Source organism: Leopardus geoffroyi, chromosome D1, assembly GCF_018350155.1.
Source record: "Leopardus geoffroyi isolate Oge1 chromosome D1, O.geoffroyi_Oge1_pat1.0, whole genome shotgun sequence".
Classification (NCBI taxonomy): domain Eukaryota; kingdom Metazoa; phylum Chordata; class Mammalia; order Carnivora; family Felidae; genus Leopardus; species Leopardus geoffroyi.
Genome location: NC_059329.1, coordinates 108,456,394 through 108,560,190, shown reverse-complemented (window position 1 = coordinate 108,560,190; position 103,797 = coordinate 108,456,394). Strand labels below are relative to the sequence as shown.

At 50.9% G+C, this 103,797-nt stretch overlaps 3 protein-coding genes and 1 long non-coding RNA gene across 11 annotated transcripts; 1 reads left to right on the top strand and 3 right to left on the bottom strand.

Annotated features, from left to right (window-relative positions):
- The first annotated feature begins 19,936 nt into the window (after positions 1 to 19,936).
- Positions 19,937 to 22,674, top strand: LOC123601943. Its single transcript, XR_006714295.1, has 2 exons — positions 19,937 to 20,409; positions 22,157 to 22,674. It is a non-coding gene; the product is annotated as an uncharacterized LOC123601943 (long non-coding RNA).
- A 10,387-nt stretch (positions 22,675 to 33,061) lies between these two features.
- Positions 33,062 to 56,331, bottom strand: LOC123601942 (solute carrier family 22 member 20). 3 transcript variants are annotated; one of them, XM_045485907.1, is made up of 10 exons: positions 55,347 to 56,331; positions 55,168 to 55,271; positions 53,571 to 53,725; positions 51,075 to 51,243; positions 50,443 to 50,566; positions 49,220 to 49,335; positions 41,380 to 41,594; positions 41,084 to 41,192; positions 40,686 to 40,889; positions 33,062 to 33,624 (listed from the first exon to the last, which is right to left on the bottom strand). In XM_045485907.1, exons 1-10 carry the CDS (start codon positions 55,719 to 55,721, stop codon positions 33,528 to 33,530), a joined length of 1,668 nt encoding a protein of 555 aa, XP_045341863.1. In that variant the 5' UTR covers positions 55,722 to 56,331; the 3' UTR covers positions 33,062 to 33,527. The 3 variants fall into 3 exon arrangements, with proteins under 3 accessions (XP_045341863.1, XP_045341865.1, XP_045341866.1); XM_045485909.1 differs by having other exon boundaries at positions 50,494 to 50,566; XM_045485910.1 differs by lacking the exon at positions 33,062 to 33,624 and having other exon boundaries at positions 40,727 to 40,885.
- Positions 56,332 to 57,448: 1,117 nt separating this feature from the next.
- CAPN1 (calpain 1) lies at positions 57,449 to 86,069 on the bottom strand. Of its 4 annotated transcripts, none has more exons than XM_045485906.1 (22): positions 85,953 to 86,069; positions 84,215 to 84,482; positions 83,984 to 84,053; positions 83,594 to 83,712; positions 81,681 to 81,814; positions 81,423 to 81,591; positions 80,488 to 80,571; positions 80,049 to 80,134; positions 79,623 to 79,697; positions 79,324 to 79,484; positions 63,996 to 64,177; positions 63,247 to 63,258; positions 62,238 to 62,449; positions 62,102 to 62,141; positions 61,449 to 61,514; positions 61,300 to 61,357; positions 60,461 to 60,525; positions 59,977 to 60,045; positions 59,665 to 59,743; positions 58,951 to 59,067; positions 58,572 to 58,630; positions 57,449 to 58,234 (listed from the first exon to the last, which is right to left on the bottom strand). In XM_045485906.1, the coding sequence occupies exons 2-22, from the start codon at positions 84,479 to 84,481 to the stop codon at positions 58,208 to 58,210; spliced, it is 2,151 nt and encodes a 716-aa protein (XP_045341862.1). In that variant the 5' UTR covers position 84,482; positions 85,953 to 86,069; the 3' UTR covers positions 57,449 to 58,207. The 4 variants fall into 4 exon arrangements, with proteins under 4 accessions (XP_045341862.1, XP_045341859.1, XP_045341860.1 ...); XM_045485903.1 differs by lacking the exon at positions 85,953 to 86,069 and adding an exon at positions 85,335 to 85,655; XM_045485904.1 differs by lacking the exon at positions 85,953 to 86,069 and adding an exon at positions 85,130 to 85,263.
- A 1,027-nt stretch (positions 86,070 to 87,096) lies between these two features.
- On the bottom strand, positions 87,097 to 96,327 carry SPDYC (speedy/RINGO cell cycle regulator family member C). 3 transcript variants are annotated; one of them, XM_045485902.1, is made up of 7 exons: positions 95,864 to 96,327; positions 95,546 to 95,604; positions 94,988 to 95,073; positions 94,715 to 94,886; positions 94,290 to 94,632; positions 88,983 to 89,096; positions 87,097 to 88,006 (listed from the first exon to the last, which is right to left on the bottom strand). In XM_045485902.1, the coding sequence occupies exons 1-6, from the start codon at positions 96,003 to 96,005 to the stop codon at positions 89,056 to 89,058; spliced, it is 843 nt and encodes a 280-aa protein (XP_045341858.1). In that variant the 5' UTR covers positions 96,006 to 96,327; the 3' UTR covers positions 87,097 to 88,006; positions 88,983 to 89,055. The 3 variants fall into 3 exon arrangements, with proteins under 3 accessions (XP_045341858.1, XP_045341857.1, XP_045341856.1); XM_045485901.1 differs by lacking the exons at positions 87,097 to 88,006; positions 88,983 to 89,096 and adding an exon at positions 93,854 to 94,121 and having other exon boundaries at positions 95,864 to 96,116; XM_045485900.1 differs by lacking the exons at positions 87,097 to 88,006; positions 88,983 to 89,096 and adding an exon at positions 93,854 to 94,097 and having other exon boundaries at positions 95,864 to 96,115.
- Positions 96,328 to 103,797: the final 7,470 nt, after the last annotated feature.

Sequence of the window (103,797 nt, the reverse complement as noted above, 5' to 3'; positions counted from 1 at the left end):
TTTACAGAGAGAGCTTGAGCAGGGGAGAGGTGCAGAGGGAGAGAGAGAGAGAATCTCAGGCTCCGTGCTTAGGGCAGAGCCCGATGCAGGGCTCAATCCCATGACCTTGGGATCATCACCGGAGCTGAAATCAAGAGTCAGATGCTCAACCAACTGAGCCACCCAGGTGCCCCAGGAAATTTTATATTATTTTTGACCCCATGCTAAATGGTGGGAACCCTGCCTATGTATTCACAGTTGTGTTTCAGTGCATGGAATGTGAGAAGTGTTCAGTATTTCAGTAAGTATTAGTTGAATGAATGTTACTTCCTGTAATCTTCAGAATAACCCTGTTGAGGTACACACTTTTATTTTCATTTTCCAGATGAGGAAACTGAGGCTAAATGACTTACCTAAGGTCATATAGCCAGAAACTGAACTCACCTCCAGCTGACTATACAGACACATCATCTATCCCTCTGTTATTTGGCAAAGGCCCAAATGTCTTTCTGAGTTTGTCTACGTTTTTTTACTTCCTTTTATATAACCTGACATTTTCCTGGGATTCTCTTGAGTCAACCAGCCTCAAGTAATTATTGCTGTGACATTTTAAGAAGTATCAGCACATTGCACATGATCAGAATCAGGCTAGGTGAACTGCTTTCCTCCTACTGTAGAACAGCTTCCTGTTTAGTGATTAAGCAGAACCACTGAGTACAGTTGTGCAGGCGGTTCACTGAGCAAGCGCACCTGGCCAAATGGGTGGGAATGAGGTGGTGAAATTAAGCCTGGGTTCTGCTGGCCAAGCTGTGCATCTTGCCGTGAAGCTGTATCACCCCAGGGTGGGGTGGGGACTGGGACTCTTTCCAGCTTGTGCAAAGGCACCCTTCACTCACCAAGCTGGTTGCTCAGGGAGCTGCCTCTGCCCAGAGGGGAGTGTCTTTCCCAAGGTCACTCAAGGGTGGCGTGTGGTCTAGATGGCCCTGGATTTATGTTTAGCCCACCTGCGTGTTTTAACTGAATGAAGCATGCTCTGCTGTAGCAATTTCGGAAGAAAAGGGTCCTTGTGTATTTGGGGAGTATCGTGTATGAACGGGAAAAGATGGAAAGGACATCAGTTGTTCTCACTTTCCCAGTCCAGCCTTCAGGGTGGGTGGCTCTCACCGGCTGGACATTCTTCTTTAGGGCGTCGTGTTAACTGTCCTTCTAGAACCAGGGCTAGACTGAGCCTAAGTGCTCACCCTAACAGGAGGGCTGTTGGCCCAGATGCTCTAGCTTTCTCGGGATGGACAGTCTGACAAGTTTAAGAAATTTCAAATATTCAGGGCGCCCCAGTGGTTCAGTCAGTTCAGCGTCTGACTCGTGGTTTCTGCTCAGGTCATGATCTCACAGTTAGTGAGTTGGAGCCCCGCGTCGGACTCTGTGCTGGTGGTATGGAGCCTACTTGGGATGCTCTCTGTCCCTCTCTCTCTCTCTCTCTCTCTGCCCCTCCCCCACCCACTCTGTCTCTCAAAACATAAACTTCAAAAAAAGTTAAAATGTTTCAAAAAAAAAAAAAAAGAAATTCAAATATTCTTCTGGCTCATCCTGGGAAAAGAATAAATTTTCAGGAAGACGAGATGGTGCACAAGGTGAGCCCGGGAGACGGAGCTCTCAAGGACGCAAATTTTTTCTGTTTCCTTTTTTAGAATTAGCTGATTTTGTATTACTGAAAAAAGCAAATACCCTGAATGTACACACGTAGCTAGCGAGTGGCCACGCAGCTATGGTGCATTTTCAGCTCCATTTGCATGGAATTAAAGCTACGGTTTTTATACCTTGTCCTACTTTTGGTAGACAGCAGTTTTCAACTCGTCCTCACAGTCAGAATGAGCTTACTCTGACATCGTATTTTTCGTAATTATCAGACTGACTCTGACGATCTGTTCTTTCACGATTCCGTACCTTGTTTTCTTGTCTAATGTATTTCAATAGTTATATCTCCTCTCCTAATCAGGCAAAAAAAAAAAAAAAAAAGTAGAATTTGGAGCCCTTTTCAGATAAAAGCTGACATTAAGCTATTTCCACTTCTGTGTGTAAGATTTTTTTTTTTTTAATTTTTTTTTTTTCAACGTTTATTTATTTTTGGGACAGAGAGAGACAGAGCATGAACGGGGGAGGGGCAGAGAGAGAGGGAGACACAGAATCGGAAACAGGCTCCAGGCTCTGAGCCATCAGCCCAGAGCCCGACGCGGGGCTCGAACTCACGGACCGCGAGATCGTGACCTGGCTGAAGTCGGACGCTTAACCGACTGCGCCACCCAGGCGCCCCTGTGTGTAAGATTTAAGTCTCTCTTTATGTTCTGATGTCACTCGGTCACTTTTTAAACATCAAAAATATGTTGCCTGGCTTGCCAAGAAGTAATGGCTATCCTGTTTGGCACGTTGAATGAAGAATGATCATTGCAAGTTTGCTGAAAATTTTGCTTCAGGGCCGCCTGGCTGGCTCAGTCGGTTAAGCATCCGACTTCGGTTCGGGTCACGGTCACTGATCTCGAGGTTCGTGAGTTCGAGCCCCGCGTCGGGCTGTGTGCCGACAGCTTGGAGCCCGGAGCCTGCTTCGGATTCTGTGTCTCCCCCCCTCTCTCTCTCTCTCTGCCCCTCCCCCACCCACGCTCTGGCTCTCTCTGTCTCAAAAATAAACATTAAAATAATTTTTTTAATATTAAAACAAAAAAAAAATTTGCTTCTAATGGACATTAAAGGAGTCTTGTCAGTTCTTAGTTTTTACCAGTTTACATGAAGTTAAGCAAAAGCTGGGGAAGAGAATAAACTGTCCACGTTCTGGTAAAACCAACTTACAACACAGAAACCTTTGTTATGTGTTATTAGAGTTTCTCTGAAGAGTCACATTTCTGCGGCAAGCAAGCTTTTACCCCTTAAACGCCTGAACGTCCGGGGGCCCCTGAGGCGGCTCTGCGGGTCCCCAGACCGTGCACACTTCCGCTGGAGTCCCGTCCTTCCAAGAAGTTCCTCCAGTGGCTGCTTTGGAGACCTTTGCAAGTTCTCTCTCCCCCTCACCTTCAATTCTCTTTCGCTTTGTTTGCGTCTCTGCCACTGCCCGTGTCTTGGGAGGGCAATAACAGATTCTTGACAGCTTGTATCTTTCTTTTTTTAACGTTTATTTATTTTTGAGAGAGAGAGACAGAATCTGAAGCAGGCTCCAGGCTCCGAGCTGTCGGCACACAGCCCGACGCGGGGCTCGAACCCACGAACTGTGAGACCATGACCTGAGCCGAAGTGGAACGCTTAACTGACTGGGCCACCCAGGCGCCCCCTTGACAGTTTGTACCTTAAGTGGAAGAATTCGTAGGTCCTTCAGATACTTTGTGTTAAGCAGTTCTAAGACAAATCAGCCTTTTTCTTTTTCCTTCCTTCCTTCCTTCCTTCCTTCCTTCCTTCCTTCCTTCCTTTTTCTTTCTTTCTTTCTTTCTTTCTTTCTTTCTTTCTTTCTTTCTTTCTTTCTTGTGTCGGGGAGGACCTGATCAGGATGTGTTAACATGCAGACCAAGTCTCCCTGTCTTTACTCATCTTAGTGAAGTCACATCTGCCGGCGTGGAGAGCGTATGTGGTAGGAGAGGCCGAGTAGCAGGACGGTCGTGGCTGCAGCAGTGGGCGTAGGAAGGTGACACATAGAAGTTCATTCCACCACAGGCATATTGACTGGGGTTGGGAGGGTGAGAAAAAGCAAATCCCCTTAACTGGCGAAGCTGAGGCCAGCAGAGGAGAGAAATGTTGCCCACGTGCCTGGAGCAGAGAGTGTCGTTCCTGTGGCCGGGGGTTGGGCCCATTCCCACTCATCATGCCTTCGCCGTGGGCCCCATATGGGCAGTCAGCCCCTGTTCCTTGTCTTCTCTGTGGCTGGAAGCCCCCCTGTACCCCATCTCTTCTCTTTGTTCTCTTTTTTTTTTAATGAAAAAAACGCTTTTTCCAATGTTTATTTTTGAAGGAGAGAGAGAGAGACAGAGCCTGTGCGCCAGCTCTTCCCTCAGCGCCCCGTCCAGTCCCTCCCCATGTCTCTTCTCTTGCCAGTTCTGGCTCTTGCTCACGGATTAACGCCTCCCACGGAAAAGACTCGACTTTTCTGCGGATGGGACCAGCCGCATGAGTTGAAGGGCCCAGGGCTCCTTGTTCCAAAATGATTAAGAATTTCAAGATGGCGGGGCGCCTGGGTGGCTCAGTCGGTTGAGCGTCCAACTCTTGGTTTCAGCTCAGGTCATGATCTCGCGGTGCGTGAGTTTGAGCCCTGCGTCCGGCTCTGCGCTGACAGTACAGAGCCTGGTGAAGATTCTCTCTCCCCTTCTCTCTCTGCCCCTCCCTGGCTCGCTCGTGCTCTTTCTCTCTCAAAATAAATAAATAAAGTAAAAAAAAAAAAAAAAAAAAAAAAAAAAAGGAGAATTCCCAGATGTGGCAGCAGAGCATTAAAGCCAATGTGGGACCCTCCCGAGTGTGGGGACAGGTTGCACATCCTTCAGGGTGGCTGTGTTCAGTCATTCGCAGCTAAAGTCATAGCGTCCCTTTGCTTGAAGCCAGCGCTGGGCCAGGACCATGCTGTTGGTCGCCCTTCTCTTGACTTGGGCCTCTCAGCTGCTGCATTTCTCCTCGATGGATCTATAGTACGATTTTGTAATTTTTTATATTTATTTATTTATTTATTTATTTATTTATTTTTGAGGCAGAGTGTGAGCAGGAGAGGGTCAGACACACACACACACACACACACACACACACAGAATCTGAAGCAGGCTCCAGGCTCTGCGCTGTCAGCACAGAGCCCGACATGGGGCTCGAACTCACGAACCGCAAGAACCTGACCTGAGCCGAAGTCGGACACTTAATGGACGGAGCCATCCAGGAGCCCCATCTGAATGGATCTACATTATTGATGAGGGAGCGTGGGGCAAGCTAAGGGGCAAAGCACAAGCTAGCAGCCCCCCACCCAACCCCCAGGCGGAATATGGGTGATATTCCTCGGACACTCCTGGCTACCCAAGAACAAAGGGGAGGTGTTTACGTGCTTACCACAGCAATATGGGAAACTAAGGCAAATGAAAAACTAAATTCCCTTACTGCCGGCAGCCTTCTGGCAAGTTCTTGAAACCGGCAGAGTGACCTCCCTCTAGGAGCTCAGCTGCCGCAAGGATGACACTTTGCTGGGGGCAAAAGAGAACCTTAGTTCAACATTATCCCAACCTCAAGGACCCTGTAAGTTTACTTCCTTTATCTCCACTGCCCCAAGATACGTGCAGGCAATCATACCCCCGAGGTTATGGCCCCTGATATACATCTGAAGAGTCTCATGACTGGGGTTTTATTAACCAGTAATAAGTGGTGTTTCCCTAGCAACAGCTAGCCCCTAAACCTTGCTTCCAAAATACCTTGGAGGCTTACTTTATCCCTGACCACCTCCCAACCTGAGGGTATATAATTAGTTACCTGTCAGCTCTTCCTGCCCATGGGTCCTGTCCCCGTGCTTGAATAAAACCACCTTTTGGTACCAAAGACATCTTCAAGAATTCTTTCTTGGCCATCAGCTCTGGACCTCATGAACCGACCCCCCCCCCCCAAAACTTCATCACTGTAACCCTTACTAAATCCTTCTGAGACCAGCTGCTGGGTCTATGAGAGGCAGGTGGTTATGCTGGCAACAGCCCTGCCTGGGGAACCAGGAGACCTGTCTAGGATTATATGACAACGGACCTCGGGTTGCCCTTGAGCGAGGGCTTGCTAAAGAGAGAAATGGTCCTGGGACCTGGGAGCCAATAACAACGGTAGCGTTATTTAGGATATTTTCGAGGGTATTTTCTTTTGTTATCTTCTCTTGCGCAGGACTGCTCTGGAAATTTCCATCTAGAAGGAGTAGGAAATGCCCCAGAAAAGTCATATTCTTCAAACATTCATTACCTTGTTCATTAAAAGTAATCAGCACCCATTAGGAAAGGTGCCCCCTTGCAAATGAAGGAGACTTGATGCCCTGGGCTTCTTGAGCCATTGGACTCCAAAACCCATCGCATGCTTGAAGACAGCTGGAGAGGATGTATCTGGAGGAGTGCAATGGCAGAAATGTTCTAGATCTGTGCTCTCCTATACAGTAGCCACATTGGCTACTAAGCACTTGGATTGTGGCTAGTGAAACCGAGGGACTGAATTTTGTTTTATTTATTTATTTTGAAAGTTTATTTATTTATTTGTTTTTATTTTTTAAATGATTAAAAAAAATTTTTTTTAACCTTTATTTATTTTTTGAGACAGAGAGAGACAGAGTGTGAACGGGGGACGGTCAGAGAGAGGGAGGCACAGAATCCAAAACAGGCTCCGGGCTCTGAGCTGTCAGCACGGAGCCCGACGTGGGGCTCGAACTCATGGACTGCGAGATCACGACCCAAGCCGAAGTTGGACGCTTAACCGACTAAGCCACCCAGGTGCCCCTAAATAATGTTTTTAATGGTTATTTTTGAGAGAGATAGAGGCATAGGGAGAGTGGGGGAGGGGCAGAGAGAGAGGGAGATAGAGAATCCCAAGCAGGCTCCATGCTGCCAGCGCAGAGCCCAACACGGGACTTGAACTCACGAAACAGGGGAGATCATGACCTGAGTGGAAACCAAGAGTCAGCTGCTTAACTGACTGAGCCACCCAGGAGCCCCTCATCCTTTCCTGATTATGCTGTTAGGCTGTGTTGTAGAAACAACCCTAAGAGAGGGTGATGACGGTACCGTGGCCCGTGTTATCCACCGAGAGGTCAGCAAGGACAGTGGCCCTTTTGAAATGGCAAAGTGGGGACCTCCACGAATCTCCCCCCTCACCGAAAAACAATGTCAGTACTTACAAGAAGATATAAAAATCACCTTTTTCAGAACTCTGAAAATTAATCACAGTTAATCAGAGGCTTGCAAGAGAGGTTCAACAGATTAGTCATTTGGGAAATGCAAATCGAAACCACAGTGAGATGCCACGTTACACCCACTGGGTTGACTATAATCAAAAAAATAATAATAATAATAGGTATTGACAAGGACGTGGAGAAATCAGAAGGCTCATCCATCACCTTGCCGGCGGGAATGTAAAACGGTGCCATCTCTGTGGAAAACAGCCTGGCGAGTCCTCACAAAGTTACCCTATGACCCAATCGTTGCCCTAGCGGCCGTACAACCAAAGGAATTGAAAGCAGGTATTCAGACCAATACTTGTACACCAACGTTCATAGCAACCAACTCACAATAGCCCCAAAGTGGAAACAACTCAAATGACCCGAGAGTTGATGAATGGAGAAACAGGGTGATAGATCTACACTATGGAGTATTATTTGGGCGTAAAAAAGAATGAAGCACCGATAATGCTACAGTGTGGGCGACTCTTGAAAGCATGACGCCAAGTGAAGGAAGCCAGACGCAAAAGACCACATATTACATGATTTCCTTTCCGTGAAATATCCGAAATGGGCAACTCATAGAAGCAGAGAGTAGACCTGCGAATGCCACGTGTTGGGGGGAAGGGAGGAAAGGAGAAGGACTGCTGATGGCTACTGAGCTTCTTTTTGGGGTGATGAATATGTTCTCCAATTACACAGCGGGGATGGTTGCACAAGGCTGTGAATATACCAAACTCCACAGAATTGTGAACATTAGAAGGTTACATTTTATGGTATGTGCATTACATCTCAAAAAAGGTGTTATGAAAAACAACCACATAAAGCTACCGATTAAAAAAAACAACAACACTTTGTTGCATCCACACGACTCCTGAAACAGAATGCTACGGTCACCAGCGACAGTCACAACAAAGTTTATTGCAATGAGAAGCAAGGCCGACCGATGGGGACCAACACTCTTGAACAGCCGGGGTACAGAGTTTTTAAAGCCGATCACATCGTTTTATCATTACCTGGGAACAGAACAGAGAAACAGTTCCCAGATGAGTTAGAAACAGTTGCTGAATGAGGTGATTATTTTAGACTTTCTGCCGCTAAGTTGCAACCAGTGGATCTCCTTGACCCTGACTCTGATGCTCTTTTCTTTGAGCGTTTGTTTCCTTCACTGGTGAAGCCGGATTTACAAGAGTATGAAGCGTAATTTACAAGACTATAAAGCAAGGCTGTTATCTCTTGACCTACGCTGTTATTTTTCAAGCTACAATTAGCCCTACACTACAATTTAACCCTTACATTTCTCCCTTTTCTTGTCAGTGAATCAATCCCTTGATTCATCGTTAGGAACTAAGGGGACATAGTTGGACCTAATCATCATTATCTGTGTTTCACCAACTCGCCTCTTGACCTACTGTACTAACCAATTGATAATGCGCGGGGCCGATAGTTAACCCGAGAAGTAACAATAGCAGTGGCCCAGCTACAGCGGTGAGCAGTGATGTGAGCCAGGGGGACCAAGAGAATAAACTCTGATACCAATTATCGCTGGCCTCCAAGGCACGTTCCCTGGTCCTAAGATTATCCCTGACCAAACTGAGAGTGTCTCGGATTACTCCCGAATTGTTGGCATGAAAACAGCACATTTCCCCGAGGGCCACACAGAGGCCCCCTTCCTTCATGAAGAGTAAATCAAGTCCTCTTCTGTTTTGTAATACAATCTCGGCTAAAGAGTCTAGTTGGTGTTCCGGCCGAGAAATTGAAGTTTCCAAGTAGCCAAGGTCTCGGTCTACTCGCTCGCTTACGGTTTTGAAATTTTCGTTCCCCACAATGAGCCCAGCAGTTCCAATAGCTGTGGGTCCCGCAATTCCCAGTCCCACTAGGAGTGGAATTATATTCTCGGGACACTATGCACCAACCCTGTCCTTGGAGGTCTCCTAGGGTTAAAATTGGTTGTGAACCCCAAGGGCACAATGACATGCTTGGATTTAGCAATTTTATGACAATGCTTTTCTATGTCTTGTCTAATGCTGGCATTTGTAGCCATTCCCACATAGTATGGGGGGTTAGGGTTTAAACACAGCCAACAATCTTGTACAATCTCGGTGTGAGATGAATTTAGCCAAGCATACATAGAATCTATTACATTGGGCCAATGCGTCTCAGGGGAGAATGGGTTCTGGATATGACCTATAGTTGGTAATTCTGACTTTGTGGGGGCATCCGATTGCAAGGTAGGTTGGGAAGGGACAGTCGGAAAGAGCGGGGGGTGTAAAATCATGTCCTTGTTTGGCTCTACCGGATTGGGTGGAGTTTTTTTTTTAACCCTTTGTATGGTAAAGGAAATGCCTTTGTCAACTCTTGGGGCGGACATCCTGAGACCCCAAGCGTATCCAGTGTCCCAGGAAGAGGAAAAGGTATGGGGACTAGAAACCTTTTTTAAACATATTTTTGTTGGGTTGCATTTTCCTTGGGTCTTACATTTGGGATCTGGAGTTCTAAGGAGGGTGATTAAGGGGTCATGGCCCTGTCCCGCCAGCCAGGGAGCCAGCGTTTCGTAATCCCATTTTGCACAATGGTATTGGCCTTTTCCTTCGCATTCGACGTTTCTATTTGCAGGGCAACTGTATAACCCTGGTATGTCAGCCAATTTTTGTTCTTGATCCCTGTGTCCACATCCATACGTAACCATATAGGGGTTTTTGGGGACCGGAGGAGCAAAGCCCGTTGGCTGTTTATAATTAGTAATTAAAGTCCCCCATGAGTCCCCCACCAAGTCGCATAAATCAAACAAAAAACGAGGCACAGCGGAAGAGGTATTAGATGCTATCACCCACCCTGTGACAGTGTCCCTGAGTTCCCATTGGTATGGCCACAAAGATAGGGGATGCAATTCCATACAGTCCCCTACGCTGACCATTATACAAACCCAGACAATTATTATTATTACGCCCACATCAGTCTTAGCTTTAAAGGATCCTCTGGGTGCCTTCGGACCTTCCATTGTGTTCGTTATCTGGTTCCGTATCAGTCTGGGGGTGTTCCCGCCTTCACGCAGTTTTCCTTGACCTGAGAGTGATGAATCCAGGTTCGGACACTGTCTATCTTCACGGCCGCGGGTGTAGTCAGGATCACGGCGTGCGGTCCTTTCCGGCGTGGCTCCAGGGTTTTAGGCTCGTGCCTCTTGACCCAGACTAAGTCTCCCGGTTGAAAGGGGTGGGGACGAGCAGGAGGATGAGCGAAGGCTTCTCTCAAGGCCCTGGTTATTTCCTTGTGTACATGTTGCAGGGCCACGAGTGAAGCCAGCAGCTGGTCCTGTTCCAACTGTTCCATTATGTCGTCTCCTAGCCTCGGCAGGATAGGTGGAGGTCTGCCAAATAAAATTTCATAAGGGGAAAATCCCTTGACAAATGGAGTGAAACACGCTCGCAAAAGGGCAAAAGGCAGGACATCGACCCAATTTTCGCCCGTCTCAAGGGACAATTTGGTTAAGGTCTCTTTTAGGGTCCGATTCATCCTTTCCACCTGACCCGAGCTCTGGGGTCTATATGCACAATGTAATTTCCGATCTACTCCCAATGCCCGGGCTAGACCCCGGGACACCTGCGCCGGGAAGGCCGGGCCATTGTCCGATCCTATGCTCAGAGGCAGCCCGAATCCAGGAATTATCTCATTTAATAATTTCTTAACTGTCGCCTGAGCCGTTTCTGATTTAGTGACGAAAGGCTCGACCCACCCGGAGAAGGTGTCTACAAAAACAAGCAGGGATTTGTATGCGTATTCCCCTGGTTTAATTTCAGTAAAATCTACTTCCCCCAACCGGCCTGGCTCAGTTCCTCTATCTCTCTTAGCTTCCGAAAGCTTCTTATTTGCACCCTGATTTACTTGGGCGCAACGTACACATCTTTCAACCACCTCTTCAATCTCTTTTCCCAGCCCTTGCGCCCTGAACTTTTTCCGCACTGAGCGCCATCCTTGTTTTCCCCAGATGAGTCCCTTGGTGGAGCTGACCCACCATGCGCCGCCCGAGTGCCGCGGGTAGGAGTATCTTACCTTCAGGATCCTGAAACCACTTTTGTCCCGGCATCTTACTTCCCCCTTTTCTGGAAACCCACTCCAAATCTTTAGGAGTGCAACTGGGCTAGATCGGTAGCTCCAAGGCACTTTTCACTTTTAGTTAGGGCAGCTTCTCGGGCTGCTGCATCAGCCAGCCGGTTTCCGACTGCCTCTAGGGAGTCGCCTTTTTGATGTCCCGGGCAGTGAATGATCGCCAGTTTTGCAGGTTCCCAGACAGCTGCCAGAAGGTCTAAAATTTTAGCTTTGTTTTTGACGGCCTTGCCTTCCGTCGTGAGGAGGCTGCGCTCTTGATAAATGGATCCGTGCACATGGGCGGGGGCAAAAGCATAGCGGCGGTCCGTATAAATATTAACTGCCTTGTTTCTTTCGAGTTTTAGGGCTTTTGTTAGCGCGATGAGCTCTGCGCGCTGGGCTGAAGTTCCCGGGGGGGGGGGGGGGGGGGGGAAGGGTCTGTTGCCATGGAACCTCGCGGTCTGTCATCGCTGCAGCGCGGGCACGCCTTTGCCCTTGAAACACAAAACCACTGCCGCCTGAAAACATGCTGATATCACGGTCCTGTTGATATCAGGGTCCTGTAAGGGAACGTCCGTAAGATCGGAGCGGAGGGATGAGATCATCGCCAAGGTTTCTGGGCAAGAGTGCAGAGGGGGACCTTGTCCTTCGGGCAGCAAAGTGGCTGGGTTTAAGGCCGCGGGGGTACAAAGACGTATTCGGGGCCGGTCGAGTAGCAATGCTTGATATTGGGTAATCCTAGCATTTGACAGCCATCGCTCTGGGGGAGCCCGCAGTAAAGACTCCACTTCATGGGGCCCCGTGACAGACAATGCCTGCCCCAAGGTTAGTTTGTCTGCGGCTTTAACTAGGAGCGCAGTGGCGGCAATTTGTCGAACGCGTGGGGGCCACCCGGAAGCAACTGGGTCCAGCCGTTTGGATAAATAGGCCACCAGTTGGTGCCAAGTTCCCAGGCGCTGAGTCAGAACTCCTTTGGCTACCCCACCCCCCCTTTTTCGGCTACAAACAAATGGAATGGCTTGGTGGGATCTGGCAGGGCCCAGGCCGGTGGGGTCGTGAGAGCATCTCGTAAGGCCTGGAAGGCTTTGGTTTGAGTCTCCCCCCATGTGAAGGACTCCGGAGACCCCTTGAGAGCGGCATACAAAGGGGCTGCCTGTTCAGCAAAGCCAGGTATCCATAGTCTGCAGTGGCCTGTCGCCCCAAGGAACTCGCGGACTTGTTTGCGAGTTCTAGGCTGAGGAATATCGAGTATAGCCCGAATTCTTTGTTCACCGAGATAGCGCTTACTTTGTTTAAGGTTGTCACCTAAATAGGTCACCGCAGCATGACAGATCTGCGCTTTTCTGGCTGACACTCGGTACCCCAGTTTTTGCAGAAGACTCAAGAGTCCTTTGGTGGCACTCAGGCATCCTAAATGAGAGGGGGCCGCCAACAAGATCTCATCAGCATATTGCAATAGAGTTACCTGCGGGTTGGAGGTTCGAAATGGCTCTAAATCCTGGTGCAGGGCCTCATTAAAAAGAGTAGGAGAGGGGCGCCTGGGTGGCGCAGTCGGTTAAGCGTCCGACTTCAGCCAGGTCACGATCTCGCGGTCCGTGAGTTCGAGCCCCGCGTCGGGCTCTGGGCTGATGGCTCAGAGCCTGGAGCCTGTTTCCGATTCTGTGTCTCCCTCTCTCTCTGCACCTCCCCCGTTCATGCTCTGTCTCTCTCTGTCCCAAAAATAAATAAACGTTGAAAGAAAAAAAAAAAAAAAGAGTAGGAGAATTTTTAAATCCCTGGGGGAGTCGCGTCCAGGTGAGCTGTCTGGCTTTTCCCTCTTCAAGATCAGTCCATCCAAATGCAAATAGCGGCTGGCTTTGTGGGGCTAGCGGGATGGCAAAGAAGGCATCTTTTAAGTCCAGAACTGTATATCATACACCTGAGAAGGGGGAAGCAAACTAAGGAGAGTATGAGGGCTGGGTACAGTGGGATGAATGTCCATTACCCTGGCGTTTACTGCTCTTAGGTCCTGAACTGGCCGGAAATCGGATGAGTTAGGCTTCCGGACAGGGAGAAGCGGAATGTTCCATGGCGACTTGCATGGGATCAAAATGCCGGAGTCGCGCAAACGCTTGATGTGAACGGCGATTCCCCGCCTAGCCTCCCGGGACGTGGGATATTAGTCTTACCCGAAGCGCGGATGCCTTAAGTTCCACTATTATCGGAGCTTGATGAATCGCCAGCCCCGGTGGACTGGTCTCAGCTCATACCTGGGGGAAGCCCGCCTGGAGGCTTTTAAGGAGGGGATCGACTGCATGGACACTGTCATTAGGCACCGGAGTGAGCAGGTCCTCTTCCCCAAGTGGCACAGTCACCATTACGGTTGTTGGGCCATCCTGGCCGACTTTAATATGCATACCCCCTCTAGTGAATTTCAAAGAAGCCGTTGGTTAATGTAGTAGGTCTCTACCTAGTAATCCAGGGCAGGGGCATTCAGGCATGATTAGGAAAGAATGTGTGACAGTTTTACGGCCTAAATCTACTTGTCGTTCAGTGGTCCATTTACAAGTCTGGGACCCAGTCGCTCCTTGCACCAGGGTTGCTCCTCGCCTGGTGGGGCCAGGATCTTGTTTTAGAACTGAAAAGGCTGCCCCAATGTCCACCAAGAAAGTCTTAGGCTGGCCCCCTATATTAACAGTAACCAAAGGCTCAGAAGGAGCCACCGAGCCGTGGTTCGGTCAGTCGGAATCAACTTTCATTATCGACGCCTAGGGTGGCCGAGTTTTGCGTTGGGCTAAGTTGGGGCAATCCTTCTTCCAGTGTCCCTCTTGTTTGCAATATGCACATTGGTTTTTTTCCTAGTGGCGCTCTAACCCTTGGTCTGTCTTTTTTCTTTTGCCCAGACCAGAATTCTTTGGGCGTTTGGGGTCCTCTTCCCTCGCGGGCATCCAGGATGGGCGTTACCACCCTAGTCAATTTTTTTCAACGTTTATTTATTTTTGGGACAGAGAGAGACAGAGCATGAACGGGGGAGGGGCAGAGAGAGAGGGAGACACAGAATCGGAAACAGGCTCCAGGCTCTGAGCCATCAGCCCAGAGCCCGACGCGGGGCTCGAACTCACGGACCGCGAGATCGTGACCTGGCTGAAGTCGGACGCTTAACCGACTGCGCCACCCAGGCGCCCCCCTAGTCAATTTTTGTGTCTGTCTTTCTTCCTGAGAATCCTTATTGTTAAAAACTTTTTGGGCTATTTCGACTAACTCAGATAAATTTTTTCCTTTCAACCCATCTAAGTTTTGTAACTTTTTCCGAATGTCTGGGGCTGCCTGTGAGACAAAGGCCAGATTTAATGCCTTTCTGTTTTCAGGTGCCTCAGGGCCTACAGGGGTAATGGTGCGGAACACCTCCATGAGCCTTTCTAAGAAGGCTGAGGGGCTTTCCTCGGTCCCCTGAATGACTTCTGTTACCTTAGACATGTTTGTGGGCCGGCGGGCGGCCGCTCGGAGACCTCCCAGTAGAGTCTGGCGAAATTGGGTCAATGATCGCCTACCGTGAGGAGTGTTTGGGTCCCAATTTTCAGGATGCGAGGAAGGAAAGACTTCCTCGACTACAGCGGGATCCTCGGTGGGTTGCCCGTTTGGCCCCATCACTAATTTCTGGGCCTCGCGACGGATCTTATCTCGCTCCTCAGTGGTGAAGAGAACTTGCAACAGCTGCTGGCAGTCATCCCAGGTTGGCTGATGGGTCACAAATATAGTTTCAAGGAGAGAAATTAATGCTTGGGGTTTCTCTGAGAATGAGGGGTTTCGAAGCTTCCAATTGTAAAGGTCACTAGTGGAGAAGGGTACATAAGTCATAAAGGGTCGGACATCACCCTGCAGGGGTGGCCTTGGACGAAGGGGTCGGGCAGTGGGAAGGGGATGGAAGGGAGTCCCTGACCAGGTGAGAGACGGGCTCAGGGGAGTGTCCCGACTCGGGCTTGCCTCCTGATCTGAAGCATCTTGACCCATATTCTTTGGGCGAGAACTATAGGGCGGCAGGTGGTAAGTTTCTTTTTCTTCCTCCGGTGCAGGTGATAGAGGGGGTGGCCGCTTAGTCCCGTCAAGATTCTTATTCTGAGCTCCAAATGGGCGGCCGTTGAGCAGCAAAGCCTGTACTTTAGGGAGGCGAGGGGGAAGGGGAAGGAGAAGTTTTAACCAATCTGGAGGATTTTCAATGAGGGTTCTCCATGCTCCAACGTATGGGATTTGGTGTTCGTGCCTAGAAAAGACAATATCATGAACCTTATATACCAAAGTAAGGTCAAAGGTCCCCTGTGGAGGCCATTCGACCTGAAAGCTGGTCCATTCCACCTCGCAGAGAGTTCGAAGGACTGGCTTCTTAACGTGGAGGCCAAAAACTGAGGCAGCTCTTTTACAGTCCTGGAAATGGGTTAGTATGAGACTCAGAGGGGTACTCTGATTTTGACCCATGACAAAGATAGGCAGAACTGACAAGGACGCACAGACAGTCAACAGGAAGAAGACAATTAAGACACGAAGAAAACACAAGTTCGAGATCTCAAGGCCAGTAGGCCGTGGCAGCCACCTGAAAATAGGATCCTTCTTGACAAAAACCAAACCATATGGGGCCCACCGGCGTCCCGGTAGGATCCCTGACTCTGGGTCTATAGCCGCGTCCAGCAGACCCTCCTGAGTCATTCAAATGGCGCGCTCCAAGAATTCCTTACCTCTCCCAATCCCAAGCCTCCTCCCAGGGGTCGGCGGAGCAGTCCGAGGAAAGGGCCCTGTTTCAGACCTTTAACTTTCCCGGCCAATGCACCGAATGTTGCATCCACACGACTCCTGAAACAGAATGCTACGGGCACCAGTGACAGTCACAACAAAGTTTATTGCAATGAGAGGCAAGGCCGACCGATCGGGACCAACACTCTTGATCAGAGTGTGGCCTCGAACAGCCGGGGGACAGAGTTTTTATGGCCGATCGCATCGTTTTATCATCACCCGGGAACAGAACAGAGAAACAGTTCCCAGATGAGTTAGAAACAGTTGCTGAATGAGGTGATTATTTTAGACTTTCTGCCGCTAAGTTGCAACCAGTGGATCTCCTTGACCTTGCCTCTGATGCTCTTCTCTTTGAACTTTTGTTTCCTTAGTTGGTGAAGCCTGATTTACAAGAGTAGGAAGCGTAATGTACAAGAGTAAAGCAAGACTGTTATCTCTTGACCTTCAGTGTCAGAACGAAGCTGTTATTTTTCAAGCTACAGTGTCAACACAAAGCTGTTATCTCTCAAGCTACGCATTAGCCCTACACTACAATTTAACCCTTACAGTTGGACCAGGTGTGGGAAAGGAGATGAGGCAATCAGACACGTTTGAACGTCTTACACACTTAGAAAACTCTTTGGCAGAATCTGGGGCCACTCTATGATCCTACACGCCCACCCCTGGGCATACACCCAGCACAAATGAGTGGCTGTGTCCACCCAAATACTTGTACAAGAATGTTCATGACCATGATGTTCATAATAGCCCCAACCTGGAGACAGCACAGATGTATTTCAGGAGGAGAATGGATATATACACTGTGGTACATTCGTACAATGGAATGCTTTGCAGCACTGAGAGAGAACCAACTCCCAAAGCATATATCACCACGGATGACTCCTAAAAACCTGTAATGAGTGCAAAAAAAATCCCAACACACGAAAGAGCGCATACCGTACGATTCCACTGGCGTGAAATTCAAACATAAGCAGAACCAACTGATGATGATAGAGGTCTCAATGGCGGTTATAGCGGGGATCCAGTAATGACGCAGAGGGCTGCGAGGGAGACTGCTGGGGTCCCGGAAATCATCTGTATCCTGATCTGGTGTTTACGTGTGTAAAACTTACCCAGCTGCGCACTTAAATTTTGAGCATTTAATGGAGTTAAGTTATGTCTTGATTAAAGCAAAACAAACCAACAAAAAAAATCACCGGAAGGCTCAGCACTTGGCTCTGGCTTTGCCTCCCCTCAGAAACGATCGACGAGTCAACACTCTACTCGTACGCCCACCCATCCAGGCAGGGCTCGGTGTCCGGACTCAAGAAGGAGTCGTCACTGAGGCTTACGATCTGCCAGGGGGGCTCGGAGGACCTCAGGCATCGCTCAGGCTTCTGGTCCTTGTCCAGCGGGATGAAGACTCTCAGCTGGTCCCCATCCCCTTTGAACTTTTGTTTCTTTAGTTGGTGAAGCCTGATTTACAAGAGTAGGAAGCGTAATGTACAAGAGTAAAGCAAGACTGTTATCTCTTGACCTTCAGTGTCAGAACGAAGCTGTTATTTTTCAAGCTACAGTGTCAACACAAAGCTGTCCCATCCGAGACAGGGGACCCATTGGTCCAGTTGGCTGGCCAGCAGTGATGCTCTGGAGTCATGGCTGTGAAGGTCTTCAGGAGGTTGTTACAGGAGGCCAGGATGGCAGGGAAGAGTATAAGCATGGTTCAGACGACTTGGAATTTCCCCATGCCCCCCAGCAGCGTGGAGAAGTTCCGGGAAACCCATCGCGTCTCTCTCCGCTGCAGGTGTTCACAGAACACACACTCATGGCCCATTTTATACACTCTCTTTACTCCTTCTTCTAGTGGGTTCTCGGGGAAGAGCTTCCGGGCATTTGTCCGGCACCATGATACAATCACATCTTATTTGCTCTCCATCAGGAAATAAGGTGTTTCTACATAAGAGTATTTCTTCAGGGAATAAACTTTTCATGTGACCATTTAAATGGAAGCCTTCCCGATAAGTTCCCTGAATCTTTTTTTTTTTTTTTTTTAATGTTTATTCATTTTTGAGCGAAAGAGAGAGAGTGTGAACAGGGGAGGAGCAGAGAGAGAGGGAGACACAGACTCCGAAGCAGGCCCCAGGCTCTGAGCTGTCAGCACAGAGCCTGACGCGGGGCTCGAACTCACAAGCCGAGAGATCTTGACCTGAGCTGAAGTCAGACGCTTAACCGACTGAGCCACCCAGGCGCCCCTAAGTTCCCTGAATCTTAATTGTGTAAGTCAGTTGTCGATATCTATCAAAGACCTGCAGACCCGACACCCCTCCGGGCTCAGGGGTTTCATTTCCGCTGTGTGTGGGATGACAAAAAGTGACGAATTCTCTGAGACAGCCTTGGTTAAAGTGAGAGGTGAAACCGTAGGCCACGGTCAAACTCGCCCGGGAGACAGTGCCAGGCCAAGGTCAAGCCTGACTGATGTAGCTGCTACAGACACAACGAGCCCCGTTAGATGTAAGGGTGATTACTCACATAGACAGTGAGAAGGGGAATCCGTGAAAGGTGCCAGTTTCCTGGGGTCCCGGTCGCACGTACCAAAAAGGACGACCTCGAAACCAAAGGGGCCAATGGGCCGCAAGGTGAGTTGCGGGCTGCCTGACAGGCGAGAAGCCCGCGCCAGCCCCTGGCTGAGTGTTTTATATCTGGCAGCTCTCCTGAGGAGGCAGGTTGGAGGCCTTGGGCCACATCAGAGCATGAAAGTGACAAGAAAGTCTCATGGTGCCTCAGGGTCGGTAAGTGAGCGAATGACAGATGACCTCGTTGAGGCTCCCATAGTCCTCCCACCCTCTGGTGGCTCGGGGGACCACAGCTTCCTGCCCAGACTTGGAAGAGCTGTGGTTCAAGCCTCCGCCTGCGTGGCCTGTGGGGACATGTGCAGTGTCACCAGGGCGCCATGGGGGAACACCTTCCCCTAAAACTCTGCCCCCGATCTTTCACCTGCAGCTAAGGCCGCCCCATCAGATACCGACATTAATCGTATGGATAGGGAGGGGCTTGAACTAAGTATTCTTTCAATGTTTAAAATTGTGATTTCAAAAAAAATTGTGGTAAAATTGTTTTTTTAATTAAAAAAAATTTTTTTTAGTGTTTATTTATTTTTGAGAGAGAGACAGAGAGTGCGAGCAGGGGAGAGGCAGAGAGGGGGTGGAGGAGACACAGAATCCGAAGCAGGCTCCGGGCTCTGAGCCGTCAGCACAGAGCCCAACCCAGGGCTTGAACCCACGAACCGCGAGATCATGACCTAAGCCAAAGTCGAATGCTTAACCAACGGAGCCAGCCAGCCGCCCCTTGTCTCTATGATTTTGACTGCTCTAAGCACCTCATATAAATGGAGTAATACAGGCTTATTTTTTATTTTATTGTGTCAGGCTTATTTCACTTAGCATAACGTCCTTGTGGTTCGCCCATGCTGTAGCCCGTTCAGAATTTCCTTCCTTTTAAGGTTGAATAATATGCCATTGGATGTATATACCACATTTTGTTTATCCAGTTATCAATCAACGGACACATGGTTTCCTTCCACGTTTTAGCTCTTCTGGATAACGCTGCCAATAAACACGGATGTACACGTATCTCTTGGATTTCCTGCTTTCAGTGCTTGGGGGGTACATACCCCAAAGTGGAATTGTGGGATCATTAGGTAATTCTATTTTGGTTTTTCAGAGGAGCCGCCATGCCGGAAGCCAAGCTATCCAACCAGCCTGATGTCCGGGCCCAGGCGGGGAACGGATCGGGACCATAGGGTGGCCCACCGACAGTGAAGCTTCTTGTAATCCTGCTGTCATGTAATTTGGCCTTAGCGTTGGTCGGGGCGGCCCCCCCTACCAGTGAAAGTACCTGGGGATTTGCCGGTTGGAGAATTGCCCACGACAGGCGCCCCCGGGAAAAGAACCATTGGGGAGAGAAATAAGATGCCGCAGGGAAATTGTGCGGCCCTACATCCAGCCCTTGCCACCCCCTATAAAGACTCCTCTACCTAAAGGAAGGACAGCCCCATATATTTCCCAGCCAAGGAGGGGGACAAATGGGTTCGAAATCCCCACTCCGGCAACAAAGGAATGTATCCCAAGTTACTCCAACCCCTAGGCCCCCTGGGCCCCCAGGAGGCATTCCAGATGATAATGGACCTGGGGGATTAAGGTACAGAATGGTTCATTGGTTCCTAGGTATACATTGTGTCGCTGGGAGCGCATAAGGCGTGGGTCCCCAGGGCCCTCTTGGCTCCCTCCCGGCACCCCAGACCAAAGCGAATACTTTTGCTCCCGGTACCGCCAATGGCACAAAGGAACAATTAAGAAGTCATGTCCTTGTAAACATTCCACTTGAGGTGTTGAGAGCTTGATGACCTTGAAAGGGCAGGAGGGAATGTTCTAAGAAAATAACTCTGTTGTTCCTTTATGGGTGATCACACAAAGGAACTTTTTTGGAATCAGGTAATGCCGAGAAACATAGAGAACGCCCGCTACAAGGAATTTGCTAACAAATACAACGCCACGCTCGCCACAATAAAACGGCCAGTCTAACACTCTGCTGTTGTCTGTGTCCGTCTGTCATCTTCGCCGACGCCGTTCATCCTTCGGGAACCCCTGGACCTGCTGGGGCTGGACCTCGGCAAGTGGCGCCCGAACAGGGACCTGAAGGTAAGCAACTAAGAAGGTAAGCAATTGAGAGTATTCGGGAAGGCTAGGACTCCCCCTGGGGTGCTGCAGAGCCCCCTGCAGAGGATAAGCAGGTAAGCGAAGGGTGGACAGTTCAGAACAGAAGTTGAGAAGTCACGGGCCTTGTTGAGTCTAAAGAGAGAATTATTGAAGTGCCATTGCGCATGCTAGGAAAAAGGGGGATTAAAGTCACCAACAGCCGGTTGGCTAGATTCCTGCATTTTGTTCAGGAATGTTGTCCGTGGTTTCCTGAGGAAGGTACGGTAAATTTGCAGACATGGAATGGAGTGGGAGATCAGCTTAGAGAATATTATACTCTCCATGGACCAGAAAAGGTACCTGTCGATGCCTTTGCTCTTTTTTGGAATTTAATCAAAGATGCTTTAGAACCCCAGCAAGAGGTGGAAAAACTTCCCCAGCGGGAGAAGTTTTCTTTAGGAGAAGGCACTCCTTGGCTTTCTCCTGCTAAGTCTCAGGCGATGCTGGCTTCGGCCCCGCCTGATGACGATAAGCTTACATCCGAGGAGGAACAGAATTTGGAGGATGCTGCAGCCAAGTATCATGATGAGGGAAGCCCTATAGGGGTTTGTGCAGCTCAGCTAAACAATAAAGAGCCTGCGAAGCCTTTTCGGGCTCCCCCTGGTCCTTTACACCGTGATAAATTGTTTAGACGCCTGCCAGCTCGTCCCCCTCCTCCAATGACCTGGGCACAACAAAAGGTCCGTGGATCCTCAGGTTTTTCAGCTGCGTTAAGACAGGAAGAACCTGCAGGGATGTTGAGTTTGCTCACTGTTTTCCTGTCACGTATGGAGGAGAATTTGATGAGGAGGTCACTTGGGAACCTCCGCCATATAAAATACTCAAGGAACTAAAGGCTGCACGTCAGGACTACGGTCCTGTTGCTCCCTATACATTGACTCTTTCGGGCACACTGCTTAACCGATGGATGACACGTTATGATTGGGTGCAAGTGGCCAAGGTCTGCTTGTCTGGTGGCGATCATCTACCGTGGAAGGCGGACTATGAAGAATCGGCTAAAAAGCAGGCTTCCATAAAAAGAAAGCCTAACGATGCTCCTATGACTATAGAAATGTTGTTAGGGAAAGGAGAATATGATAACGCCCGGAGTCAGATGTATTTAGACAAGGATGTCCTTGCAGAAGTAAATTCCTGTGCAGTCAGTGTTCGGAAGTCCTTGCCGGTCACCCCTGGAAAAGCAACAGCACTAGGAAGCGTGAGACAAAAGGCAGACGAGCCTTTTGAGGATTTTGTCTCTCGCCTCATGGTGGCAGTGAAGAGTCATAACAGGTGAGGACGCAGCCAATACCTGCCTACCCTTCAAAAGCTTTTAAAAAGCCATTGTGTAACACCTTCAACATTAAACATACGACAGGAATTCCTTATAATCCTCAGGGACAAGCTATTGTAGAGAGAGCACATCAGACCTTAAAACATCAAATTACCAACCTGCAAGGAGAACTCAAATATAGTTGCCCTCATCATATTTTAAGCCATGCCATGTTTGTTATTAATAATCTCAATATGGATACCGCGGGCATGTCTGCCATGCAGCGTCACCGGAACCCTGATCTTGAGGCTCCTAAACCATTGGTACAATGGAAGAATCTTCTTACAGGAACGTGGAAAGGGCCTGATGTCTTATTGGCCTGTGGGAGAGGATACGCTTGTGTTCTTCCACAGGATTCGGATCTACCTCTGTGGATTCCAGACAGACTCACCGGACTTGTCCAACCCACCGCCTCCTCCGCCTTACCACTTGCTGACGCAAACAAGAGACATCTTCCGGAGGAGAACCCAAGAGAACCCCTGACCCATCACATGAGAAAGCTTCGCCTTCAGGACAACTGGCAGCCGCTGAGACCGACACCGGCGCCGCGGCGGGGACCGACCCAGACGACTCGAGAAAGCAGTCCGCCAACTTGGGGCCAACTGAAGAAGCTGACCAAAGAAGCCGAAGGTGTGGTTCTCAACCAAGGAGTTCAGTTTCTCCTTCTACTCTCTTTGTTGCTATGCTTGCTATCTTGGCGTGTCAGGTAAATGGTGTTGAACCGGTTACTTCGTATTGGGCTTATTTACCTAACCCTCCTTCTTTTCAACCGGTAACTTGGGAAAATGAGGTTATCCCAGTTTACACTAACATTGCTCTTTGGATGGGAGGAACTCAGTCTCCTGTTCAATCGGGACAGGCTGTTAATACAAAGAACTTCTCCTTTTATGGGGTCTCAAGTTCTGTTCCTGTCTGCTTTCTTATCCCCAATTCTACGGAGGATGAGGCTCCCTCCATTGATGGTTGTGCTCCAACTTCTTATAAAGGGTTGTTGACAGGTTCTCCTAATGATGCAGAGGTAAACAAAAGACTCCTATGGTCTCTAATCTTGCTTCCACCTGGAGACTCTTCTCCTAGAATGTCTACTCCTGAAGATCACTCTAAAGCCTTTCCTGTCTGTGCCACGTCTCCTCCAGAGAGGGATGACGCTACTGAGGAATGGGTCTTTGTGAGCCCCAAGCTAGGCTTCCCAAAATGGAGGCACCGTGCTTATAAAAATGAGATTCATATTGCTATTCCTGGAACAAATTTGACCTTAACTGATAAAAGGTGTGCAGATCCTTCTGTAGATTATAGGCTTTTCTGAGAATCACCTCATGTTAGATACTCTTGGAAAAATGAATATATCCCCCGCCCCATGCCAGTTAATAGATGGCATATTAATGCAAGCATCTTGGCTATCTCTACAAAAAAGGCAGGGTATTTTCAATCTGAAAGATGGTGTGCAATTGCTGTCGAAAACCGGTAACGCTGCCCAGGCCGGAAAATCAGGGCAAATATCAGTTACGAGCTTGCTTGCGACCTCCACGTGCATGTTTAACCTCAAGAGATTATAATTCCTCAAATACCTCTAGGTATGCTAACAAATATCACGTATCCTGTACCCGCTGTAATCTTTCAAATTGTATTTCCCCCTTAACAAATGTAAAGACATTGACGATTGTTCGGCGACCCCCATATCGAATGCCTCCTGTCACTTTAAATACTACATGGCTTGGTATGGTTTGCAAACTTTGCACCATGTAACTCTGCACTTCTCATTCGCGGTCGTCGCTTTGTGGCTTCCCTTCTGCTCGAAACGACAGCATTTATGACTTTCGCAACCGAGCGGAGGCTGCTTCCTCCTGGATTCAGGAGCTGCTGGTAGGCGTGGGATTCAGACTCTTTATTCGCTAGTGGTCAAGTTGAGGGTGGCCGTGGACGCCTGGGTGAAACGGGCCAGACGTCTTGTGCACAAGAGCTGGAGAAAGAGATTGGTGTCCCCGTCTGTGCCTTGACCTCCCGACTCGAAGCTGGTCCCTTCCTTCCACAGCCCTACGACCCCCATGCCTGGTCCCTGCGACAATCACATCCTTTTCCAGTCTTTACCCACACCAGTTGCCCAGGCTGGTCCCCCGGGGGCTCAGCAGTTTCTTCTGTGTGTCCTTGGTAGCCCCCTAAGTCATCTCCCACCGCCTGCCTTGGGGGCCACGCCAGGACACCTCGGGAGTCATCACCTTTGTTCTTGATCATTAGCATCAATATCAAGACTACTGATTGCCCAAACCAGCGCCCATAGTGGCTGCAAAAGAAGCACCGGGTTCGAGTCCCCCACCCCGACCCTCTTTTTTGCTACTTGCAAATTCTAGTGACCTGGTTGTCCAGGGGTAGGCATGGGAAGGGAAAAAGAGAGGGTGACGGGTTAGTTATGTGGTTGGGCCTCTTAGAGCCAGTCTGGACCTCCTCACCCCTCCCTAGCTTCATAATCAAGCACTCTATTAAAGCTACGGAACTCTTTAGGGCTGGGAATTTTACGGAATTCTTTCCGTAAAATTCTTTACGGAATTTAGGGCTTGGATTGCCAGTGTGTGTGCTGAGCCCTGGACGTCCAGTTGACTTTTTCAGTTTCGCCTTTTAGGGGCTCCTGGGCGGCTCGGTTAGGCGCCCAGCTCTTGATTTCGACTCAAGTCGTGATCCCACGGTTCGTGAGTTCGAGCCCCACATCGGGCTCTGTGCTGATATGATAGCAAGAAGCCTGCTTGGGATTCCCTCTCTCCCTGTATCTCTGCCCCTCCCCTTCTTGTGTGCACGTGTGTTCTCTCTCTCTCTCAAGATAAATACACATTTTTTTTTTAATTTTTTTTTTCAACGTTTATTTATTTTGGGGGCAGAGAGAGACAGAGCATGAACGGGGGAGGGGCAGAGAGAGAGGGACACACAGAATCAGAAACAGGCTCCAGGCTCCGAGCCATCAGCCCAGAGCCTGATGCGGGGCTCAAACTCACGGACCGCGAGATCGTGACCTGGCTGAAGTCGGACGCTTAACCGACTGCGCCACCCAGGCGCCCCTAAATACACATTTTTTAAAAATTAAAAAATATAAGGGTGGCTCAGTCGGTTGAGCATCCGACTTCAGCTCAGGTCACGGTCTCACGGCTTGTGGTTTCGAGCCCCACATCCGGCTCTGTGCTGACAGCTCGGAGCCTGGAGCCTGCTTCGGATTCTGGGTCTCCCTCTCTCTCTGCCCTCCCCAGCTCATGCTCTGTCTCTCTGTCTCTGTCTGTCTCTTCCTCTCAAAAATAAACAAACACTAAAAAACTGAAATAAATAAATAGATAAATAAAGTCTACCCTTTGGTGGCTCCTGCCACCCAGCAGCGCAGGCTGGATCAGCATGTTGATCCCATTCATGTTGTGTCTGGGTCACGGAGAGGCGGTCGTGGGCCTGGTGACATCTCCCTGTCCTCCCGCTGCCAGGCACCAGGCCACACTGCCTGTGGGTCAGCGAAGATGTAAGCAGGTGCATTGTGGGGGCTGCTTTCCGGGGTGAGCACCATAGCCCCCAAATCTGCCCAGTGAGCTGGGTTTCCTCTTCCACGTACAGTTCCCAGCAGCCGGGATACGACCAGCCCTTATCTCAGCTGACCTTTCCCGGTCTTGCCTGGTGCAGGCATTCCTTGATCTTCGGACCCTGGGCACCTCGGAGAGCCTTCTCTCCGGAGCCACAGCAGGAGATGTCCAGAGCATTGTTGTCAAGGGCTCCTAGAAACGAGGGCCCCGGCTGGTTAGTGCCTGGGGGAGTAAAAGATAAAAAAAAAAAGTCTGGAGGCCGTTTGCCAGTCACCATGAAAATGATTCTAGGGGACCGCAGGCAGGGGGAGTTCTGTTGAAACAGTTCGCGCTCGTATCGTGATCAAGAACTTGTCTTCCCTTAGTTTCCGGCCAGTATTTTTGGTGCGTGGTTTTATCCCGTAGACTGTGACCTATAACCTCAAGATTATCCTCGTTTTTCATCGGAAACTTCCTTGTCGGGATGTTGGTTGGAGACAATCAGGTTTGTTCACTTGGAGATATGTATACCCTTTGTCCTGACAAATCACATAACCTCATGGCAACTACTCCACTAACCCGGTATTCTGAGAGTATTGCCATAATAACCCTACCAACTAGGTTACGCTGTGGGCGTTTTCTTGCTGGTTAGGAAAACTATGTCCGGATCAATGTTTCTCAACCCCAAATAATGACGCGAGGGTCCCTGGGAGTGGGCCCTTCCTAGCACTGGTATTTTTCAAAAGTTTGCAAGTGATTCCAGGATTGGGAATCACTATTTTAAATTTTCTTCAAAAATAAAAGCTAAAGAATACCAGGAAACCAAGACTTAAGAGCCAACCTAATTGCAGGTTTAGCCTCTCATACGAGTGGAATTTTAAACCAATCAATGTAGTACCTCCTGATAACACTGGTGATTTCCTGGTAACACTACCCGCTGGATAGACCTCTGCCCTTCCCCGCCAAAAGGAAAGTGACTGAAATAATCATTTCTTTGGTCTGTGAATTCCATGCTGCTGCCCCCTTTTGCCTGTAACAAAGCTTTTTAGTCGGTACAGCTCCTCAGAGCTCCTTTCTGTTCGCTAGGCGGGATGCTGCCCGCTTCATGAATCATGGGATACAGCCACTTAGATCTTCAAATTTACTCTTTCAACTTTGTTTGTTTTTGTTTGTTTGTTTGTTTTTGTTTTTTTAACAAATTTGGCAGCAGGGATAGGATCCAAAGCCCAATTTTCGAGGGCATGTGGGGACCACGAGGAACATAGGTTGTGGCACCCTGAAGCTTTTGAGTTCTCTGTCTTTCTTGCTGTTTCTGAAGCCACGGGCAAGTGCCTCTCAGTTCTGAGCTCTGCTTCCTTTGCGTCCAGCTCCGGGTCTCACTGGCCTCTGCTACACGGCAGGTCAGCTTGAACCGATGGACAACTCTGCCCAGAGCCCATCTGAGCTGGCAGGTGGTTCTGCCCAAGCCAAGCGTCTAGCCTCTTCCACTGCACTTTCCCGATTTTTGAGCGGACAACACCCAGCCCTTAATTCTTTCTGAGGATCCACGTGGGAACCTTTAGTGGCAGTCCCCAGTCCCCACCTGTTGAGATCTGCTGGTTCAATTCTTTCCCCAGTCCAAAGTTCAAGGGCATTGGTGGTGGTGCCCACGGGTCATTCGCTCGGCCAGGGTCATTCGCTTGACATCTCTTGGTTACTGTTGGTTTGTCTTGTCCCATAGAGATAAAGGCTAGTTGCTAATGAGAACTCCAGAAATCAAAAAAGTCCACAAAAATTGGTGGGCATTTAAAGCAATTAAGAGCTGGGGCGCCTGGGTGGCTCAGTCCTTTAAGCAAGCGACTTCAGCTCAGATCGTGACCTCATGGCTCAGGAGTTCGAGCCCCGCGTTGGGCTCTGTGCCGACAGCACAGAGGCCGGAGCCTGTTTCAGATTCGGTGTCTCCCTCTCTCTCTGCCCCTCCCTTGCCTACACTGTGTCTCTCTCGCTCTCTCAAAAATAATAAACATTAAAAAAAAATTTTTTTTTTTAATTTTTTTTTTTCAACGTTTATTTATTTTTGGGACAGAGAGAGACAGAGCATGAACGGGGGAGGGGCAGAGAGAGAGGGAGACACAGAATCGGAAACAGGCTCCAGGCTCTGAGCCATCAGCCCAGAGCCCGACACGGGGCTTGAACTCACGGACCGCGAGATCGTGACCTGGCTGAAGTCAGACGTTTAACCGACTGCGCCACCCAGGCGCCACAAAATTTTTTTTTTTTTAGTGAAGCATTTAAAAGCTGTTAGAACACCAGCCACCTAACCCAAAGAGTCTGTATTAGGGCATGTTGGTCATGGAACAGGTCAGATTGATATTAGATCACCTACCAACCTCAAGAAAACTGTGCAACAAGGTACACTGTAAAACATCACACAATTCCCAACCCAGTGGCACATCCTTTTTGGGTGTTAGTTTGGCTCCAAGATACCCTAAGCCTTAGTTAAAAAAAAAAAAAAAGTAATAATAATAAAATTGGACCTTTGAATTCCATAGAGTTGAGCATACCCCTTTTCTGGCATTTTAATATCTAAGAACTGTGGTCCCTGAAACTTCAGACAGCTACACAACATTATGAAACCTTACTAAAAACAACCCGAGGTGGCTCAGGTGGTTAAGCACCTGACTCTTGATTTCGACTCAGGTCACCGTCTCACGGTTCGTGGGTTCAAGCCCCACGTCGGGCTCTGCGCGGACAGTGGAGAGGCTGCTCGGGATTCTCTTTCTCCCTCACTCTCTGCCCCTCCCCCACTTGCGCGCGCACGCGCGTGCTCGCTCTCTCCCAAAATAAGTGCAGAAAAATAAAACAAAAATAAATAAATAAAAGCAACGTGTGGTTAGACTATTCATTTATTTTTTTTTTAATTTTTTTTTTCAACGTTTATTTATTTTTGGGACAGAGAGAGACAGAGCATGAACGGGGGAGGGGCAGAGAGAGAGGGAGACACAGAATCAGAAACAGGCTCCAGGCCCTGAGCCATCAGCCCAGAGCCCGACGCGGGGCTCGAACTCACGGACCGCGAGATCGTGACCTGGCTGAAGTCCGACGCTTAACCGACTGCGCCACCCAGGCGCCCCTAGACTATTCATTTAAAGAACACAACCGAGGGACGCCTGGGTGGCTCAGTTGGTTAAGCATCCGACTCTTGAGTTCCGGTCAGGTCACTGCCTCACGGGGGTGAGATCGCACCCTGTGTTGGGCTCCGAGCTGGGTGTGTGGGTGTGGTGCCTGCTTCAGAGTCTGCCTCCCCCTCTGTCCCTCCTTCGCTCTCTCTCTCTCCAAAAAAAAATATATATATATATAAATAATAAATAAATAAAATAAATAAAAAGTGCATTTGAAAGTAGAGGTTTTCAAATTAAACACAAAGAACGGGCATACCTATTTTAGGTGGCCTGCAGGGGCCTCCAAAAGTTTCCAAAGCTACAAAATAGCTTCATTGAAAGATTCATGGGAAAAAGCTAATGAAAGATCAAAGATACAAAAGGTGCCTAAGACCAAAGACTGTACCAATCCTGCCTGAACTGCCTTTTCCACTATGGAGGGACTGTTAAACAGTTAACTTGTTAAAAACTGTTTACTTATTTTCAAGAGAGAGAGAGAGAGAGCACAACCGGGGCAGGGGCAGAGAGAGAGAGAGGGAGACAGAGGATCCAAAGCAGGCTCTGCTCTGACATCAGCGAGCCCAATGCGGGGCTCGAACTCAAGAACCGGGAGACCATGACTTGAGCGGAAGTCGGCCGCCAATGGACTGACCCACCCAGGTGCCCCTAATGTTTTTTTTTCATTTTTGAGAGACAGTGACAGAGCTCCGGCAGGGGAGGGGAAGTGAGAGGCGGAGACACAGAATCGGAAGCAGGCTCCAGGCTCTGTCGGCACAGAGCCCGACGCAGGCCTCGAACTCAAGAACTGCAGGATCATGACCTGAGCTGAAGTCGGATGCTTAACTGACTGAGCCACCCAGGCGCCCCAAAAACCAAATTCTTAAATGAAGTCTGACCTTGAACTCACTTTGGGATTTTTCAGAGGTCCTTGGAACGTCTCAAAAGGTCTGTTCTTTCTTCATAAGAAGGGAGATGTGAAACTAATTAGGCTAATTGGATATGTTAAATTACATGGGAAACACTGTCAAATAAGATGTAATACTAATTCTCCAAGTTGTATTTTACAGGTCCATGTGGTAAGTGTCCCAGAAATTGTGTGAAACTCTTTTTTTTTTTTTTAATTTTTTTTTTTTTTAACGTTTATTTATTTTTGAGACAGAGAGAGAGACAGAGCATGAACGGGGGAGGGTCAGAGAGAGGGAGACACAGAATCCGAAACAGGCTCCGGGCTCTGAGCTGTCAGCACAGAGCCCGACGCGGGGCTCGAACTCATTGACCGCGAGATCATGACCTGAGCCGAAGTCGGCCGCTTAACCGACTGAGCCACCCAGGTGCCCCTGTGTGAAACTCTTAAAGTGGTTTGTCCTGGTATAATGTTAACATCATAACTCCAGTTATTATTTAAAATATTGAGGGGCGCCTGGGTGGCTCAGTCGGTTAAGCATCCGACTTCGGCTCAGGTCATGATCTCGCGGTCCGTGAGTTCGAGCCCCGCATCGGGCTCTGTGCTGACAGCTCAGAGCCTGGAGCCTGTTTCGGATTCTGTGTCTCCCTCCCTCTCTCTGACCCTCCCCCTGTTCATGCTCTGTCTCTCTCTGTCTCAAAAATAAATAAACGTTAAAAAAAAAAAATAAAATAAAATATTGAGTGTCACAGAAATAACCAAACTTTCTTGCCAATTCCATTTTAATGAACTCTCGTCATATCTTTAAGAATGGATATTTAAACGTCTTTGTCACTTACAGAATTATTATATTACTCTGATGCTTTTACGAAAGCCTTCCCGCAAACTGCTTCCATTTCAAGGAAATTCACGGAAAGTGCTCCAGAATACAGGGTTTTTGGTTGTCTTCTTTTAATCTTTAAGGTCATAAAACTGAACTGGGTAAGAACTTCCAGAACTAATGGAAACATTGGATTCCAGCAGAACAAGAATTCATAACAGGGGAAAGAATGAACTCATCAGGGATGATTATAGTTTTTAGGACTTTTTGTTTGAAACGTTGCTGGCTCCTTAACATTTTGCCTTTCCAGATTTAAGAAAACTTTTTTCTCTTTTCTCTTACTATGGCTAATAGCAGTTTGGTAAGGTATATCTTGTAAACGAAGAGGAAACATTAATTTTCTCTCCCTACCCGATCCCTCCAGAAACTCTTGGGTATTCTTGTCATGGCCATATAGTTATGTGCGTAAGTTCGATAAGACTCGGTTCTCTCCTTGTAACAGGACACATTTAAAGACACTCGCTATATTACCAAAACTTTGGAATATCATATTTGAGAGAGATATGTAAAACTCAGACATGACCAGACAGCTTTAAGGAACTGCTTTAACCTTGGCTTTGCTTCCTGGCCTCAGGCTTTTAAGAGTTTAATCTGAGATTTCTTATAAAAATTTCCAGCAAAACAGTCTTGAAAAGAGCTTATATAGGGGCGCCTGGTCTCTGCCATCCTGGGCTCGTGCTCTCTCTGTCTTGCTCTCTCTCAAAAATAAACATTAAAAAAATAGCTGCCCAACAAAAATCCTTAGACTCTCTGGCCAAAGTTTGTTCTTGATGACAGGATAACCCTTTATGATCTTTTCGCTGAGCAAGGTGTCTGTGCTGTGGCCAACCTGCTACACCTGCAGGGGTGTAGTTGAAACGCAATTACATAAACTCAGCTATACCCCATTATGTACAATTACATAATTACACTGAGCAAGCTGCTAGGCTTAAAAAGGTGACTCCTTCCAAAGGGTCTTTGACTCATTTGATTTTGACTGGATTAGGTACTGGGGACCGTGGTTCTGAAGTGTGCTCCAGACTTTGGGAATTATCCGGTTTATAATGACCATAGGAATCTGCCTGGCATGCTATATTCTCTCAAGAGGTTTAAATGCGTGTTGGCAACGGCTAACCGTCAAGAAAATGATCCCCCCAAGACTGGAACATCAGAGAAGGAACAAAGACTAAAAAATTGTAAACCTGAAGTCATGACCTGTGAATACCAGAGAGGTTCAGCAAAAAAAAAAAAAACCTGTCATGACCTGTGACCTCTGTGTCACCCAGAGGATCAATAAAGGCTGGGAGAACTACAGAGTGGTAGCTGAAAATGGTGCTCATGCCTAGAATTTTGATCACATCTCTCAGGGTGACAGTCTAATCAAAAGAGGGGAATCGTGGGGTGCTTGGGTGGCTCAGTTCTTAAGCATCTGACTTCGGCTCAGGCCATGATCTCACGGTTGGTGAGTTCAAGTCCCACATCAGGCAAGCTCAAACCCTGCTTTTCTCTCTCTAAAAAAAAAATGGGGGGTGGGTGGGTGGGGAGAATCGTTAAAAAAAAAAAACAAACAGGCCAAAATAGAGTCATTTGTGCTAAGCCTTACACCAACAAGCCAAGACTTAACCTAATTGCAGTTTTAGCCTTTCCCAGGAGTGGAATTTTAAACCAGTCTAGAATTTCCTGATCAACACTAGTGAGGTCATCTGCTTGATAGACCCCCTGTCCTTCCCCAAAGGAAGGTGGCCTTGCCTGAAATAATTTTTGGACGCTTAACCGACTGAGCCGCCTGGGGGCCTTGGCCCGTTAAGCGTCTGACTTCAGCCCAGATCATGATCTCACCATTCATGGGTTCGATCCCCGCATTGGGCTCTGTGCTGACAGCTCAGAGCCTGGACCCTGCTTCAGATTCTGTGTCTCCCTCTCTCTCTCTGCCCCTCCCCTGCTCGTACTGTCTCTCAAAAATAAATAAATGTTAAAACAATTAAAGAAAAAAAATATGACCTAACTCTGTCTTCAAGGAGCCACTAAGATAAGTACGGAATGGATCCATTACAACACAGTAGGGGGAATGTGAGGAGGGAATCATGGGAGCCCAGAGGCAGGCAGGGGAGGTCAGGGAGTGCTGCCTGGAGGAGACGACTCCCAAGGTGAATCTTACAGTATGATCAGGCACAGAAATCTTCCACCTTTCAAATTTACCGAGCTGTTGAGGGCTGTGAGTTGAGAAGAACTCAAATAGGAAAACCCACTGGAGGATCGTTGAATGAGAGGTTCACTCTATAGGAGGGACTGAGGAGTCGGTACCTCGAGGCTGATACCTTGGGACAGCTTTTTGGATTCTCATTCAAGCTCCCTTCCAAGGGCTAAGCTGCTGAAAGATGACCTTGGCAAAGTGGCAGGTTGCAGTGGTTCCTGCCCACACTGTGATATTCTTACTTTTCCCCCCAGATTGTGCTTTTTTCCTGGGCTTTAGGGGATGGGACACTGATCTCGTCGATTCCCTGGCCGCTCCGGGAAGAAGGGATTAGACAAGGAAATTTGCCTAAGATTATGAAATGAGCCAGGACTTGAATCCCTGGTGTAAATCTAATCTGAATTCCAGTGAAGTTCAAGGTCAGGGAGGCAGGCACAAGGTCAGAGGGATGCTGTCCCATACCAGGGATTTGTCTCTCCGCAAGACTTGTGGAGAAGCAAACCACATCCCGTTTCTGCAAGGTGGTGCTGCGAGGAATGCAGCTGAGGGCTAGAGGTCTCTCCGTCTCCGAAGTCTGGTTTCACCGCTTATTCACCAACTGCTTATTAAGCACGTACCACGTGCAAGTCCCACATTTGCTAGTTGAGAAGGTAAGTCACAGACACAGGGGAAGAGAGCTTTAATTGCATATGAGGCCAGAAAGAGGAAAGGCCACATGAGTGGAGCAGAATGGGTTCTCAAGAACAAGCCGGGTGGGGCTGTTCCAGGGACAACCAGGGGCAGAAATGTCAGCCACCCTAACGCTGCCAAGACGGTGTTTTGAGGTGGGATAAGAATGAACAGAGGTCTTAAGGGGGCGGATTCAAGGATGGAAGGGAAAACAGTTCCTCCTTTGGTGCCTGGGCATATTGCTCTTGACTTTCTGCGTGTTTGGGACGCCAGTTGGCTGCTGCTGGTCGGTTTTCTTCCAGTCGCCACAGCTCTGGTTTGTAGGCAGCTCTTTGGCACGGACTCGCCGGGCCACCACGGTCCTTGGCCAACCTCACCCCTGATCATTGTCAGGAAAAGCCCCAGCGGTGTCTAAACACCAAAGAAGGTGCGGCCAGCAAGCTCCAGGCTCTTGGCAGCTTAGATGGTTTCTTTGAGGGGAGAAGCTCCCAGCTGCTGGAGAGAAATTTCTTCTGTCTTCTCTTCTGCATCCTCCTTGCGAAGACCTTGTCGGACTCTGTTGAAATGAAAAGGCAAATGGAAAAAATGAAGCGGAGAGGCAGAAAAGAAGGGGTGAGAAGCTTTCAAAGATAATTCCAAAAAACCCAGAGGCACACATTCTCCAGATCCAACTGCTACAATGGTTAGGCTTGCTCAATATCACTTTTAAAAGTCATCTTATGAGCAACGATGACCAGAGGCAGCCTGTTGTGTGACCTGAAGTTCATGGTCTTCTTTCTTTTTTTAATGTCTGAAATACAATACAGTCAGGGTTAAAAACATGCCGGGGTCAGCCATGCAACTGGTGTTCACCATGGAGGAGAGGGCAGCAGGAGGTCCCAGCTAACCAATGGCCTGGGCTTTGGCCTTGGTGGAGCGCCAGACCTCTTGCTGCAAGGCTGAGAGCCCATCCCCCACCCCTCCCCTCTCTAAGCTCCCAGTACCAGTGGGAGAAGCTCCATGGAAGGTCACTGATTGGATCCTTGGTACTTTGTCCGGGCCCTGATGCCTCTCATCTGGGTCTTTCCAAGATCATGGCAGGCTTTAAGGGGCGTCAGACCCTTCCCTAGCTTCTAGGCCCCCAGAGGGGCTACCCTGTGTCTGGGAAACGACTTAACTGAATGCTTATAAATGCTTTCCTTGTGTGCCTCTCCCCCTTAATTACCAAAGAAAACCTGCTCAATATAGACAATTTGAAGATAATTTTTATGTTGAAAAAATTTGTTTAAGTTTTATTTATTTAAGTAGTCTCTGCACTCAACTTGGGGCTCAAACTCAGTCCCCCGAGACTGAGTCACGTGCTTTTCTGACTGAGCCAACCAGACACCTGGAGATAATTTTTAAAATGTAAACCAGCTAGGAAAAAAAATTAAACGTCACTCATACTTTGAGGCAACCACTGTCACCATTTCAACCTATTTCTTTCTCTTTTTTGAGCCCCTATTTCTTTGTTGTTTCATTTGTTTCTTTTTTGTTGTTTAGTTTTGTTTATTTATTTAAGTCATCTCCACACCCAGCGTGGGGCTCAAACTCATGACCTTGAGATCAAGAGTCACATGCTCTACCAACTGAGCCAGCCAGGCACCCCTCGAGTCTCTATTTCTGGACATAATTAAGAAACTATCATAATTATTTTAATATACTATTTAACCGTATATTATAAATATTCCCATGCCCTTAAAAACTCTTCACCAACATAACTTTTAATTATTGCACAATATATCATAATCTATTTAAATTGTTGGAGATCTGGAGAGTTGACATGTTTTTCCTGATACATCAAGCATGGTGATGAATAGCCTTGTAAATAAACATTTATGTCACATACAATGGCCACATTTCAGCTTATTTCCTTAGGGCAGAATCCTGGAAATGTCATTGCTGCTTAGAAGAATATGAAAAATCTTCCATCTCATGAACAGCAATGCCAAAGAAACTTCCAGAAAAGTTGCAGGACTTTCCTCCTTCCTGTCCCTACATCTTAATTGACTACTACTATGTTTCCATTTTTTTTTTTTTCCTTATTGGGTATTTTATTTTATTTATTTATTTATTTTTAATTTTTTTTTTCAACGTTTATTTATTTTGGGACAGAGAGAGACAGAGCATGAACGGGGGAGGGGCAGAGAGAGAGGGAGACACAGAATCGGAAACAGGCTCCAGGCTCTGAGCCATCAGCCCAGAGCCTGACGCGGGGCTCGAACTCACGGACCACGAGATCGTGACCTGGCTGAAGTCGGACGCTTAACCGACTGCGCCACCCAGGCGCCCCATTATTGGGTATTTTAAAATGACCTCTCCCCTGTTTTAATTTGCATTTCTTTCATTATGACTGACCTCAATACCTCTCTTCTGTTTATTTTCGATCAGCATTTCCTTCTTTGTGAATGTGATGGTCTTACTTAAAAGGGTTTTTTGAACAGGGTTATTAGTCAACTGTTCCCTTGCTGTGTCGCCCCCAGAATCTGGGGCATAAGTCCAACTGGGTCACAGAGGTTGACCCAACCCCACACCAGGCATTTAGGCCATTCTGAAGAAACACTAGTCTTGTGATTCATGAAGGATCTGGCAACTTACATAGAAATAATTTATTTACAAATGGGTTTTCGTCAGCCTGTGAAGTGGAGGAAGTTCCCTTCCATCGTTACTCCGGGAACCAGCATTAGAAGGTATGTTGCAGGGAATCCCTCTCAGCTTGCGGCCATCTTGGAGATGGGTAACTTGAACCTTGGACAAGCCATTTTCTTCTCTTAATCCTCGACACCCAAGGCCTGTGACCAGCACTCGTAATTATTTGATGAGATTAGAAATTGAGGAAAACGAAATTGGCTGAGGAGTTCTTGAATTCTTATTGTCTCAAATATCAAAAACTCCACTCGACTGACTCATGAGAGAGGCTATCTCTTGTCTCTGGTTCCCCAGCATCACTATTTCCTACCAAATCAGAACAAGTTGAGTCGTTTCTGTCTCATATTTGGTTGGAAGGGAATTGCCAAGAAGAGCTCCTTACAGGTTCCTGAAGAAGCCCATGAACATACTGGATGTGGATCTAATTATAAGCCCCTCAGAGGTTCTAAAAATCTTAACTACAAGGAGTCCTATGGCTGATGGAACAGGGTATCATTGTCTATGAATCTTCTCGGGGGAGATATTGCCCCCAGGGGGCAACAAGTGGTTCTTGGTACAGGGGAGGGGACAAAAAATCTGAGATATTACAATGGCTTGTGGTCTTCCAAAGGGTCACGGTTCGTGAATAGATACACAGTATATCTGTGGCATTAAAATGTTATTGGGAGGGAGGGGGTGTGATTAGGGGAAAAAAATGTGTATACAAAAAGGTCTCTGCAGTGGGGGTGGGGGTGATAATGTAGAAAGGTCTAAATTCCTAAACCCAAGGCCCCATTTAGGCTGAGATTTACTAATGCAAAGGAGACAGAAAGGGTTTTTAAAAATCAGATCACATCAATCCCTTCCTCCAAGTCCTGCGGTCGTTTCTCTACTGATTTAAAAGCCTAAATTCTCAGTCATCTCTAGGGCTGCCCCTGCCCCTCTCCAGGCTGGCCTTTCAGGTTCATCACTCAGCTCCTCCCAGCTCTCTGGGACTTCCAGGGGCTTTCACTGGGTGTTCCCTTTTCCAGGAACACACGCCTTCCCTTCTCAGCCTGGCTCATTCCATCTCTCTCAAATCTAGGGGCATCCCCAACCACTCAATTATTCTCTCTTTAAAAAAAAAAAAATTTTTTTTTAACATTTATGTTATTTTTGAGACAGAGAGACAGAGTGTGAGTGGGGGAGGGGCAGAGAGAGGGGGAGACACAGAATCCGAAGCAGGCTCCAGGCTCTGAGCTGTCAGCACAGAGCCCGACGCGGCGCTTGAACCCACGAACTGATCATGACCTGGGCCGAAATCGACACTTGACCGACCGACTGAGCCACCACCCAGGCGCCCCTCGATTATTCTCTCTTAATTACATATTTATTTTTGTGTATTTGTTCTCTATGTGCCTCTCTTAACTCTGAAACCTCCAAGAGGGCAGGGATCACATCTTTTTTGTTCGCTCTACTCCGACACTGAGCACTGTGTCTGGCACATAGTAGGAACTCAGTGAATAATAATTAAATACATAGATCAGATGTCAAAAAGCCTAAATTAAACACCAGCTCAAATCTTTGACTTCCAGAACTCTCCAAATCTCCCTGTGTCCTCCACTCTTCTTGGCTCACTTATGGCAGGGCTCCATCTGGACGTGCCCTTGCTTGGTGCCTACTCGAAAGCAGGCTTTGTTGCCCCAGATCTGGCTGTTTCCTCCTTAATAAGTCACAGGCTTCAATTTTGTGTGCAAAAGTTCATATGAAATGCAAATAGACTTTGAGTGCAGCTAGTCTGCCTTTTGGCATGGTTACACTCGCTCCAGGGGAAGGATAGAGGGATGTGAGGCTGGAGGAGTGGGGAGGCCAAGGGGATTGTCCTTTATCTATTTAGGAGAACAGCAGCCTGTGCCATCGAGAATATATGGAAAACTTTTTTCCCTTCCCCTCCTGAACAATTCAGCCTTCAAGCCATTATGTGGGAAGGGAGTTAAATATGAGAAGGGAGAAACTGGCGGTGGGGGGTGTCAGATTGAGGTTGGAGGTAATGGTGTGAGCTCATCGTTTTCAGTATGATCTCTGGATATAGAAAAACAGATAGACAGGTGTGTGATCTATATGTATATTCATATATTCGCCACTTCTGTTCCCTGAGAGGGCTTGAGAGTAGAAAGCCCCCAATAACGGTGAGCCCCTCTCACCTGGATCTTGGCTTCTAAATACCATTCTCTATTAAATGAACCAGGACGCTCAGAGAAATGGCTGCTCCCAGGACAGCTACAGGGAAGTGATGAGCCTAGAATATCTGGTTGTGCCAGAAAACAGGGACGTGCTTAAAGAATTTTAAGGGAACACAGAAGTCAAAAGGGTCCTGCTGGTCAAATCTGGAACAAGTTGAGCAATCAAAATAAACAGGGTATAGGGGCCCCTGGCTGGCTCAGTCGGTTAAGCATCTGACTTCGGCTCAGGTCATGATCTCGCGGTTCGTGGGTTCGAGCCCCACATTGGGTTCTGTGCTGACAGCTCAGAGACTGGAGCCTGCTTCAGATTCTGTCTCCCTCTCTCTCTGTCCGTCCCCCACCTGAGCTTTGTCTCTCTCTCTCTCTCAAAAATAAATAAATTAAAAAAAAAAAAAAAAAAAAGAAGTCCAGGGTCAGACACTTAACTGACTGAGCCACCCAGGCGCCCCGAGAACATCCTTGTTCTAAGGAAATACACACACGAGTCTTTGGGAGAGATGTCTCAATGACTTTCTCTCCTGTGATTCGGACAAAAAGTTCCTTGTCTAGCACAGCAACATTTGTTGAGCTTAAGAGAGCTCCCTGCATTTTTGGAGGTCACTCAGTTGTCCACACTCCTGGCAGGACCAACTAGGTCAGATCCAGTCAGCAAACTGTTGTGGGAAAAATGGCTTTGTTATCAACTTTCATAAAAATTAAAACTATTTTTAGTAGATGGTCTCCATTATTTTTTAGTTGTTGGTTCATATCCATAACAACCTATGGTAGTTTTAGAATAAATGTTCCTGGCAGGATCAAAGGAAGCGGTGTTACCCCAGCTAGAATTTCATTTGGCATTGGTGGGATTTCTCTATAGCCAGGGAAAGCAAAATGTGATCTTAAACATGGCCGGGATCAGAACCATCGCAGTAACATCAGGGGAGGGCACTTCTCCGGCTGCATTTTCATGTACTTGGGTCCCTCAGGCAACATCTCAGAACACCTGCAAACAGGCTCTGGCTTGGGTTCCCGACAAATATTTACCCAGCATCTGGGGCGTCTGGACCTACATGTGTAGTGTGGGTGGGAATTAAACAGGTAGAGAGCATGGGGAGGAACATTCCAGACAGAGAGAACAGCCTCGGTGGCGTCAGGGGCCAGATCCTGGGAGCCTTGTAAGAGGTCAGATTTTTTTTTTTTTTTTTTTTAAGATTTCAGATTTTTAAAAAATGTTTTTATTATTTATTTTTGAGAGCGAGAGAGCTCCAGTGGGAGAGGGGCAGAGAGAGGGGGGGGGGGGCAGAGGATCCAAAGCGGGCTCCGTGCTAACAGCAGCCGGCCTGATATGGGGCTTGAACCCACAAAGCATGAGATCATGGCCTGAGCCAAAGTCGGACCCTCAACCAACCGGGCCACCCAGGTACCCCGAGATTTCAGATTTTACCTTTAATGTAAAAAGGTGCCAGTGAAGGGTTCCAAGGAGGAATGGTGTGTTTCTTTACATGGCAAGCCTTTTGCACTAGTTGCCGTATGAAGAATAAAGTGGAGCGGCACCTGGGTGGCTCAGTTGGTCAAGTGTCTGACTCTTGGTTTTGGCTCAGGTCATGATCTCACGGTTTCGTAGATTTGAGCCCCTCGTGGGGCCCTGCACTGACAGCACAGAGCCTGCTTGGAATTCTCTCTCTCTCTCCCTCTCTCTCTCCCTTGGTCATGCTGTCTCTGTCTCTCTCAAAATAAGCTTAAAAAAAAAAGAAGAAAGTGGAAGGGACAGGGGAGGCTATGAGGCTTGTATAGTTATCTAGACCAGGAGGGGGATGGTCACAGGGGTGACAGAGATGGACAGGTTCTAAAGACATTTTGGAGGCAGAATTGGCAGGACCTGCCAAAGCATATGTCCTTGTCCTTGATCTATGTGAGTCCAGCCCTAGGCCATGGCTCAGGTTAGATGTAGGATGCTCACGGGGGATTATTTTTATTTTTATTTTTTTTATGTTTATTTATTTTTGAGAATGAGAGACACAGAGTGGGAGCGGGAGAAGGTCAGAGAGAGACGGAGACACAGAATCCGAAGCAGGCTCCTCCAGGCTCTGAGCTGTCAGCACAGAGCCTGATGTGGGGCTCAAACTCACAGACCGCGAGATCATGACCTGAGCCGAAGTCGGAGGCTTAACCGACTGAGCCACCCAGGTGCCCCCACCCTGGCACTTTTAGAAACATCGTCAAAGACATTGTCACCTTACTCGGTGACCTCTCTAAGGAGATCATTAGAGACATTTCATCTGGTGCCAACTGTTGAGAAAAGTTTCACTTTCCCCAGAGAACTGGTATCACTTTTTCTCTCTGACAGTAGGACAAAAGTCATTAACGGGCTCTCCCTTTCTGTTGCCAGGAATCTCTGAGCCAAATCTGAAGGCCACCACGGCAGCCACACGGGCCTGTCTTTGAGTCAGGATGTGATACCTCCCCTCCCCACAAACTGCCATCCCTGCTCCTCTGCCCCGCTTTACTTCAGCTCACGTTCCTGCTTTGCCTGGCCCACGGTTTATTCTGGGCTCTGTTTTGACACTGCTTGCCGGCTCTGTCCTTGTTGGACGCTAAGCCGAGATCCCAGACACAAGCGTAGGCGCGGCCTACACGAGTCTCCCAGTACGGCCCCACTCACCATGACATCGTAGCAGCCGCAGGAGGACACTCGTTGCCCCGGGTTGTGTCACGGGGGACCTGGGCCTGTCTGGCCACCCCCACCCCACCGTGCCCAGAGGCTCCTCACCTCCTCTCCATGGCCTCGATGGTCTCCACCAGGGGCGCGTTGCGGGTCTCAGCCAGGAAGCAGACAGCCAGGCTGGCCAGGATCGAGGTGGCCCCGAAGCCCAAGGGCGGCAGGATGGTGCTGAACTCCCCAAGCGTGGTGACCAGGGGTGCAGTCAGACCCCCAAAGCGGGCACTGACCGAAGCAAAGCCCATCCCCATCTGCCTAGAAAGTGTGGACCGGTCAGTGGCCATGGCCCAGACCTCCCAGAGGGCTGGGAGTGCCAGGGCCTGGGTGCCAGGGGGCAGAGCAGAGAGGAGAGGGGGTCCTGCTTCAGCAAGCCCAGCAGGTGTCGACCTGGAGCTCCCGGGCCTTCCAGGTTGGGGCAGGTGCTGCTCGGCTTCTCCCCACGCACCCACCTGATCTCTGTGGGGTACAGCTCGCCCGTGAACAGGTACACGCAGATGAAGGAACTGGCCAGGCAGCCTTTGCCGAGTGCCGCCTGGGCCATGCGCAAGGCCTGCATGTCTGTAGACGGGGGAGGCAGAGCAGAGGGTCGGGGGTGCTCGGAGCCCCAGAGGGGATCAGGGAGGCAGAGGGGGTAGTGGTGGGAGCAGGGCGCTCGGGAGGGGCTGGGGCATGGAGAGGAGGCAGAGGGTGAGGCTTGGAGCCTGGAAAGGGGGGAGGGAGGCCGGGAAGGTGAGGGATGGCTCACCTTCTGGCACAAACATGTTCGCGATCACCATGAGCCCCGCCAGGAGGAGGAAGGAAGCCACTGTGGCCCGGCGGCCCACGTAAATCATGGTGGTGGTGGCTACCAGCATGGCCGGGATGTCTATGAGCCCAAACAGGACCTGGACCAGGTATACGCTGAGTCCAAACTTCTGCAGGTCTATGGCCAGCCCGTAGTAAGCCAGGGAGTTGGAGAACCTGGGAGAGGCAGCAGAATGGTCCTGCTCCAGCCCAGGGTTCACTGTTCTGGACCCGGGGGACAGCACACGGGATGAAAGACACAGGACTCCTCTCTCGGGGGAATATCACCCGACTTCCCATTCCCCGCCACCAAATCCAAGTCTCTGACTTGAGTCTTAGAGCCCTGGTCCCTCCCCCCGCTTGCCTGCCCAGCCACCTGCTCCCCCAAGCCCGTGGGCTCTGGAATGTGAGTGTTCTCCCCTGTCCCCTCCACCTCCAGCCCTCAGTGGCTGATCTGAGCTTCACGTCTAAGAGCTGGAGGGGGAAAACGAGAGCCTTCCAACAAGGCAAAGACTCCACAGGACCCCCACCGCGTCTCCCAGTGTTTACTGAGAGATCGGCACCTGAAGATGGGCTGCTTCTGGCAAGGGGGTTTACGGCCAATCTGACAGCAAAGGGGGGTAGAGTTCCCACACCTGGTGGGGGTGGGGTGGGGGGAGGGGGGGGTCTCCGCGGAAATTTACGACATCCCTGAGGCAGAGTCTCAAAGAGACATTTCTACATACGTGTGCATAGCTGCGTGATTCACAACAGCCGAAAGGCAGAAGCAACCCAACTGTCCATTGACAGATGAGTTGAGACACAGCGTGTGGTGTATGAGGCCAACTACTCAGCCTTAAAAAGGCAGAAATTCTGGCACGCCCTGGGTGGCTGCTTCGGTGAAGCGTCTGACTCTTGCTTTCGGCTCAGGTCATGACCCCAGGGTCGTGGGATCGCGCCCCGCATCAGGCTCTACACTGGAACATGGAGCCTGCTTCAGATTCTCTCCCTTTCTCTCTCTCTCTCATCTCCCCGCCCCCCCCCCCCGCACTGTGCCTCTCTCCCCGACTTGCGCACTCTCTCTCTCACACACACACACAAAAGGGAGTAAATTCTGACACGTGCTCCAACACGGATGAAGCTTGAGGTGAAATAAAACAGTCACAAAAAGATAAATACTGTACGTTTCCGCTTCCCCGAGGTCCCCAAAGCAGACAAAAGTAGAGACAGAAAGGAGAACGGCGGTTGCCAGGGGCCGGGTGGAGGGAGAACGAGCGCTTGTTTAATGGGTTAAAACAGAGTTTCAGTGTTGCAAGGTGAGGAGAGTTCTGGAACACAGCAATGCTGAACTGCACACCCACAAACGGCCAACATGCTAAATTTTGTTACGTGTATTTTACCATACTTACAAAAAGCGAAACAAAACAAGGTCCAGAGGAAGGGGGGTTGGGGTTGACGACCCTCATGAAGCCCTGTGGGTCGGCCTGGTTTTGCTTCCGGCGGACCACATGCTGACGCGGCCTCAGGAGCGTATGGGGAGGGGAGGTGGGAAAACAGAATCCGGCGGTGGGCTCTCCCAAGCGGGCCTGGCATCTGCCCCCTTCCCCCGACGACGGAGAAACGCCTACCATCCCTTCCACCCACCCCAGCCACAGGAATCAGGGGAGGTGGAGAAAAAGCAAAGACGCTTCTGGAAAGGTGACACGGTAATTCTTGTTGGGCAGGTCTGAGGGAGTCCACGGGAAATCCGGGTCTGATTTCTCCTCCCAGGTGGAGCTGAGAGGCAAGGCCGCCAACATATTATTTTGAACACTCTGGAAAGCAAACAAACCCAGGATAAAACACCCTGTGGCTCTTAATACTGAGGGGAAGGCAGCGTGATGTAGGCTTTGTTTGCTATGCTTTATGATTTATGTATTTGTTTATTTATTTTTTTAACGTTTATTCATTTTTGAGAGACAGAACAGAGCGTGAGCGGGGGAGGGACAGAGAGAGAGGGAGACAGAATCCAAAGCAGGCTCTGGGCTCTGAGCTGTCAGCACAGAGCCTGACGCGGGGCTCGAACTCACTGACCACGAGATCATGACCTGAGCCGAAGTCAGACACTTAACCGACTGGGCCACCCAGGCGTCCCTGTTTGCTTTAGCGTAGATACTTTGACCTTGGAAAGACCAATTCTGCCTCATCAGTCTCCTTACCTGCCTGGACATCAGGGGCATTGCTCGGACCCCCTCTCGATGTCCTTCTGTCCCCACCCCGTCCTCCGCCGACCCTTCCCTTCTGGTGGGCTCCTCTTGCCTCGGCTTCCCGGACGCTGAGCCCTCATGCTCTCCTTCCCCCTCTGTCTGGTATTTCTCTGTCTTCTTCCCCCTTCCTCGTTCTCTCCGGTGTACATGTTCCTGCCTTTCTTCCTTCACAGCATGGAAATAAATGTTCCACCACGTCCGGGCACACGGCCGTGAACAAGATGGACGCGGCCTGCCCTCCCGGGACTTCCGGTCTGGTGGGGAGACAGGCATTCTGGGAAGGAAACCGCGCTCCTCTCCCCATCGTGGAAACAACTTTGTCACGTTATCCAAACACAACACAATTATCCTTCGTGTTTCCCTGCCTTGCCGTCTCCTGAGCGAACACTGGGGCTCCCTTCCTAATAAGGCCTCCAGAGCCCCTGGCCTCCTTTCTGGCATGGTTTTGGCAGGAATGTGGGGCAACCTGGACCCCAAGGACAGCAAGGAAGGGCTCAGATGAGGACAAAGACTCTCATGGAAAAAGCCCTGTCCTCTCACTTTCCACCCCTCTCCTCATCTCCCCTCCTCTGCCCAGGGGTCTGCTGCAAGGCCATACCCCTCCCCATGGCATTTCGGAAAGGCTCTTGTATTTCAGGGAGGGGTCATGGATGGAGCCTGGCTGTCTAGCAGCTTTTTTTTTTTTTTTTTTTTTTTAAGTTTATTTATTTGGAGAGAGAGAGCAGGGGAGGGGCAGAGAGAGAGAGAGAATCCCAAGCAGGCTCCGCGCTGTCAGTGCAGAGCCCGATGCGGGGCGCGAACTCACACACTGTGAGATCACGATCTGAACTGAAATCAAGAGTCGGACGCATAACCGGCTGAGTCGCCCAGGAGCCCCCATCTAGCAGCTCAGTATCTCTGTCCCCCTCCAACCATAACAGTTTGCTCTTTATCATGCGCCCTATTTTCATCTTGGGGTAAGAATGACTTTCCAAGGGTGGGGAAGACAAAGGCCTCATCCCTGCTCCCTTATGTGAAACCAGTCTAGAGTCCGACGACCCCAAATGATATTTTTCTCCTCGTGGCCCCTGACACCACCACATCCTGTGTCATCAAAGATGGTGAACCTTGGGGCGCCTGGGTGGCGCAGTCGGTTAAGCGTCCGACTTCAGCCAGGTCACGATCTCGCGGTCCGGGAGTTCGAGCCCCACGTCGGGCTCTGGGCTGACGGCTCAGAGCCTGGAGCCTGCTTCCGATTCTGTGTCTCCCTCTCTCTCTGCCCCTTCCCCGTTCATGCTCTGTCTCTCTCTGTCCCAAAAATAAATAAACGTTGAAAAAAAAAAAAGATTTTAAAAAAGATGGAACCTAGAAAACTCTGGACTGGGTCACATGAGGCTATGATGTCAACAGGAAGAGGAGGGGCCCAAAACAAAGACAAAATTCTTACTTGCCTCCTAGTCATCTTATCACTTAAGAAATGATGAGGGGTTTAGGGGTTCTGTGGGAGGAACTGGGGGCAGAAACCAATTCATACACTTTCTCTTATCTCGTATCACGTAAGGTAACAGTCAGTCTCCTGGGATTAGGACAGGGATCGATACTACTCATCAGTTAACTATATACAGACAGAACATATGATTAAATAAATATAAATATATATTTATATTCTGGGTAGAGTTTTTGTCGGATGTTGGTTTTTTTTTTTTTTACATTTTGGAAAAAGTTTATATTCACAGAAACTTTGAAAAGTTAGATTAGACGCCTTTGGGGGGGGTCGTTATTCAGCCCCCCACAAGCAGTATATTCATACAGTGGAATGTTACACAAGGAAAATAACTAAGTTATATCCTGCAACCTGGAGGTGCCTCACAAACATGATCTTGAACAAGAGAAACTCGTTGCAAAAGAGTACACGCTGGGGGCGTCTGGGTGGCTCAGTCGGTTACGCATCTGACTTTGGCTCCGGTCATGATCTCACAGTTTGTGAGTTCAAGCCCCGCGTCGGGCTGTGTGCTGACAGCTCGGAGCCTGGAGCCTGCTTCGGATTCTGTGTCTCCCTCTCTCTACCCCTCCCCTGCTTGTGCACACGCTCTCTCAAAAATAAAGAAATCAACCTTAAGAGAGAGAGAGAGAGAGAGAGACCAAAAGAGACTCTTAACAATAGAGAACAAACTGAGGGTTGATGGAGGGAGGTGGGTGGGGGATGGGCTAGATGGGTGATGGGCATTAAGGAGGCCACTTGTTATGATGAGCACTGGGTGTTGTATGTAAGTAATGAATCACCAAATTCTACCTCGGAAACCAATATTGCGCTGTATGTGAACTAACTAGAATGTAAGTAAAAATTTACAAAAAGTATTGCAAAGCTGCTATGTGCCATGAGCTGGATTCATACAACACTGTACAGATATTTACATGTGTGATAAAGTTATTAAAAGTCAGCAGCACGGGTGCCTGGGTGGCTCAGTCGGTTAAGCATCCGACTTCAGCTCAGGTCACGATCTCACATTTAGTGGGTTCAAGCCCCGCGTCGGGCTCTGTGCTGACGGCTCAGAGCCTGGAGCCTGCTTCTGATTCTGTGTCTCCCTCTCTCTCTCTGCCCCCTCCCCCTCTCATGGTCTCTTTCTCTCGAAAGTAAATAAAACATCTTAAAATTTCTTAAAAAATTCTAATCTTCACAAGCAACCTATGTGGTAGATACTTTTATGACATCAATGTTACATATGGGGAAACTGAGGCACAGAGAGGCTAAGTAACTCGCCCGAGATCACACAGAGAGTAAGCGGCAAGAGTTGAGATTCTAATCCAAGCGATCGGGTTCCAAGTCCCGCCTCTTTTGTTTTTGTTTTATTTATTTATTTATTTATTTATTTATTTATTTATTTTATTTATTTTTTTTAACGTTTATTTATTTTTGAGACAGAGAGAGACAGAGCATGAACAGGGGAGGGGCAGAGAGAGAGGGAGACACAGAACCGGAAGCAGGCTTCAGGCTCTGGGCCATCAGCCCAGAGCCCGATGTGGGGCTCGAACTCACGGACCACGAGATCGTGACCTGAGCTGAAGTCGGACGCTTAACCGACTGAGCCACCCAGGCGCCCCTTGTTTTATTTTTTTTTATTTTTTTTTTTATTTTTTTTATTTTTTTTTTTCAATGTTTATTTATTTTTGGGACAGAGAGAGACAGAGCATGAACGGGGGAGGGGCAGAGAGAGAGGGAGACACAGAATCGGAAACAGGCTCCAGGCTCTGAGCCATCAGCCCAGAGCCTGACGCGGGGCTCGAACTCCCGGACCGCGAGATCGTGACCTGAGCTGAAGTCGGACGCTTAACCGACTACGCCACCCAGGCGCCCCCCTTGTTTTATTTTTTTAATCGAAGGACAGTTGAGTCCTGCCTCTTAACCAACACACTGTACTGCCTGTATGTTTCTGAGCTGTTTGAAAAGAAAATATTTTTCTCAATGAGGACGCTGTACTTTTTATCTAGGAAAAAAGCCAGCGAAGAAAGAGAAATGCAAGTTAACAGAAAGCATTTACAACAGAAGTTTGTGAAAGTCCACCAGTTCCCAGCACTTAACCTTCCTCCCGAACCTCCCCACCCGCTGACAGAAAAACCATCTGGGCGGCCCGGTCACTAGCTGTCCACGTTACTCCCTTTTAACAGAAATGGGCCTTAGCTTATTCTTCCCAGAGGGATCCAAGAGGGGACTTTCAACCCTGGAACTTTTTGGTTTCTTTGTTTTTTGGTTTTTTAAGTAGGCTTCACACCCAGAGTGGAGCCCCACGTGGGACTTGAACTCACGACCCTGAGATCAAGACCTGAGATCAAGAGCTGGACGCTTAACTGACTGAGCCACCCAGGCACGCCCACCCTGGAATTTTTAATTTATGATGTTTCTTTCCAGTGGGAAGAAGACAGGAAAGTTGGAAGCTCGCAGGCCAGGGGAAAGCCTGGGTCAGCTGGGTGACCGCGGTAGGGCGTCCCTTCCCTGACTTGGGTTCCAAGGAGTTCTCTGGCTGCCCAGAGCCAGAACTGCCCCACGGGCAACACTGTTGGGGCAGAAGCCCTCTCAAGGTCCAGAGTGGTGGACCATTCCACATTTCCAATGCACAGCAGATACAGTTCCAGACTTAAATCAGAGAATAGAATCTACCTGAGCGCTTAAACCCCAGCCAGGTGTGGGGTTACGTGTCCAAAAGTTGTGTTCTCTCTCTCACTCTCTCTCTTTTTTTTTTAAACACTTATTTAGTTTTGGGAGAGCGCAAGCAGGGAAGGGGCAGAGAGAGGGGGACGGAGGATCCAAAGCGGGCTCTGCGCCGACAGGCTGACGGCAGCGAGCCTGATGCGGGGCTCGAACTCACAAACCGCGAGATCGTGACCTGAGCTGAAGTCAGACGTTCAGCCGACTGAACCACCCAGGCGCCCCCAAACGTTCAGTGCTCAAAAGGACCTTAGGGGTAGGTATCTAAGTAGAAAATTGTGGCACCAGGAGGCTGGCTGGCTTGTTCAAGGTCACCCAGGGAGTCTGTCTTCTATCACTGCCTGGCTGGTTCCCACTAAACCCGAGGGCTGGTTCTGCTCCGGAGAACAGGTCATTCATAGACTGTGTTCCCTACTTCACAAATATCCCTACTTCACAGTTACTATTATTCTGTCAAGTGAAATGACAATGGTCCCCTCCCATTTTTTAAATCAGCTCCTCATCTGAGGATTTGCCAGCTTCCAGTCTGTGCCAAGGGGAACGGATCGCTTTTGTATTTTTACCCATTAAAAGAAACTTTTTTTTAATGTTAATTCATTTTTGAGAGAGAGAGAGAGAGAGAGAGAGAGAGAGAGAGACAAAGTACGAGCAGGGGAGAGGAAGAGAGAAAGGGAGACACAGAGTCTGAGGCTGGCTCCAGGCTCTGAGCTGGCAGCACAGAGCCCAATGCGGGGCTTGAACTCATCAACCGCGAGATCATGACCTAAGCCAAAGTCAGACGCTTAACCGACTGAGCCACCCAGGCGGCCCTGTATTTTTATCCTTTTTACATCTTCAGGCCCATCTACACAGCTGCTGTGAATTTCTTCCTGCTCATGTGGCAAACTCCACAGCCATTTTGTAAAATCCCCCTAAATGCCATTTCCTGCACGAAGCACTCAGCATCCCCAGCCAAGAGAACTGCCATAAGGACACTTGTCATACCTCATAGACATTATTGTTTCCCTGTCTGTCCTCTTCTGGACCCACAAGTGTTTTTCTAGAGTGGGACACTTCCCAGAATCTCCTGGAGAGCCCCAAGGGCATATCAGGATGGGACAAGGTGCATTTGGGAAAAGCCGTGTGGGTGATTTCAACAGGTGGCCCTCCACCAAGGTGAGACCCACTGCCCAGATTTGGGGTCTCTAGGTCAGCCCAGATGTCTCATCTATGACCACATGTCAGCGCCCAGCAGAGGCTCAGAGGACCCTAGAGAAAGAGTATGAAACAAGATTGAATTCACAAGGCTCACCTGCCTGTTACGTTAAGAGTATTTAAGAACAGACTTTGGCAGTGGGGATAAAAGGCATGTCCCAGCCTCAGGTCAAAGACTTGGGCTTGAGAACATCACCTACCAGACCACCATGAGACAGCACGTGATCTTTCGGATGGCCGGGGTTCGGAAGAGGTCCAAGACTGAGTTGGAGGGGCAGACACTTGCTATTTCACTCTGGATGTAGGAGCTCACCACCTGGGCAAGGAAAGGTTGATCAGCGGAAGGGAAGGATCTGGGATCCTATCTTCCTGCCAGGAGTCCCTTCATCTGTGGAGAGGAAGGTCAAGGTTGAGTTCTCTGGCAAGACGGCTGTTTCTAGTCTCCTCTCTGTCCTGAGACCAATGGCCCTCGACAGATTGTGTCCCGAGCTTTAGAATGAAGCAGAGGCTCTCATGCGAGTTCCAAGACTCCTGAGCTGCCTGCTGCTTAGGCTGAAATAGCCACCTGTGGTTCAAGAGAGACCCTCACGCCTCACTTCCGGTAGAGGATCTGAGATTGGCTTGGCCAGTGGTCAGGGGTAGGGGTTTCACGTGGTTCTGCCACTCGCCACCGTGTGTGTTCTTAGGCAAATGACGTGAGGCATTCAAACTTCAGTTTCCTTATCTGCTACAGTGACGATTAAATGAGATTATGGGGGCACCTGGGTGGCTCAGTGGGTTGAGTGTCGGACTCTTGATCAGGTCACGGTCAAAGGAGGGTGGATCAAGCCTGCTTAAGATTCTCTCTCTCTCCCTCTGCCTCTTTCCCCCACTCGTGTGCTCTCTCTCTCTCTCAGATTAAATAAATAAATAAATAAATAAATAAATAAATAAATAAAACTATGTACCTTAGCATGGTGCCTAGCACGGGGCTCGATAAATGGTACTTAATTTATAATAACTGGTGACTGTCTTATAAATGGTAATTATCTTATGAGGGTATTTATAATACATGGTACTTTTATTATTGATTCTTCGATAATTTCATTTTATGATTTCTATGTTAATGTTTTCATTTTATTTTGTTATTGTATTTAAGTTTCAGCGAGGCGTCGATGGGAATGGGGTCCCCCCCCGCCCCTCCATTGCATAGAGGGATGGCCTGATCAACAAAGCAGTTAAATTATTTATCTCGGACCACACAGCCGTTCGATGGCGATCGTTTTGGCCAGACCGGAACTCATCCTACTCTGCTAATTCCGCCGCCTCTCCACCTGGATGGTGGACGAGTCCTGGAAAGCTACTAAATCCTGGTACATCTTGAGGCCGGCCACCAGCAAGATGAGAAATGGTTCCTACTCTTCCTTGCACCCTTGCTGCCCACCTCTTTGGTCAGCCTTTCCCCTTCCTCCATTCTCCCATTCATAACAGCCACCTTCCGAAGGTTCTCCACAGCTAGCTGGGACTTGCCATGGAGCAGGAGCCATCGGGATGACTCTGGCAGCCACCTGTGACCGAAAGAAGGACGAAGAATGGCAGCGTTGAGCGGAACCCAGTCTCCAGACCCAAGTACACCTTCGTTCCCCTTCCTTCGGACCCTGAAAGGTGACCTCTCCTGCTGCCTGCTGAATCCGGAAGACTGGGACGTGCCAGCTTGCCTTTTTCAGCGCGCACCAGACAGGGAATCCCTGAAGGGCATCTAGTAACTGCCACACATCCAGTTTTGAATCTGGTTCTGACGCTGGTGTGTAGCTTAAATGAGGCACGGGCCCTCCCTGGGCTGTGCCTCGGTTCCCCACTGGTTGTGAGTTGCAAAGGAACTGATGAGGCAAAACCGCTGTAATATTCTGGAGCCCCACGCGAGTGTAAGGGATTTTATTGGAGCTTCCCGATAAGCCACGGGCCGTACCTGTGAGCCCATGGCCTCCACAGGCATCGACCCTCTTTCGTGGGTCACCGCATACCCCAAACTTGTCATCCGCCCCACGCCCCACGCCCCTCTCTGTCAGGACATACCAAGAATAGAGGAAGAAGATGAGGAAAGGAACAGAGACAGCAAACTGTAGCCACCGCCAGGGGCGGATCACGTATGCCACTCCGGCCAGGATGAGCTGACCCAAGGTAAAGGAGTACCCCAGCAAGACCCCCGCCACGGTCCGGCCCCGGGTGGGCATCCACTCCACGACTGCAGAGAAAAGCAGGACAGGATCAGTGGGACTCATAGCCCACGGGGTTGTCTCATTCACCTGTGCCCTTTATAGGGACTCTGTGGACACCTGAAATTTTTCCCGAGATCTACTGAGACACAAGGAGCACCAAAGAATCAGACATAACCAATAAAACCACAAGGATGTTAGGAAAAATCACGGCAGATTTTTTTTTTCAATCCTAGAGTCAGGAAAGGCTTTTCTAAGAAAGTCACAAAACCCAGAAGCAACCAAAGGGAAGATCAACAAAACTTGACTCTATAAACACAGGAACGCCTGAATATAAACAAACACAAACAAACACCATAAGCCAGGTCACAAGATCAGCAAACACAAGCAAAGGAACAAAAAATTTGCAACTCAAATTACAGATAGAGGGCGAATTTCCCTAACATTGGACCGGTTCCTACAAATCCATAGGAAACGGAAGAAAAGGCAAAACAAACGAACAAAAAACAGGCAAAAGATGTCGATGGTTGGTAGGAAAGGAAATAGAATGGCTCTTAATTACATGATTGTTTTGTAAACAGCAAAACTTGGGAACAACCTACATGCCCATCTATGGGGGACTGGTTGAATCATGCACGCTTGTAGAAGGCAACCACAACAGATTAACGAGGACACGTCTTCCCCATGAGCAGCCAGCTCCTGTGTCCATCGTGTGTCCAGGCCATCAGCAAATCCTGTTGCTTCCACGGGCAGAATCTAGCAGAACCCCTCTTGCTTCCTCCTGCTACCCCCTGGCCCAAGCCCGTCTGCAGCCTGCTGACCGGCACGGGAGCCCCGGAACTGGCCCCCACGGGGATCCTGGCAAATGCTAAGCCAGATCCTCTCCGCAGCTCGGGATCCTGGAGTGGCCCCCGTCTTGCTTAGAGTGAAAGCCAAAGTCTTGTAAATGGCCACAGGGCCTAAGGGTCTGCCCCCCAACTCCCTGACCTCATCCATCACCACTCCCCTGCCCCCTCCCCACCCCGTGCTCTGCTCCAGCCACAAGGACCCCCTCCTCTGGAGCCCACTAGAAACACACACCCCTCGGGGTCTTTGCCTGGAATGTTCTTCCCCCCAGATAGCGGCAGATGCCCTCCCTCCCTCCTGCGAGCTTTACTCAGTGACCCCTCTCAGTGAGGACTTTCCCTGGCCACTGCCCCCTCCCTCTGCCCCCCACCCCAAGCTTATTTCCTTTGCGGGCTTTAATTTTCTCCTGTAGCACTTATCACTTTCCAACATACTATATAATCTACTTATTTGTGTTACTATCTTTCTTCCTGCACAAGAGCACGGGCTCCACGGGAGCAGAGATCTGCCTTGTTCGTTGCTCGGTCTCTGGTGCTTAGAGGAGCATCAGGTACACGGCGGTGCATGTATGTGTGTGGGGAGGGGTGTGTGTATATGCGTGCATGTGTACGTAGGGGTGTGTGTGTGTCATAGAGGCGATTCTAGCATGAGATGGGCCATGCATGTCCATTCCTGCCTTCAGATCCCACGGGCTGTGGCTTGACACCCCATCCCGAAGGCTGAGGCGAGTGGGCTGGGATTTGCTGGGATCCTGAGTGAGCTCGTGCAACCTTCGATGTCCTGATTCAGGGAGGGGGGCTGTCAGGTGCGCCGGCCTGGCACCTCCCGGTTCTCCAGCCCCAAGATCTCCCCCACCCCTGAAACGAAAGATCCATTCCGTCTTTGGCAGCCGTCTGGATCCCTCAGACCCTCCCTGGGCCTGTCCCGGGACCAAACTAAGTCATCAGCAGGTGCGCCGGGCCAGAGCCACCGGGAGCTGCCTGAAACCAGCCTGGAGTGAGGACGGACCCTGTTACTTCGGCCTGGACGGGGGGTCGGGGGGGAGACATTCCCACTTGGCTTCCAGGGCGTAAGGTCTCCACCATGGCGCTGTGGAGTCACCACCTTTGCGGCCTGGGTGAATCCTGCCCCTTTTGGAGCCACATAAGCCCCGCAGCCTTGGGGGCCACTGTATCTCACCTCCCTTCTGGGTCCCCGCCCTGAGCCCACAACGAGTCTGGCATACAGTAGGCGCTTACTAAGTGGTTATCGTTGACTTATTCACACAGGAAATAATTCAACCCTCTCAGCATACAGGTGGGCAAATCGAAACCCAGGGTCCACAGCTCACTGCTGACAGGGCCATGGTTGAGAGCCCAGGTCACCCAAGAACCCCAGGCTGGGGGTTCTGAGTGGAGGTTACTGGGTGAGACTCCCAACACAACACAACAGGAAAGACTGCACTAATAGGGCGGCCATCCCCCCTTCCACGAGCCCCCCTCCCCGCCAGCCCCTCCTCGGCCGGACTCACCCAGGGAGAGGGAGTTGAGGATGATGCTGGAGAAGGTCATGCCCATCAGGAACCGGAAGACACAGTAGGCACCGAAGGAACCGAAGTATGCCGTGGCGGCCCCTGAAACTGCCAGCTGCAGGTAGGACCAGACCAGGGGGCCCTTGCGGCCCAGCCTGAGCCAGGCGCCGGGCACGAGGTTAGGGTCGGAGGTGGCAGCAGCAGGGAGGGCAAGAGGAAGTGCCCCCCAGGCCCCTCCCTCATAACAGAACATCCGCTGGGCCCCAGGCCCTGGAGGCAGAGGTTGGTCAGGGAGGGAGAAGCGTGGTGTGGAAGAAAACTGAAGACGCAGAGATGTATTTCCTCTTTGGCCCCTTCATTCGAGGAGTATCTCTGGCCCCCCCCTCACCTCCTAATCTTCAGGCTTAGGGAAAGGCAGGGATTCTGCCAAGGTCCAGAGGCAGGCCCAGCAGGTGGGGAGAGGGTCCCCTGCGCGAACTTCTGGCTGGCTGGAGGCCTCACCCCGGAACTCACGGGCCACTGGGAGCAGGACCCCCGGGTCAACTCTTCATGGAAACTGGTCATGTTGGGGAGGCCAGGGTGGGTTGGGGCCTTGTCACATCACAAAGGGGTCAAAGTTCAGGGTTCAGGGTAGCAGGGTTATCCCAGTCTGGTTCTGACACTGCCCCGTTTGTTCAGTGAGGGTCCAGGGCCAGAGTTTTCTAGCTGGGCTGGGAGGGACGCAGGCCATCAAGGGGGTGGGCAACATTTCTTCTCCACACACCCCATGATACACTCACTCATTCAGTCATTCATTCTTTTTGTGGAGGAGGGGGAGAGAGAGAGGGCGGGGGGGGGGAGGGGCAGAGCGAGAGGAAGACACAGACTCCCGAAGCAGGCTCCAGGCTCCAAGCCATCAGCACAGAGCCCGACGCAGGGCTTGAACCCACAGACCGCGAGATCATGACCCGAGCTGAAGTCGGACGCTTAACCGACTGAGCCACGAACGCTCCCCGGGGAGGGCTCTCTCTAATGGAATACGCAGAGGCCTCGAAGTGAAGAAAAAGCCGGTCACAGAAGCATGCGTGGGGTGGGCCAGCATTTGTATAATGAAGGTGGGACACAGCAGGTGCCCACGTGTCATGTTGGCTTGGACTGCATAAAGTCATAAACTATCGCTGGTAGGATGCACAGAAACCAGACTGCCCTCTAGAAATTACTGGACGGCGGGGCAGGAGTGGGAAAGGGACACGTCCCTGCATGCTCTCTCCTACCTTCTGGAATTTTGAACCGTGCGAATGTGTTATGTATACACAAATAAGCCTCAATAAAGGAACGTTAGGGGCACCTGGGTGGCTCAGTCGGTTAAGCATCCGACTTCAGCTCCAGGTCAAGGTCTCACGGTTCATGGGTTCAAGCCCCACGTCGGGCTCCGTGCTGACAGCTCGGAGCCTGGAGCCTGCTTTGGACTCTGTGTCTCTCTCTGCCCCTCCTCCACTCGTGCCGGCCTCTCACTCAAAAATAAATAAACATTAAGAACTGTTTTTTAAAAATACAGAAATAAGAAAAATTAATGAAGAGGCTCAGGTGGCTGGGACCCTCCTCCCTAAAGGCTCACCTGTCTGCAAGGCCACCAAACACAATGGCACCCACCAGCACGCCGGCCATGTAGATGGACTGAGCGAGGTCGCGGAGGGGGCGGGCCTCACACACCAGATCCCACTGCAGGGGAGAGAGGGACGCTCCAGCCTCGGCCTCAGGCAGCAGCCCGCCACCCCGCCCCCGGCCTCCACTGACCTCCATCACGATAGTGGACGGGAAAACGCTGCGGTCATAGACCCAGCCGTCCCTGCAGCCCTCCGTGGCCGCCCCGCGGACAGACGTGTTGGGGCTCAGGAGGGCCCACTGAGGCTCCTTGAAGCGCCGGCATGGCTCGGGGTCCCCCACATGGTCCAGGGGTACGACGGCCCTGAGCCAGGCCCCCGAGTCGTTGGTGGCGGCCGCGGTGTGGTTGGCGGGGCCTTGGCAATGGTGGCGAGGCACGGCAGCCGTGAAGTTCTGCAGGAAGTTGTGACAGGCCAGCAGGCTGCAGGGCAGCAGCAGCAGGCCCGTGTAGACGAGCTGGAAGCGACCCACTCCGCCTAGGCGGTCCAGCAGGTCTGTGAAGGCCATGGCCGCGGTCCTGGACTACAGCCCAGCCTGCTGGGGCCTTATGTAAAGGACGGGGCCCTGGGAGGTGGAGGAACAGGCCCGGGGTCAGGACCGCAGATGCCCCGTGTCTGGCAGGTCGGAGGGATCCAATTACACCTCACAGGAGGCCTCGAGTGTCCCCAGGTCTGCAGGCCCCCCGCCCCCCGGCCCTTTGTCCTCGTTTCTCTTAATCTCACTTCCCAGTTCGAAGACCAGGGGTCCCAGGGCGCCACCTCACAGCGCACTGCCCACCGCTCAGGTCTGCAGGCCCAGCCACCGGACCCCTGCCTTCACCAGGAGGACCCCAGCAGTAAATGGGGCACCATCACCACGCTCCCCTTTATTCTGGAGGCCTTTGTGAGGCATCCTCAAGAACCCGATTCCAGCCTCGGCACATGGGATCCAGTCCCTGTCCCCCAACCCTCAAGAAGTCAGGGGCTGGCTGCACAGGAAAGCCTGAGGTGGGGGACCAGGGGAGAAGTCCTTTAAAAATGCTCATACAGGGCAGGGGCGCCTGCGTGGCTCAGTTGGTTAAGTGTCCAACTTCGGCTCAGGTCATGATCTCGTGGTTGGTGAGTTCGAGCCCCGCATCCGATTGAGCATCAAAGCACAGAGCCCGCTTCAAATCATTTGTCCCCACCTCTCTCTGCCCCTCCCCAGCTCATGCTCTCTCTCTCTCTCTCTCTCTCAAAAATAAATAAAAATTGAAAAAAGAAAACGAAGTTTGAAAATGCTCAAACAAGGCAGCCAAGGGGAAGCCCTGATCTCCCTGCCTCCGCCCCAGGCACTCAGCCCCAGCGTGGGGGTTCGTGAGGGGTTAGGGCCGCCAGATCATCCAGACCCTTAGCATTCCAACCGTCTCATCAGACAAAGCCCAATACAGAGAACTGAGAGGGCGGGGCCCAGTGCACCTGCCCTCCCAGCCCTCGACCTGGCCCTCTCCCAAACCAGCCCGGGCTCCCAGGAAGTGATGGCCACTCCCCTTACAGACAGGACGCCAAGGCCCAGGACCTGGTCTAGGACTCCCAAGGACAACACACAGGCTCAGGACAGTGGGTCCGGGCCCTGTGCCAGCCTGTGGCAAGCAGTGTCCCAAAAGTCTGCACTTGGGGCTCCACCTGGGGCTCTGAGGGCAGCTCCCACCTCTGACCCAGGCTCTGTCAGCCTCTGCCCTGCAGATGCTATCCTAGTTTGTGGCTTACCACTGGTCCCCCCCCACCTTCCCACTCTGTCTCCTCTTCCACCCTCACTGCAACCCACCCTTATCTATGGGAAGAAAAGCCAGGACCCCAGAGGGGCTGGGGCGGCTTACATAAGCTGCAGGTGTCTAGGTGAAGGAGGCTCTTGTGCGCTGGGAGCTTCCTGGGAGGTCAGGTTTGTGCTCAGCGGGAGTCTGGGTGTCAGCCAGAGCCTCACAGGCTGGAGTATACAGGGAGGGCAGGGACCGGGCTGTGAGGAGGGCACAGAGGATCAGCAGAGTCACATGGGACCTCAGCAGTCTGGCCCCGTCCCTGCAGCTGGGGCCCCATCCCCCCCAACGTCCTAGATACCCAGTACTCGGGCAGGGGTGCGAGCCCCCAGGGTACTGGGGAAGGAGACAGCGGGCGGGCAGGGGTGGTGTGAGGTCCCGGGCTGTCCCTGAAGGTCAAGGCTTGCTGATGCCTTCCTGGGCAGCAGGTTTGGACAGAAGCACACTCCAGAGACAGATGTGGGGCCTTTTCCTTTATTGTTTGGGGTCTCTCTGCATGGAAACCCGAGACCCCACCCCCACCCCACACCCAGGTGCCTCTGGCACCCCCGTTACTGGTACACCGGTCCCTGAAGAGTCCCCTTTAAAATCACCGATATAAAAAAGGAGGGAGCGAGGGAGGGAGCGCCTGACCACCCCTCAGTCCAGGTGACTCCTGGTCGGCAGGTGGGGCAGGGCTGGGGGGCAGGCCACGGAGGTGAGGGGCACTGGCTTCTGCACGGGGGAGAACAGGCATTCCCAGCCCCAGGAAGAGGCCTCGGCTGGGAAGGGCTTCTGCACATCTAGACGGCAGACTGTGCAGAGTTAGTGGTTATGGTGTAAAGTCTGCAGGTGAGGCCGCTGGGTAGGCTGGGTGGGTGCCCTCTGGCTGCAGCGAGGGGAGAGGACACGTCAGGATGCTCGGAGGCCGGGGGCCGTCAGCTCCCCTGGCAGCCTCATCCTGAGGCAGGAACAAGCGAAAGTGGCCTTCCTCGTTTGGCGACGGGAGGAGCGGGGGGAGTCCATCTGAGCCCATGACTGGCGAAGGCAGGGAAGGCCACACGGCTCTGCGCAGAGCAGAGGAACCGTGGCAGCTGGGAGGTGAGGGGACAGGAGGACAAGGCCGCCTCCTGCTCCAAGGAAGGCACTTGCAGCTGGTGTGGCCCGGTGCGGCATGGCGGGAAGGCATGGCTTGGCAGACGAGGGAGAGGAGCACGGCAAGGGGACCGGAGCCCTTGCCTCATGCAAACATGGTCAGCTGTAACCACTGCCGGCAGAGGAGGGCAGAGAGAGAGGTCAGCCAGGGACAGCAGAAACGCCCAGTCCAGCCTCCTAGCCCAGGGGCCACCGTCTCTGGGGAGGGGCACTTTCTTACCTCCTCTACCCCTGGGAGACCAGGGCGCAGGCACCCACGAAGACCTCCAGGAGCATGCCCCCCACCTCCCTTCCCAAGACCCAGACACCCCCACCCCATCCCATCCTTCCATCCTTCCAGAGGCCTGCCCTTTGGGTCTGGTTCTGAGGCCACAAGTTCCTGCCCCAGGCGGGTAGAAAGCATCACCACCCGAATACCCTCCCCCGCCACGGCCAAGGGAAGCTCCCACCTTAAACAAATCAAAGGTCACCACCCCGTCCAGATCTGTGTCCAGAGTTTTGAAAAACCCTACGTTCAAAAGAAGACGTTTTGGCATTAGAAACCAGTGGGACATTCATGCAGGACCACCCTGCCGCCTGCCCCTCCCCCGCACATCCCCACGGCACCCCAAGCCCTCACCTGTCACACTGGGAAAGCAGCTCTCTCTGCTGTCCTCCCCCTCCCCTACTGCCTTCCCCCCTCCCCCAGTCTCCCGACTCGGCCTTCAGGTTCCCTGGTACTTCGCCTCTCTGGGACACGCCATGGCACATAGGTCCCATCTGTAGCTGTCATTCCCATCAACTTATGGGAGACAGAACCAGAGGCAGGAGCCAGATGAAGACACTCACGGAACATGGTCTCCAGCCGCACCAGGCAGCACACGAAGTTGTCAAAGTCCACGGCCAGGTCGGGCTCCGAGTAGCGGGTGATAATGAGTTCGTACAGCTTCTTGTTGAGCTTGAAGCCTGGCCCAGGAGAGTGTGTGAAGGCCAGGGAAGCGGGGCCAGGGAGGGGGGCTGGGGCCTGGGCAGGGTGAGCCCCACCTGAGTAGGGCCAGGAGCTGGGTGCGGGGTGCGGGGTGCGGGGTGGGTGCTGGGCAAGCAAGTGCCAGCCCGAGGGAGCGGGAGCCCAGACCGCCCCAGGGAATCAGCGGCCAAGGAGGGCCCGGGGGTCCAGTTTTGTTTGTGCCGAGGGCCCTCGCCTCATCCTGACACGGGACTGTGAAGATGAGGCCCGCACCTCTCTCACCGGAGGCTCTGGAGCCCAGCTCCACCCCTCCCTGGCTGTGTGGCCGCAGGCCAGTCACTGTCCCCAATCGTGCTTTTCTCCGGGCGCAATGGAGACAGTAAAAGACCTTATCCCCGTTAGGCCACAGTGAGGACACAAGGAAGCGCTGATAAAGCACTCAGCTCAGTAGTTCAGTAAGAAGGCAGGAGATGGCTGTTACCGCCACACCATCACCATCTCCACCCCGGGGACAGGGCCGGTGCCGCGGGCCGCCACTCTGGGTAGCCACCGACAGGCAATCAGCCTTGGGCCGTCTGCCTGGGGACAGGCCTTACCCGCAGACTCGATGGCCATCCGCATCTCGTAGGCACTCATGCTGCCCGACTTGTCCAAGTCAAACTTCCGGAAGATGGACTAGAGTGGGGGACAGAGGGTGAGGGCCAGGCCGAGGGAGGCACCCAGCCCTTCCGGCCCACCCCAGGGTGGGGGGCTGCTGCGGGTGGAGGGCAAAGACCCGAAAGGTGGGCCGGGGGCTGGGGTCTGGAGCGGCAGACCCAGGGCGGAGGGCCTAGACCACGCAGCCTGTCTGGGAGCCCACAGCAGACCCTCCTGGGACTGAGGCCGCACAGGAGGGAGGGACCACCTACCAGGTAATTCCGGATGCGGTTCCACAGGATGTTGAACTCCACCAGGCCCAGCTTCCCGTTGCCGTCCCGCTGGGGGGCTACCGTTAGGAAGCTTAAACCCGCACAGGGTGAGGGAACAATGGGGAGAAGGGGAGACTGACAGCAAGACGAGGGGAGGGGGAAGGGCAGGTGCCCACAGGGCCAGGTGGGTTGGACAAGGAGGGGTGCCAACAGCACCAGCCTTAAGGTAACTCAAGGACCCAGGCCCTGCTCTACCTGTCACTCAACACAAAGCCTGTGCCTCAGTTGCCCCTCCCCCCTGTCGCCCCCCCCCCCCCCCCCAATCATGGGGAAATGGCCTGGGCAAAGGACTGGTCCCTCTACACTCCACAGAGCTTTGAGCTTTGTCCCTTTCTCTGCACTGTTCCGGGAAAGGTCACAGGGCGTCCTTCCCCGCCATGTCCCCCACACCCAAGCAGCCTCACGAAACGAAAGCAAAAGATACGTCCATGAGATTCACCATGCTGCGGCACGACTCCAGGCTGAAGCCCTTTGTCCGCAGGTCCTTGTCTGCAAGAAAATCGGTTCCAACACCTCAAGCAACAGGCTTCCGGGGCCTGCCCCCGGGGCACTGGGCGGGATAGGGACCAGGGAAGTTCGATTCCTGGCACCTGGTGTGCAAAGCCTAGCAGAGTGGGTACGTCAGGTCACTTTGATCGGCACAGTGTCAAGTACTTTAGCAACCGAGCCGGTGTCTACACCACGAAGAACCAAGAATGAAAGGAGATCAGTGCTACACCAAAGTGAGAGAAACACAGGAGAAACGTGAGGCCAAGGCGGCCAGGGCGGGGGTGAGGTTGGCCGCAGGCCCCGAAGGGGGACAAGAGGAGAGGGGTCTGGGCTGAGGGAACAGCCTGGATGGAGGTCAGAGGCAGGGGCAAAGGGAAGGTTGGGGGGCGGGGCTGCCTAGAGCTGCGCACGCGGGGGAGTGAAGCCAGCCCCGTTCTGCAGGCAGCCCCTCGGCCTGGCCCTGGGGCGTATCTTCCAAAGGAAGGGGAGGCCTGTTCCTTGCTCCTACGGTGCTGTCACCAGCTCGGCTTCTAACGACACCAGGTCACGGCACTTGGGCATGGAGAACGGGGTCCGGCAAGATGGTGCAAGGAGTTTGGGAGGAAAATGGGGGTGAGCAGGGCTCAGAAAGGCAGTGGGGGCTTCCCTTGCCCATAAAGACCAAGGGCTTGGGTTGGCCTCAGTGTGAGAGCAGAAGCCTCGATTCTGGAGTCTTGGGGGGGGGGCGGGGCGGGCCGAATACAGGTTGGAGAGCTGCTGTCCTGGGACACTCACGTTTGCTGATGATCCTGTTGAGGATGGTCCGCAGTTCCTTGACGCTGATCTCCATGTCCTGGGGGAAGAGGGAGGAGGCACCCACACTGGAGAAACGCTGCGCCCCTGCGCCCCCCTCCCCGCCCTCCGCTCCATCACACCCTGCCTACCTCCCCTGCCAGCTGCCTGAAGAGGGCCTTGAAGTTCTCATCAATCTCCTCTTCTGAGAGCACTTGCTAGATAGAGAAGGGGGAGAGCAGGTGAGGGGCGCTCCGGCCAGGCCCCCGCATGGGCAGCAGCTGGGGCGAGGCCGGGACCACTCATCACCACACGCCTGCCTCCTCGTGTCTCTGAGCCTCCCTCTTGTCACCAGTAAAGTGGGAATCACTCTCCCCCTGCCCGGGGCTCTGCGGCCTGAGGAGAGTGCAGTTCAGCTCCGTGATGGCGGGGGGGGGGGAGGGGGAGGCTTTGGGCAAGTTCCTTAACCTCCCCGAACTTGACTTTCTTGCTGAAAGGGGAGACGGTGGCCTCACCCGGACAGGGTTGTTGTGGAGGCAATGAGGTGACCAGGTAAAGAGCTCAGCACAGAGCTGGCAGAGACCAGCGAGAGCTTAGGGACCTCGCATCACTATTATCACCAAGCTCTCTGCAAAACCGTAAAGTGCTGGGCAGATGAGGGATTGGTATTACCCCTAAGGCTTCTGCCACGGGGGGCTCCCAGGAGCCAGGACACCCAGGTCCCCGTGATACGCCCAGGGTGAAGGGGTGAGGCAGAGGAGGAAAGCACCGGGGCGGTGGGGGGGGCGGCAGGCAGGGCACGTACCTCATCAGGGAGATTGGCCTGGATCTGGTCGTCCAGCTCCCTGCAGAGGTGGAAGGACAGAGGGGCCAGTCAGGGTGGGGGTGCAGGGGGGCCCGGGGGGCGGGGAGTGGGCACCGGGGAGGGGCCTTCTACTCACTCGGTCCCGGCCTTCTTCTCCGAGAAGAAGCGTAGCACGAAGTCGCCCTCCTTGTTGGGCTCGAAGGTGGAGGGCACCACCACGTACTCCCCGGGCGGCAAGCGGAAGCGGGTGCTGACCTCCCGCAGGTTGATGAACTGCTCCGAGCGCGCCCGCGACGAGTTGGCCAGGAAGAAGTCCCGCTTCAGGTGCACGGCCGGCTGGCCCACCAGCTGGCAGGAGGGGAGGAGGGGGTGGGGGCTGCAGCCGGCCGCTCGGCCCACCTTCGGGGAGCTGCCCGCACACCCGGGCCGCAGGCCCCGGGCCCCAGCCGAGCGGCTTGGCAGGCTGGTCTCGGCCCGGTCGCCCTCGGGCTGCACGGCCCCGCCAGATCATCTTGTCTCAGTTTCCCCGTCCGCAAGATGGAGGGGACGACGCTGCCTACCGCACGGGGCGGAGGTGAGGACATACTCTGGAGGTGAACGTGAACACTAGGACTCCGGCGAAATAACATTCCCGCTATCGTTACCCAGAGCGTCCCCCGTGTCAGACACCGCGGGGTACCCTCCACGGGGCGCCTCATTCAAAGCTCACGACAGCCCCGTGAGGCGGCGCCCTGTGCCCATTTTACAGATACTGACACCGAGGCCTAAGCTTAAGCCACTCGCTCGAGGGTGCAGAATATTCAGCCTGTCCACCGCCCTGCTCCTAACCGATGCCCGAGGCATCCTCAGCCGGCACTAACTCAGCGGAAACAGTAAGACGGGAAGAGCCTCGTGTGTGCGTGTTGGGCGGGACTCTGAGGGCCGGGGTTCAGACCCAGCTCTCTCACTTACTACCTGTCCTGACCCCCTGGGACAGCAACATCTGCCCCCTCCGGGTGGGGGTGGGAAGACAGTTCGCGAACAGTAAAACGAGGTGACTTCTTAACTCTCTACGTGTGGGCTTGCTGCCATCTTGCTCCCCTCTGGGCACCAACAGGCCTTGTGTGTTCAGGGGTATGTAAATCCAGGTGTCAGATGTCACCTACCTCCGGAGGAACCTGCCAGAGAGATGGAAGAAGTTAGAGATGTGTGCTTGGCCTACAGGCACAGCGTGTGCTGGACAGAGGCCCTGAGTTCTTAAGAATCACGGGATCTGAGGAGACCGGGAGGCAGGGCTCGGGGCCACTGGCCGCCCAGACCTGTCTTCACGCCAGAGAGGCACCTCAGGACCTCAGGAAAGGGCCCCGGGCAAGGTCCTCTTCACCCCGGAACACCCTGGGCCTTGGCTCTGAGTCGGACCCAGCACAGCCCCCAGAGCGGCCAACTGCAATGTCCTACAGCCCAGGGACATCAGAGTCCCCACCAGTTTGCTGTCGGGAGCTCCGGGCCTGGGCCGAGACTGTAGCGGTTCTCTTTCCCTGCCAGGAAGGTCCAGAAGTTTCTGTGTTGAACACAGCGAGTGAAGCAGGGCCCTCCCAGGCCAGTCTCTGCTTATATACTAAGACAGGGAGCTCACTACTCCAGGGCCGCCCACTTGCCCACTTCTTTCTGAGGCCGAGCCAAAGTCTGTCCCCCAGAAGCTACGTCACAGTCGTCAGCTAAGCCAGAACCCTCGGCCCAAGAGCGGCCACGGCAGGCGCCTCCAGGGGACAGTGGCCAGGGCCACCTGCCTCAGGACTGTGGCGGCAGTGTCCTCTGGCGCCCCCTGGTGGGGCTCGCCCACGGTGCGCCGGGAGGCCGGCTTCCGACGCCGGTTCGGCGTGATCGGTTCGGCGTGTTCGTGTGATCGGCTCACCTCGTAGACCGCGAAGCCGATGGTCTCCATGTCGCGGCCAAAGCGGCGCTCGCGGCGGCGGTGCTTCTGCATGAGGGCTAGCACGAAGCTGCAGCCTGATTCTCGACCCCCGTAGTAGTCGTCGTCCGCGTCGTCCGTCTCCTCCAGTCGGATCTTGAACTGGGGATTGACCCAGAAGGTGGCTGTAGGAGGTGGGTCGGCGGGAGGGGTCAGGGGAGGCGCAGAGCAGAGTGGTCCCCGCCTCCAGGCTTCCCCTCCCCCACGTGTCCCTTCGTTCATGCGTCCAACAAGTATTATTACTAAGTGTCCGCCCGTGTGCCGTGTGACAGACGGGCAGTGGGGGGCACACGCGGTCTCTGCCCTCATGAGCTCACATTCCAGGAGGGGAGGCCAAGTCGGGGCAAGTCGACTGAGCAAGTCGGGGCACTTATCAGAACAATTACAAAGAGTAAGCAAGCTGGAGCTGGGAGCCGGTCAGGGAAGGCGTCTTTGAGGAGGTGACATTTGAGTGAGATCTGAAGGAGAAGCCCTGGGAAGACACTGGGAAGCAGGAGGGAGAAACAAGGACCCACACGAGGAGACAGCCGGTGTCCAATGCAGCATCCAGCTCCGGCAAGCACGGGAAATGTGGACAGTGGCAAAGGTCGGCGGGAGCCGGGTGGGCAGTGAGGAGGGTGGTTTGAGTCAAAGGGCAAAAGGCCCTCCCCACGCCCCAGCAGGCTTGCACCAGGAGCGGCATGAATGGATTCGGATTTGCAAAGGTAGCTGGAGCTGCTGTGTGGACGATGACTTAGGAGAGAAAAAGAGAAGGCAGGGTCTGATAGGAGGCCACACGGCTGCAAAGGGTGACAGAGACTTGTGTCTCTGGCAGTCTGGTGACTCAGTTGCCCACGACCCCCTAAAACAACCAGGTGCTGGACACAATAAGCAAAGCGGCTTTTTAGAGGCACTAATAAGCCACAGCATTCCCCTCCCCCTCCCCCCCCCCAAGTTGACATTAACCAAAATGACAGATATCAAGTGTTAGCCGGGAATGTGGAGAAATCAGAACTTCACACACTGCTGGTGGGAATGTAACACGGGGCCGCCACTTCGGAAAACAGTCTGGCAGTTCCTTAAATGGTTACACACAGAATTATCCTATGACCCTGCAATGATACTCCTACGTATAGATCCAAGATAAACGAAAACGTACATCCACGCAAAAACGTGGATGTAAATGTTCACAGTGGCATTATTTGTAATACCCGAATGGTAGAAGTGACCCAAACCGTCCATCAGTGGAGAAATGGATTTTTAAAAACGTGGTATAACCAAACAATGGAATATTATTCGGCAACAAAAAGAGAGTACCGATATGGGCTCTAACACAGATAAGCCTATGAACAGGCAGATCCACAGACGCAGATAGGAGGCTGGCGGTTACCTGGGAGTGAGGAGGAGGGGTCAGGAGTGACAGCTGTAGGGTGGATGGTTTCTTTTTGGGGTGATAAAAATGCTCTAGAATTGATGTGCTGATAGACGCACAACTTTGTGAATATATGCAAACCACACAGAATTTTCCACTTTTAAGTTGGTGAACTGGACCGTATGTGAGTGATAACTCAATAAAGCCTTTTTAAAAACATGGCCACTAGGAGCCCCGCGAGGTAAATAATGCCGAAGGACTCCTGCAGACTCCTGGAGACCCTGGGTACAGGGACAGGAGACAAAATCTAGCAGGAGATCTTTGCAATAAAACTGGGACCCCTATGAGGAATGCCAACAGCATACGTAGGAAAGAAAAATAAACCCCACTGGGAGAAGGGGAAAAAAAAATTCTCCCCAAGAATTTATAACCACAAGCCTTCACGTGATCTTGCAGTTTCAATTTGTTCCTTCTTTTCTTTAATTAAAAAACTTTTTTTAATGTTTATTTTTGACAGAGACAGAGACAGAGCACAAGCGGGAGAGGGCAGAGAGAGACACACAGAATCCAAAGCAGGCTTCCAGGCTCTGAGTTATCATCACAGAGCCCGATGCGGGGCTCGAACCCACGAACTGTGGGATCATGACCTGAGCTGAAGTCGGATGCTTAACCGACTGAGCCACCCAGGCGCCCCTTTTTTAAATCTTTCAAAAATGTTTATTTAGTTTTGAAGGAGAGAGACACACAACGTGAGTGGGGGAGGAGCAGAGAGAGAGGGAGACACAGAATCCAAAGCAGTCTCCAGGTTTCAAGTCGTCAGCACACAGCCCAACGCGGGGCTCGAACTCGCGAGCCAGAACATCATGACCTGAGCTGAAGTTGGACGCTTAACCGACTGAGCCACCCACGCGCCCCCAGTTTCAATTCGTTCTGCCTATGAAGTCAAGGAAACCTTCAGGAGATAATTTATTTTTAAAAGTGTCCTGGGATTCAAAGAGTCATCCCAGGTGACTGATAGAAACACCGGAAGAACCTAACTTCACCCAAGGACTCAAAGAACTCCCACAGATGAACTTCTAGGCCAAAGGAGACAAAAATCCCACAAGGAAAGAAGGCATGAGTAAGTGAGAACCAGCAGCCACAAGGGACCAAAACACCAACCCTCTGAGACTTAAAATATTGAAATAATCAGATGCCAGAATATAAAAGACTGGGTTTATTATATTTAAAGAAATAAATGAGAAGCTTGGGAATATGAGCAAGAATAAACAGATTTGAAAACGAGCCACTGGAACTTCTACACATTTTTTTTTTTTTTAATTGTTTTTTCAACGTTTATTTATTTTTTGGGGGACAGAGAGAGACAGAGCATGAACGGGGGAGGGGCAGAGAGAGAGGGAGACACAGAATCGGAAACAAGCTCCAGGCTCTGAGCCATCAGCCCAGAGCCTGACGCGGGGCTCGAACTCACGGACCGCAAGATCGTGACCTGGCTGAAGTCGGACGCTTAACCGACTGCGCCACCCAGGCGCCCCACATTATTTTTTTTTTAATAAAACTAAGTACTTGTTAGAAGGATTAACCACCAGACTTGACACAGCAAAAAAGACAACTCGTGAAATGAGAATGGATCGGAAGGAACTACCCAGAAGCAGAAGGGAATGCAAGGAAATTAGGAGACGGCAAATTTGAGCAATGATAAGAGACTAGATGATTGAGCGAGGAGTTCCAGCTTACGTTTGATTAGAATTCTAAAAGGAAAAAATGAAGAGTGTAAGAAGGAGCTGTTATTCTAAAAGACCATGGCTAAGAATTTTCTAGAATTGTTGAAATACATCAACCTGCAGGCCCAGGGAGCCCAGTGAATCCAAAGCAGAATAAAAAGAAATCCTCACCTCAATACATCTTGGTGAAATTACGGAATATCAAAGATGAACAATCTTTCTTTAAAAAAAAAAATTTTTTTTTTTTTTACATTTATTTATTTTTGAGAGACAGAGTCAGACAGAACGTGTGCAGGGGAGGGGCAGAGAGAGAAGGAGACACAGAATCCAAAGCAGACTTCAGGCTCTGAGCTGTCAGCACGGAGTCCGACGCAGGGCTCGAACCCAAGAACCGTGAGATCATGACCTGAGCCGAAGTCGGATGCTTAACCGACTGAGCCACCCAGGTGCCCCTCAAAGATGAACAATCTTAAAACAGAAAAGACAAAGCATCACAGAAGGTGTGGGAGACAGAGTCTCGGCTCACAGAGCAACCAGAGAAGCAGAGTGAAGAGTAACGGTACTTCCAATGGGCTAAAAGGAATGCAATCCAGAATTTTGTGTTCAGAGAATTGTCAAGAACGAGCACACTGCAGAGGTATTTTCAGAAGAGTGGAGAGAGTTTATAGAAGGAGAAGAGGGGGAAGGAGGTGGAGGGGAAGGAGAAGGAGGAATACGAAGGCTTATGTTTTAGGCAGATGGAAAATGAGCTCAGATAAAAGTTGTGGAAATGGTGAGCGATAAATACTGTTCTTCTATGGGTGAGCCAGTGAATAGGGGCTGTATCGAATAATGATACAGAGCAAACACCTCGGTCCTCCAAACCCAGAGACGGGAAAACTAGTAGAGAGAAAAGCAAGAGAACTCAATCCAAAATAAGGCATAACAGGAGGGACAAACAGAAAACGCGCAGGAAGTCTGCTGAAATAAATACAAAGTCATCAGCAATCACCATGAATGTCAATGGACTAAACTTTCCAATCCAAGGGCAAAATGTTTCAAACCGGATGATCAAAAAGCCAGTGGCGTGCTGTTTACAAGAGATAACCACCAAAACACTGAGCTATAGAAAGATTAGACATCAAAAAGTATAACAAAATATACCACAAAAATACTAGCGGAAAGAACATTGGAACAGCTATGGTGACAGCTACTGAGAGGGACTAGAAAGTTAAAGAATTACACCCAGAGAAGGCAGCCATTAAATAACAACAACAAAACAGGTCTGACTCACTAGGAACTTACAACAAGTCTAAGCTTGATGCAGCTAATATCATAACGTAAAATCTGTAAAGCAAAATAACACACAGATATAAAGGGAGAAACTAGCAAAAACATCAGCATGGTGTGTGACTTTATCTTCCCTCTTCCAGTAACTGACAGACTAAGCCGACCAAATATTAAGTGTGATCTGACGGACAACTATAAAACATTCCCCTTAACACTCAGAATTGTGTGATACTCAGATCGTTCGAGAGAACAGACTGTAGGGCTGCGATGCCTCTGTTCGAATCCCAGCTCCGTCACTTATCAGTGCCTCACTTTCTTTACCTGTAAAATGGTATCATAATAGTGCCAGCCTCACAGGGTCAGTGTGAAAGTTAAACAAGTTATCATACTTAAAATATTTAGGGGAGTGCTTGGCATATAAGACACACACACAAAAGCGTGAACCAGTCTTCTGAGAACACGTGAACACGCGCTGGGCCGTAGCACCAGCTTCTGTTTATTTCAAAGCTGCGAGGGGCGCCTGGGTGGCGCAGTCGGTTAAGCGTCCGACTTCAGCCAGGTCACGATCTCGCGGTCCGGGAGTTCAAGCCCCGCGTCGGGCTCTGGGCTGATGGCTCAGAGCCTGGAGCCTGTTTCCGATTCTGTGTCTCCCTCTCTCTCTGCCCCTCCCCTGTTCATGCTCTGTCTCTCTCTGTCCCAAAAATAAATAAACGTTGAAAAAAAAAAAATTAAAAAAAAAAAAAAAAAAAAGCTGCGATCTCATAAGACCGTGTTTTCTGACTGCAAGGAAATCAAGTTAGAAACCAACAATAAAACGGTAACTAGCAGGTTATAACTGGGACGTTTGGTTATTAATTCACTCTTAATTGTTACAGGTCTATCCAGATTTTTTTCTTTTTCTTAAGTTGGTCTCGGTAGCTTGTTTCTTTCCAGGAATTTGTCCGTTTCACCTAGGTTAGCTCATTGGTTGGCACATAATTGTTCACAGTACTTCCTTATAATCCATTTATTTTTGTTGGTTTGATCATGATGGTCTCTCTTTAAGTCCTGATTTTAGTAATCTGAGTCTTCTTTTTTTCTTGTTTACTTTGGTTAAAGAGTTTACAATTTTGCTGAGCTCTTCTAAGGACTGACTGTTGGTCTCGTTGATTTTCTCCATTGTTTCTCCATTTTCTGTTTCATTTATGTGTACTTTAATCTTTATTATTTCCATTCTTCTGTTTGCTTTGGGTTTCGTTTGACCCTTTACTACATTCTTAAGGTAGAAGATCAGGTTGTTGATTTGAGATCTTTCTTTTCTAACATAGGTACGTACTGTTTTAATTACCATTCTGTGTGATTTCTCATATTTTTGCATTTTTTAAATGTTTATTTAGATTTTGAGAGAGAGAGAGAGAGAGAGCATGAGCAGGGGAGGGGCAGGGAGAGAGGGAGGCACAGAATCTGAAGCAGGCCCCAGGCTCTGAGCTGTCAGCACAGAGCCCGACGCGGGGCTCAAACCCACAAAGCATGAGTCAAAGTTGGCCACCCAACTGACTGAGCCACCCAGGCACCCTTGATTTCTCATTTACATTATCATTTCTTTTTGACAAACTAACTTATTCTATGAAGCCAACACTATCTTGATACCAAAGCCCACCAAATAAAGACATCACGAGAAAATTACAGGACGACATCACTTATAAATATCAACATAAAAATCCTCAACAAAATACTAGCAAATCAAATCCAACAGTATATTAAAAGGACGAGATGCAACAAAATAGGATTTATCCCAGGAATGAAGGATAGTTCAATCAATGTAATAAGCCATATTAATAGAACAAAGGGGAAAAACCTACATGATCATGGTTTTTTTTTTAATATATTTTAAAGTTTATTTTATTTTGAGAGAGAGAGAGAGCACGCACAGGGGTGAGGCAGAGAGAGGGATTAAGAGAATCCCAAGCAGGTTCCTCACTGTCCACACCAAACCCGAAGCAGGGCTTGAACCCACGAATTGTGAGATCATGACCTGAGCCTAAATCAAGAGCTTAACCAACTAAGCCACTCAGGTACCCCATGATCATCTTAATTGATGCAGAAAGGCCTTTCACAAAGTCCAACACATATTCATGATAAAAACATTCAGAAAACTAAGAATAAAAGGGAATGTCCTCAATATGACAAAGAGTGTTTACGGAAAAACCAGCTAATATCATACCCAGTGGCGAAAGACTGAAGCTTTCACCCTAAGATCAGGAACAAGATGCTTGCTTACATCGTTGCTACACAACCACTGTATGGGAAGTTCTAGCTAGATGAATTAGTCAAGGAAAAGAAAAAAGGTATTCAAGTTGGAAAGGAAAAAGAAAACTATCTCTACCTGCGAACGACATGATCCTGTATGTAGAAAAACAGAGTCCACAAAAAAGTTACTAGAACTAATAACAAATACAGCAAAGTTGCAGGTTACAAGACCAAGACACAAAAATCAGTTGTTTTTCCATATACCAGCAATGAACAACTGAAAAAGTAAATTACGGAAACAATTCCTTTACAATAGTATCCAAAAAAATAAAATATCTAGGTATAAATTTAATAAAGGAGTTGAAAGACTGAACACTGAAAACTGCAAAACGTTGCTGAAAGAAATTAAAGACATGAAAAAATAAAAAGACATCCCATGTTCATGGATCGGAAAACTTAGTAGTATTATGATGTCAACATTACCTGAAGGGATCTGCAGATTCAATGCCATCTTTATTAAAATTCCAACAGCCTTTTCACAGAGGTGGAAAGCATATCCTCAGATTCATATGGAATTATAAGGGTCCCGGAAGCCAAAAGATTATGAAAAAAACCCAAAAGTTGGAAGACTCGCACTTTCTGATTTCAAACCTTACTGCAAAGCTACAGTAATTACAACAGTGTGGTACTCGCGTAAAAATAGACATACAGACTAAAAGAACTGAGAGTCCAAAAATAAACCCAGACATCAATGGCCCACTGATTTTTGACATGGGTGCCAAGACCATTCGATGGGGAAAGAATAGTCTTTTCAACTGATGATACTGAAACAATGAATTTCCACATGCACAAGAATGAAGTTGGGCACCTATCTCACACCAGTGATCTTTTACATCGCTACTGTGCTTGTCTGGGGGCACCAAAAATCACACCCACGTAAGACAGCAAACTTAGAAAACTGCTGTGTGCATTCTCACTGTTCCACCCACCAGCCAGCCATTCCCCCATCTTTCTCCTTCTTCTGGAGCCTCCCTATTCCTGGAGATACAAAAATCTTGGAACGAGGCCAATTAATAACCCTACAAAGGTCTCTGAGTGTTCCAATGAAAGAGTCCTGTCTTTCACTTTCAAATCAAAAGCTAGAAATGATGAGGCTTATCAAAAGTCAAGATAAGCAGAAGCCTAGGCCTCTCGCATCAAACTGCAAGCTGTGAGTGCAAAGGAAAAAAATCTTGAAGGAAACTGAAAACGTTACTCCAGTGAACACACATGATAAGAAAGTGAGACAGCTTTATTGGTGATATGGAAAAGTTTTAGTGGTCTGGATGAAAGATCACACCAGCCCCAACATTCCCGAAGCAAAAGCCTAATCCAGTGCAAAGCCCTCATTGTCTCCAATTCCATGAAGGCCGCGTGAGGTAAGGAAGCTGCAGAATTAACGTGTGAAGGTAGCAGAGGCCGGTTCGTGAAGTTTAAGGAAAGAAGCCAACTCCGTAACATGAAAGTGTAGGGGGAAGCAGCAAGTCCTGTGCAGAAGCTGCAGCAAATTACCAAAAGAGCTCGCTAAGGTAATTAGGGAAGGCGGCTGCCCTAAACAGCAGAGTTTCAATGTAGACAAAGCAGCCTTGTATCAGAAGATGCCGTCCAGAACTTTCATCGCTAGAGAGAACCCAATGCCTGGTTTCAAAGCTTCAAAGGACAGGCGGACTCTCTCTAATCAGGGGCTAGTGTAGCTGGTATCTTTAGGCTGAAGGCGATGCTCATTTACCATTCCAAAAATCCTAGGGCTATTTAGAATTTTGCCAAATCTACTCTGCCTGTGCTCTTTAGGGAACAACAAAGCCTACACGACAGCACACCTGTTTACAACATGGTTTACTGGGCATTTTAAGACCACCGTTGAGACCCACTGCTTAGAAAAAGATTCCTTTCAAAATATGACCTGCTCACTGACAATGCACCTGGTAACCCAAGAGCTCCAATGGAGACATAGAACAAGATTCATGTTGTTTTCATGCTTGTTAACATAGCACCCGCCCTGCATCCCCTGGATCAAGGAGTACTTGCAACTTTCAAGTCTTACCACTTAAGAAATACATCTTGGGGCGCCTGGGTGGCTCAGCTGGTTAAGTGACCGACTTCAGCCCAGGTCATGACCTCGCAGTTTGTGAGTTCGAGCCCCGCGTCAGGCTCTGTGCTGACAGCTCAGAGCCTGGAGCCTACTTCAGATTCTATGTCTCCCCCTCTCTCTACCCCTCCCCTGCTCATGCTCTGTGTCTCTCTGTCTCTCAATAATAAATAAACATTAAAAAAAATTTTTAAAAGAAAAAAACAAATACATCTTGTGAGGAAGATAATGATTCCTCCAATGGATCCTGGCAAAATTAATTGAAAACCTTCTGGAAAGGATTCGCCATTCTAGATGCCATTAAGAACATTTGTGATTTAGGGGCGCCTGGGTGGCTCAGTCAGTTAAGCATCCAACTCTTGGTTTCAGCTCAGATCATGATTTCATGGCTTTGTGGGTTTGAGCTCTGCATCGGCACCCCACCAATAAAGTATTTTTAAATCAAGGATGTATACAATTTTTTTAAGACGTTATAATGCTATTGCACACTTAATAGAATACAGTATAGCATACACATAATATATGCACTGGGAAACCAAAATATTCACTTAACTCACTTTATTGTGGTATTTACTTTACTGTGGTGGTCAGGAAATGAACCCACAGTATTTATCTCTGAGGTATGCCTATACAAAAATTAACTTGAAACGGATGAACAATCTAAATATGAGAGTTAACACTGTAACACTCTCAGAAGGAAACACAAGGGTAAATCTTCATGGTCTTGGGTTTGACAATAGATTCTCAGACATGACACCAAAACCATGAGCAACAAAAGAAAAAATTGAAAATTGGGCATCATCACCATTAAAAATGTCCATGCTTCAAAGGACATTATCAAGAAAATGAAGACATCCACAGAATGGAAGAAATTATATGCAAATCATCAATCTCAAAGTCATATCCAGAATGTATAAAAAACACAACTCGGGGGGCGCCTGGGTGGCGCAGTCGGTTGGGCGTCCGACGTCAGCCAGGTCCCGATCTCGCGGTCCGGGAGTTCGAGCCCCGCGTCGGGCTCTGGGCTGTTGGCTCGGAGCCTGGAGCCTGTTTCCGATTCTGTGTCTCCCTCTCTCGCTGCCCCTCCCCCGTTCATGCTCTGTCTCTCTCTGTCCCAAAAATAAATGAACGTTGAAAAAAAAAAAAAAAATTAAAAAAAAAAAAACAAACACACAACTCGGTGTGCCTGGTGGCTCAGTCGGTTTAAGTGTCCAATTCCTCGTTTCGGCTCAGGTCACGATCTCTAAGTTCGTGGGATGGAACCCCACGTAGACTTCTGCCTTGACAGCACAGAGCCTGCTTGGGATCCTCTCTCTCTCCCTGTCTCTCTGCCCCTACCCCGTAATCTCTCTTTCTTGCTCTCTTTTTCTCTCTCAAAATGAATTAAAAAAAAAAAAAAAAAAAGACAACCCAATCTAAAAATGGGCAAACTACTGGAATAGAAACTCTGAAATATATATGTAAGTGCCCAATAATTACATAAAAAGATATTCTTATCAACATCATTCGTCATTAGGGAAATGCACATCATCAATGAGATACCATTTCATACCCACCAGGATGGCTAAAAACCATGGACAACAGCAAGTGCGACAGGGATGCGGAGAAGTTGGAACTCACACATTGCTAGTGGGAACGTAAAATGGTGCTGTCACTTTGGAAAACAGTTGGTAGTTCCTCAGAAAGTTAAACATGGGAGTTACCATGGATCCCAACAATTTTGCTCCTACTTAGAGACCCAAGAGAACTTTTGCTCACACAAATACAGGTATATGAATGTTCATAGCATTCCTACTCATAATACCCCAAAACTAGAAACAATCTAAATGTCCGTCAACTGATGAATGAATAAGCAAAATGTGGTATCTCCAAATCGTGGAATATTATTCAGCCCTAAAATTGAAATCAAGTCCTGACACACATTACAAGATGGGACAGATTTTGAAAACATCACAATAAAGAAAGAAGCACAAAAGGCCACACATCTTGTATGATCCCATTTATAAGAAAAGTCTAGAAGAGGCAAATCTAGAGATAAAAAAAAAATGTAGATTAGTGTTTGCCAGGGGTTTAGGGGGAGATTGGAAGACAGGGAGTGACTGCTCAGTGATACAGGTTTCTCTTGGGAGTAGTGAGAATGTTCTGGCATTAGTGATGGTAATTGCACAACACTACCAGTATACTAAAAACCACTGAATTGTATACATTAAAAGTGGGAATTTTATAGCATATTATACCAGTTATTCAAAACATTATCGGGGCGCCTGGGTGGCGCAGTCGGTTAAGCGTCCGACTTCAGCCAGGTCACGATCTCGCGGTCTGTGAGTTCGAGCCCCGCGTCGGGCTCTGGGCTGATGGCTCAGAGCCTGGAGCCTGCTTCCGATTCTGTGTCTCCCTCTCTCTCTGCCCCTCCCCCGTTCATGCTCTGTCTCTCTCTGTCCCAAAAATAAATAAAAAAATTAAAAAAAAATAAATAAAAAATAAATAAAAAACATTATCAAAATTGTGTAACTCAAAGATGCACTTGGAAGGGAAATGTATCACCTCAGGTGTTTACAAGGAAAAAAATAATCGAAATTAGTGAAATAAGCCACTAATTTAAGAAGTCATAAAATAAGGTCTAAAAATAAATCTAAAGAAAGCAAAGGAATGAAATAATGAATAGAAAAGCAAAGATCAGTCATATGAAAATAATACTATAGGGGCACCTGGGTAGCTCAGCCCATTAAGTGTTTGACTCTTGATTTCAGCTCAGGTCCTGATCTCACAGGTTCCTGAGTTCCAGCCGCGCATCAGGCTCTATGCTGACAGGGCAGAGCCTGCTTGGGGTTCTCTCTCTCCCTCGCTCTCTGCCCCTTCCCTGATCGCAATCACCCCCCACCAAAATAAATAAACATAAAAAAAAGAAAATAATACTATACAAAGATCAACAGTCAAAAGTCATTTCTTTAAGCATAATACCAACAAACCTCTCACAGAATTAATAAAGATGAAAGAAAGTGCAGGGGAGCCTGGGTGGCTCAGTCGGTTAAGCGACCGACTTAGGCTCAGGCCATGATTTCGCAGTCCGTGAGTTCAAGCCCCCCATCAGACTCTGTGCTGACAGCTCAGAGCCTGGTGCCTGCTTCAGATTCTGTCTCTCCCTCTCTCTCTGTCCCCTACCCTGCTTGCATTCTGTCTCTCTGCCTCTCTCAAAAATAAACGTTAAAAAAATATATATAAAAAAAAGGGAAGTGCAAATAAATAATACAATAAATAAGAGAGGACGTCATTACAGAAGAGGTATCGGAATATATTAATACCTTTATGCTAATAATTTTGAAAACAGAGGCAAAGGATAAATAAACTCCTAGAAAACACAACTTGGTCAAAATAGGTTCAAGAAGAAATAAAGGACCCTGAATAATCCTATAACCATTAAAGATCAGTATCAAAATGTTAATTTTCACGCCAAGAACAGAGCAGGACTAATAGCTTTAAAGATCAAGTCTACCAAACATTTAAGCAACAAATCATCCCATCTTATGCAACTCTTCCAGAAACTAGAAGAAGAACACTTCCCAGCTCACCTTCTGAGCCAAATATAGTACCCACACCAAAACTAGACAAGGTCAGTATGAGAAAGGAAAATTACGGGCAAATCTCATTTGTGAACTTGGATGTAAAACTACAGTTGAGAAAACTATGTCATGACCGCGTTGTTGTTTTTTCACTCGGGAATGTAAGGTTGATCTCATATTAGAAAAGTGATTAACGTAATTTATCGTTTTAAGAGATAAGAAGCATATTATAGTAATAAATACACCTAAAAGCATTTAATGACATTAAACCTCATTAACATGATAAAGGCATCTACAAAAAAACTAGAACAGAAAAAACTTTAGGGATAAAGTCTGTGGTAAACATCCAGTAGTAAAAAGTTGTCCTTTATGAAAGGGCTGGGGGGGGCGGGGAGGGGGCGCCTGGCTGGCTCAGTAAAATGGGTGGGGAGTGTGCGAGTTATAAGAATTGGAAACGAACAAATTTACCATTATTTGCAATTAGAAAATCAAAAAGGATCTATAGATAAATCAGTAAAATTAATTATAGTTTAACAACTTTGCTGGATACAAAATACATTTAAAAGGTCAACTGCATGTTACTGTTTATCAGCCACTATTACATGGGAGATGTAATTTTAAAAAGAGATACTGGGGCGCCTAGGTGACTCAGTCTTAAGGTTAAGCATCCAACTTCAGCTCAGGTCATGATCTCACAGCTCATGGGTTCAAGCCCCACGTTGGGCTCTGTGCTGAGAGCTCAGAGCCTGGAGCCTGCTTTGGATTCTGTGTCTCCCTCTCGCTCTGCCCCTCACCTGCTTGTGCTCTCTCTCTCTCTCTCTCAAAAATAAATAAACACTGGGGTGCCTGGGTGGCTCAGCTGGTTAAGTGTCTGACTTCAGTTCATGATCTCACGGTTCGTGGGTTCAAGCCCCGTGTCAAACTCTGCTGACAGGTGGGAGCCTGGAGGCTGCTTCGGATTCTGTGTCTCCCGCTTTCTCTGCCCCTCCCCCACTCTCTCTCTCTCTCTCAAAAAATAAACATTACATTTTTTAACACTATTAATATAATAGCAACAAAATGATACAATATCTAGTAATAAATCTCAAAACCTTTAAATAGAAATTATAACACGTTACTGAGAGACATTGAAGACCAAAAGAAAGAAAGAGATATACCACATTCTTAGATAAGAAGACTCAAAACCAGAAAGATGTCCTTTCTCCCCAAATCGATCTATAGATTCAGTGCAATTCAAATTAAAGTCTCAAAAAGGATTCTTTGTACGACCTGGTAGCTGATTCTAAAATTCACGCAGGGAAACAAAGGGCGAGGATAGCTAAGAGACTCTTGAAGGCATTCACCCTGCCCAAAAGCTATAAATCTGTAGCAATGAAACCAACGTGCTATCAGCTGGAGGGACAGACCGAGGGATGGAATGGTGAGCCCGGAAACAGAGCCACACATACACGGGAGCTACAGGACACAGCTGTCACTCCAGGACGAGGAGGAAAGGACAGATTTCGCACTAAATGATGCAGGGAACAGTGGTCTTCTAGTTGAGGAAAAGCTGAAATTGGATCCCCACGAGGGAGAAGAAGACCAAAACGGGGCTGTGAGCCATGCTGGGAAGGCGGAGAACGCGGGACGTGAGAACAGAGCGGAGGTGGGTTTGGCAAAGACGAAGGCTCCGGGGTGGCCTTCAAACCAGCAGTGACAGTAGCGTGGTGAGGACGGAAGCTGGACGGGCGTGGGTTACAACGTGAGCTGGGAGTGGGAAAGGAAACGCAGGAGGGTGGCACGCTGGACATTGTTGCCTCGAAGGGGAGCCCAGAAATGGGTAGGAAAGCAGGGTCAAAAAGAGGATTGCTCTGAGCCAGGAGATTCTCCATAATGACCCAGGAGCAAGAGGTGAAGGATGAAGGATCCAAAGGCTTCCAGACACACGGGAGAACACGAGCAAGAGCAGGGCTGGGCGTGGTCCCCATGAGCATGGACAGTTCTGCCACCGTCACAGTCGGGAAGGCAGTAATGACAGGCACAGGCTGAGCCAGGCGGGGCGAATCCGGAGGTGCCCTGCGTGAGGGCAGCTATCTTCCAGTGAAGTACAAGGCCGAGTCCACAGGTGGGAGGAACCACGGAGGCCAGTTGGAGGGCATGGGAACGTTACTCATCAGCAGTGGACTCGTTGGGGACCACGAAAGGTGGTCATCTGGGATTTGTGGCCGTGAATGCACAGGGCAGGTGCAGCCCCGGGTGTGTGATTTTCTCTGCAGCCACGCTCGGTGGTCCTGAAGCCGATGAAGGGGGCTCAGTTAGGACTGTGGTTGTGCCGGGGGAGGCGGGGGAGGAGCAGAGGGAGCCACAAGGCAGGAGCCACAGTGTTTGCAGGGACAAGATTACAACAACGACGCCAACCTGATGAGAAGACAAGACGGGAGACAAAGGACACCACAACAGCGGCTTTAACGGACCAGATAGTAAAACGCCGCTGAGGGCTGCAGGATAAGGGAGCTGGACGGGTGAAGGCAGAGGTCAGACCGGAAGGTGTGGCTGGGCTCCCGGGTGTCTCAGGGGGTGGCTGAACTAAGGTGGAAGAAAAAAGGCCACTGCAGGTCAAGACAGGGAAGAATAGAGAGACCAGGCCGTGGACCAAGTCACCCGCATAGATTCAGAAGCCCAGGCAAAGGTGACGGAGGCCCAGGGAGGAAGACAGTGGGCCAGGAGAGAAGGTTCCAGAATGAGGAGTGACAGAAAAGTGGCTGGATGGCAACAGAGGCTTCTCCACTTGTTAACTCCCTGGGTTCGGGCCCTAGGATGGTGAATCCAGCATGGCTCTTCAGAATTTACAAGTACATTCAACACCCAAATCCCAGAGCTCAGCGCAATCTATCTCACGCTATCTTACAAACGAGGAAACTTACAAACGACCTGCGGTGGGCGAGGCCCTCGAGCCGGGAGGCAGCAGGGCCCGACTGCCACCCCGTGCTCCCTGCCCCTGTGCGCCCTGCTGGCCGCGAGGTCAGATCACCTGGGTAGTTCCGGCAGCCCCCCGCGGTGCTCCCCCGCCGCCAGGTGCCCTCGTAGAGCGTGGTGTTCCACTTGCGGATGGACCGGCTCTTGAGCGCGTCGGGCGTCAGGTTGCAGATCTCCAGGCGGGAGAACTCACGCAAGAAGTCTCGGAAGGACATCCTGGGGTCACGGTGCAGGGATGAGCCATGGTCCCCAGCCAGGGCACCCAGGGAGGAGGCACACGCGGGCTTTGTGCAGCTTGGGAGCTGGGGCGCCAGGCCCCGAGAGGGACCAGACTAAGGACGGGGGGCCGCTCACCAGAACTCTCCATCCTCCATCTTGATCCGGAGCTGCTCCCGCTCGTAAGGGTCCACGTTGTTCCACTCCGAGGAGCTGGCGGGGAGAAGGGTGCTGCCGGGGGCTGGTGGGAACTGACCCGCCGGCCTCTGTTCCTGGGGCCTGTGCTCTCAGCCCAGGTCAGAAGACCTCCGCATGGTCAAGCCCGAGATCCCATCCCAGGGGTTGTCTTGTCATGGCCAGCTCTGAGGATGCTCACAGGCTGGGTGCGGAGGCCGGTTGGGTCTGAGCTTTGTCGGGACAGCCCCCCAGACCCGGTAACATGGAGATGCCACCCCTCCCCACCCCCCCGCCCCCCGTTCAATCCCGAGCAGAGCCCCAGCAGAAATGCCAGTGGCACTGGCCAGCCTTCCCCAGCCTCCCCGGCCAGCGTCCTCTGCCCCTCACCCGTCGCTCCAGGCTCCTGTCCACTCCACCTCGCCCCAGGGATTCCGCATCCGGATCAGGCTCACCATCTGGCCCTGGTAGTTCACCTGTGCCCCAGAGCTCCCGTCAGCGCCTGCTTCCGGCACGCACCTTAAACACCCCTGCCCGCCACCTCACCCTCAGGAGCCCCGCTCGGTACCCAGCACCACGCCAGGGAAAATACAGCCCTTTCTCTAGGAACTTACCATGGAGGGAGGCAGCTACGCACAAGACTACAGAAAATCAGGGCAGGGTAAGATAAACATCTCGGGACAAGTGGCCCCAAGAGACAAATAAGATGCTGCAGGAGGTCAGAGGCAGAGCCAGCCCCTCCCACAGCCCTGGTCACAGGCCAGACAGGCAAAGGCAAGCAAGGGGGCAGGAACCACCCTGCAGGGACAGCCCCCACGTGCGGTGGTACCTGCTTGGCCCCCGTCACAGAGTAGGCGTGGCCCTTCACCAGCTTCTTGAAGGTGATGGCCTCCATGTCCAGGACACTGGAGATCTGTAGAGACACACGTGCTGTGGTCAGGGGCCAGGTTCCGGGGACCAGGCCGGTGTCCCCATCCCCAGTCAGGAGGTGAGTGCCAAACACTCACGGGTCTTGAACGTTCCCCACGCACATACGACAGCTATTGGGAGTGGCAGGCAGGGACCCTGACTCCGCCTAATAGCCCCTCACACGGTGCCCCTAGAAGAGGGGCCGTCTGGGCACTCCGTCCACACTACCGCCGGTAGGGGACCCGGGCAGCCCACTGACACTGCTTTGGCCAGAGCTGACCGGACTCCGTGCAAACACGCGTGTCCACACACGTACAGTCGCACGTAGCTCCCCCAGAGCCCCAAGGCCCTCGCGAGGAGGGATGCAGTGAGGTGGAAGAGGGGGCGAGGACAGGCTAGAGGCGGCCAGGACCGGGGAAAGGTGGAAGGTGGGAACGGGGTTGGAGTCGAGGATGCAGTGATGTAGGGGGAGGAGGCTGAGATCAAGGGTGAGTCGTGGGAACAGAACAGCAGCAAAGAGGGTGAAGGAGGCTGGGCGGGAGCGGAGGCTAGGAAAGAGCTGAAGTCGGAGGCTGGTGACCTGGACGGCGGATGGGCACAGCATTAGATGACAGGAAGAAGCAGCGGGAGGGCGGGAAGGCAAGCTGAGGTGTGAGGTTTGGGGGGCAGGGATGACGCCAGACACAACGGAGGCAGATGGGACCGGAGGCATGGATAAGGCCGGGGGAGCATCCAGAGACGGTGTGGGGTGAAGGACAGGGTCTGGAGCCAAGCCCGGGACAAGGGATGAGGCCAGGCTGCAAGAGGAGACTGGTCACAGGTCGGGGCGCGAGGGGCAGGGCTGGGTGCACTCACGTCGATGGAGCAGCCCAGGAGGGAACCTCGCTCGAGCGCCTTGAGGATGATCTGGTAGAGGTCGCTGGGTGCCTTGCGCAGCTCATACCACTCGGTGACTCCGCCTGTGAAGTCCTCAAAGCCCTCCGAAGTGCTGCCCCCGGAGAGGGCCTCGTAGCTGCCATTCACCCTGCGGGCAGCCCCAGGTCAGCACTCTGACATCAAACGAGACCCTAGACCCCAGGGGTGCCTGGAGCCCTGCCCCGGGCCCCCACTCACTTGGCATAGGCCTTCTCGAGCAGGGCGCTCCAGAACTCATTGCCTTGGGCGGAGTGCACAAACACCAGCTTCCCGTCCTTGATGGGCAGTAGGTCATCCACGACCACATCTACCCATTCCCCAAACTGCCACAGCTGGAGGGGGGGAGAGCACAGTGAACACCTGCTTTGGGATCTCCCAGGCCGCGGCTCAAGTCTCAACTCTGCCATTTACTAGAGACGTGACCGTCTCTAGATCCAGGATCCTGAACAAGTTATCCTCTCTGAGCCTCAGTTTCCTTATCCATAAAAGGGAACAGCAAGGGGGTGCCTGGGTGACTCTGTCGGTTGAGCATTGAGCGTCCGACTTGGGCTCTGGTCATGATCTCCCGGTCTGTGAGTTCGACCCCGCGTCGGGCTCTGTGCTGACAGCTGGGAGCCTGGAGCCTGCTTTGGATTCTGTGTCTCCCTCTCTCTTTGCCCCTCCCCGCTCATGCTCTGTCTCTCTCTCTCTCTCTCTCTCTGTCAAAAATAAATAAACACTAAAAAAAAAAAAAAAAAAAAAAAAAATTTTTTTTTAAAGGGAACAGCAGGGCCATCCTCAAGGGAACACTAAACGTGATCACAAAGGTAAAGCTTTTAGGGCAGCACTACTGATATTTTTGAAACAGACCAAGGTGCTTTGTCAGGTATGGAGAGGTTGGAAAGCCCTAGGGACCTGGCTTCCATGGAACGAGCCCCCTATCTCTCCTCTCCCCAAGCTAGGTCCGGACACGTGTGTGTGTGCGTGTGTGTGTGTGTGTGTGCGCGCGCGCGCGCGTGTATGGGGGGAGGGGGTGAACGTGTAAATTAAGTGTAGTTCAAAAATGTGGCATCTAGACCACAAGATGGGTGACGTTCCCTGCAATCATGAGTTTGCTTCAGGGATGGCCAGAGAGACGGGTTTCCCAGGGCCCAGAGGAGTCAAGACCCCGGGGCAGAAGCGGCCAAGGGCTAGGGAGGCGGGAAGGAGGGCAGAACAATGGGACAAAGGGAGGAGGTGGACCCCAGTAGTGAGGGTTGTAGGGGGAGTGTTGAACGGGCCAATCGAGAGGTTGAGGAGGAGCCGATTAGAGGAGTGAGGGGAAGGGGGCGGAGGAAGGGGCAGCGAGGCCACACCCCTGCATACCAGCTCGGGAAGCAGGTGCAGCACTTGGCCTAAGTAGATGGCACCGTGGGTCCTGTAGGCTGGTCTGCTCGGAATAGGGTAAGGGACTCCCTGACTAGGTGTAAGGGGAGGGCACCCAGGAGTCCCGAGGGCAGGGCTGGGGCCACTAGGGCCAGAGGGTCTAATCCAGGATTCCCGGGGGTGTGTGTCTCCCACCGTCAGCTGACTGAGAATTCCTTAGTGTCACTTGAGAAATGGGTCCTGTGTGCAAGAAAGGAATAACTGGTTTAAGCAGACTTAAATCCTGTCTTTCTTTTCTGCACGGCTCTGTCAGAGGCTGGAGACTGCCAAAGTCACAAGAGGAGGTGGGGGTGGGTGGGTGCAGACATTTACGTCTTGGGTGAAACGGCCACGTGTGCTGTTCCGTTTCTCCCCGTGGAACGTTATTTATTTTTCAGATGGGGAAACGGAGGCTCTGTGGAGAAAAAGGATTTGTCCCACAGGATATAACACAGAGATCTCTCTATCCCTCCAAGCACTTTCTCCGTGAGACGCACAGGGAAACTGCCAGCTGAAATACCTGCCCTGCCCAATCGTTTCACACATGACAGATCTGAGATAGTATCAGGAGGTCAAATTCTTTCTAGAGGAAGGACTGGCCCCCACAGGGTGTGGACTTAAGCCACCTAACTGCAGACTGCTGTGCGTCACCGGTCCTCACCTCCTCCGGTGCCTGCTACCCCTCCTTCCCCCACGCCCTGGTCCCCGGTGGATTCGGGGCTCCTCACCTGGAAATGAAAGATGCCGGCATAGCCATTCTGGAAGCTTTGGCCATGTGGAACCACTCGATGCAGAAGCGTGTCATTAAGGGTGAGGGAGGCAATGGCAGCCAGGAGCCAACAGTCCCCTGGGATGGGAGGGACCCACATCAGACCTGCTCTGCCAATCTGCTCCCAGGGATGCACGAGGGCCCATGCTGGGGAGAAACTGGGATTCCCTGGGTCCCGGGTCCCTCGACTTACAGAAGAGACCCAGGAATCTAGGCAAACCAGCCCAGCACTGATAGCCAGAGCCTGTCTGAGCTTGCAGGAGGGAGGGGTTAGGGCAGAGCCGGAAGGAGCAGGCATGGGGAACTCTTATGGAAAAAACACCCAGAACCCCCCCCCCCCAGGGCCTACCCAATGCTCCCTGGCAGATGTCTGTGCGTGTGGCTCCATCCACAATGAACTGGGGGTTTGAGAGCAGCTCCTGCAAGAGACCCAGCGTCCTGTCTCTGGGCCAGCCCTCCTAGACACTGGAACCCAGCCACCCCAGACCCCACTCCCCACCAAGGACCTGGAGTCCTATTCCCACTCCTCACCCAGGATGGGGGTAAACTGAGTCCCACCCAGGGTGGTGGTCCCTCTCACCGTGGGACGCTTCCACTTGATGCCATAGGTTTTGGAGGAGTTGGGGCCCAGGTCCTTGTAGCCCAGGCTCTGGGGCACCGGGGGGAAGGCCTCATCACGAAAGAGGACCCCACTCTGCAGACAGTGAGCCCGCAGCTGCTCATAATCCTGGCCCATGTACTTGATGGCATTTTCATGGCGGCCAAGGCCCAGCTCCTTGGCCCGCTGCTTCTGCACTTGTGCAGACACCCCCGTGCAGTACACCGGGGTGATGATTTCCTCGGCCATCCTGCAGGACAGACCACCCTGCTCAGAACCCAGGCCTTCCCGGGGCTAGAACTGGGGCTCCTGCCTGTGGCCCGCTGCCCACCCTTCCTTTCCAAACCTAGGGTTTCCCCACCTCTCTATGCTCCCAGCATCCAGGAGAGGGGCTTCTCTGCCCCTAGGTGTGCTGGCCACCACCTCCCTACCCCCCCCCCCCCCCCCACACACACACACAAGGCTACCACCTCTCCCTTCCCAGACTCCCATTGTCCTAGGCCTGCAGTGCTGTGGCCAGCCAGCCAGGTGGGGCAGGGCAGAGCCTGGAGATGATAACACGGTAACCCCCTCCCCGAACAGCCAAGCTCCTAGGCGCTGGCCCCTTTCCCTGGCTTGGAGGCTGAGAACCTCGGGCAGCCAGGGACCCCGTCCCCAGACCCCTGAGGCAGGCTGGGTGCTCAGGGCTGCTGGACCCCTTCCCCTCTGGCCTTCCCCCAGCTCAGACCCTGGAGACAGTGATGAGCGCAGGCTGGGCCGGTGGCCCGGGCTGTGCGGCTTTCCCCAGCCCCCGCCCCTGTCCCAGGCACGCAGAAGGCCCCGGGGTAGGGGCAGCCCCTCGGCCGGCCGCAGTGGCCAAGGGTCGGGGAATCCCGGCCCGGCCATGCAGCTCCTTACCTGGGGGAGCAGTGTTTGGGGGATCGCAGCGGTCGGTCCCCGCGGCTGCCTTCCCGGGTGGCGGCTCAGGGCAGGGCCCAACCAGGAAGAGCGCTCCTCCCCGCCCTCCTCCCGCTGCTCCTCCGCCCTCCTCTCCCCCTCCCTCCTCCCCCTTCTCCTTCCCCTCCCGGGCTCCGACCCCCGCTTCCTCTCCGCTCTCCCTTACCTCTCCGCCACCTTCTGCGACTATCTCTCTAGCGGTGTCTCCCCGCCCCTCCCTCGGCGGCCAGCTCCGCGAGAGGACAAATTAGTAAAAGGCGGAGTTGTCCCCCGGGAGGGGCCGCCGGCGCCCAGACGGAAGGGCACTGCGGGGGAGGGGGAGGGGTGCGGGGAGGGCAGGGCCGGGGGTATTTTTAACCCGGGGCAGCGGCTCGAGTTGCAGGGCCGGGCGGCCCCACCCCGCGCGGCGCCCCCGGAGGGCATTCCCTGCCCCTCGGGCCTCCCCGGGCCGCCTTCGCCCCCGCCCCGGCCCCCGGCCCCCAGCGCCCAGCCGAGATTACCCCCGGCGGCGGCAGCAGCCGCTCCAAGGAGGGGCCGGGCAGGGCGCTCGCCTGCGGGGGGACGCTCGGCCGGCGGCGGCCGGGCCCCCCACCCCACCCCCGCCGCGCGACCCTGGGCGAGTCCTTGCCCCTCTCGGCCTCGGTTTCCCGTTTGCGCCGCGAAGGGCACGGAGGTGAGCCGCTGCGGGCACCCGTCTCTCTCGCGCGCTCTGGGGTCTCCGGAGCCCGGACCCTGCGAGGGGTGGGCGTCCCTGCCCTCGCCCCCAGGCCCTCGGCCCACCCACCTGGGAGCGCCCTTGTGCCGCCTCCCCCAGGAGGGGGCGGCAGAGGCTGCGAGCCGGTCGCCAGGCCCACCCAAGGCCGGGAGATCCCGCCTCCCGCCCGCAGAGCTGCGCCGGGAGAAGTTGGAGAAGCCAGAAGACCGAGGGAGGGAGGAGGACTAGCGGCGTTCCCCCAGCCCCAGGGCTTCGCACTGACCTCTCTTGCCCCCTCCGTCCCACTCCCTTGCAGCCTCCTTCTTTTGTACAGATCTGAGCAGTCTTCCACCCCAAGTGGAGTGTAATGGAAACGCCCGTGGTTCACCTAGCCCTGCCCTAACGCTCTGCTCAAGCAACACTAGGTTTATCTATAGTTTTAGGGTTTATATTTAGGTGTATAATCCGGGCTGATTTAGACTTTGATATGATGTATCCTAAATAGTTATCAGATCCGTCTACTTCTCTCCTGAACCTACGATTCATTCCCTAGTTCCAGCCACCGGCCGCCTGGTGTGTTTTGTTTTGTTGTTTTGTTTTGTTTTAATCTGCACGCGCCGTTTCCTCTCTTGCCTCCTCCAACCCTGATCTCTGCTCGGGTCATGATCTCACAGTTTGGGGGAAGGAGGCCCACCTGGGGCTCTGCGCTGACAGCACAGAGCCTGATAGGGATATTCTCTCTCTCTCTCTCTCTGCCCCTCCCTCATTCAAGTGCACCTGCTCCCATCTCTCTCTCTGCCCCTCCCCCATTCGAGTGCACCTGCTTCCATCTCTCTCCCTCTCTCTCTCTCCCCCTCCCCCTCTCTCAAAAGGAATAAATAAACTTTAAAGAAATGCCTATTGCTCAGTAGAAGAACAGGGCATCAGGGTGGCTTAGTCAGCTGAGCGTCTGACTCTTAATCTCATGGGTTCCTGAGTCTGAGCCCCACATGGGGCTCTGTGCTGACAGGGCAGAGCCTGCTTGGGATTCTCTCTCTCCTTCTCTCTCTGCCCTCCCCCAAAAAATAATCTTGTAAAAAAAAAAAAAGAAGCCATTAAAAAAAACTATGTAGTGTAGGATTCCAACTATGTAACATTCTGTAAAAGACAAAACTAGAGATAGTTAAAAAAAGATCAGTGGTTGCCAAGAGTTTGGTGGAGGTGGGGAGGGATAACAGATGAAACTGGGGGCATCTTGAGGGCCTGAAACTTCTGTATGATGCTACAATGATAGTTACATGACATTATACCACACAAATGTAGGATATTAACAACAAGAGAAACAATGTAAGGGAGAAAGAGGGGGGTATGTGCCCAATTCTCGGTATTTAAGGAGCCGTTTTTCTGTACACCAAAAACTGCTCTAAAAAATAGTCTATCTTAAAAAAAAGAAAAAAGTTAAAACATACACCTACCATATATGACCCATTATTCCACTCCTAGGCTTTTACCCAAGAGAAATAAAAGCGTATGTCCAGAGACTTGTGTATGAATATTCATAGCTTTGGTAGGGACGGTCATCAAACGATCTTTCCTTGAAATCTTTTCCTTTGTAGCTGGGCATCCCCCTGCACCACTGCTGACATCTATGGTGTCGTGAGGGTGACAGCCATCCACACTGCAGCCCACAGACGGGGCAATCCCCATGATCTCTTTAGTGGGTTCCAAGTGCTCTAGTTAAAGGTGGGTGCGGTATCTGTCCAGTAACTTGACACTATTATCCAAAGTGATGTTCCCACCGTGCTTCATGTTTTCCTGCTTCTGTCTCTGGGTGGTTTCTTGAGGGGTTTGATGATCAGGGCAGAGGCAGAAGGCACCGCCCGTATGGCGTCCTATCTGTTCACTGTCATCCCCAGCCCTTGCCATCACCAGTTTCTTTTGGCGATGTCGTTACCAACCTTCTTGAGGGACAGACCCTAAGGGGCCAATCTTGGGGGCCCAGGCAGACACGGCACCGGCCTCCCTGCCAGTGCACTTTAGGTATACAGTTTTGATCTCCTGGGGCTCGAATGTAAGCGGCGTGGTGGAGGAGGCTAGTGCCGGATGATTTCGGGACTGGCGACGAAAGTTGCACTGGGGCCTCCTCAGAGCAAGAGAGCTGAAAGCTATTCACAGAAATTTAAAATTTTTTTTTTTTTTCCCCAACGTTTATTTATTTTTGGGACAGAGAGAGACAGAGCATGAACAGGGGAGGGGCAGAGAGAGAGGGAGACACAGAATCGGAAACAGGCTCCAGGCTCTGAGCCGTCAGCCCAGAGCCCGACGCGGGGCTCGAACTCACGGACCGCGAGATCGTGACCTGGCTGAAGTCGGACGCTTAACCGACTGCGCCACCCAGGCGCCCCAATTCACAGAAATTTTAATTGTGGCAGCCCAAACTAGAACCAATCAAATGTTCATCCACGCATTATGAATGCATAAGCAAATTGTGGTATGCATGTACAACAGGATACTACCCAGCAGTAAAGACGAACAAGAGGTGAATCTCAGAATTACAGCAAATGTAAGAAGCCAGGCAGGAGTTCATCCTATGTAATTCCACTTATATGAAAATTCCAGAGAAAGGATGCCAATTGAGTGCCAGAAAGCAGATCAGTGGCTACCCGGAGGCGAGAGTGGGGGCCGGAAGGTAGGAAAGGGTGCGAGGGAAGGATGGACAAGGGGTTCGAGGAAACTTTTTGGGGTGATGGTTATGTTCACTATCTCGATTATGGTAATATGGGTGTATACATGTCAAAACAAAATGTACATTTGAAGTATATGTGGTTTATTGTATGTCAACTAGACCTCAATAAGCTGTTAAAAACACCACCAGGACTTGGAGTGCCTGGCTGGCTCAGTTGGTAGAGGATGTGACTCTTGACCTTGGGGTTGTAAGTTTGAACCCCACGTTGGGTGTAGAGATTACTCAGAAAATAAAAATCCTAAAAAAAAATTAGTCTTAAAAACACACACACACACCAATAGGACCTAATTACTGATTAGATCTGGCTCTTGGAACACCGGGAGGGATCAAAGATAACACTGAACCCTTGATGTGGCTTGACCACTTAAGTGGATTAATGAGGCAGGGGGACTCACCAAGCTGGGGAGACAGTGGAAGACCTTTGGGAACAAGCCCTCCAAGCAGAGATGCTTGAGGAGGGAACAGCTCTCAGAAGTACAAATTGGGGAGCCACTGGCCACTGGTGCCATCTGAAAGCAGAAGTCAGGGGACAGACGCTTTATTCTGGATTCTAAGATACTTCACAAAGATGTCAGTTCTCCTTAAAGTCATCTACAGATTTATCACAATTAATATTCTGATTGGGAGGTGGTTAGAAAAGCTGATTTGAAGGTCACAGGGAGGGGCACCTAGGTGGCTCAGCTGGTTAAGCCTCAGACTCTTGATTTCGGCTCGGGTCATGATCTCCTAGTTCATGGGTTCGAGCCCTGTGTTGGGCTTTGCACTGCTGGCACAGAGCCTGCTTGGGATTCTCTCTCTCCCTCTCTCCCTCTCTCTCTGCCCCTCCCCACCTCAAAAATAAATTTAAAAACCTTAAAAAAATAAAGTTCATAGGGAAATTAAATAAGAATAACCAGGAGATTTCTGAAAACAAAGAAAAATCAGGGGAGACTAACTCTACCAGATACTAAAACACAACAAATCCATAATTTAATGTAATTAAAGAGGGGTATTGACACGCATAGATCATTGGAAGATAGAAAAATCTAGAAATAGATCCAAATGCACACAGGAATTTAGTATACAATAAAAGTAACATTTCAAATCTGTTGAGAAAAGTTGAGTTTTTTAATAAAAGGCATTAGGAATATAGGAAGGAATTTTGTATATGATAAATTCCAGATGAACCCAAGATTTAAAAGGAAAAAATGAAAACAAAAATGTTGCCAAGAGCTAAGGGAGAAGATTCTTTAGTCATGTCGGTGTGGAAAAGGTCTTTTCAACCATGACACAAACCCCAAAAGCCCCCCAAAACTTATTTGACTACATTAAAAAATCTGCACAGCAAAGTCAGTAATGAACTGAAGAAAATACTTACAATTTACATCTTGAAGGGCTATTTTTCCTGCAAACCTTTTATGTCAATCAGAAACCGAAAACAGGAGAAATGGCCAAAGAACAGGGTAGTTCACAGAAAAAAAGACAAATCGCTCTTTTTTTTTAAGATTTTTAAATTTTTATTTTTTAATTAAAAACATTTTTTTAATGTTTATTTATTTTTGAGAAAGAGACAGGCAGAGCACAAGCAGGGCAGGGGTGGGTGAGGGCAGAGAGAGAGGGAGACACAGAATCCGAAGCAGGATCCAGGCTCCAAGACATCAGCACAGAGCCCGACACGGGGCTTGAACTCACGAACTGTGAGATCATGACCCGAGCTGAAGTCAGCTGCTTAACCGACTGAGCCACCCAGGCGCCCCGGGAGATAAACAGTTCTTAAAGGTATGACTCTGAATTCACTCAAAAGAAAAATAAATGCAAATTTGAACTTCACCAAGAGACCATTTCCCAAAGATATAAAGATCTGGTAGGTTACTGACCCGTGAATATTCTGGAAAAGAGCGTTCACATGTACTGCTGGAAGTGGGGATCGATATGGGTACAGCCTCTATAGAGGGACCTGTGGCAAAAATTGTAATGACTATTTTGATGTAGCCTTCGAGCAATTCTAGGAATACAGAGTACAGATATCTTTTCACTTTTGAATAATGATATCCTTACCCAGTCTTAGTGACTCTGTTGGGAATAGCAGAACTCTGGAAACAACTTAAATGTCAATCAATAAGGAACAAGTTACATTTTGGTCCATCCATGAAGAGGAATACTATAGAGCTGTCAAAAGGAACATGCATAAGGAACCGTCTTCAAAATATGTGGATAAGCACACACCAGGATGCATGGAATTCTTCCCTTTGAGTTTTTAAAAGGGAGGATATGTGTATATATATATATACACACATACATATATATGTATATATGTATATATATGTACATGTATATGTATACATATATATGTACATGTATATGTATACATATATATGTACATGTATATGTATACATATATATGTGTATATATATATATAAAACTCCCTTTGAGTTTTTAAAAGGGAGGGGGGCGCATATATATATATATATATATATATATATATATATATATATATATATTTGGTGTGGCGTCTTTCTTCTGACACCGCTTCTCACATCAAATGTGTTTCTTCCCAGATACCAAATACATGTGACTTTTCCACACCAATTCTCCAACTCCCCAATGCCAACAAGGTGCTTACAGTTCAGTTCAGTTCTGACATAAATTCCCAGTTAGTACAGATCCTGTAGGTTAAGGGCTCAGTCCCACAAGATGCCAGCCACAAATGGGATGCCCAGGTGACCCACACACCTGTCTGGCTTACTACAAGTCTGGGGTGCCCACCACCCCCTCCTCAGCTTTGCTGATTTGGTAGAACACTCACAGACCTCAACAAAGTGCTTTGTGTACGAGTTGTTTAAGGGATGCAACTCTAGGGGTGCCTGGGTGGCTCAGTCAGTTAAGCATCCGGCTTCAGCTCAGGTCATGATCTCACAGCTTGTGGGTTCGAGCCCTGCATCAGGCTCTGTGCTGACAACTCAGAGCCTGGAAACCTGCTTCGGATTCTGTCTCCCTCTTTCTCTGTCCCTCCCCCGCTCACGCTGTGTCTGTCTGTCTGTCTCTCTCAAAACTAAAATAAACATTAGAAAATGAAAAAAAATAAAGGATACAACCCTGAAGCAGCCAGATAGAAGAGGTGTGTAGGGCAAGGTATGGTGGAAAGGGGGAAAGAGCTTCCTTGGCCTTTCTAGGTGGCCCCCCCCTGCCCCCCGCACCCCTCCCCCCCAGGTACAGTCTCTGTTCATCAACCCAGAAATGTTCCAATTTCCAGTCCTCTCCTCTCCTCCACTTCCCACTCTTTTTTTTTTTTTTTTTAATTTTTTTTTTTTTTTCAACGTTTATTTATTTTTGGGACAGAGAGAGACAGAGCATGAACAGGGGAGGGGCAGAGAGAGAGGGAGACACAGAATCGGAAACAGGCTCCAGGCTCCGAGCCACCAGCCCAGAGCCTGACGCGGGGCTCGAACTCACGGACCGTGAGATCGTGACCTGGCTGAAGTCGGACGCTTAACCGACTGCGCCACCCAGGCGCCCCAACCACTTCCCACTCTTGACTGGTCTTTCGGATGACCAGCCCCCACTCTGAAGTTAAGTGGGGGCCCCACCCTGAGTTGCCTCATTAACACAAATTCAGGTGTGGCCCAAAGGGGCTCACCGTGAATAACAGAAGTCACTCCTATGACTCAGAACATTGTAAGGGTTTTAGTAACTCTGTACTGGGAACCAGGGACTAAGACCAAATATATATACATATTTTTATTACATCACATTTGGTTATGTATGTTTATATTCTTTCTGTGGAAGGACACAAACGACAAGTTTTATAGCTTCCAGGGAGAGGAGCCAGGGGTAGGAGGTGACTCTTGGTTAAGAATTTAAAAGGTACAGGTGAATATATTACTTATTTGAAAAACAAATTAAAGGGGCGCCTGGATGGCGCAGTCGGTTAAGCGTCCGACTTCAGCCAGGTCACGAACTCGCGGTCCGGGAGTTCGAGCCCCGCGTCGGGCTCTGGGCTGATGGCTCAGAGCCTGGAGCCTGTTTCCGATTCTGTGTCTCCCTCTCTCTCTGCCCCTCCCCCGTTCATGCTCTGTCTCTCTCTGTCCCAAAAAAAATAAATAAACGTTGAAAAAAAAAAAAAAGAAAAAGAAAAACAAATTAAAAATACTTTGTAGCCCTCGTCTTGGCTTCTAATGGGCTCAATCTCCAGGCTTTCTTACTTCTACACTTTTTGGGAGCCACTCGTAGAGCATGCAAGGTAATGGTGCCCAGACTCCCCTGTTTGACCATGTGGACGTTTCCAGCTTCACTGCCAGCCATTCCCCAAACACACCCTCCCCTCCAGACTTTCCCTAGGCATTCCCTCTACTAGTAACACCTGGGGCTTCCATCTGAGCTCTGTTCCTTTTTTTTTTTTTTTTTTTTTTTTTTGAGTAGGCTTCCGGCCCAGCATGAAGCCCAACTCAGGTTTGAACTCACCATCCTGAGAGACTCTGGCATCGAGACCTGAGCCAAGATGGAGTCTGGCCGCTTAACGGACTGAGCCACCCAGGCACCCCTGAGCTCTGTTCCCGAGACAGCTTGAAACCTTCTGGGATTAATGCAATTCAAACCTCACACAACACCCATCCTAGAGTAATACCCATTTTGCGGAGGAGGTAATGGAAACTAAGTAACATGCCAAGGTCACACGCGGACCTGGGATTTGGATTTAAGCTGTCTGACATCAGAGACCAAGTGCTCGTCTCGACTCTAGACTATCCAAGAATATCCTACCTCCCAATCTCTGTCCCTTCATGGGCAAACTTGACATTGTTCAAGGCCCAGTTCAAAAGCCACCTTCTCTGGAAAGCCTTCTCTGCTCTCTCATTAACAAGTTGACTTTGGGGGATGGGGGGTAGATGTATTATAAGAATTACCTTATATGTGACTGCAGCCCAGGGCAGTCACCAAGTGTCATTCCTAAACAGACCAGGCCCTGCAGCCCTGTCTGGGCTAACCACAGAGTACTTCTCCATTTAAGCTTTCTTTTGTCCTACAGGTTCCAGGGCCTTGTAAGGACTGCGTGTATTTTCATCTCATTCAACCCCAGCTATGCTGTGTGTACGGTTCATCATGCGTAGGTGATGTTACAGAGGGGAAACTGAGGCTCAGGATGACCGGTCATCAATGGAAAGGAAAACTGCTATTACAGAGCCTCTGCTCGTGAGTCTCAATCACTGATACCTAAAGCTGGCAGACCACCCCCCCCTCCTCCAATTCCCTCCCTACCCCTACCCTGGGTCAAGGAGCCAGGCCGGGGCCTAAGCACAGTCGGTGTCCTGTAGACACGAGTTTATTAGAGGGGCCAGGGTCAGAGTGGGTACAGTTGGGAGAAGGGGACTGGGGGGCCTGGGCAGCACTGCCAGCCTGTGGCCAATAAGACAGAAGGCCGGGGCGGGGCGGGGGGGCCCACAGCCCGTAGGGCTTGGGTCAGCAGACAAGCAGGCGGGCTGCTCTTCACCCTGCAAATATCAGCGCCTAGGGCACAGTGGAGGCTTCGGGAGGACTGGGGAGAAAGGTCAGGGAGAGGCTGAGCGAGGAAACCCACCAAGCGCCCACGGTTAGGAGGTGGCAGAGCTGGGACGTGCGCCCAGGCCTGCTGGACCCCAGGCCCTGTGCCCCTACTTCCCATTCTGTTGGGCCCCACATCTGCCTCCCAAGCTCCCAAGCCCACCCCCCGCTCCTGTCCCCAACTCACTGTGGAGAGTGTACGTGCCCGGCTCCAGCTGCAGTTGAGGGGGCAGGATGATGAGGAAGCCCCCCACCAAGGGGTCTTCGGCCACTGAGAGACAAGCTTGGGAGGGAGGGCAATGGCACTCAGGGTTTGGGGAAGGGCACTCGGATAAGACAGGCAAGGGGCGGGGCTGGTGGCTACAGAGGCCGTGGGCAGGGAGCAAGCCACAGAGGGAACAGTGAGGAGGAGAGAGGCCGGGGCCTCCAGGCAGGGGCACCCGGGCCTTTGGGCAGCCCCTCTGAGCTCCACCGTGGTGGGGACGCCGCTCTCGAGTCCAGGCCCAATGGGACGGCTCCTGGGCCATGACCTGGCATGAGGAGAGCGGGTAGTCAATGGGGGTGGGAGGTCCGGCCTTGCTCCCCCACCCCAGGATGGCGGCGGGGCCTCACCTCCTCACAGCACTGGCGGCTCACCATGGCCCGGAAGCCCATCCGGGCCCACAGCCTATCCCTCTGGTACAGGAAGTGTGCCACCTGACGACGCCAATCTTTTCCCAGGGCCCACAGAAAAATCACACATTTAGGGTCCTCCAGATCCTCCTCCATGTCATTTGCAAGAAACCTGGCCTCGGAGGCAGGGGGCGGAAAGCAGAAGTAAGCGTCTGCCCTGCCCCCTCCCACAACTCCCAGCAAGGGTCCCCCCGTCCCGCCCTGGGCACTCACAGCGCCAAGAACAAGTTGCTGTGGGTGTACTCGCTGAGCTTCAGGTTGGCACGCCGGAAGTAGACCAGCACCATGGCCAGGAGATACTGCAGACACAGAGGGGGGCAGAGGTGACAGTTAGGCACCCAGAGAGTGGGCCGTGAGGGGCCGTTTGCACCCAAGGAAGCCGTGGTGCAGGTTAGAGAACCCAGGGGAAGTAGTGGGGTGAAAACAAGGATTTAGGGGCGCCCGGGGGGCTCCGCCGGTTAAGCATCTGACTCTTGATTTCAGCTCAGGTCACGATCTCACGGTCTCCTGGGTTCAAGCCCCGCGTCAGGCTCTGGGCTGACAGTGCGGAGCCTGCTTGGGATTCTCTCTCTCCCTCTCTCTCTCTCTGCCCCTCCCCTGCTCACGCTGGCTCTGTCTCTCTCAAAAATAAATAGACTCAAAAAATAATTTAAAAAACAAAACAAAACAAGGATTTAAAAGGGAGGTGCTCCCTCCATCAGACCAGGAGACTCAGTGAAATAGCAGCATTCAAGCCTCTTGTGACTGGGCTTCTACTCCGTGTCACCTCACCTTATCTGAAATCTGGAAGCAGGGATCTCTGGAAAGGAATTCCTGCAGGAAACTGTGCTCTGGAGTAGAGAAGAGAAATGATGGACTGGGGTTACCACACCCCCACACAAGCCAAGAGTGGCACCCCAGAGCCCAAGCCTCCACCCAACCCACTTGCTGACATGCCCCCCCCCCCTTCTCCCTGGGGTCACCTGGGAAGGGAAGGGACAGAGATTTCAGATGCCTGCCCTGGGCAGGTCCCACCTCTCACACTGGCTCACACTGGGTGCCCCCAGCCCCCCAGCACCCCCCCCCCCACTCCCACCCCGGGGAACTCACCCAGAAGGCTGAGGAAGGCCTGGAGCTCCTGGTGCGGGCGCGGGCGGAGAGACACGCTGCCCCCACCCTGACGGCTCCAGCCCCCCAGCTTCACCTGGGTGGCAACCACGGGGAAAGTGGCAAAGTCTTCAGTGTCGCTCATTTCATGGGGGTGGGGGCGGGTAGGGCGCGGTGGGGCAGGATGGCCTGTGGAGAAAGTAGCCTCGGGACTCGGCCCCGACCCCCTTGCCCCCCACCCGTCGAGGGGGTCGAGGGTGGCCAGACAGGGGGCCTCCAGAAGATGGAGAGTCGGGCGTGGAGATGGGGGTGGGGGCGGCGCTCGGAGCAGGCAGAAACTGGGGTACGCGTGGGCTGGGGAGGCCAGAAACGCAGCCGACTTGCTGCAGCTGTCGCACCGCGTCCCAGCCCCCCCATCCCACCCCCCCAGGCCAGGCCAGAGAGCAAGAATGGGAGCGAGGGGCACCTCTGGCGCCGCTGAGCGCTAAACCCCAGAAGATGGGTACACCCCTTTTGCAAACACAGGAGCCGAAGCGGGCAAGACTTGCGGCTACTTAACTGTGGGGTCTGTCTGACCCCCCCAAAGCCGAAGAGTTTAATTGCTCCCCAACTCCCAACTCCCCCTTCACCCCACACCAAAGTGGCATACCTGGAAGGACCACCAACCCCTTTCTTCGTGGAGAGGAAACTGAGGCCCGGGAGTGGGGGGGGGGGGGGTGGGGGGGGGTGCCTTTAGAGCAAGTTGAGCGGAGGGCACCTCAAACGTTTCAAGCTACGGGGAGAGACGCCAACTACGGGGTTCAGAAGGTGCGGCCCGGCACCCCGTGGCCAACCTGGGGGCCTCCACCTAGGCTCCCACAAGCAGCCCAGCCTCCTCCAAAAAGCCTTACCTGAGCTACGGCATTACCTACAGCATAACTCCCGGCGCAGAGCGGCTGTATTTATAGAGCCCCGGCGCTGCCCCGCCCTCGCAGCCCTCCGCCAATCAGGCCCCTTCCTGGGAAGGGGGCGGGGCTTCGGGGCATCACCGCTCCCCTCTGCCTGGAGTCAGCTCGGTCTCCACATTCGCCTCCCAGCTGCGGCTCCCCGGGTAAGGGCTTCTCCAAAGCTGCACCACCTTCAAGAGGGGTAAAGGCAGGCCGGCGGGACCCCAGGGCCTGCATGGCGACACGGCCCCCTCCCCACCTCTTTATAAAGGTGGAGCCAAGGTGCAGGGCCCGGAAATGAGGCCTGGGCCCCGTTCACTGATTGCGCCTTGCTGGGGCAGGGTCGCTGGCTGTGTCTGTGTTTGTTTCAGATCCAGGAATCTCAAAAACCTCGGAGCTAGAGAAGAGAGTGTCCTGGCACGAGAATTCCCGGAGTCCACATCCCCTTCCCAAGATCCTTTAGCGGCTGGGGGAGCCGGGCCTGTGGCTCCAAGCCTGGAGAGGAGGCCTTTGCCATAGACAGTCAAGCCCTCTCCTCGCCCCTAGCAGCCCTTAAGATTTTCGTCTTCACCGCTTCATTTACTCCCTCTCCAACCCTATGGGACAGTCAGCACCTGCGTTACTTTCCACATTTGACGGGTGACGCTTTGTTTCCCAATTTTTTTTTTATTGTGGTAAAATATACATAATGAAAATTGCCTCCTTAGCCATGCTTAAGTTTAGTAGTTTAAAAAAATTTTTTTAAATCTTTATTTATTTTTGAGAGAGAGGGAGAGACAGAGTGCAAGCGGGGGAGGAACAGAGAGAGAGGGAGACACAGAATCTGAAGCGGGCTCCGAGCTGTCAGCACAGAGCCCGACGCGGGGCTCAAACTCACCAACTGCGATATCATGACCTGAGCGGAAGTCGGACGCTCAACCGACTGAGCCGCCCCAGCGCCCCTTAAGTTCAGTAGTTTTAAGTACATTCATAGTGTGCAACCATCACCACCATCCATTTGCAAAACTGGACGCCTTTACCTGTTAAACAGTAACTCCCTGTTTCCCTTCCATGGTCCATGGCAACCACCATTTTATTTTCTGCGTCTGTGAAGTCAACTACTCTAGGGACTTCATGCAGGTGGAATCACACAGGGGTTGGCTTTTTTTGTGATGCCCTTACTTCACTTAGCATGTCTGCAAGGTTCATCCACGCCCTACCATGTGTCAGGATGTCCTTCCTTTTTACGGCTGAATAATATTCCATTCTGTGTATAGACCACAGTTTGCTTATCCCTTTATCCATCGATGGATCAAGGCCCGCCTCAAGCTCTGTGCTGACAGCACGTAGCTCTCTCTCCCTCTCTTTCTGCCCCTCCTCTGCTTCTCCCCCTCTCAAAATAAACAAATAAACGTAAAAAAAAATAGAATAAACAATAAAATACATATTTTAATAGAAACGGAGGCCAGAAAGAAGCTGAATCGTTTATGCTCCAAGTCCCAAGTGGGCTCAAGTCACGGGACCAACACACCTGCCCCTGGGAAGTAGGTCTTGTGGTTCCCGTTGCCATTTCTCAGATGGTAAACTGAGGCTCAGGGCCTCGACCTCTGACATTTAAATGAAAGATGAAGGGAATGTGGCTGGGCCACATGGGTGGTGAGTACTGGACCAGGTTTGGAGCTCAGGTCCCGGGACCCCAGATGCAGGCTCCTTCCTGTGACCCAGCTGCTCGTCACTGGTTGGACACCCAGCAGTCATCTCTGCTTTTGCTCCCAGGCTCAGGCTTCGGCCCCGGCTGCCAGTGTGAATTTTCATTCCTAGGGACTGCCCCTCCTGCTCTGTGTCCCCCAGGCTCTGTTGGTTTCTGAGTCGTTTAATCTCTTGATCTCTCTGCTGTCTCTCAATCTCTCCGAGTTTCTGGGTATCTGGATGTTTTGGGGTCTCTTGGCCTCAGGCCCCACGTTGAAGCATAAGGCAGGGAGCCTGGCTGTCTGGTCTAGAGCCTGACATGGAGGAGGTGTTCAGAATGAATGGATGAATGAATGAATGACTCCCCCAGGCCAGCTGTAGTTTTGACCCCTCCCCCTCAGTAGGTTGGTAGAAAAAAGCTTGTGGGTGTGCTTCAGGCCCATCCCTTCGGTGACAGCCTTGGGCATCTGACGCTCCACACTGGGGAGAATTTTTTTTTTTTTTCACTTTTTATGTTGAAAGAATTTAGACTCGCACAGATGTTGCTTAAGAGGTAAGGAAAGTGGCGTCTTTGGTTTTGGAATCAAGGTAATGCTGGCCTCAATGAGTTTGGAAGTTTTCCTTCCATTTCTATTTTTTGGAAGAGCTTCAAAAGAATGGGTGTTAACTCTTCTTTAAATGTTTGGTAGGTTTCCCCTGGAAGGCCATCCGGTCCTGGGCTCTTGTTTGTTGGGAGACTTTTTTTTTTTTTTTTAATTTGTTTAACGTTTATTCATTTTTGAGAGACAGAGAGAGACAGAGCATGAGTGGGGAAGGAGCAGAGAGAAGGAGACACAGAATCTGAAACAGGCTCCAGGCTCTGAGCTGTCAGCACACAGCCCGACACGGGGCTCGAACTCACAAACTGTGAGATCCTGACCTGAGCCGAAGTCGGACGCTCAACCGACTGAGCCACCCAGGTGCCCCTGTTGGGAGACTTTTGATTACTGGTTCAATTTCTTTACTGGTTATGGGTCTGTTCAATTTTCCTAGCTCTTCCTGTTTCAGTTTTGGTAGTTTATACGTTTCTAGGCATCTGTCCATTTCTTCCAGATTTCCCATTTTATTGGCACATCATTGCTCCTAATGTTCTCTTATTATTGTTTTTATTTCTGCTGTGTTGGTTGTGATCTCTCCTCTTTCATTCGTGTTTGTGCCCCCTTCACCCAGCTTCCCCCAAGGGTAACATCTTGCAGAACCAGAGAGCAGTTAGAACCAGGAAACTGACGCTGGCACAACAAAACTCTACATATTATTCGGATTTCATCAGTTTGTACAAATGCTCACTTTTTGATTTTTTTTTTTTTTTTTTTTTTTTTTGGTGCTTGAGACCCATCCAGGTTGTTGCACGTATCAACGGTTCCTTCCTTTTTATTCCCAAACGTTTCTATTACCATCTAGTATTCCACTGTATGGAATGGGTGATCTCCAGTATGGGCCATTACAAATGAAGCTGCTATGAACATTGAAAGGGATTTATGTATGGGATTTTACACGGACATAGCTTTTTATTTCTGTAGGGTAAACACCTAGGAGGAGTCCTGTGCTAAATGCATGTTTAACTTTATGAGAGACTGCCAAGCTGTTTTTCAGAGTGGCCGTTTTTCAGAGACAGTTTTGGAATTATCAATCTTCTTTTTTAGTCCTATGTTGTTGTTGTTGTTGTTGTTGTTGTTGTTGGCACCCCTTCTAATTATTTCCACCTGTAAATGAACATGCACCTTCTTCACCATTTTTTTTAGTACTCGGACGTCATCCACATATAAACGTTTGATCGTTGGGTTTCTAGGCGACAAATTTATTTATTTATTATTATTTTTTTTTAACGTTTATTTATTTTTGAGACAGAGAGAGACAGAGCATGAACAGGGGAGGGGCAGAGAGAGAGGGAGACACAGAATCGGAAGCAGGCTCCAGGCTCTGAGCCGTCAGCCCAGAGCCCGACGCGGGGCTCGAACTCACGGACCGCGAGATCGTGACCCGGGCTGAAGTCGGACGCTTCACCGACTGAGCCACCCAGGCGCCCCTCTAGGCGACAAATTTTAATTAAACAATCTTCACTGGAACTCTTTGTATAATGTGTTACATACTTCTGCGTCTTTCTTATTCGGTTTCCTTAGTTGCGTGGTTGTGATTCGCCTTTCCCTGATGGCTGATGATGTTGAACATCTTTTCGTGCGCTTATTTTCTGTCGTGGACTGAATTGCTGACCCCAAAAGATGTGTTGAGGTCACCCCCCTCCCTGCCACCACCGTTTCCTGTGAATGGGATGTAATTTGGAAATAGGGTCTCTGCAGATGTAATCAAGTTAAGATGAGGTCATAGGTGATTAGGGTATGTCCTAGTCCAGTATGACTGGTGTCCTTAGAAGAAGAGAAGAGACACAGACGGGCACACAGAGGAGCACATCAGGTGAAGACCGACACTCAGAGGGCAGACAGCCAGGTCACAACAGGGGCAGAGATTGTTGTGGTGGCAGGCCAGAGAACATCAGAGATGGCCTGCACCCACCAGAGAGGCAGCATGGCCCTTCAACACCTTGACTTTGGGCTTCTAGCCTCCAGCACTGTGACAGATGAGATGTATCTTCGAAGCCCCCCGGTTTGTGGTACTTTGTTACACGGCAGCCCCGGGACATTTTTGCATCCATGCGTCTTCCCGGGCGAAGTGTCTGTTCCAGTCTGTTGCCTGTTTGTTAATTGGATGGTTTGTTTTCTTACTGTCGAGTTTATTTTTATTTAATGTTTATTTATTGATTGGGGGGGGTGCACGAGTGTGGGAGAGGCAGGGAGGGAAGGAGAGAGAGAATCCCAAACAGGATCCACGCTGTCACGTAGATCCCAACACGGGGCTTGAACTCATGAACCCATGAGATCGTGACCTGAGCCAAAGTCAAGAGTTGGGACGCTTAACCAACTGAGCCGCCCAGGTGCCCCTCTTACTGTCAAGTTTAGAGAGTTCTTTTACATATTCTAGATCCAAGCTTTGGTCAGATATATGATTTGGAAATATTCTCTCCCAAACTATAGCTCATCTTTTCCCCTCTCTGGGCATTATCTTTCACAGAGGAAATTTTTCATTGTGATGATGTTCAGTTATCGATTTTTTAAAAATAGATGGTGGGATTTCAAAGGTAGGGATTCTCCCATTCAAGGGCCTCAAGAAGCCCCAGAGAGAGACAGAAAAAAAAAAAAGCCAAAGAGGAGAGGCAGCCAAGGGTAGACCCCTGGAGAAGGAAGAGCCAGAGGCTGGGGGCTGAAGCTGCCCTGGGTAGACCTGTAGGGGGCTGGCTTGGATGGAGACACAGGCCTGGGGGGCAGGGACGGGCAGGGATAGGAGGAGGGGGGAGCTGGACATGAGCCCCGAGTGTGCATGCCCAAAGGGTCACCGTGGATCCAAGAGGCAGAGGACAGCCAAACTTCCAGGCCTGGTTCTGCGCCCCTTGCCTTGGCACCTGCTTCCCGATTTGCTCCCTGAATTGCTTTATTTTTTCCACCAGCTGTAAATCCTTCCAGAGGCTCCAAAGATTCTTCCCAGCCCTGACACTCCTCCAAATCCACACTTGTACTCCTGGCTGCCTGTCGGACATCTCTGCTTGTTTTCTCCTCATCTGCCCCCATGAACCTGTCCCTTCCTCCGTTTCCCCACCTACTTACCAATAGTTGTTTAAAATTAACACAGCAACAGGGGCGTTGGGGTGGCTCCGTTGGCAAAGCATCTGACTCTTGCTGTCCACTCGCGTCGTGATTTCACACTTTGTGAATTCAAGCCCCGCACTGGGCTCAGCCCTGATGGTGCGGAGCCTGCTTGGGATTCTGTCTCTCCTTCTCTCTGCCCCTCCCTCGCTTGTGCGTGCTCTCTCTCTCCCTCTCCCTCAAAATAAATAAATAAACTTTAAAATTAAATTCAATTAACAGAGCAACAGCAAAAAACTGGAGGTCACTGCTTTTCACTTTTTTATGCTTTCTTTATTCTTTCTATTTATTTATGTAATATTTTATTGCAGCACAGCAGCCGCATAGAAAAGTGCACAGAACGGAAATGAGTAGCTGGATGAATTTTCAGAACACGCCTGTGTAGCCAGCGGCCCCACGTGCCCTGCTAGGTCTCTGGTGTCCCCTCCCTCTCTGTTTCCCCCAGGACGAATCACCATTCTGGAGTCTATCCTCATAGGTTAGTTTTTAGTCTCGCCTGCTTTTAACTTTATGTAAACGGAAAGCACACAGTAGGTCTACTTTGGGGTAAGGACCCCCCCCCCCCCCCCCGCAAGCTGCTTCTTCATTCCCCTTGCTGGGCAGTGTTCTCTCGGGTGAGAATTTGGAAGGACTTCTACTTTCTTTCTCACCCCCCACATCCATTTCATCACTGTATCTTATGGATTCTAGCTCAAAAATCTCTCCCTAATTCACGCCCACCTCGCCTCCCCACTGCCTCCCTGGGCATCAGCTCCGGCATGACTACCCCAGTGGTCCGCTGGACAGTCTCTGACGTCCTGTGCTTTGGACCCTCTCTACAGCTGCAGTGATCTTTTAAAAATAGTCCTTTTGGGGTGCCTGGGTGGGGTGGCTCAGTCAGTCAGGCGTCTGACTTCCGCTCAGGTCATGATCTCACGGTTTGTGGTTTGGGTCCCACACTGGGCTCTGTGCTGATGGCTCGGAGCCTGGAGCCTGCTTCAGATTCTGTGTCTCCCTCTCTCTCTGCCCCTCCCCCTCTCACATTCTGTCTGTCTGTCTGTCTCTCTCAAAAATAAACATTTAAAAAATTGAAAAGAAAATAGTCCTTTTAACAAAATACAAACTCCTTAACTGTGGTACTTAGAGGATCACTGTCTGCAATCATCTCACTTCCTTGTTCCTTCTCACTAGGTCAGTGCCTTCAGATCAGGGACCCTGTCGGCCTCGTCTGTCCCCAGACTTCCAGCTCCGACTCAGAGCCTACTGTGTAAGCACTCCGTTCATATTCACTGGATGAGTAGATGGCTTGCCAGGCCCTGCCACCCTGCACGTCTGGCCTGGCTTCTCTCTCCAACCAATCCCTGGCCCTGCCCCTCCAAGCGCCCTCCAGGGAGACCAGCTTCTGTCAATTCTTCGGTCAACTCTGTCCCTCCACTGCTTGCCCCAGGGCCTTTATACATGCTAGTCCCTCCCAATAAGACAGGCATCCTTCCTCCGGGACAATTCTACTCCCTACCCCATCTGATACTTACCCAGGTTGCTTGCTTCAACTAATGGGATTGGAACAGAGATGGTTTATGCCACATCTGAGCAGAAGCTGTAAGAGCCCCAGGATGATTCTGCCCTTGCT

What these genes read in the sequence shown, in the direction of transcription:
- LOC123601942 (XM_045485907.1), bottom strand. Translation starts at nt 55,721, where the DNA reads ATGGCCTTCACAGACCTGCTGGACCGCCTAGGCGGAGTGGGTCGCTTC. An exon ending in GGGAAAGGCTGACCAAAGAG is followed by an intron (nt 49,336 to 50,442) that starts GTGGGCAGCAAG and finishes TTCCTTGCCCAG; the next exon opens with GTGGTGAGCTCCTACATCCA. An exon ending in CTGTACCCCACAGAGATCAG is followed by an intron (nt 40,890 to 41,083) that starts GTGGGTGCGTGG and finishes CACACTTTCTAG; the next exon opens with GCAGATGGGGATGGGCTTTG.
- CAPN1 (XM_045485906.1), bottom strand. Translation starts at nt 84,481, where the DNA reads ATGGCCGAGGAAATCATCACCCCGGTGTACTGCACGGGGGTGTCTGCA. An exon ending in ATGGAGGATGGAGAGTTCTG is followed by an intron (nt 79,485 to 79,622) that starts GTGAGCGGCCCC and finishes CCGTGACCCCAG; the next exon opens with GATGTCCTTCCGAGACTTCT. An exon ending in AGGCCAATCTCCCTGATGAG is followed by an intron (nt 61,515 to 62,101) that starts GTACGTGCCCTG and finishes TTCTCTATCTAG; the next exon opens with CAAGTGCTCTCAGAAGAGGA.
- SPDYC (XM_045485902.1), bottom strand. Translation starts at nt 96,005, where the DNA reads ATGAGCGACACTGAAGACTTTGCCACTTTCCCCGTGGTTGCCACCCAG. An exon ending in GGCCTTCCTCAGCCTTCTGG is followed by an intron (nt 95,605 to 95,863) that starts GTGAGTTCCCCG and finishes TCTCTACTCCAG; the next exon opens with AGCACAGTTTCCTGCAGGAA. An exon ending in GCCGCCAGTGCTGTGAGGAG is followed by an intron (nt 94,633 to 94,714) that starts GTGAGGCCCCGC and finishes TCCTCATGCCAG; the next exon opens with GTCATGGCCCAGGAGCCGTC.